The sequence below is a fragment of the Lissotriton helveticus genome, chromosome 2_1, assembly GCF_964261635.1.
Source record: "Lissotriton helveticus chromosome 2_1, aLisHel1.1, whole genome shotgun sequence".
Lineage (NCBI taxonomy): Eukaryota > Metazoa > Chordata > Amphibia > Caudata > Salamandridae > Lissotriton > Lissotriton helveticus.
In genome coordinates, this window is record NC_136059.1 from 258,367,998 (window position 1) to 258,492,446 (window position 124,449).

Sequence of the window (124,449 nt, forward strand, 5' to 3'; positions counted from 1 at the left end):
CACATCCCCCAGGGCCTGCCCCCTATTTTTTATTTAAAATAACTTTGCAAGGGGGGCCACGTGGTCCCCCTCCGAGGCCATAATTGGCCCCGGGGACCCCATCCCCCGGGGGCCTGGCCATTTTTTTTTGTTTTTTTTTAGGGGAGCTGCGTAGCCCTCCTCCTTCAGCCATTTATGGCCCCGGGGACCCCATCCCCCAGGGCCAGCCTTTCCTTTTTTTTTAAATAAATGTTTTTTTATATAATTGGGGAGGGGGCCACATGGCCCCCCTCCCGGGCCACTTATGGCCCCGGGGACCCCATTCCCCGGGGCTGGCCCTCTCCGTTGGGGACCGTGGGGTGTACCCCAATCCCCCCACGGTCCCATTGGCTCCCTGCGTCCTGCGGGAGCCGGCATTGCTTTTCCACATGGGGAGCTGCTAAGATGCAGCTCCCCGTGTGAAAAGCAATCGTCTTTGGTATTTGGAAGAGAGAAATACCAAAGCAGTTTGCTATGGCAGGGCGAGAGCCGCGAGGCTCCTGCCCTATTGCAAACTACATTGTCCCGGGGTGGGCACCCCAGGACACTGCAGGAGCCGGCCTTGAGGGGTGGCGGTCCCCAGGGCTTGGGTGTCCTTAACGGACCCCCAAATTTAAATATTTAGTGCCCTGGGGAGGTGGCGCTCCCCGGGGCGTGTGGAGGGGGGGGCTCAAGCCACCCACACAGGATTTTTTTTTTTTAAGTCCTGGGGGGTGGCGGTCCCCGGGGCAGTGGGGCGCCGTGTGCCCCCCGCTACACACAAATTAATTAATTAAAGCCCCAGGGGTGGCGGTCCCCGGGGCTTGGAGGGGCTTAGATGCCCCGCCATGTTTAAAATTAAAGCCCCAGGGGTGGCGGTCCCTGGGGTTTGGGGGCCTTTGAGCCCCTCACCCATGTATTTTTTAAGCCCTGGGGGGTGGCGGTACCCGGGGCTGGGGAGCCCAAAGGGGCCCCCCATCTCTATATAAATATTGCCCCGGTGTAGGAGAGTGGGGTCTGCAATCCTATGGTCACCCCAGATTTTTGCTTTTTGCTTCACTGGTTTATGACTTTCCCTGGCTGTGGGCCTGCTAATCAGATCCACAGCCTAGCTGTTCTCTCTCTAAATTGACATCCATGTACTTTAGGTGCATTTACCATTTGGTACTTGGCCACCTTATCAGTCCCTGTACCCAGGGCATAGGTGTACCCAGGGCCTACCAGGGGCTGAAGCATGTATTATGCCACCCCTGAATGGCCATCTAAATCTGACACAACTGGCTGCATGACAGCTGGGGCAAGGTGGTGTAAACACCCTTTGCTGTAGATATAGTATACCTATATCTAACCCTAAAATGGACACATATATTCCTATCAGTCACTCCAATGGCAGGCCTTATCAATCCTGAAGGCAGAGTGCTTGGAATTATGTGAGATGGTGCTCTGGCATGAGCTGAGCCCGTTTGCAGCTTGCGGAACCAAGTCCTAATAGCTGTTCCATGATAACGCTATACCATATACTCTTAAGTGCATTATCAACCTCGCGGTTAAATGCCAACTCTGGTATAACGTTATCAAAACATGTCGAGTAAGGTTTCATACGAATTGGAATACTACCCCCTCGCCAATTCTGGCGACGGGGGTAGCATTCCACCCTTCTAGAGGGACACGACATGTATGTAACTGTGAACCCCAGTTAAAGTTAACTCGAGCCTCAGCATCACAAAATGGATGCTGCCACCACAGACACAAGTATGGCCTCATGCTGCTGGGAGTCCTTCCAGCGAGGATGGCCTGGACAAAGGGTTTCCTGCCTTGGGAGGTGCTAGCACCACCCCAGACAGGATTTTGTGTATTGAGGTAGGGAGGCCTGAAAGGAATGAGACATGCCTGGGGCACACAAGGTGCCCTGTGCATACACCGGTTCAAACCAGTTGCTGGGGCATCCCAGCCCCAGCTCTGGCGGGAAACCGGGCAAAGGATAGGGGGTGTAGCCACCCCCCTTCCTGGTCCCACCCAGGGGAGGGACCTAGTCAGTAGTGCAGCCCCCTTTAGGAGAATAAAGGTAGGAGCTGGTCCCATTCCAAATTAGATTATCCTGAACTATTCAACAAGAAGAAACTCTGGCCTTCGACGTTCTGCTCCACAGAAGACTGAAGAATCTCCCTTGTGGACAAGGAGTGTCCACCCTGCAACTGCAGGCACCATCAAGCGTCCAGCGGCTTCACTTTGTTGTCTTCCCTCGAGGATACAGACTTCAGAGCCCGACGAGACCCGGATTCCCAGACCTCTCCGACCTCTACCTGCATCTACAGCAAAGCTGAGACCCGTGGGTGCGACAAGACACGTGGGACCGGCCATCTTGAACGAACCTGCACTTCGCTTCCAGCACGACTCCCGAGGTAAACTCGACCAAGTGCTTTGGGGACTGAGAAGCCCCAGCCCCGAGCAGCCCCTGCACCGAAGATCAGCCCTCCAGCTTGGTTCCTGCTCGACGCGTTGTCTGCTCACTTGCCGGCTGGCTAGTGGCCTCCTAGACGACGAACTTTGCAATCTTCACTGCTGGTCTGGTTGCTCCAGACTGGCCCTTGCTCCCTTCCAAAAGAGGGGCACCCCGGACTCTCCTAGTCCGCACCAGACGCTTTCTTCACTCACCGCGTGGGTTGCCTTTGCCAAGGCCTGTTGAGTCCCAGCCCGGATTCGACACCGCCGACAGCGAGAGCCTGCGTGGTACAGCTCGTGCCTCCATCCTGGTCGTCGAAGACACCTCCTGGTCCACGTGGCTGCAGAGTCAAGCGTCCACTCTTCACCTGATCGCGACGTCGACATCTGGTTCCTTCCTGGTTCCACTCCAGTCACTGGCTAGTGACTGTGAACATTGTCCCCTCTGCTTTCAGGTCTCCTTCTTCAACAATCCACCCTTGGATTGCACCGGACATCTTCCTCCTGGTCGCCTGCAGCATCTTTTCTTTCAGGCTCCATTGCGTGGGACAGCTCGTGCCTCCATCCTGGTCGTCGAAGACACCTCCTGGTCCACGTGGCTGCAGAGTCAAGCGTCCACTCTTCACCTGATCGCGACGTCGACATCTGGTTCCTTCCTGGTTCCACTCCAGTCACTGGCTAGTGACTGTGAACATTGTCCCCTCTGCTTTCAGGTCTCCTTCTTCTACAATCCACCCTTGGATTGCACCGGACATCTTCCTCCTGGTCGCCTGCAGCATCTTTTCTTTCAGGCTCCATTGACTTCAACGCGAGAACCCGACGCACTTTGAACCCTATGCACCCGCGGCCCGTGGGTGAGGTAACAAGAGCATTTCGGTGCTCAAGGGTAGTTTAACTGTCCTAGTGTCCAGTTCCACAGTCGTTGTCGTCCTATGTAGTCAGGATTGTCCGTACTCACCTTTAACTTGAACTGTACTGTCCATAGACGTTGTTACGCATCTCGCGTGTGAGTTCACACTCTGCACACGCGTTCCGTGGGCCTCCTATTACTTACCTGAAGTTAGTATAGCGTGGTCCCATCGATCCTACAGCCTCTGGATAGCTCCATTTCCTTTATCGACTCTCACATTCCACTTACTTAGTATATGGTTTGTCGTGCCCCTAGGGCACCATTGTAATTTTGTGCGACTTGTAGTATTTTTCGTAAGAGATTGTCATGTGCTTAGCCCTCTGACCTCATAAAGAGTTCAGAGGTGTTGTTATTAATAAATATACTGTTTATTTTCATAACAACCTGTGTGGTGTCCGTTCACTTGGTATTCAAGGGGTTATATTGTGGTAAAACAGCTGGCTTCACATGCCAAAAGAGTTTAGCCTAAGACTGCTTTGTCCATGCTACCATTAGGATAGCTGGTCTATAAGGTTGACTTACAACCAATCACCATAAGGGTTGTTTGGACTGATACAAGGTGATCACTAGAACTAGTGAGCATCATATATCAGGCCAACTTCTCACACCCGGGATTTGGCCCACCCGGGGGATAATTATTAACAAAGCAAGGGAGCCCACGCTTGGTTTTTTTTCGGGACTGTATCTGTGCATCCTGCACAGGTTTTGCAGATTTTTAAAAAAGAAATATTGGGGAGGCCTAGGGGGTCCGGGTGTTTCTACCCTGCCCCCTTTTCGTGTTTTGAGCATTTGTTTCACTGATTTCTTGTGCCTCGGATATATATATATATATGTATACATACATACACAAGCTCCATCTTTTTGGCAGCAATAAACCAGCTCTCCAGGGGTTTCTCTCTCGTTTTTTTTTTATTTTTGTAGTGATGGCATATATATTCTTGTAGGTACTCCTACAGATAAGACCCCGGATGCATTTAGGCTGATCCCAGCCTTTCTCAAAGTCACATATATATAAAGACTTTAAACTTACCTGCGAAATATGGGCATTTTAGTTGTACAGGCATACGATGTAAAGGCATATGCGTGGTAAAGACTTTCATTGTAATGGCATGCGTGGTAAAGGCATATATGTTGTAATGGCCGTGTCGTAAAGGTAATGCGTAGTAATGGCATGCGTGATTCCATAATACAACCAATGTAAATGGTGCAATGCAATACTGCAGGGCATGAAACAAAACGTGGACTTTTCACTCCTCTAAAATTTTACAAACTGAAACTTTAAACCAACCAGTTTCTCAAACTCTCAAGAGCATTTGGCTCGAAGGCAGCAGCGTCTGGCCTTTCACTTCCTGAAAGACGCTCTGTGTGCATTCCAATCATTCACCCAGGCAGAAATGCAATCTTTCAACGCAGATCAGTGAGTCACAGTGCGTTTCCATCGTTGTTCGTGTAAATCATGTTTTTGTGTACATTTGAGTATGTGCCCGGGCAATCGCTTTTCAAAAAGTTCATCTTAGTGTCTTGTCCGTCGGTGTTCTTCGCCAATGACGTATGGCCTCGACTAAGCCTTCAGCTCCTTGTCCCTGAATAAAGGGTCCGCCCATTCTCGAAACTGAGTGTATATTTGAGCATTTCCAGCACTGTTTATAATCTTATGTCGGCTCCAATGAAGGGTTAATGCGGCTGCTGGGAAGGTTATTTCATCACCTGAAACATGAGACAATCAAACTGTAAAGTAAAGAAACATAGGGCCTCGTTTATTAAAAGTGTTGCATTTCTGGGGAAAAACAGAGATGCAACACTTTTCATTTCGCCCTCCTTGCAAATCCATGGATGCACCTTATTTACACTATCGCGCTCCTTGTCGCAAGGATTGACCAGAAACATCAGGAGTCCTGAAGTATCTGGTGGCGCGGTAATAAAATCATTGCTGGAGTGTCGGTAACCTGACACAACTCTAGCAGTGTGTCATTACACATGTGCGAGTCCCACCTGAAAGGTCCTGCGTCAAATCCTAACGCCTGCTTGAAGCAGACGCAAGGATTTGACACAGTCAAGTCGTAGAAGTGGCCCCTTCTACGAGATGTTTTTACAGGGGAACACCCACCCTGCATACATTATACCTGTCACAAGTATAAAGTAGCGCAGGCATTTGCAAAGTAATGCATCTGCCTACATGTGTCACTTTGTAAATAGGGTGCAGTGTGGCGCATTGATTACATCGGTGCAGCATCACTGAAAAATGACGAAATAGCTGAGTAAGGCCTTCATAAATAAGGCCCATAGATTTGGGGAGCCCGCTCGGTGCTTCCCAAATAAATATCACGCAAAGTATCTGTCTGTTTACACTAGTATTTTCTAACTAATCTGCTTCACCGGGGTAACTCGTTACCTGATTCACTGAAGTCCTTACTTGCATGCATGAGTCGAATGTGTCAGTACGTGCTCTGCTTCTACTACCTTTGTTATAGATTTAATTTACATTATCAAACACTCTTCATGCCCAATCATACATATGGAAATGGACACTCTGACCTACATGCACTCCGGGCATCTTCATAAAGTGAGTTTTTGTGCTATTAATATTTCTTTGTACTCTTTCAGATTACATCTACTTCAGAATTTGCATATATCGTGTAGCTTGGCTAGAAAATATACCATTGAAATTCTTAGTGCTTTGGAGTTATAGCGTTCAGAGACCATCCCACAGTTACTTAGTATGGTCAACGTGAGAGATGACACATATCCATTCTTACTTTGCTTAATATATAGTGATGTCATCATACGATAATTACAGCTCAACCAAATGTAGTCACTGTAAGTTCTCAATTATGGAACCTCCCCATCTTATAGTGCATCACATAATTTCATACTGAAAACTTTTTAATGTTTACACTTTTCCATTTGGTATGGCTTTAAATTATATAGGGTTCTTCCTTAACTCGGTTGTATAATTAATTTGTATATAGTACTTACGCCCACCTCATGATTGTTCCATCATTAAAAGGTATGCCTTTCTCTTCCGACAGTACAGCACGAAAAAACTATAGAACCTTCAAACAGATGTTTCCATTTTTTTCTTCCCTTACGGAAATACATTTTAAATTAATAATCAACATAAACTTTACTTAATTGCGATCCTGTTTGCATCCTAATAAAAGGAATAGGAAGCACATGAACAAATTACAACCATAAATGAACTCTAAGAATAACTCAAACAATTTGAATCTGAAATGTAGGAGCTTGAATGTTCTTGTACCTATTGCTTAAATAAATGTTGTATGAATGACTATTGCATGGGTACTCGCAAGTATTTCCTAAGGGGCCAAAAAGTATGGTCTGTGGCATGCGCGAGGACCGCATCGATGCCAGCAGGGTGAGGGTTGGGGTGCTTTAAGGTGGGTGTAAGGGGAAGAGAAACATATACATGGTCTGGACAACACAGAAAACCTTTACATAGCTTCTGTCTCCCACCCACATGCTAACCTCATGCGCCAAAAAATAAAGACAAAGAATTAGCTTTCTATGTAAAACGTGAGAGAGAAAGCAATACTCATCTTGTGGGTGGATTGCACAGTGTGAAACCAGAAGACCTGGAATCAATACCAGCTTTCCCACCTGACCAAACTGTGTGATTCTAGGCAAACGTTTTAGTTCACTTTGCCTCCTTTTTCTTCATTACCGCAAATAAGAGCATCCTCAAATGTGTGACTTCAGGATATGTGCTGTACAAAATATTCTCTTGTGTTTGATATAATAAATGATAATGTTGTTCCATTAATAATAACAGCCCAGGCCACACAGGGAGTGCACCTGATAAATGACTTTCCTCTTGGCTGACTTATGGCATTGTTGTCCAAAAGGGGAGGCATGAATGTTTCTAAGTTCATGGTTGAAAATGATCACTTCTAATAAATGTCTCTCAATGCTTTAGTGCTCAATGATTTAATCTGATGTACTAAAGTGATTAAGGTGTTCCTTACGATAAGATGTGCAGGACATCTTCTTTGCATCTTTTGCTTGCCTATTTTATAGCTTTCTGAATGTTCGTGCTTTGTGAAGTTAACAGCACAGTGCTGCTGTGCACAAGGGAGCCACCTAAAAAGATCAGGCCGTACTTTGAGTATCCATAGACTATTGGATGCACATTGTTCTTATTAACCTCATACACAATATGGCTATTGTGTTTTTTGTTGTTTTCTACCCTACAGCTTTGAAAAAGCACCATATGTTGTGAAACGTGTTGGTTCTTTTTTGGTTTGTCTGTTGTTTAAAAATATAAACTATCTCTTTTTTTGTGTTTGAAAAGCTTTATTTGGAAAATAGCAAGAAATACAAAAGACCAGCAACAGATTAAACATAATAAAATAGAAACATAACAGAAGAAGTGGCTAGTGCAGGGATAAAAAATGAAAGCTGTTAAAAAAAAATTAAGGGATAAGGGAGGGAAGAGGGGAGGAGGGGAAAAAGTAGGAACTAACAGCCTGATTCATGAAACGAAAATCGGCTCGCAAAGGGCCAGATTCTAAGAATCTGGCCCTTTGCGAGCGCAATTATTGCATTTGGGATTCATCATCCCAAATGCAATAATCGCTATTACAGAATTCGCTATTGTGCGAGGAATTGCATTTAAGGAATCTCTATTAGAGATTCCTTAAATGCAATTCATCAACCAATTTTAAATTGCTAATTCGCAATTTCGGGCCGCTATTTACCGAGAGGTCAGACCTCTCCGTAAATAGGAAAAACTCAGAAAAATGCTTTTAAAAGCATTTTTCTAAGTTGCATGTTGCACACACACATGTCCTTTGGACATGTGTGTGCGCAACACCTGTTCCAATTTGCATTTAAGGGGTGCTACAGGGTGTCCTTTGGACACCCCTGGCACCCTTTAAATCGCTATCTTATTTGCGAGTAGCAAATTGCTACTCGCAAATAAGGAATACTCCCCATTCATTCCTATGGGCCTTTTGGCCCATAGGAATGAATGGGGAGTTATTCCTTATTTGCGAGTAGCAATTTGCTACTCGCAAATAAGGAATGTGTAGGAATCGCTATTTATTTAGCAATTCCTACATGAATACCGTTTTGCGAGTCTCTAATAGCGATTCCTTATGAATCTCTATTAGAGACTCGCAAAACAGTACCTTGATGAATCAGGCTGACTGTGAGGGAGAAAAATCTTACACATTGGTATAATGAGATAATGCATATTTACACAGGCATGTGAATAAAATCGTAATTAATAAATATGTACAATAAGCCAACAAAGGTAAAAAAGAAAGCAGAGAACAGATAAGATTTATCTGCTAAAACTAGATTGTCTAAATAAGTCGTAAGAGGCAACCAAAAAAGGTCTCTATTTGCCATTGGTTTACAGGAGGAGGCGAAAGCAATGTCAAGTCGATGAAAATGGCAAAGACTATTCCACCAGTGTTGGACAGAAAGTTTTGTAAGACTTTTCCAGTTGAGAGAAATGTGTTGGAAAGCTAGGGCAATCATAAGGTCAAAGAGACCATGATTATGGGAGGAAAGATCTAAGGAATCAGAGAGAGTTCCAGAGAAGAGAAGAGGAATGGAATAGAAATACAGAAATTAAACAGGTGAGAAATATAGGACCAGACTTTCTCCCAAAAGGTAGAAACCGAGGGACAAAGAAAGAAAGAAAAGATGCGTGAGATCAGCATCAGAAGAACCACAGGTCCAACAGTTCGAGACAGTGGAGTGAGAAAATCTAGCAATAGAAACAGGGGTAAGATAGAGTTTATGGTAAAGAAAAAACATAGATTGGGTAAGAGAGGCAGATAAAAAGATTTTGAGAGAACAGGACCAGAGTTTGTCCCAAAAGGGAATGGTCCATTCGCATCCCAGGTCAGATTCCCAAGAAAGTTCCAGTTTGTTTTTGCACGTTCTAAATTAGGAGCTAAGAAGTATTTATAGATAAGAGAAGCTTTGGGTAAAGAAAGGAGCATCTTAAGAAGAGAATTTCGAACTACAGGAAGAGATGCAGAGGGGAGAGAATAGTAAGTATCTAGAATGGCCGCCATAAGAGTAGTGAATTTCTGTACGAAGGATCGAGGGCAATGAAATAAGATTTGGAATTGGGGAAAGGAGCATAGAGATAATCCATTAAAAAGGTCTTTAATCCAAATTATACCCTTTAATCTCCAAGTTTTCCAAAAAATGGTTCGGAGAATAAGGGAATTGTGTCATACTGGAGATTCTAAAAAAGATTCTCTAGAGATGGGATTAGATTGCATCAAGGATTTCAAAAGGGAGCAAGTGTGCCTAAAGATGGGAAGAGAAGTAAAAGGAGTTTTGGCCGAAAAAAACATAACTTCCTTCAGAGAGAAGGGTAATTATGAAGTTTGTTCAATAGACAGCCAGAGAGGAGTGAAGGAGGAGGGTTCGGAAAGGATCCACCTCGAGGCCTGACGTAGGGAGAATGACTTATGATATAGACGAAAATCAGGGAAGTTCACACCACAGTTAGACTTTCGTGCACGAAGAGAAGATAATGAAATCCTAGCTCTTTTGTTCTTCCAAAGAAACTTAGAAAGACAAAAGTCAATTTGCTTAAAATAATAGGTGGGAATATGGACGGGCAGCATGGAGAGAGAAAAAATCAATATAGGGGTGATCATCATTTTGATTGAGTCGAACTGACCCCACCAAGAGAGAAAAAGGGGGTTCCAAGAGGAGAGTATTATGTCAATTCGAGATATAACGGCAGACATATTTACTTTAATGGAAGTAGCGATAGAATTGGAGAACCACATGCCTAAATATTTGATTTTTTAACTATTCCATGCGAAACCAGTGGAAGAAAAAGAGTGAGGTAGACAAAATTTAGTAAGGGGAGAATTTCAGTTTTATCTTAATTAATTTTATAACCAGACACAAGGGAGAAGGAGGAGAATTCATGCAATAAAGGAGGAATAGACGTGTCGGGCGCAGAAATAAAAAGTAGAATATCATCCGCATAAGCGGAAAGGTTCAAATGAGGATCCCCATAGGAAAACCCTGAGATGGAATCATTATTGCGAATTGACGAAAGGAAAGGTGCTAGAGCTAAGATAATGAGGAGAGGAGAGGAGAAAGAGGGCGGACACCGCGATGAAGAGGAAAATAAGATGAGATACAACCATTGACTAATACCGAGGCTCTAGGGGCGGAATACAATAACGAGATAAGAGAAATTAATTTGGAACCAAAACCATGGCACTTTAAAGATTCAAATAAAAAGGATCAATCAACTCTGTCAAAAGCTTTTTCAGCATCGACAGAAATGGCTGCTAAAGAATCGGAAAGGGAGGGAATTTTGTTTAAGACATTAAGGAAAAGACGAGAATTATCTGAAGTTAACCTACCCCTGACAAAGCCACACTGCTCCTTACCAATCAAATGGGGCATAAGCGGGTCTAGACATAAAGCAAGTGTTTTGGCAAATAGTTTATAATGTCATGTTATGTTATTAATTTGTTAAAGCGCAACAGCTGCCCCGGCAAAGGGGCGTCCCGACGCTGGTGATCAGAAGGTGCTAGAACGGAAGGATGAAAGAAGAACTGAAGGGGGAGCTTTACAGGGGAGGAAACAAAAAGGTCTTGACAGCCTTCCGAAAGGCGTACAAGGTGTCTAGACTACGGATGTGCACAGGAAGAGTGTTCCAGAGTTTGGCTCCAAGAACCAGAAAGGAACGGCCACCACTTCGGCAGAGTTTAGTCCGAGGTACCGTCACAAGGGATTGTCCCAGCGAACGAAGGTTACGCTGGGGCACATAAGGCATCAGAAGCAGTCGTAAAAGATCTGGGCATCCAAGCTTTAGAATTTTGTACGCCATACACAAAGTTTTAAACTTAATTCGGGATTCCATAGGGAGCCAGTGAAGCTTTCTGATGATAGCCCTAGTCGGGCACCTGCGAGGAAGGCCGACTAGAGTCCTTGCAGCTGAGTTCTGAACTCTCTGAAGGCGCGCTATCTCAGCCTTGTTAGCGCCTAAGAGTAAGACGCTAGCATGGTCTAAACGTGACAGAATTGTGGCTTGGATGATAAGCTGTCGAGCTTTGGAGTCGAAGAACTTGAGTATCGGACAGAGGCTCCTCAACAGACCCACACATGTTGCTGCCACTCTTTTGGTGTGGGTCTGAAAACTCAAGGAGGAGTCCATCCAGACTCCCAGGTTTTTCACAAGCGATTTGGATGCTGGCATGGTACCCAGTGAGGAGGGCCACCAATGCTCATTCCAGAGGGCAGTGTTCCTACCAACCAGCAGCACCTCCGTCTTGCCGGCGTTTAGCTGCAAGCAGTTGTCGGTCATCCAGCACGCAACCGCGGCCATACCGTCCTTAAATCTCGAGGCCGATGCAGACGGGCCTTCAGCGAGGGTGATGACCAGCTGGGTATCGTCTGCGTAAGATACCAGTCTAAGGCCCCACTCCTTTGCCACGTCAGCTAGAGGCTGAACATAAAGGTTAAAGAGAGACGGACTGAGCGCAGAGCCCTGCGGGACGCCCTGGCCGATGTGATGGGCTTGGGAAAGAAACGGAGGAGCCGAGACCCGAAAAGATCTGTCCTTAAGGAAGGAGCAGAACCACAGCAAGACCGGTCCAGTAACACCGGCCCTCTCCAAATGATTTATTAAGATGTTGTGTGACACCGTATCAAAGGCCGCGCTGAGATCAAGGAAAATCAGCACTTTGACCGGCATCGAGGATCGTCCGGAGGTGTTCAGTTGTAGCCAGAAGGGCGGATTCGGTGCTGTGGCCAGGCCTAAATCCATTCTGTGAAGGGTCCAGGATGTTGTTTTGGTGCATAAAGTGTGACAGGGTGTTATTTACGTGGGCCTCCGCAAGCTTAGAGACCCATGGCAGCAAGGAAATTGGCCTGAAGTTCTCTAGTTTGGAAGGGTCAAGAGTAGGCTTCTTAATGATGGGAGCGACCCAAGCTTGCTTCCAAGCTAAGGGGACACTGGCCGAGGAAAAGGAAAGATTCAGAATGGAGATAAGAGGTTGTTGAAAAAGTTCCAAAGACTCTAAAAATTGGGCTGGTCGCAAAGGATCGGCCGAAGAGCCGGATTTGACTTTCATACAAAGGATGGCCAGGTCCTCATGGGTGATCTCAGGTATGAGCGAGAGGGCAGCCTTACCAGTATCGGTGTTCTCAGGGAGATAAGGTGCCACAGAGTGTTGCGGAAATGACCTGTAAATCTTGTCCACTTTTTCCACAAAAAACGTGGCAAGCTCCTCAGCCTGTTGTGCAGAGGTAACGTTAGATGCAGAGCTTCTATTGTTCTGAAGTTCTTGCACCAGGCTAAAAATGGATTTGGTGGGATTAGCACTGGAGTGAATTTCAGCAGAGTAGAACTTGGCCCGCGCACGACCGATGGATTTATGGTAAGCTTTAAGTTTAGTCAAATACAGAGCTTTTACTTCAGAACGGTACTCCCTCCTCCAAGCACGCTCAGCCCTTTTGCAGTCTTTCCGCATGGATCTAAGAGCGTCGCTGTACCAGGGATTAGCGGGGGAACTGCGACCTCTCGACCATTTGGCAGGGATGAGAGCATCCAGTCCGTCTACAATCCAGTTTTGGAAAGAAGTGTACGCTGAGTCTGGGCTCACTGTGTCCTCACAAGGGAACACTCCTAAAGAGGTGGCAAGGTCCGTGGGACTAAGCTTGTGCCACGGCCTCTTAAGTCTCCAAGCTGGCCCATCCTTTTTAAAAGGTTCTGTGATGGTGATAGTGGCCTTGATTAGGTGATGGTCTGTCCAGCCCATAGGTTTGGATAGGTCCATCCTGAACTCTAAGATATTGGAAAAAAGGGGGTCAAGTGTGTGCCCCGCTGTGTGAGTTGCAACCTGAATTAAGGGGACTAGTTGAAAGGACGCTAAGTCTGCGAGAAGATTTTTAATAGTGGGTTCGTGGACATTGTCAAAGTGGAGATTTAGGTCCCCCAGGATAGAGAAATTGGCAGAGTTCAGTACCAGAGAACTCGTGACCTCAATCAACGACTCTATAAACTTGGATGCAGGCCCAGGGGGGCGATAGATGTAGAGACCTGATAGTGTGAAATTGGGACTGAGACGGATTTTAAAGCGAGCACTTTCACAACCCCATATGGCTTCCTTGCTAAAGGAACAGGTAATTGTTGGTCCTTGTAGATGACTGCAATGCCACCGCCTCTGGCATCCCTGTTTATAGCTCTAAACAGATACCCCGCAGGCATAGCGAGGTTAGGCACACTAGTCAAGTCATCGCGCAACCATGTTTCACAGATAAAAAGAACGTCAGGAGATTCATCCTGAATAAGCGTCTGAACATCTAGGTAGTGTTTCACAAGGGACCTGACATTTAGTTGAAGAATAGAGATGGCAACGTGTTTAAAAGAAGTCCGCTTATTGCCAGGCAAACAAGGCATGAGGGTGGCAAAGTTGCAGGACTTACATTCGAGGCTCGTTTGTCCAAAAAGACCGGAAGGTGAAGCACAGGTTCGGCCACGGTTAAGGGCTAGTAAGGTGTTGTGGTCATATTGTAGGGCCTCTGGGGGACCAGAGGCAAGTGTTTTGGCAAGAGGCGATGGTCTGGCGATGACGGGCGCAGACGGGCTCGCCTTTTGCGCACCTTCGGTGCGCCGCCGGCGTGCCCGCTGCGCCCGTCCGCTGCGCCGTCTGGTAGGCATACACATAATATAGCCAGCTGAGGAGGGCAGGAGGCAGCCAGTGACTAGAGCGCTGCACCTGCCGTTCCCCCAAGATGGCGTCCGGCCGTGTAGCTCCCCAGCACCTAGTCGGCTGGGAGAGTAAAAAACGGCGTGGAGAGGACAGCCAAGCGCTGCAAGCGCTAATGTGCAGGGTAACAGAGCGTTTTAAAATGTAGAATAAAATGAGGCAATCGAAAAATAAAATACCAGCGAGGAACGTGCAAGTATCAAGCAGTTTAAAAATTCATATCAAGGTGTGCAAAGGTGTGCAAGTGTGCAAGATCGCAAAGAGAGCAGCATAGGTCAGACAAACATCGTGTGCAGCACTATTAGATCGACATTGACCAATGAAATCGGGCGATCGTTTTTACAAAACATAGGATCTTGACCCTTTATGTATAAGGCAAATTGTGGCTTCCTGAAAAATGCCTTCCGTAATACCAGCTTGAAAAAATATGAAAAAGATTAAAGAGCTTAGGAAGTAATAAGTTAGAAAAGTGGAAGTAAAATTTAACAGAGAATCCATCTGGACCAGGAGTCTTACCTTTCTTTAAAGTATGTAAGGCAGTGGATAATTCGTTAAGGGACAGATCTGTTTCACGATTAGAGTGATTGAGGTGATAATTGGACGGAGTTGGAAGTTTATTAAGGTATGTTTGGATAAGGGAGGAAGAGGGAGGAGATTCTGTAGTATAAAGGTCCTTATAGAAGAGTTTAAATTCATTGAGAATATCCTGGTCTTTGAGTATGAGAGAACCATCTGAAGAGTAAATAGATTCAATTGAAGTACGGTCTTTGCCTGATTTAAGGTAATTCGCTAGAAGTTTACCTGCTTTATTATGACCGCCATAGTAGCAAGCGCTACTACGAAGAAGTATTGAGGATGCATTACCGGTCGTAGTCTTATTGAATGCTATTTTGGCACGCATCAAGTCTGTTGGGATCGTGTCCATCGAAGAAGTATAACATTTATGTTCTAAATTCTTAATATGTGCCAAGGAGGTCTTTTGTTGTTGAAGGAAACATTTTTCTTTTTTTAATCAAAATCTATAATAAAGCCTCTCGCAGTAGTTTTAAAGGAAACCCATAATATATGGGGGGAGGTATTTGGGTCACAGTTAAGATAAAAAAATTCCTTGGCAAAAGAATTAAAAGAGGAAGAAAAAATGGGGTAAGAAAGAAGAGAATTATTAAAACGCCAACGGGAGGACCTGGGACGTGGAGGGAGCAAATTGGGGCATGATCAGAGATGACAATAGGTTCAATAGAGAAGGATATCAGATTTTGAGATAGAGATTGATAAAGAAAAATATAGTTGAGACGGGAAAGAGAATTATGAGGAGGAGAGAAGAAAAAAAAGTCTAAAGTATCAGGATGGGAGAGCCACCAAGAGTCAACGAGGTGTGTCTGAGTTATAGTATTGAGAAAATGTTTATGAGTTTTGTGGGAGAGGAAGCGGACTTGAGATTGGCGATCAAGAAAGTGGTCGACAATTTGATTGCAGTCACCTCCCAGTATAAGGAGCTCATCTCTAAACTGTATACATTTCTGCATAATCAGAGGCCAAAAAGTACAATCAGGAAGTGTAGGGCCATATATATTAAAAACAGTTAAAGAAACATTATTGATTAACAGTTTAGCCAATAGCCATCTACCCTCTGTATCTATGTCTTGTGATATAACTTTACAATTCAATTTCTTATGGCATAATATTATGACACTGTTTTTCTTATTAGTGGTAGGTGAGAATAAAACGGAGCCCACCCATCCTCTTTTTAATTTGAACGCCTCAGTGTCTGTAAGATGAGTTTCCTGTAAGAGAACTAAATCAGGGTTATAAGAGGCAAGATGAGAGAGTATTCTCTGTCTTTTAAATGGGTTAACAAACCCTTTCACATTCCAGGAGATAACTCTGAATGTAAAAAAATTGAAGAAACATAAAGAACAAAATATGCATCACCAAAGACATGAAAAATGAGAGGAGGAAGGAAACAAAATAACGAAGAGAAAAAGGGGGATTGTAAGACGAATGGAGGATAAAGAGGATTAGAAACAATAAGAAGGAGAGAGAGGAAGGAAGAGAGAGTAAGAATAAAAGAAGACAGTATATGTCAAAACAACAACTGTAATACGTACCTTTAGGGAACAAGGGACAAGAATGAGAAGCAGCAAGTGACAACAGAAACAGCACACCGAACAGGGGGCAACACATCACACTATACAATAAAACTCGATCAGGAGCGGGAATATGGAACATGGATAAAATCCAGCAAACTACGATGATCCTGTAAATGTAAATAAAGAAACATATGAGAAAAGGGAAACAGATAATGAAATCCGGTAATATAAAATTAGGCCAATACCAACCAGAAGTAGAATAAGGAGAAGAATATATAATATATAATAAGGAGTAGGATTATTCAGGAAGGCGATGAGACAAGTAAAAGAATGAGATACTGACGGACAGAGATAGGAATAGCATGAACATCAAGGGGAGCAAACGTTATAACAGGGTGTCTAGTAAAATAACAGAAATAGAAGTGGAGAACATGAAAAAGAGTAAGAGAAAGCCAACAATATACCTGCAAAAGAAACAAGGGATTATGCATAATAACATTAGGAGAAACGATTAGGCCTAAAAAGCAGAAGTTAGAATAACAACTTCAATACAATAGTGCAATGAAAGAAGTACAAGAGACAAGATCCAGAGGAGGAAGGAGCAGTTTCCATTAATGTAGATGAGTGGGACTGGATAAATATGCGCAGGTTAGCTGGATCTTCAAAGGTGGAAGTTTTGTTGAGAAAGGTGACTTTAAAAAGGCAGGGATGAAACAAGCTATATCGTGGACCTAAGGAGCGAAGAGAAGGACAATGATCCAGACACTCCTTTTGTTGTTTGGTAGTCATTGAAGAAACATCTTGGGAAATAAATACTTTGGTGCCGTGCCAGGAAAGATTCTTTTTGGCTTTGAGTACCAACAGAAGATCAGTGAATTGTAGAGGCAAGATAATTATTCCACGAGTTTTGGAAGGAGTAGATGAAGAAGAAAGACGAGGACCCAGTCTATGAGCTTGTTGTATGTTCAGTTTAGTTGTAGAGGGGAGGCCCAAAAACGGTGGTAGGAAAGATGCAAAGTATGTGACGGGGTCATCACCTTCAAGGATTTCTTTCTCCATCTAGGATATTTTAGAAGATGAGGCTTGTACGTCAATAAGATGATGTTCCACCACAGTAATACGGGACTCCATAGAAGACCATTTATCGTCTAACGATTTTAAACAACAGTTTGTTTCCTCACTAAATGGGCAAAGGGCACGTAATTCCTCCCAAACCATGTCCAAGGAGACCGGAGAAGAAGACTTAGGTGAGGATGGATGATCTTGCTTAAGTTTCTTGCCGGTGGTTGAAGATACCGGTAGTTGAGATGCCATATTGAGGGGACTTTCTGTGAGGGTGGAGCAGTTCTCTTGTGACGAAAGTCCAGATAAACAAGAACATTTGTTAAAAATAGAAACGTTCGTTCCAAAAGAGTCATGCACTACCACTGTTTTGGCGTGATGCAATAGGCGTCTATTCCTACCCATGAAGAGTGGTAAAGAGAGCATAGAAAAATGGTGGTGCCAAACAGGAGAAGAAAAAAAGTACCTCAGAAGAGATGCCCACATTTATGAAAATGAAAGTCTCCCCCTGGATAATGACAGTCAGGGGGAGAAAATGCATAAAACTTGCAGGAAATAACGTAAAAATGGTATGAAGGACGTTGTGCAGAGAAATGTGAGGAGGAATCCAACATAGAGAAGTAACAAAATGGCGCTCGTCAGCAACACAGAACAGTTACCTGTATAAAGTCATCTCTGCAATTTAAGAACAACCTCTGGAAAAGGCATCCTTGGAAAGAGCCCACCTTCTAATTTAAGAATCTGCCATAGTGATGTAAAAATTAGCAGTAAAACCGCACTGGTGATGCGCTCGAAGTCCGGCGCGAAATGGAGCTCCGACGGTAGGCGGCCATTTTAGGATATGGTTCGCGCAACTCCAAAATAAAATAATATATAAACTATCTCTAAATGTGTGCTTGCATATTTAAAAAAATATATATATATATATATATATATGATAATTTGTAAGACAGCAGTTTAAAGAAAGTAATTGCTAGATTACAATTGACAATCTGAGCAACATTTACAACTGTACAATTCCAAATGAATTATCAGAATGTTGAGCCACTATATCAAAACTGTCAAAGATTTTTTTCATGATAAATATGAGACTTAAAATATTGAACAGCATTCTGGATTTCTTTTGCACCATAGGTGCCTCTTACAGTGTTTTATTCAGCTTCGTAGTAAAGCTATGGTTATATAGCTTTTTGGTACACAATATTTATAAAGGTGATGTCACTTACCTGTGGAGGAGTGTGGCCTCGTCTCTGGGGAAAAATGTTGAAACACATATCACGCCGCTTCCAGGCCGTGGAGGCAACGCACCAACCTGAAAAGGAAATGGGGCTGCGCATGGAACTTTTAAAAATGCGAACAGCGAAGCAGGTACTTTAAATATTGGCAGGATGCATCTCGCTCTGGGGCTTAATAGAGAGCTTTTGAAGTGGCCCCTAAAATACAGCACGAGCACCAAACCCACTGGAGGGAGCAAATAGTGCATGAATGGACTGCAGGTCCCAGAAAGCAGTGGGGACCATGACGGGATGTGAAGCAGCCTGTTATTTGAAATAAAGGTGATGTTACTTACCTGTGGAGGAGTGCGGCCTCGTCTCTGGGGAAAACTGGTGAAACACATACACACACACATATATATATATATATACAAATAAAAAAAACTTATTATGTAAACAATGATTGCTCATGTATTATTTGGAGACACTGAGCATATCTTACCACTGAGGCTAATGAGAGAGGCTCTCAGCTCATTAGATCGCCAAGATACATATGATCATATGCCAATTCTTCAAGCAAATTATACATTTCCGAGATTAGCTGCAGACGAGAAGCACAATCATTTTAATATACTGCATTTCAATATGAAAACTGCTTCAAGAATATTTATGAGTGTTGTTGCTTCCTTTGCAGGGTTATTGGTTTTGGAAGCAGTAATGTTCCATCTTTATTTCGATGATTTGTTGTTCATGTTCTACCTTGCAAGCCAATTCTCAAAATCGAGAAGATATGTTGGGTTCTTCAAGAGTCTAGATTCCTGTTAAACTACAAAAAGTATCAGTGGCATAAATACATTGGGGTTCCCTGCAAGGTAATTCAGCTTAGCTGCGGGTGCAATGTTCTTGAAAGAATTTAAGAAGAAAACGCCTCATTTGTCAAAGAAGCTGCAAGTAATAAACAAGACATATCGAAGTGTACAGGTCACATAGCAGCAACATTGCCCATTGTTCCACTGGTATATATTTTTACTTAAAGTCTCTTGTTTGTTGTTGTCTTGCTCAGCGCCATGCCAGATCCAATATCTTTGAACAATTAGTGGCGCTGATCGAAGATGCAGTTAGAAAAGGTAAATCTACAATTGACAAAAAGGGAGTATGCCTATCTCACTGAAATCTCCATAACAGCATCTAGGGGAGTATGCTTAGAGATCTATTAAAATGGCAATCTATTTCCATGCTGCTCTTTCTGGAAGGAGGCTCTCCAGCAAATGTATTTAAAACCCCCAGAAGCATACTGGATTCAATATCCGACAATCGAGTTTGCTCAAAGTGAATTGGATGAGAGTCACTGGGTCAAAGGTCATGCAGATTCATTTTAATTCATTCTAAACTCCTCGCCCTAATGTGTCCTAACTAGGGAAGCATAAACATAGTAATCCTAGACAACAGTGATTGGTCAGGAAACCTGCCTTGACCCTAGCTGTCTATAATAAATGTATACACATGTTAGACAAGTGTGAGCCAATAAAGGACTAATACTGAAGCATAGAGGTTAGTATCACTTCTACAGCGGTAAAGTTGAGTCATATCTCAGCCTTGGCAAGAGCATCCTAGGAATACTTTGCTCGATTTTAAAGAAATCTTGCAGGACAAGAGTAGGTTTGTGGTCAACATCTAGTCACAAAACATGACTTAATCAAAAAGTAAAGCATTGCTTTAAATATCTGAAATGTACCCACTTTTAAACAAAGATACATGTCAGTTAATTGAAGACTACAACATTTTGTGATAGATTTTGATAATTCTCACTCAGATTTAAATTTAATAGGAAAACTAGGAGGAGTCCCATATTGTGGCATTATGTCTACCGCAAGTCCGACATATGGTTACACCACAGTAATCAGGGATTACAGATCCACCAGGCTTGAAAGCATCTGCATGCCTAATTTCACAATTGCAGATTTACCTCTTTAAAGCAAAGAGAAGCATGGGTCAGGGTGAGCAGAGCACATTCCAAGCATAGGCAGTGTGAGTCTACCCTAGGCAGAGAATGGATGCAGGTATGGAAAGAGTAGCAGTGGGGTAGCATGTCATGGCAGAGGGCGGCCAGAGACTGGATAGGGCTGGTATAGTGGGCCAGGGGTTGTGAAAGGGATTATTGATAATATACAGAGCATTGATTAAAGAGTGAAAATCAAGGACCTGACATGCAGAGCACCGATGAAGGTGTGGAAGGCAAGGCTGATGAAATGCAGAGCATTGTTGAAGGTATGAAAGGCAAGGCTGATGAAATGCAGAGCATTGATGAAGGTGTGGAAGGCAAGGCTGATGAAATGTAGAGCACCGACGAAGGTGTGGAAGGGAAGGCTGATGAAATGCAGAGCACTGATGATGGTGTGGAAAGCAAGCCTGATGAAATGCAGACCAATGCTGAAGGCATGTCTAAAGTGTGTCAGTGGGATTTAATGTTCCGCTTATGTGTGGCTGAGGGTTTGTAGAAAGCATATGCTGAGTGGTCATGTCTCTTTGTGTGCATTAGTTAACATGAAGGCAGGCTCAGGACTCATATTTCAGTAACATTATATTGTGATTTTCGTGATGTAGCTCAGCAGACTACCAGAAAAAAGAACTATATTTGTAAAACTGCTAGTATCATTTTCAAGCCTCCCCCGCTGTGTTGTACTCTATCCTAGATGTTGCCTCAGAAATGTCCCTTTTATTTTTTTACAACATAGCCACGTGGCTCTCCTCCCTGTGAACTCTCCTAAATTGCACGTTCCACTGTTTGTAATCCAATGCATCATCCTAATGTTGATGTTCAATGTTCTTGAGCAGTTGTGGGCCCTCCCTACCGCTGCTGCTTACCCTGTTCCTCCCACCTCTATCCCACCCGCTGTGGGTACAGCCACTCCCTGCACCTGCCCTTGTGGGGTCTCTGTCCCACTTTCATAAATTGCCTGAATGGTGAAAGGCAGACTGACTGCTAAAAACAGCCAGTCTGTCTTTTATTCATACTCTGCCCCAAAATGGCAGTTCACGGTTGTCCTGGAGGTAGTGCATTATCTGCAATAGAGTGCACTATTCCTGTTTGCGCCCAGAGCAACTAGTTTAAAGTACAAAGCGATCAAACAGGAACAGTGCAAACTAAGTATAGTAAAGCCCGTGATCTACATGTCGATAATCACTTACAATTCAACTACCCTCAGTACTTAAGGTGCTGAAGTATAGAGGGTGACCTCCGTTATGGATACGCAGTTCCAGAGGATTACTGGTGATCAGTAACCTTGTATGGTCAAACCAGGTTCCAGTTACTGGAACCTGGTTTGAACAGCTCCCTGTATTTTTCAAACATCCCACACCAACGCCCAGTGAGTAAGTGTATAATTGGTTTCCGGTTAGAATTAAAGTTCATATTCCAGGAATTTTTGTCGAATTAGCAGAAGAAATAGACCCTTGTTAATATTTAAGAAGAAACTAACAAATATTCTTATTGACTATAGAATAAAGGAGACTGTGACATTAGTTCAAGATAATTCCGGAACTCTTTATTTTCTAAGAAATCTACTAACTGTTCAGACAGTAACCCAATATTTGTTGTTCTTTGTTTATAGTTATCTTTTGCATTTCCTGGCTGGTTTCTACTATGAAAAAACTTTTAACAAATAAATGAATATTTTATAATCATGAATTCAGTTACCCAATGTCTTGGATTTCAAAGCTACAACCTCTCCGTACATTGGTTGTCTACTCCCAGTAATGTGTTCAGAAGCCTCGCACTTAGGGGAAAGATTGTCAAATGTTGTGTTACTGGACCCACAATTATGGCCAGAACCATTATACCTCCTCCCTGGTAATTATGTATCTGTATAATTAATAGTGGAAGGTGGAGTATTGCGAAGTGTGGTGCCCACAGGACCCGGTGTAAGCAGAGGCTCATTGACGGAGTCGGTGAGACCAGGGTTGCGTTGCGAAGCGAGGCGGTGCTCTCTGCGGTGCCTTCAGGACACAGAATCCTGTGACGGACTCGGTGATAGAGTAAGTTGCCCTTTTCTTCTGTGGCGACTGGAACCAGCAGAACCAGAGACTGTGCCCAGAAGGATGGTGAGGTCTGTGCTGTTCCTGAAACCTCTCGAACAGGAGGCAAGCTCCACTTGAAGCTCTTGGAGATACTTTCTCATGCAGGATACACAACTAGTTCCTCTCCTTGGCAGAAACAGCCACTGCAGGCCAACCCCAGACAGCACACAGGAAAGGGGCTGTACGCCTCCTCCAGTTTCTCCAGCTCTTCTCCTTGGCAGAGGTTCCTCTTGAAGTTCAAAAGTGATCTAAAGTTCTGGGGTCTGGGCCCCAATATTTATACAGCAAAATCCTTTGTTCTCTGGTGGCAGAGAAGCTCAATGCTTAGTCAAAACCAGTTCTGTCCTCTCTGGTGCAGCTTCCTGGCAAGAGGTGGAGACAGCATTGTAGAAGGCAGATCAGGCCCATTCAGGTGAAAAGAAATATCCTCCCCCTACTCTAAATGCAGACCAGGCCTATTCAGCCCAGCCAGACTCTCTGGAGACACTGCCCATCCCTAGCCCCTGTCACTCCAAAGCCAGACAGTCAATACCCATCCTAGCAGAGGTGCAGTGGATGGATAAGCAAGAAAATACCTACTTTCTAAAAGTGACATTTTTAAACACAGAATGTAAAAATCATCCCCACTAAACGATGAATTTTAACATTCTGAGTTCAGGCATACTAAACTTTATTTTCCTACCTTGTTCCCAGGGTCTTGATGTTTATAAAATGTTATAAGCAAACTCCCCATTCTATCCTGTGAGAACAGGTTGCCTTACCATAGTAAAAACAAAATTGGCAGTATTTCAGGACATGCCACACACTCCAGGGCATGTTCTACCTTTCACATTACTGCCCCCTGCCCACAGGGGTACCTTGGCTAACATTTACGAAAAGGGAATGTTAGGGGCTGGCAAGTGGGTGAACTTGCCAGGTCGACATTGCAGTACCAGACTGCACACAGGCTCCGCAATGGCCGGCCTGAGTTACATTTACAGGCTGCTTATGTGGGTGACACAATCAGTGCTGCAGCCCACTAGCAACATTTGATTTACAGGCCCTGGGCACACACAGTGCCCTGTACTAGGGACTGACTAGTAATACAAATATGCCAATCATGAAATCACCAATCCATAACAATAATTTACAAAGGAAGCACTTGCACTTTGGAAGTAAGCAGCAGTACAAAGTGCCCAAAACATCTAGAGCTGCAAATCAAAGTCCATCTCACAGCAAAAACACAGTAGGCAAAGGCAAAAATGCAGTGGAATGACTACGCCAATGATGCCAAGTCTAACACTTGCCCTCCGACGTTGTTGCTTGCCTGTTGTTTTTGCATCCCATTGCCCACCCATGCCCTCCCATGTCATTGTTAGCCCCTTCATTTCTTGCCCATTGTTCCTTGCACTGTCCGTGTTGCTTCTCCCATCCTCACCTTCCCCCATTGTTGCTTGCCCCGTGACAAGCACCAGCACTCCCTTCCACACATCTCCCTCCCTTCACATCTTTGTTAACCTCTTCATCTCTTGCCCATTGTTCCTTGCACTGTTCTTGTTGCTTCTCCCATCCCCACCTCCCCCATTGTTGCTTGCCCCGTGACAACCACAACCACTCCCTCCCACACCTCCCCCTCCCTTCACATCATTTGTAGACCCTTTATTTCTTGCCCATTGTTCCTTGCACTGTTCTTGTTTGTTCTCCCATCCCACCTCACTTATTGTTGCTTGCCCCGTGACAACCACCACCAATCCCTCCCACACCTCTCCTTCCCTTTGTTGCTTGCCTTGTCCCACCTGCTCGCCTATTGTTGCTGGCCCTGTCTTGCCCGCACATCTGCTGCCACAATATAAACATTGTTAAAGCCAAATAGCTTTTGCCTGTGCAAGAGCTATTCAGCTTTAACAATGTGTGTTTTTAGTATGGTTGAAAAGTTGAAAAACAAATACATTATGGCGCAGCCCGCGATGACCCAATCAAAGCAATATTTTTTTACATTATGGCTAGAAAAACAAATATTGGCAAAACCAATAGATCTTGCATCGTTGAGACATATCTGCTTTGCCAAAGCTTGTTGTATAGTGGGGTATAGGAACACAGTATGTCATTCTGTATAGGAAACTTGCATGTCGCTTTCACCGACCTGCCATTGACTGGACAGGCTAAGATTATCTTTGTCTATCTAGCCTAATTCAACCCACTGACCCTTTGCCTCCGGTGGGTGCTTGCCTGAATCCGGTATGGTAAATCCAGCCTGGTCTATATTGATTCCCGTGCTTTGAATCCAGCCCAGTTTTTTTTTAATCCAGTAGGATGGATCCAGCCGGATGTATGACGGTACGTCGCGTACCGTCACAACGTGTGCTTTTACAACGCGTCCCTTACAACGCAAGTCGTTACCACGACTTGCGTTGGGGGCGCGGATTGAGAATAGTATAATTTACAATTCTAACACCAGTCCCCGTGGACACTAGGGAAGGTGTTGGAATAGTAAATATACTATTCTTAATCCTCTAGCGCCCTCCAGCGCAAGTCGTGGTTACGACTTGCGTTATAAGGGACGCGTTGTAAAAGCCTTGCAGAGTAAAATACGCGTGGTAAAGGATGTTTCCCGATCCAGCCCGGTCTATATTGGAACTCTATTTTCTACACGCCTCAATCTTAGGTCACTCAGGCATTTTATCAAGCTGAACGTCGTGAAGGGTGCCTCATCACCCCCATAATACTCCACCTTCCACTAATAATTATACAGATACATAATTACCAGGGAGGAGGTATAATGGTTCTGGACATAATTGTGGGCCCAGTAAGACAACATTTGACAATCTTTCCCCTAAGTGCGAGACTTCTGAACACATTACTGGGAGTAGACAACTAATGTACGGAGAGGTTGTAGCTTTGAAATCCAAGACATTGGGCAACTGAATTCATGATTATAGAATATTCATTTATTTGTTAAAAGTTTTTTCATAGTAGAAACCAGCCAGGAAATGCAAAAGAGAACTATAAACAAAGAACAACAAATATTGGGTTACTGTCTGAACAGTTAGTAGATTTCTTAGAAAATAAAGCGTTCCGGAATTATCTTGAACTAATGTCACAGTCTCCTTTGTTCTATAGTCAATAGGAATATTTGTTAGTTTATTCTTAAATATTAACAAGGGTCTATTTCTTCTGCTAATTTTACAAAAATTCCTGGAATATGCACTTTAATTCTAATTGGAAACCAATTATACACTTACTCACTGGGCGTTGGTGTGGGATGTTTGAAAAATATAGGGAGCTGTTCAGACCAGGTTCCAGTAACTGGAACCTGGTTTGACCACACAAGGTTACTGATCACCAGTAATCCTGTGGAACTGCGTATCCATAACGGAGGTCACCCTCTATACTTTAGCACCTTAACTACTGAGGGTAGTTGGAATGTAAGTGATTATCGACATATGTAGATTACGGGCTTTACTACACTAAGGGGCCTATTACGACTGCGGTTTTTCCACATCCTCTGGGCGGCGGAAGCCACCGCCGGCCGGAGGATGCGGAAATACCGCAGCGGACCCACCAAAGACCCACTGCCACATTAGGATGGCTGGTGGGTCCTGGTTTCCGTCCGCAGCTTTTCCGCCGCGGTTGGCCCCTGGGTGACGGGTGTGTGGGGGTGCACATGGAGGGTACCTATGGTACCCCCCTGCATTTGTATGCAGAAATCGGCAGGCACCGCACGGTGCCTGGCGCTTTCAGCATACAAATGCAATGTATGCATTTTTACCATTGCGGCGGATACAGCTTGAAGCCGCACCCGCCGCAATGGTAAAAATAGAGGATGTGACCGCCAGGGTGGCGGTCACATCCTAAATGCACAGGAGGGAACTCCGCAGGCAATGCGGAGGTTCCCTCCTACTCTATGGTGGCGGACGGACTCAGGTCCGTCCGCCATCATAATCGGCCCCTTAATTTGCACTGTTCCTGTTTGATCGCTTTGTACTTTAAACTAGCTGCTCTGAGCGTAAACAGGTATAGTGCACTCTATTGCAGATAATGCGCTACGTCCAGGACAACCGTGAACTGCCATTTTGGGGCAGAGTATGAATAAAAGACAGACTGGCTGCTTTTAGCCGTCAGTCTGCCTTTCATCATTCAGGCAATGTATGAAAGTGGGACAGAGAACCCACAAGGGCAGGTGCAGGGAGTGGCTGTACCCACTTTCAGGGGTGTACCTGAGGTATTCTTGGCACCCCTATTCCATCCTTGTAGAGGTAGCTCTCAGGGTGACATTCCGGCAGTGCATCCAATCTTTGTGGTGCATAGCCAGCGCGCCTCCTGACGGTCTGTTTACCTCCACACCTGTGTTTATAATACGGCAAGGGTACAGAGGCAAAGTGTTTCTCTTAGCATGAGGCATGCCCCTTTAGAATCATGCTGCCGCTCTATGTGTACCAGTGTGATTTTTACTACAGAAAGAACTGCAAAAGCAGTTGTGGCCCCTTCTGTAATACCAAATTGCCCCGGGGTGCAGAAAGCAGGCTCACATGCCTGTTACACTATGGGAGCACTTAAGGCCTGATTGCCAGTTTGGCAGATGGGATACTCCATTGCAAACGTCCCATCCACTGTATTACAAGTTCCATTGGATGTTATTGAATTTGAACGGGATATCCAACTTGTTTGTAACAGAGTAGCTCTGTCCGCCAAACTAGGAATGAGGCCTTTAATGTTATATGGCCGCAGATGTCTAATCCTATTGTCGTTTATCAGATCTTACATTTCTTCTGCTTTCATTTCTTAATAAACGCCTACTTGACCAACAACGAATCATTGTAATGATATGATCCAATTCCCATGCTCCACTTTTTCAATTTGGAGTGGAGAACTAATGTGGCACTCCAAAGGGAGCTCCTCAACTCCCTTGGGAGTCTGCTGTGCCCAGAAAAGAGTTGTTCAGATAGGTTATTTGGGCTGAGGTTGGTGGTGGATCCATTGATGTGAGTTGTTTTCGATTGTGATAGGTGTGGGATGCAAGGTTATTCTTTCTAGGATTTAAGATGGTCTGGAAGTTGTATGCGTTTCACCTCCTTTCTGTTCCGTGAATTTTCAAAATAAAAGGCACTGAGGTGGGCCAGCGCATGTGTGCATTTGGGTCTGCATCATATTTTTGAGACATAATGTTGAGAATGAGTCAGTGTTTAACAGTTCCTCTGTGTTGTGAGTAAATGGGGTGGTAGTAGTAGTGACGGTTGTGACAACTGGGTGTAGAGTGGATGCCACAAGTTGTTTTTTTTGCAAGAAACATACTATTAAACATAGGCTGCATTAACCTGTTGACCCGCAGTGTTTTGCAACCTTTTCATTTCAGGATAATTGTTACTGTCATGGGCTTGGCTGGATATTGGTTAGGTGTGTGTGTGTCTGCATGTGTGCGTGCATGCATGAATGTGTGTGTGTGATATCATCTCTGCATTTCTTTCAATTTTGGATTGCAGTTACAGTGGCTCTCCTAAGCCTGTGTGAGCCACCTCAAGATGGCAGCTAATATTGCAACTGAGTAATATATTGAGGATATATCTTTGGTTTGGTGGTGGAAGCAACTAGTGGTTGTAGATAGTGGTCCTGAGAAGTATAGGTTTTGTGCTAATGGGTTGAGATACTGGTTAGCTGTGTGTAGTTTGTCTATCTCATGCTGCATTCTTTGACAGCGAGACTGACTGCTCCCAGTGAGCATGCATCACAGAGAGAGAGTTATTGCTGGAGACTAACAGGAGTTTTTGGACTGTTGATATGCTACATGTGGCATTTGATACATTTAAGACCATCCCTCCACTCTTAGACATTTACAGTCCCTTGACTCTTTCCGTAACCAACCATCAGGGCTGGCGGCAGGCCAATCGGCGCAGTGTAACTTTTCAAGATGATTTCTGACGTGCCTTATCTGACAAGCTGATGTTCAGAGGTCTTTCAACTCTCAATAACTGAGCCTCGTTGGAACTTAGCTGATGATTCTCTGCACTTCCCATGAAAGAATTCAGGTCGCCCGTAGATGATATTGACCAGATGGACAATTGAACTAAGGGATTCCACTGGAAGGATCACACCTTGACAGCATTGTTGACAGACACTGGTTCTTGATAGTTTTTCCCAGAGTGTCTTCTACGGTACTTCTGTTTAGATCAAACTAAGGCCACAGAAGTTTGGCATCTTTCACTCTTTATTCTCAGCTAGTGGAAAGTGCAAATACTTCGGCCATTCAAGCAGTGGCCAGTGGGAGCATAGGAGAGGCACCCTCAAACTCACCCACGGCCGCTGCAAGTAAGAGTGGTGGGGCCAGGTTCGGGTTTTTTAGGAGAGATGACCACGAGGGAAAATTAAATAACTAAATAATTTTCTCTCGTGGTCTTCTCTCGAAATCCCCCCTCACCTGGCCCCATCGCCCCACCGCTCTTCCCTGCAGGGGCCGCTGCTTTTCAAATTCCAGACACTTGTCCTACAGCACACTCACCGCCCGGAAACAAGCACTGGCAAAACCAATGGGCCTGGCATTGGCTATCAAAGTTTTGCATGGTCAGTGCTTGTTTTGTTTTATCAAGAGTTATGTAAAACTTCATTCCTTGGGAAGCTGCAGGGCCTGACCAAGCTAAAAAAACAGTGGCTAAAGCAAAAATATTATTTTGGGGGGCTAAAAAAAGCCATCGCCGCATAAGTCTCCGGAAATAATGTAAACTACTTGGTGTGTGGCAGCTTTACTTGTGAAAGGAAAAAATGCAGTTACTTAGGGTGAAGTTAACCAATGGCTGATGTGGGCTCACTCACTGCCCTATGCTGTAATGGGCACAGCAAAAATATGAATGACAAATAACAGACCAATAGATGCAGTATGGCATCTATATTACTACTATACTACTCATTCCACCTATAACTAAGCATATGATATACATATACATATTATTAGAAATATCAAAAGGTCTTGGCTAAAGCCAAATCTAACACGAGTCATATGGCAACCACCTGTATCTAAGCAGTAGATGTGATCATCATAGGGAGATGGACTGAATAATCAGTATGCCGGATAGTGAGCTCCAGTCGCGGGCAGCTTGACTCGCGGGTGAGAGGGGCATGGAGTGGCACGGGGAGGGGGTTATGGGGGGGTTAATTTAATAATTTGAAAGTTAAAACTTACCGTCCACATCGTCTCTGCTCCTTTCATGCTCTCCTGCCTCCGGCAGTAACAAGAAACAGGTAGCCAGGCTCCCACTCCATAGCCAATCACAACACTGCAAGCAGCATTTTGATTGGTCAGGACGCTGCCCAGCCAGGAGCTAATACATTGCAGCCTACATGGAGAAGGGCAGAGTGTGCATGACTGGTTTGGTCTGCCCCAGAGCGCTGACCAGGCCAGTCATGTGCACTCAGGAGTGGGCACACCACTCCTCCCCTGCCCAGCCCTGCTCGCAAACCCTGCAAGCAAACCCTTCTACTTTCTTTCAATGCAAGAAGCAGAAACATAAAATGATAGCCTAGTCATCTAATACCCAAAATACTGTACCATTGACCTGTGACTGTTGACCTCAAGCCCTTTGTTCTGGTATGAACGTCATTCAAGCACGAGTACTTATGACATACTTCATGAACCTTTTATGCACCCAGACAGCACAAGTCACACAAATAGACCTGAACAAGAAAGACCACCAACTTGCTGCAGAACTTGAGGTCTCCTCCCCTTCTCAGGAGCCTGCTAAGCCTTCTCAGTACCAAAGAGAGAGAGTGAGAGAAGAAATACCTTTCCTTCCAGTAACTGCTCACTCATGAAGGGTGGAGAAGCGTGGCTCAATGGTTAGAGCAGCAGACCCTGATGCAGAGGTATGGCCCGGGACCAGGGTTCAATTCCTGCCTTGGCAGCTCTTGGACACCATTTCCCCCGGACCTGATAATTCTCGCCTTGGTGCCTTGTCTAATCATGGGTCCCACTCTGTGACTCTGGGCAATAGCTTGCTTAATCTCCACAACGGCCCCAGCAGCGCTTGGATGCCTGGCTTCACCTTGGGGGTGCCCAGGAGTGGACATTTCACAGGAAAGCCAGGAAGGGTTCCACAGCGGTGTGAATACAGCGCTACGAGACCTCAGGGTAGAAGGTGCTATATAAATACAAACACATTTACATTTACATGAACCAGATCGCTACGGCCCTGGGTGGGTTTGGGACCTTTTTGTGGCAATTTGAGCTTCTAAACTTCACTTTGATAACTTTATTTCGGTCGATGACCATAAAAGTGCAATAAAATATGTACAGGCAAGATGATAAAACATAAATACTTCAGAATTAAAAAGTAATTAAACATTGGTTATCAAAGGAATAGAAAAACATAAAAACAGTAGTCCATTATTCCTTATGGATAAATACAGTTCTTCTTCGCCACATGCCGAATAAAAACCGGGAAACGGCAAAAACAATGGGAGGGGCAGTGTCATAGGTTAGGACTCTACAGGCGTGTACACAATGTCTAAAACCCAGGTTATTGCATAATGGGGTAATCCAACACTTCCGGATTTTGCTGTATGCTGGGCAAAAAAGAAGATATGTGTAATGTCTTCCCTGACGTGATTACAGGCAGGGCAATTAGCCTTCATCGTTTTTGTCCATCTGGATGTGAATGCCCCAACCGGTAAGGAGCCGTGCCTCAATTGGATATATACTTTTCTTGCCAGTGGCGGCTGCACCAGGTCCAAAAATGCCTCCGTCCAGTATTCAACTTTTGTTATGAGGAACTCAGTGGACAATCTACCCAGGGAAGTAGAGCAGTGTAGCAGTTTGAGGTGATGGGATTTTACAGCTGCCACCAGTACAGTCCTCTGCATCCTCAAACAACTGACCTCCGGTGTATCCCAAAGTTGGGGAAGACCAATTTGGTAAAGGAGAGTCTTAACGTGTACCAGCCAAGGTATATTCTTGTTCCTTAACTGCCCCCAAATAGTATTGAATTCTGCTCTAAACGGTTCAAGCTCTGGCACAGACCAGAGCCTTCTCCAATAGAGCAGAGGTCGAGCTGCCACCAGATCAATGATAGGTTCCAGACCCAGGTCCAGGCGTAATGGTAGCAGGGGCGTACTTTGTGGAAGACCAAACAAATGTCGCATGAAAGAGTGCTCGACTTTCATTAGATTACATACATTATTGTGTCCCCAGAGTTCAGCAGCATATAAAGCAGCAGACCTGACCTGTGTTTTGTATAACTCTAGGGCAGGGGTAACTGGTTTAAAAGTTGAGGCACTATGGAATCTGCCTATGCCACCCATAATCTGTGCAAGTCTCAAGGAGGATTTAGAGACTTGTTGGTCCCATGTAAAATATTCAGTCAGAGTCACCCCCAGATATATAAAAGTCCTAACTCGCTCAAGTAGAGTTCCATTCAATGTGGGGTTTGGGCGGGTGTGTCTCGGGGGGTTGAAGACCATAAACTTGGTTTTCTCCAAGTTGATCTCCAAACCCCGTGAGGCACAGAAGGAAACAAACCCGTCCAAAACACGCTGGATGCCCGTAGATGTCCGCGACAACAACAAGGTGTCGTCCGCGAACATCAAAGCGGGCACCCTACCAGTGGCCAGGCGTGGAACATCGTTATCCCTGACACAATTGAGTCTATCAATCAGGACGTTAACATATAGGCTGAAGAGAGTAGGGGCCAGTACGCAACCCTGGCATACTCCCCGAGTGACGGGAAAGCGATCGGATAGTTCACCGTTTTTCCCACACCTCACCTGGGCATAGTTCCCCGTGTGAAGCCGGATTAGGGCATCTAGTAAATGAGGAGGGAGACCAAGTTCCTCCACCACCGACCAGAGTCTCTCCCTAGGGACCAGATCGAATGCGGCCCGCAGGTCCACAAAAAGAAGGTAGAGGCTGCCACCCTCTACTCTTGCAGTTTTCCAGAATAGGACCTGGAGTCGGAAGATCTGGTCCAAAGTCGAGACCCCTGATCTAAAACCGGCTTGGAGGGTGGTCAAGATTTTGTTTTCCTCCATCCAGCAGTAGTCTTTCCAGCAGGATTCGGCCCATCAGCTTCTGGGAAGTATCGAGTAGACTAATTGGTCTATAGTTTGATGGGGCGAGCGGACAGCCCTTTTTAAAAATTGGGACGATCTCGGCTCCCAGCCACGTCTCCGGTACAGGGGAGCCCTGTAAGACAGCATTGAACAGAACCATCAAATATGGGGCTCAGATTTTTGGCTGAGAGCGGAAGAGGTCTCCAGGGAGCTTATCTAAACCCGGGGCCTTGTTTGGGAGCAGTTTCTCAATTGCCAGTTCAACTTCCCTAAGTGTAATATAATCTAAACTAAAAGTGGGAGACCCAGTGGGGGCATCCCCTCTCGCTATTGCGAGACAGGATCCAGGTCCGGAGCCCAAGACCCCCGGCAGTCTACACTCATGCAGGGTGGAGCTTCTAAACATTAAGGGGCATATTTACTAATCTTTCATGCAATTCAGGGCAGCAAGCAAAGTTGGTGCACTGCGTTGTGTGAAATGCGGAGAGCAGAAATGCTCAACATTTACAAAGATAAGGAGGATTTTTGCTCTCTCCTTGTGCAGACAGACTATACGCAACCTAGCACCAACACAGGCACGCTTGCACCATAGTGAAAGAGTGCATGTGTTACAGGCAGTATTGTTTTTGTGCAAGGTATATATTCCTGCACAAAAGCAATCCTCTTTCCTCTTTCTACATGTGCTTCAGAATGCCACCTCACTGGGGAAGGCATTGCATTTTGATGATTTCCCAGGTGTACTAGCTTTAGCAAATCTGGGATTTAACCAAAATCCATCGGTGAATACATGGGACCGTGACGTATGGAGAATGCAAAGGCATTATAATCTGGGCATAAAATCCGATGTTGGCTACCTACAAAATATTTGCTCCTTAAGTACAAGCCAACCATAATTTCAGGTGGATCTGGTTTTTGAACATGTATATTTATATATCATTATTTCTTGTGTAGGACTGAAAAAACGATATTCTAATTTGAAATGGGAAAACACCTATGACTCTCTTTATTTAACCGGCATTGTGCTACTGCATTGTCTTTGCCTAGCTCATACCTTTCCAAACAGAATGCCCACACTTGTGAATATATAAAAGATGGTGCACATTCAATGGCGTTTCATTGCTGTAGTCACCCAGATGGGTGTTCCACAATCAGAAGAGTGATTGAGATGGGAAGGGTAGATGTGTGACTGTGGAGTTCTGCACAGAACAAAGGATGTCAAACTTGGGCTTCTTCCTTGTCTGTTATGCTGGCTCTATCACTACAGGAACGTACCGTGAGTGAACTGCTGTTTTCAAGATGATGCTCCTGCAAGGACTTCTGCATGAAGTTCACAATCTAAGATGAGCGTAAGTCATTTTCTGTGATGTCAGTTCCTGTTTGAATCATATATAAGAAGGCTATTATGAATGATAAATATTTCTCAGTACATTCCTTCCCTAAATTATTTTCTTGTTTCTTGCTCTTTTACTACTAGTTGTGTCCCTGGTTTTGCTGTTCAGAGTTGGAGTCTTCCTTGGATCTCCTGCTGGATGTCCTAGCTTGACGCTTTGCTCTTATCTGATAAATCAGGGAGAGAATGATGCCTGGCAGCTACTCCTGCATTAATCTTCATTGTCAATCAAGTACCACAAGATTGTCAAGGAGGTTTTTTGCCATCTGTGCTTTTTCCTTCATCTGGGACCCCCTAAAGAAGACACTTGACACCTTGCACACCAACTATTCTTTGCAGGGCAGCTCTGATGCTACTGGGAGGAACTGCCTGTTCCCAGGGCAATCAAGAACAAAATTTAAGAGACCTTCTCAGCATCCAGTCCTTTGACAGCAGCTAGGCTTGAACATTCATCCTTAGAATAATTGCTGAACCAAGAAGGTTCCGTTAACTGGATTTCTAGTATCCACAATGCACCATTTCACCAGATAGAAGCTGGTAAAAATCCTGACTAGGAAAACAGCCAAAAATGGGAAATTAGCACTGAAATTTGGTGCAGCACTTCTGATTCCTGTGGTAACTCTCAAACTCTAGGAGCGGCTCAGGGAACAACTGTGGTACTTCCATAACCTGTAATTACCTATATTAGGTGTCTCCAAACAGTATATTGGACGCAAGCTACCAGAGGCTGGTAGATACCTTCACAGTAGCTTCCAGCCTTGAGCTTATTGTTAAGTAAGCACAGGATCACATTTTCCTTTTAAAGTTAAGTGAAGGCTGTGTTTATTTGACATTATTAACACCAAGCTGAAGATAGCAGGGCCTGATAATGAGAAGTGCTGGAGTCAGATTTATGACACAGGCTGGGTCACAGTGGTGAAGAACTAAAGCACTGATGTATTGAACTCAAATAAAAGTCCTTGTCATCTCAATATTGAAGTATGAGAACAAAAGGATGTTTATGAATGCTTTTAAATGGGAGAAAAATAAAATGAAAAGTGTTATATTTACAAACAGCAGGCCTTCTTATTTCAAATGGGGGAAATTTAAAGTGAAGAAAATGTTTCTACACATTAAATTTCTCCCATTTGATGGTTGTATATTTGTGCTATACATGTAAAAGAGCTTCATATGGTGAAAGGTATGTCATATGCCACAAGTACATACGAAATAGATTTCCAGTCACCCCAGCACATATATTCCATTCATACTCACACATGTTCATACATCCCCAAAGACCATGATCTCACTGACACACACGGCAGCCCTGTCATAGTGCCACTAGCCAAAATATTTTGTTCACACCATAGTATCTGGCTCTCTGGACATTAGGCTTAGTCAATGAGGCTGAGCTAGGGGGTGTCTGGTAACAATGAGTGAGATGCATGGCTTTCAGTAGCTCACAATGATTTTCACTGATCAGAAGTAGCTCTCACTGCAGAAAAGTTTGGAGACCCATATCCTTGGTATTGATAGTTCAGAGTGTGGGAATACAGATGCGGTATTCCCACCCACTTTGGGCCTACATTATTTGGAATTTCACATATTCCTACCACTTACAGTCTGAGGAAACCCACAACCACACCTGCATTCATGGAAGCAGAAGATACTGGACTGTATGGCACTATCTGGAACAAAAGGAGTTAATGTCTGAAGAGGCAAAAATGTCACAAAGTGCAATGTATGTGAAATAAACAGTACCACAGCCATTTGAACCACCATAAGGATTACATCTGTATCCAAAGGGCCATGCAGATTTACATACCTGTTGCCCAGGTCCCATCACTGCTCCTCTCCAACTGACAGAATCATGCATATTTTGGAAGATACTGCGGAAGATATACCCACAATCATACAGTCATATCTAGGCAGTCATACACTGCACCTCAGACACATTTCAAGTTACACTGCAGACAGAAGTGAAGTCACATATATATGCATTATGGTTGTTGTATGGTTAAGCGCCCTGGCCCTGATTCCCTTGAGTGCTTTATGCCTTTTTTATTTAATGCATAGAAAGCATATTTTCCTTGACTAATGAACAGGGTTTAGGCAGACAGAGATCAGTAGTTTTTAGAATGCTGAACAACTCAGTCCTCACTTCCAACAATGCCTCCTGAACCGGAACTGTCTTAACGTAAAGGACGCTAAAGTACGTGCTGACGAGCACGCAAGCGCAACAAGTGTATGCAGGTATGATGATCCTGCAAACGATCTGTACTGTATATGATCATATGTATTATGATTAACCTGAATGATGTAACTGTGCCATATATGTTTAATCAACAGATTTAATAATAAACTCAGTCCTCACTTATTTTTAACGGGGTGACTCTGTGGAGGTTTTATCAGAAATGTTGCAGGTAAAACGGTAAGGTTTAAGTCTACATTTAGTGAGGACTGTTCAAGTAGGAAGGCCTTTATTTATCAGAGACCCTCATATGAGTGTATTGAGAAAGATTAGGCACTCATTCACGCTCTCATTCACACACCCCAACTTCTGACTAACCTGCTGGCTTCTGTGGACCCCCACTGAATCATTACTGGAATCTGGGGACCCACCCTGAATCAATACTGGAATCCGGGGACCACCTCTGGATCATTACTGGAATCCGTGGACCCCCACTGAATCATTACTGAAATCTGGGGACCCACACTGAATCATTACTGGAATCCGGGACCCCCATTGAATCATTATTGGAATCCGTGGACCACCTCTGAATCATTACTGGTTTCAGGGGACACTGCCCTAAGCAATTTCTATGATTTAAACCTCAAAACAATATATAAACAATTATATATGAAACACATTCACAACCAATGATATCTTTTATTTAATTCACAAATACAGAAAAATCGAACTTTTCTAAATCCAAATTTTTTAAATGTAACAGATGAAGGGTTATGCTACACTCTAGCATATAACTGTCTTTTTTGCTCCTAATGCTTGCTCTTGATGTATCACCAGATACTATATTGTGTTTGCTGTACTTGCGCTGCTCACACGAACAAATACATTTTAGCTTCCAATTTCAAATTCCTTCAAATTTACAGAATGTTTTAAAATTTTCAATTTTCAATGTTGCTTCTTTATATATACTGTATTAAGCAGCTAATCTCTAATTTTCTAAATAGTTGCAGACCCCGTGAGAAGGAGTTGTGAGGACTGCCAGGTGTCTGCAGACCGCAGTTTAAGAACCACTGCGCTAGACAGTCCAGCGGGCAATAGTTTTTGATGATGGGCAAGCTGCGTAATTCTGGAGCTCACCCATGGTAGAGCTTCCGCAGGGTCTCCGCTGCTCATCTACTTCAGCACCCATGCCAGGTAAAGCCCGCCTTCAGTTTAAGTCTATTCGGGCAGCTCGTTCAAACAGCCAATCAGAGCACTCCTAGGTAAGACATTACACCTATGCTCACCACCTGATTATTGGTTTTGTTTCCATATGGTAGCTTTTTGGAGCTCTGTAGGAAGTAGATGAGAAGAAGTTATGGTTCTTAACATTGATCACCAAGCTGACATTGGAGAGAATAGGTAGAGAGTATCTAGTCTGAACAAGCATTGGAAAGGATAGTCTGTATTCGATTTCCTAGTAAAGCACAGTTATGGATACAATGTATAACCTAACAAGCATTGGCAATGCGAATAGGCCGTGCCTTTTTGCTGACAACGCCGACCTTTTGTCTTTGCCATTTCTTTTTTGCTGCTGCTGTTCACCATTGGCTTTTTTTGCATCTGTTGTTCAGTCTTGGCGAAAGAGAACAAGAGAATGCGGGTGTGCTCATGTGCACATATGCTTCATGACACTATGGAAGCCCTATGTGCTAACCTATATGAGTGCATGTATCACCATGCATGTGTGGCATAACGCTGGAGTCATTTTAAATCTATTTATTGTGCCAAGATGAGGGACGCCCATCTTGGAAGAATAAAAAAAACAACAAAAAAGTTAAATGTGAGCAAAAGTACATTTAGAAAAAGGAAGGAGCAGCCAAGCAGAAAAGTGCCCACCACCAGGCCCCTCCAAAAAAAAGGGGAAACAATAAAAAAAAAACACAACAGGGAGGGATGTGTGAACCACGGTAGCGAGAGCATGGGCTGACGGGTTCCCAATGAAATCACGATTAGGGATGGCATTGCTCTATCAAACTGGGTAATTGTAAATTGTAGTTGTAAATTGTATTTATATAGCGCTTACTACCCCTGACGAGGCTTTGAAGTGCTTTGTGGTGAGTAACACTTTACTCCTGAACAAAGGCCTTGTGGATTATTTGTGGTGTGTGTTACGTTAGTGCTCATTGAGATCTCATGCATTTACTGTAATTGTTAGATGGATTAATTGAAATGGATTACTAAAGGGAAGAGTGAGATTTTATTGGAGGTAGTGTACATGTGTGACTGTTAGTTGGATGAATTAGATAAAGGAGGGAAGAGTTTGCAAGAGTGTTCTGGTGTCTTTAGAAGTTGGAGACATTTGGGGTGAGTCAGATAGCGGAGATATGGGCAGAGGTTGAACAGGAAATTACCAGAAAAAGCATTTCCCAAAGATAATTTTAAGTTGGGTTTATTTTTATTTAAGGTGTGTGCATTATATAATGAGGGCAGGGGGAAGGCCAACAAAATATTTACAGAATATTTCGTTTTTTTCTACCACCACACTATCTGACCCCTGCCCTCATTGTACTCAGGAACACAGCTCCATACTTTTTTATATACACATGCAGCGCTGTTTGCACATAACTATTTTACTGATTTTCACCTAAACAAAGGTGTATTATACTGCTTCATCTCAACCATGTTTGACAAAAATCTATCCAGCGATACTTGCTATAGAGACAATATTTACACTTAGGAAACCCTCAGCAAGAGTTCATGAACCCTGTGGGAATGAACATGGATTGCAGCTGTATTTGCCTCCCCTCCTCCAACTTTTGTCAAGTAGTGTAGTTCTGCATATAATATAGCCATAATGAGTAACCATTGCCACCCTGTCTGCCATCCACCTGCCTGTCTGCCATTAGCGCCATGAAACCCTTGGGTGTACGCGCGCTTAATAAATTCCTATTAACAATAACAATAACAATCCACCCATCCTATAGTCTAGTACACACCCCCGTGTCTCTTTGTGGTGTAGGAGAACATGACCCATGACTCAGACTTCACACTGCTTCTAGAGGGCACAACTCGGTTCTTTTTTTTTTTTTCCTAAACTTAAGGTGAATGACTTCACTACCCATGCTGAGGGTAGGTAATGGTGTGCCAAAGCAATGCCGCGGCCCTCTAAAGGCTCTCCAATTCATTTAGAAAATGTACACTTAGGAAACCCTCAGCAAGAGTCTAGAAGCCCAAAGAAGGTTGGCCGGACAGGTGCGATTTGGAAACAGATTTCTTAGAAATCCTGATTCTTTAAAATGTATGACCGGTAAAGCATAAGATTTCCAATCTAGTCCTGGTTGAAACAGACAGCCATTGTAGTTCTGTCAGTTTGACGGATACATGCTCAGGTTTTTTTTTTACTCTAAACAATATCTTAGATGTAGCATTTCAGATATGTTGTAGTCTTTTTTTTATATAGCAAACGTTACTAAATGTTTGAAATCCACTAGCAAGAATACATCTACATCTGAATAGCAACACCAAATTACACGTCAGCATTAAGAATCACAACCCGAATGCGTAGTAAGCTCCCCATTTCCCCCAAATGCTATTGTGTTTTTGTGGGCAACTCTGCGCAGCGCATACAGGTTTTTCCAATTGGATACACCAGTCTACCCCGCCTCCCCATTCCACTAGGTAGGGAGCGTTTGGGGAGTTTTACCGTTGGGCAATGTCCTGCTTAGCAATTAACGAGGTAATCCCTATTTTTTAATTTTATTTAATGCAATTTTATATAGCGCGGACTTTACCCAAAGGTGTCAGAGCGCTTCACAATAGCAACCGCGTAAGTTACATGAGAAAATTTACATACTTACACGTTACAGATACAAAGGAGATAGATGAAGAAGTAAAACAAAACAATAGATGGCAGTCATGCAAAAATCAAAAACACAATAGGCTTACAGGCATAGATTACATATGTACAACATTGTAAACAAGAACTTCCTTGAGGGACATGAATAGGGATGTATTAATTCTGGAAGTGTCTTTAGAAGAGAAGAGATTTAAGGTCAGTTTTGAAAGTCCGGGTAGAGGTGGTGATACGGAGTAGTGGCGGAAGCGAGTTCTAGATTCTATGAATGTACGATCCAACCGGGAGCCTCCAAGATCATCGATAACGTCCGGTAGGGCTATTCCGGGGATCAGTTCAAGGGCTAGGCCCAGTACCTCTGAGAGTTTGCGTTGTATCTCCAGCCAGTAGGGTGTGAGCACGGGGCAGGCTCAGACCATGTGATAGAAGTCAGCAGGTAGTGTAGAGCCCCTAAAACAGGTAGGTTGAGGGATCTTGCCCGCACGATGCAATCGTATTGGGGTTAGATATGTCATATGAAAGTAATTTAGCTGGATCAAACGCAGACACGTAGAAAAAGGCGAGGACACGTGGGTCCAGCCAGGATTCGCTGCAGTCTGTCTCATCCAGCTCATCAATCCACCCCGCGTTGTCTGAGTGCGTCAAACCTATGTTGGGCATTAACAATGAGTGAGCAGTACAGTTGGGATATTGCTGTAACCTTGACTGCTGAAAGCTTGATTAAACACTATTGTCAAAATATACTCTGGATAATAAAACAGGCCACCATTAATTCTTTTAGAAAAGCCAAGAAAGGAACTATAAGCTTGAAAACACATTGGAACTCAAAAACGACAGAGAAAAATATTCCAACAATTGTTTGTGAAATACTGAAACTTATGCACTTCAACTAGTTGGTTTCCTGAAATGAGTTTAGCTCTTGTGAAAGAGATTCATAGCATGGGATTTCAAGAGTAGGCTCATGTTTGGGTCTGAGAATCTCGTTTCCTAAATTAATTTATCAAGATGGTTTGAATGGGTCATATGCTGAAAACCTATAGGACAAACTTAACTTGAAAATGTCTCCTCAGAAGACTAAAATCAAATAAATATTACTGAGTTTGCGCTATACTTTACATACACCGCTTAAATAATGTAGCATTGCACTGCTTTTTAGAACTGTACTACATTTTTTATTTTGAATTATCACGGGGCCCTTTTATAGACTTGGCACTTATAGGAGATCTGTGTGTCCAGAGCACAGGGCTCCTGTTGTCTGACACTACTGACAATTCACCAGCTGGTTGGTGGCGGCCATCTTAGACTGAGCCTGCTTTTGCCATTTTCCCTTCAGTGCTCACTTGGCAGTGACATCACTATTTATTTAATAAGAGGCCCTTTACATGTTCAGGCAACATAACCACAGATAACATGGTTGCACATGTCCCTGCTGTCATGAAACTGATGGGGTTCGTCATTCAAGCAAAGCTCTATTGTCACTGTGGGATAGTGAGCCATTGTGGTTTCTAGTGGCACAGGCCATTCTGAAAACACTTCACTATCTCATAATGAACATTTATCGATGAAAGCTGAACGTCCATGTACACACTCAACATGTTCTATCCTCGATAAACCAAAAATATCAGTGTTATGTGACTCAATGAAAATTAATTAAAAAAAGGAGATATCTGACCACTTTCTTCTGAATGCCTATTCCATGTGAAATGTTGCTCTCAGAACTCCATGATTAACAGGCCAAGACAGTAGAACTGCCATTGCAAAGAAATTAAAAACAATTCACCTTTAAATTGTTGCAACTTCCACACCGAGATTACTTAAGGCCATTGGGTCCACCGTGTAGCCTCCCTCCAAGCGACCCTGTTACCCTCATACTGACTTTACACTCTCCAAGTTATGATGGCCAATTTGCGGATGGCATTGCAGATTTTGTTACTACCTTTATTTTCAAAAGCTCCTTTATCATATTAGGACATTTTAATAAGGGAGTGAGATTAAAATAATTCCATTTATGAATGCATTTGATCCCTTCACCCATGCTGTGAAAGACCACGTTGGTATTTACTCTTCTGTCCAACACCATTATTCTAACACTAAAAAAGTAAAGAAAAATATTTTTTTATCTTAATCTCAAAACGTCTTCCCATTACCATGCTGGTTCAACTCTAGGAATTCGAGTATTAAACGCATGCCCCTGTACAACTTAGATCTGGTTTTCGCCCAGTTCTGTGCCAGGATCAGGGCAATTCTGCATTCCCTGATTCCCCTTAAGTCCATGATCCTCAGAAACAACACAGACCAAAACCCATGGTTTGGCAAGATGCTTTGGCAAAGAAAAAAGTGTGCCAATAAATGAGAACCCTGTTGACTTTCTACTGCTCAGGCACCTGCAGGATTTTACCAAAAAAAAGAAGTTTAACTTGATCTATAACCCAAAGAAATCATACATTAAGCACTCTACCAAATATATATGTTGTGTCTTTCCCAGGCTATATAGTCTCTTCTAACACGACTGCTATTCCAATGCAACAATTGTGTAACGAGTTTGGGTCCAATTTTAGGACCAGTCACATGTGTCAGGAAATATAAAGCCCCTTATCAACCGTGACCCTTTTACGTCAGTGGATGATCAGATTACTGATACAATTTAATGCCATTCTATATGGTCACATTCATCCTAAGGTCCTAAACTGATTTGCCTTTTTACTATTGGAGTTGATGTTTTCAGATTAGGAATGTTATTTACAGTTGGGTGGATGGCCAGCCCGGTCAGGTGAGACTATTGCCTCCTCTCCCCTGGCAGTATGTATAGATTCCTGCAATCCAGGTGGGGATCTCAGCCTCTTTAACTGAGCCACCATTGTGGCAGCTCCACTAAAGTCACTGACGTTTTTTGATTTTCAATAATATGCCTATTATTGAAAAAATATATTGGCCCAGTCTTGATACAAGTTATTTCAAGGCTTTCCCTGGCAGTCCCAAACATAGAAGTGTGTGTTTGAAGGACTGTCTTAAATAGGGCAGATGTTCTCACGTGCATTGACTTACTGCCCTTTGGAGGATAAGCCATTGGTCAGAGATTTCTGCCAGCAGAGCCAACTTTGGGTCCACCATTCGTAACCCGGGACTGCCCCAACTCAAAATAGATGAAGTGACCCACAAACTTGGCAGACGGGTATCTGCCACTTTTTGACGGACACCCACAGTGAAATACTCAATTTTGCAGGCAAGACTTACTGGTAATCATCACTTGGCTGCATCGCAATATTTATAAATGGCGGCCCTTTCATTCCTTGTAAGGTAAATCATCTTGCTGTGCCTTATTGCTCTTGGATGTATGATCTGCAGGCGACCTACATTGCTTTATGTCTTTATCACACCTTAAAGATTTCACTCTTCAGTGACCATGTTGCTTCATCAAAGTTATCAAAAATGTCTCGTTTGACCACGATTTAGTATGCGTATACTTGTTATTTGGTGTCAATAGTTTTTCCTCTTTTTCTTTAATTTGCAGGTGTAGTTCTAGCTACTTATTTAATATGTTTTCCTTTTGGAACTCTTTGTGGCCAGCTAAGAAATGCATGTATGGCTTTACAAACCCTGAATCAATAGGGCCATCAAACATCAGACTCTAGGCGATCAAAGAATGAACTTACAAAACAATACATTTGGAGCAGTCCTTGATCTGGGATTATTCAGAGCTGATAGCAGAAATGTTCTATTAATGGTATAATTCCCAGTGTTGTCGAGCAATTGCAAGCATTATAGGACAAACCTCTGTAGCTCTTCCACATGACACAAACTTCACACTCCATTCAGCTTATGCTGCTTGTACTTGGATTTACTGCAACTCATGGAACACTCTACCTATAAAAGTGATGTATTATACACCTAACCAAACCCAACCCAACCCAAAACCTAAAAGGGTATACTTTTCAAATGGGGCTATTAAAAATATATTTTTGAGTACAGGAAATAGTACTCTACTGGTACTGCTTCCCATACTCACAGATGCTATTCACAAACCTCATGTCGGGGATGTCGGCATCTGCCTCCCCTATGGGGTCTGTGTGGAGATCTCTGCCACAAGTGCAGAAATCTTCACACACAGAAGTCTCCAATGCAGTAGTGTGATAGGGTGAAAGAAACAGACACGATTTTACAGAGTTGCATATAGGAGAACTTATATTATTATTTTAGAGTTTTATATAGAGCGAACATGACCCTTGCGGGTATCAGAGCGCTTTACAATCATTTAAAGAGCAGAGACAATAAAGCAATAATAACAATAATATCATATTCGAGAAAATTGCAGGATAAGGTAGTACCTAGAAAGTGAGGATACGCTTTACAATTTTTCAGAGAGCAGAAGGAAATAAACCAATAAAAACAATAATATCATACTCGAAGAAAATACAGGCTAAGGCAGTATTCAGAAAAGGGAGGGTACAACATATTGTTACGACACATAAGGTCGAAAACAATCAATTAGCAGGCGAGCAGGCGCCTGGCCAAACTGGAAGACCCTGATCAGCCTCTTGCCCCCAATGAGTCAGGAGACTGTACTGTTTAGTTACCAAAGTTATGTTTAGTCTTCATGGATGAGCAACAACATAAGAAGTGAGGCATGCAAAGTATCAGGAAACAGGAGGTCTGCACAGTAGTTAAGGCAAATGGTGCATTCCTGACGTTTCCCCCTGCATAAGGTGCACAATGGGCTGCCTAGCGCCTACTAAGGCACCCTTGCGCTATGGTCGCAAGGTCCCTAGGTTGCATGCAGGATTGTTTTTGTGCACAAAGGGACAAGAACACAAAATTTACAGCCAAGTATTTTTTCTATATCTTTATGTGGGAGCTTTGCTTTTCTCTTCCTTCTTTTCTTTCTTTATAACTTCCTGGTTTGTTCATACTACCCTTTTTGTAACCTTTTCTCTGGCGTTTGTTTTATTTTTCTAAAAGAAAATCTCTATTCTGTATCTCTATCCTCTCAAGGGGTTATATGACCCCTTTAATAGGAAAAAATTGGTCTGTTTCTTTTTCAACAGAAAGATACCTTCTTTCGGCTTTAACTAAGAGAGGGAAAACTTTGTCCAACCCCAGCACCAGTCAGGACTTCGGTTCTTGCTCTCCTCCTCTGGCGGCTTCCTATCCTGTTCGTCATTGCCTCTCCGTGCCGCCTCCTCTCCCGATTGTCCCTGTTCCATCTCTCTCTCTGTGCCTGTGTTCTGTCTTTCTGTCTTCTGTTTTCTATTCTTACATTTTGGTTTGGTCTTGTCTCTAATACTGTGTCATTTCTCTTTTCCCCAGGGAGCACTGAGGCTGATTTGGAGCTGGCTGGTGACATGATATCGGGTAAGTATGCAATCTCATTACCATCCCATTCAATGACCTCCCTCACAAGTGTAAATGTAGGAGGGGAAAGGGGTGTGGTTGGAAACTAGAAAATATTTTTACAACAAAGTGGTAGTGGTTTAAGGAAATTAAAAGAGGGGTTTAGTGAGGGACATGCAAGTACAAAAACACGCATAAAACGAGTAATCCACTGCAATTCACTAAAGATAGACCAACATCCACTACAGTAGTACTACAAATAAAACAGGCTCAAATCTACACCAAGCCTTGGAGTGAGTCATGCACTCAAATGACCAATCACCGGTACTAAAACACACTCTTAGAAATCAACAAGGGCAAGGGATTATGGGCCATATTATCAAGCAAGGGCGCTACATTATCGCCGCTTTTATCTGCAGGAAACTGCCGCTAAAGCGGCGATAATGGGTTTGATAATATGTCCTTGTGAATTCCCACAGCAGCCCAGGTTCTGGTGTTAACCTGGGCTGCTATGGGAATTCACAAGGGCATATTATCAAGCCCATTATCGCCGCTTTAGCGGCAGTTTCCTGCCGATAACAGCAGCGATAATGTATCGCCCTTGCTTGATAATATGCCCCTATGTTTTTCAGAGGTGGTGTTCATAGTTACTACTACGAAAAACATAAATAAAGTTTTTTAAACGTTAAATTATAGCTAATAGTTTTTTAATAAACGTTAATGATAAAACTAGTTTTTGATTTTTTTTCTAACTTTAAATATATAATTTTATAGAGAAATAATTTTTAAAAATCCTTGCTACAATACATTACAAAATGTGTATTTCATTTACTTTAGTATTTATATTTTGTACAATTAAGATGATACACATCTTATACAAAAGCATCAACACATTCAACACGTCTGAAACTGCAAGAGGCACAGTAAAAATAATAAAGAAAACATTTTAAAATATTTTATTAAAAATGATCATATGAAAACACATACACACAATGTAATAAACATATTGCACCTAAGGTTCACATGCATTCAGTACACCTGATACAGCAAGGTGGGAATGATTTAACAGGTAGGACTTTCTCATCCCCATCAACACCTGAAAGTCATAACATAAGTTTGCAACATATGTACTACACTGAGATTGTATGGAAGCAGACTGTGTAATCCTGACTGATCAAAACTGATCAAAAATAAAGGTAACTACAAACTCTCCCTCCTCCTCAGTGAAGTTCCTCGTCCTCTTTAGTGGAACAAGATGTATCTTAGGTTCTAAAGCTGGTGTGTTGCATCCAGTTAGTGAGATAGTCATAGGGAAGAGTTTTATATGGTTGCCAGATGTAAGTTTTGTTTTTTATGTCTAATGTGTGTGAAATTCAGGCTATGTGTGTGCTTTTCCTCTATTCCCTTCTGAGTTGTTAGGGATCTCTGGCCCGGAGGGAGCAGAACTCCACGAACAAACGAAAAGTTTATTTAAGTAAGTTTACTGTTGTAAATCTGTACGTAAGAGACTCCACTCCCTTATTTAAGGATTTGAGGGGGTGGAGACGTATTATTCTAAACTGAAGTGGAGATCTCCACATGGAATCGGTGAGTAGCGCCCATGAATACATCCCCACGTGGACATAGGAGGAAATCTCTGTGTCCATTGTGAATAGGTCCCTTCATTTTCTCGTCATTGGCCTGGGCATGTTCATGAGTTTTCTCGTGTATGACTTTGGCTGGGTTTGCTCCCTAGTTTAGTGTCATTTAATGTGGTATCTTTTTTGTCTCCGTACAATGAATCTCATTCGAGATTCAGTGGATGCTAGAAAAGTGTTCTGCAATGAAGGCAACAAAACATCAAAACTTTTTAACCTCCCAATGTCTGTTGTATTGATTCCTGTCTTCCTTTGGTTGAGACATTGAACCTTACTTATTGCCATGATCTTTTTAATATTCGCAATGAATGAGGTAGTTTAGATCTGGGAATGGCTCTGCACAGTTGAGATGAAGGAAGGAGGGCCAAATGAAGAACTGGAAATGGAACAAAATGTCTTCATGTTTTTGGGATTCCGGCAAATTTGGCTCCACTCTTGTGAAAGCCTTCAGAGAGTTACATGGAATTTGTGCTTGTGCATTAAACCGATATCTTACAATAAATTATCTTTGGAATTTGGCACTCCCAGCAGGGTTGTATTGAATATCCTATACTTTATGTTGGTACATATCCAGTCGTATTCTAGAAGTAGGCAGGTCCAGAGTGTAGAAGGGCTTAGTGGGTGATACATAGTTTTAAGATTAATATATACATCGAATAGTAGCCTGTGCAGGATGTTTAAGGCTGGTTTAGCGCATTCTAAAAGTTCAAGCTTGCACACCCGCCCGGCTGCTTTGATCTGGATATGCTAAGGCTTGGTGAGAAGAAATGGGAGCCCCATGAAGGGACCATTAACATGAACTGCTGTTGAAAGAATTATGGCCCATATGAAAAATATACCCAGGTATAGCAGAGAATCAAAGCGGTATTCCTAACCAAACTGAGTTGATAGCTTACAATGTTATCAATTGATTTATTAATTTAGCAAGGGGTTCAAGGATTCAAATATAATGCTGGGGTTACATGCAGAATATCCAGCTTCAATAAGTGTCTGCTGTCATAGAATTATGGGAAGGATTGACGGGGGCTAGCACCCACCCAAGGATGCTCTCCTTTTCCCTTGGGTTGGTATATCAAAATTAGGCATGTTGTTTCTGTGCATTTTTGATGGGCATTGGGGTTCTGCCCGTGATAAAGGTATTGTTCTGCATTCCAAGGAGCGCAAGAAAAAATCCTTTTGTCCCTCCTTCCTCCGATGTTTTTTCAAGTCTTACTGCTGGTGGTACCACCGTGGAGTTTTCTTTTGAGCTTCTTTCGTGGGCCCATCTCCAACCAGGTTTCCAAAACTACCTTTTGATTGCTTGTTTGGCTCGTTTGAAAATCAATTGAAAATATTATTTATTACAAATTTTCTTCTAGGACTGTGACATCTCTCAGAAAAGGATGGACAGGGAGACACTATCTGGAAACTGGTCAGACAGCCCTCCTGTTTCCTGCAACTTTGCATGCATCACTTCTCACGTTGTTGCTCATCTATGATGACTAAGCATAACTTTGGTAACCACCAAATACAGCCTCCTGGCACATTTTCATGGTGCGGGGGCAAGAGGCTGATCATGACCATCCAGTGTGGCCAGACGACTTCTCGCCTGCTATTTGGATTGTTTTCGACTTATCTGTCCTGACATTTTGTCGTACCCTCCCTTTTCTGAATACTGCCTAATCCTGTATTTTTCCCAACTATTATATATATTTTTTTTATTGGTTTATTTGCCTCTACTCTCTCAACAATTGTAAAGCATACCCTCCCTTTTCTGTGTACTACATTATCCTGTAATTTTCTCAAATATGATATTATTGTTATTATTGCTTTATTGTCTCTGCTTTTTAAATAATTGTAACGCGCTCTGATACCCACAAGGATCATGTTCACGCTATATAAAGCTCTCAAATAATAATAATAATAATAATAAGCTGGCTGGACCTTACCTTTTCTAATACTCTCATTCGTTTTTCCATCAGTTTAAAGATCCCTGCCCACATGTTGACTTTGTGTCGCTCTCAGATATGTGTGTGTGAAATATTTTCCATTATCCTCTTTGCAAGTCAAGTGCTGATTAGAAAGCTGGTCTACAATGCCAGTGTGTGTCATCGCTCTTACACAACTCATTTGTACTGAGGACTGCGGCAGATGCTCGACTCCGCCAGCGTTTCACCATCGTCTACTCAGAGACGGAAATAAATCTGTTGGGCCAGACAGAAGTTCACTAAGGGACAAACAAGCATGAGAGGAATCCTTAGAGAGAGCCTCAGAGGGCTACATATTGTACAGACAGAGCATCCTTTGCCAAGGAGTCTCTGTTTGTAGCAAAGGCAGTGTTCTGTCATTCATCAGATGACTTTTCACAGAAAATAACATTTCAGTAAAAATATTTATTCGAAAAAACATTGGTAGTACCCAAAACAAGCATTTGCAAGGCAATAGGGCTCGCATTTACGAGAGTTTGAGTTAATGGCATTGTAAATGACAATGCCTTTTATTTATGTGTTGTTAAATAAAATATATATTATATAACAAAAACGGGCCTGACTCTAATCAGTAAGGCTGAGTCAACTGAACCAAAAAACAACCAAGATGCCAGTACTAATACAAATTTAAAACAATTGAATGAAAGGTGCAAGGATAACCAAACCAGGCAACCTAAGCTCATTAGTAGACTTTATTTTCAATATTTCAAAAATGTCTTCAATAGAGAAACACATATTTGTACATAGAATACAAAAACCATTAAATAAATACCTTCACACACTAAAATGTTCAGTCACTCCCGACTCTAGTACAAACACACTGTCACATTCATTCTATCTACAATCTAACACTCACCACATTCATCACACACCACAAAGTCCTTTATGAGCCAATATGACTTGTTCAACTTAAATAAATAGAAGCCCTTACAACCACCAAACACAGCAATAGTAAGTTCTGTTTAAGCTAAATGCAAAGCACCATAACATATAATGGTCAACAAACAATTTTCAAATTACTAAAGATCTACGAGTTATCTTCAGTGTGCACCAGACTCTAATAACAGAAAATGCTAAATACAATTGTTTGGTAGTGTAAATAAAGAGGTCTACGCGTTTCAAACACCGGTCAATACTGGGGTTCTCATCAGGACCAAGAAACACTGTGGGAACAAAAAGAACACAAATGTCAAAACCTTGCCTTCACTCAATAAGCCCACCGCTTCACACCAGAGATCTCCACCAGCTTCTACTTACCAAACTTAAAGAAAAGCCACAGCCGTGGACTTCCTACGTTATTTAACTTGCGGCAAAAAACCCTAAAAAAGAAAACAAATAAAACGTCCTTTTGTCATGCTTGTCAAGAGGCCTGTGCCTAATTTATCCAATGTAGGCTCTTACTTCATGTAAAAAATGGCCCAGTCGATAATATCTGCTTATTCCAAAAAGCTTCCTACTTGCCTCCTACTTGCCCAAGTCGTGAATACCTATTGTAAAAGAAAAGGGTATATACATTGGTGCCTGGTTCCCTCATGTTTGAGCAGTGAACTAGTTGTACACTGTTTTGTCCATGCGGGTCATACCTTATCAATGCGGTGCCTCCGACCAGTAGGTAAAGAAAGATGCTGTGTTTTCAAAAAGGTTCCCTGTGTGCCACAAGACGTGAACACCTATGTAAAAGGGAAAAAATGGAGCCTGTTTACTTTACTTCATGTTAGTGCAAAGGTGGCGAACATTCACTTTTTAAACAATCCACGGCGTACCTTTTTAGTACGGTGCCTCCGCGTGGACTCGCGCTCTGATTCTAATGACCCTCGCCGTAATTGTTAAATAAAAGGCATTGTCATTTACAATGCCAATAGCTCAAACTCTGGCAAATGCGAGGCCTATTGTATTGCAAAAGCGTTTGTGCTATATCTTTTTTTAAAAGCGTTGGGAGAGAGCGTGTCTTGCCTGCAACATCAGCTACTTCAAGGCTATTTGAGAAAATAGTGCTTTGAGGCTGTAATTAAAACCTACTGAGTAACAACACACGTAGCAGGGGGTGTCGCAATGGGAGGTTACAAAATGAGACAAGGCGGTAGTTATGAGGGGCTAAGCCTATTGACCAATGAACAGCCACAGTTTACAGTGGACAATGACACAAATCAATGAAAAATAGGGGCGGGGAATGGGCGGAGCTTCAAGTCCCTACCCGAATACAGCATTCCTCGCAGAGCAGCGCATGCGCTTGCCAAGCTCGACCTAAAAAGGAGAGAAGGCTTGACAATTGTTCAGAGAGCAAAGGCAAATAAACCAATAAAAACAATATTATCATAGTCGAGAAAAATTCAATATCAGGCAGTATTCAGAAAAGGGAGGGTATGACATAATGTCTGGACTGATAAGTCAAAAACAATCAAATAGCAGGCGAGCAGTCGTCTGGCCAAGGTGGAAGGCCATGATCAGCCTTATGCCCCTTCACCATAAAAATGTATTCGCAGACAGAACTTTTTAGTTACACAGAAAAGGCAATTTAATGAAATTAGGATAATCACTTTATCCGTGAATTTAGGGTTTTTGTTAAGCACTTTTAACCACTGTAAGGTAACCGCAGGGCAGTACCAGAGTATGCTACCTATAACGGTGAGCTGTTCTACAATGGCCTTCAGTTTTATAGCATGTCTCGCAGGAACTTCACAGACTCACTGCCCATTGATTTTATGCTTTTTTAACACAAACACCTTTTTTTGGTCGAACTTGCTTTATTGGTTTTTGCACATATCAAAATGCGACAGGTGGTCAACATCAGACACTGATATCATACAACAAAACAGCTAGGTTGGCTAACAGTTTCGGCTAGGAGAAGGCAAATCCAAATGGAACAAAAAGTTTTACATTACAATGCTGTCAATCAGACCTCCCAACACCCCTTTTAGCCAGCAACCTCCCCCAAACTCCCAAACAAAAACCTTTAAACAGAGGTACTTGATTGGGATGTTGTCATTGGTATGCAAAATGGCATGAGGTGAGGGAGACATGAGAAGGGCTAAAGTGTACGTGAACGTACCATCCTGGGAGGATTGGTGAAGTACAGCAATACTTGAATTGAATTAGGAGAAGAGCCCTCCTGCGTGGAGGGCATGCACATACTGAGAGGCCTTTTGAAAGATAGTCCACTAAGGGGCCCCAAATTTATTACAAGTCTTTGTAGTTGTCTAAGAGAATATCACCCATCCTTTCCATAGTGATGGCCTGCCAGAGTCGGGCATGTCACTGAGACAACAATGGCGCCTCTGTCCTCTTCTACCAGGGCCGGACTGGGAACCACAACCGGCCCTGGCAAAGTGCTCGGTCGGCACCCACTCCCCACTCGGGGGGGTTGGAGGTGATGCCGAGCTCTTTGCCGGGGCCGGTTTTCGGCCGAGTTTTTGTACAGGGCCGATTTTGCAGGTACGCTGCAAAAACGGCCCTGTAAGAAAACTGGCCCCCAGGGGCCCAAAACCGGCCCCATCCCGTGCGGCCCACCGGGGGATTGCCTGGTGCCCACTGTGGCCAGTCCGGCCCTGCCTTCTACGTGGTCGTCAGAACAAGCTTAGCAGCACCTGGCAGGGCCGGACTGGGAACCACAACCGGCCCTGGCAAAGTGCTCGACCGGCCCACCCCTCCCCTCTGGGGGGGAGGAAGGGGGGGAGGGTTGGAGGTGCCGCCAAGGTCTTTGCCGGGCCGGTTTTCGGCCGATTTTGGTACAGGGTCGATTTTGCAGCTATGCTGCAAAAACGGCCCTGTAACAAAAACAGCCCCCAGGGGCCCAAAACTGGCCCCCACCCATGCGGCGCACCAGGGAATTGCCCGGTGTCCGTTATGACCAGTCCAGCCCTGGCACCTAGGCACAGCCGCAATAGCGCTCGATCACCAGATGTTTGATACTTAAGAGAGTCACACTATCCCAGTAGGGCGAATCCAGGGGAGGCCGGCATTGGATACCCCAGGATGTCTTTCAGACCAGTATGGGCGATTGTTTAGGCAATCTCTCCATATGTGATGGAAATCCCCCGGCAACGCACAACCCCTCAGATCAGATGAAGCCGGGAAATAAAATTCAGCTTGGTAGGGTAGATGTACCAGTCAAAAAGTATTTTGTAGTGCGCCTCTCTCATACCTATTGTGGTTAAACTTGGGGATGTCTCTCCAGTGTTTATGCCACTTCACGTCTGGAATTGTCTTCCTGAGAGTTACTTCCCAAAGGTGATGTGACGGGGTTGCAGGGTGAGAGCAATAAGGAATAAAGGAGATACACCCTCTCGATCCCCCGCACTTCTAGCAAATTGTTTGATGAAGTAAGAATCCCAATGGCTGCCACCGTAACACCTGCGTGGAGTACCCAATGTTCCAGTTGTGTATAGCCAGAGACATAAACGCCTTTTAAACTTTTTCATGTGAATAAATATGCAGCGCCTGCATTGTTCTATTGTATGTTTTTATGCAGTGTTTATTGTTAAATTGTTGTATTGAAGTTGCATTTATAGAGATCTTCAAATCATTTTCCTTTATGAGGCACAGACGTGTTTTAGGGGACAGTTATCACACTATGCCCAGGACGACTAGAATGATGTGATTCTACAGCTGCAGCTTTTTTTGCATACCTACGATTTGCTGCATTTGCCACATAATCCATCATCTGCTGTATAATCTGCAGAATTTAACAACAAAATTGTTTCTAGCTCAAACAGATCAAAAGTTACAAAAAAGGCAACATATGCTTACACTCAATGGAAGGCGCTATGCAACATTTAACTGGTCATCTTTCAGTTGCTTATTTCTGTATTTGTTTGTTAAACTTGCACTAGCGAGGTGAAATCTTTGGCCAGACCTTATTACCATGGGTAAAAATAACAAGACAATGAAGTAATACTATAAATAAATGTGCTGCATTATGCCCTATAATTTACCTTTTCTTGCTGCATAATTTAGTCAACCCCTAGGCATATTTTGGTGCTGCCCTGTCGCATAAGTCCAGTGGCTCTGACTATACCATACAGTCAGGGTTAGCATTTGCCAAGCTGGAAAGAGGTTTGGCCATCCCCTGCAGCGTAATTCTAGTGGCACGGCTTGTAAATGAAGTGTTTCAGTTCTTTGTGGGATGACTAGAAAGTGGTGATTTTGTTTTGTCATTCACCGCTGTGGCGTGTAATGGGTCAGACAAATATTGCTCCAAGAGGAAAAATGAATAATCGATTTTTAAATTATTTTAACGAATCAGTAGGTAACTTCACTAATCCTACGTCAGTTGCATATTGTAGCCAATTCAATATAGGAACCTGGAGCATAAATCATCTCAAATCTTGCAATATAATTCAAAATGCAGTTTTTGATATAGAATAAAAAATTAGTCAGTCTCATTTATGCAAATAGGAAAGGAGTAGGTTGTGAGTATGGCCCATGCAGAAAGTGTTTCGATTTATAGTCATATACTGTACTATTTTGAATATTTATTGTAAATGTTTTTATGGGTTTTGTTCAAAACCATTTATCAAAATTGATAAAGTTTAAAAGTTAAAAACAAAGGGCCCGATTCACAAACGTAATCTGAGACAAAATCCTTACTTTACGACTTTTGGTATTCAAAAAAGGCCTTTAGGAGTAGTAAAGTTAGTATTCCTAACTTTGCTACTCCTAAAGGCCTTTTTTGAATACCAAAAGTTGTAAAGTTAGGATTTTGTCTCAGATTACTTTTGTGAATCGGGCCCTTTGTTTTTAACTTTTAAACTTTATCAATTTTGATAAATGGTTTTGAACAACACCCATAAAAACATTTACAATAAACATTCAAAATAGCACAAGATATCATTATCATTATTACCCTTTGTGAATACTGAAAGTCATAGTTAGGATTTTGTCTCAGTTTAGGAGTAGTAAAGTTAAGAATCCTAACTTTAGTACTCCTAAATGCCTTTTCTAGAATCCCTAAAATCTGTCTCAGATTACTTTTGTGAATCGGGCCCCTCACAGTCCCACAATGAGGCTCTGCCAGTTGAGTTGAGTGGAGATCTCTCTGCCAGTCCATGGGAGGTGTTGTTGGCAGTCTAGTTTGGGAGAAAAATATAAACTACAGGGATGCTTCAAGGCTAGCTGTCCACAGCTTTGTTTTTGGTTCTCTCGGTATCACAAGGTCCTACATGTATATACGTGCCATCAAGACCCATCCATGAATACTGACATGCTCTGATACAGCACCGGATACCAGCATATAAACCACTGAGATTTATTTCAAGGTTTTAGCCAACATGTACGCGTTTCGGCCGAGGCACCCGCCTGTGTCACACATGGTGGGCGCCATATTGAGCTTGCCTTATATAGTGTAGGCAGATCACGTGTTGCATAAACATGAAAGAAAAGGAAAATAAATCTATACATACAACATTAATTTCAAATGATGACAGTTTGACTTTTCTAGGATATTTGATGCAAGCCCAGCACATTTTAGATACCAAAACTCCTACTACCACATACGTGCACTGCTAATCGTATCTGCACTGTTTAGAGTTGTTGTGACGTGAAGACCAGCCGGTTAAATACCAACGACCAGTGTCGGGTCCTCACCACAAAAATCAAACTTGTGCCAGACACCACACAGCAAATGTAAACAGTGCAGAGATTTAAAAGCCCGGGTCACGTTATATGCCTATTATGCCCAGTGATGTAAATACTATGCCCTTAACACAATCAAGTTTTTCAAAAGAGCGGAAAGATACCCACATTTAAAATGTTCCCATAAATATTTGCCAGACACAGTCCTGAGCAAAATGGAAAATAAAGGAGAGTTCTTTTTCTCTTCCAGGTGCCGCTTAGACGAAAATGTTAATTTCAGTCATTAGCTTTGATTTACAACTATATATATATATATATATATATATATATATATATATATATATATATATATTCACTGAAAAAACCATAGGTTATAGACCATATATAGTTAGGAATTAGCATTTAGAAAACCTTATTTTACTCACACAAAACCATTGAAATTCCATATATAGTTAGTTGCACTAACTATATATCGCGCACCCGCAATCCACTGCTGATGATGTCACATATTACATCATTCATGACATGGTCAGTGACATCACTGATGACATCACTGATGACATCTCAAATGACATCACTGATGACAACATCCAGTGATTATGTGTTTCTGTAAAGTTTAAATATGTTTTACATATTGAAGAATGAGTGGATGTATAAGTGTCTGAATGAAGGTTTTAGTAGGTGCGTGATTGACTGTATGAGTGAGTGATTAAATGCGTCTTACTAAATGCACGGGTTAGTGACTAAACTGTCTGAAAGTGTGCATAAGTATGTCTGTTGTTGTGCAAGCTGCTGCATGTGTTGATCAGTAGCTATATAAGTAGCTATATGGGTTATTGATTGGTTGCACAAGTATTTGTATGGGAGACTGAGTGTGTGTATGGCTGGCTGGGAGGTGTGTGACTCTGTGCAGATCAATGTGTACTTGTATCAGTGATTCTATAAGAGAGTAAGTATGTGTTAGTATATGGTTGAAAATGTAAGGTACTCTATGTTTAACTGTGTAGATTAGAAAATGGAAGTGTGATTGATTCTTTACAGGACTGACTAGGTGTGTGAGTAACTCCATGGATGAGTGGCAGAGTGTGAGTGTCTGTATAGGTGTATGAGTGCATATGATAGTGTTGTAAAGATGAGTGATTGTATGTATGAATGATTGTATGGGTGAATGAGTGAATGTGTGTGTAGACGTAGGAATCAGTGAGTGCGTATGTAGTAACTAGTATTGGTGTGTCAATGGTTTCAAAAATTATACTCTGTATTTAACACTGGGTGTAACAGAGGTTATATTAAAGTGTGAGGAGATGCATTGTATTGTCACATTAATGATATCATCATTGATGTGACCATTGATGTCAAATGAGATATCATCAGTGATGTCATTTGAGATGTCATCAGTGATGTCATCAGTGATGTCACTGACCATGTCATGAATGATGTAATATGTGACATCATCAGCAGTGGATTGCGGGTGCGCGATATATAGTTAGTGCAACTAACTATATATGGAATTTCAATGGTTTTGTGTGAGTAAAATAAGGTTTTCTAAATGCTAATTCCTAACTATATATGGTCTATAACCTATGGTTTTTTCTGTGAATTTCATTGGTTTTTTAACAGCTAATATCTGTAGCTGTAAAATGTATTCTTCTTTAAATCCAAAAATATATTTTATATGTTTATTAATAATTTTTTTTTTTTATATTTTTTTTTCTTCGTTCCCGCTTCGCGAATCGGGAAACTTCCCGTTAGCTGACCTTGATGCCGCGAAATAGACCGCGAGCCGGTAAACATTTCTTTACCGCAACTGCCGCATTAGAAAACAACATCGTGACGCCTCCCGTCCACATGACGTTTCGCGTTGTCGCGTGATACGTCATATGACGTGCTACGTTAGCGAACTGGTACGCGAAGCGAGGCGCAAAGCGCAGGTTTCTGGAAGCAAACCGGGAGGCCCTGCAAAGCGCGTAACGTAAACACAGCAGGTCATGTGACTTGGTAATAACACTTTTCATTGGTTCATTTCACTTTTGGTTTCCTAATGATGTAAGACTAGGTCATATAATCTAAAATGAACACTTTTCATTGGTTGAGAACTATTGTTTTTCCCAAATGATGAAAATCCCTCCTTCTTTCCTCACTCTGACTTTCATCATTGTGAGAGAAAGACCCTTTGTTACCAGTGAGCAATGGCTTCTTTAGTAGCTTCAGCTGGTGCTTCCCCACCACCTCCACCACATCCAAGGAAGAGTGGACCACCTGCTGAAGTTATAATTCAGCAAGAAGAGGAAGAAGAGGAACAGGACGAAGAGCACGAAGAGAGGCACTTTTTGCCTGAGGAGCCCAGGACGTCTCACCGGAAAGAAAACTTCATTTGGCAATTTTTTAAAATTCCCAAAGGTCAGAAAAAAGTAAATGCAAGATACATAACTTGCCTTATATGTCAAGATAGACTGTCCAGAGGGACCGACAAAAAATACAGTTTCGGAAACTACACAATGCATCGCCATATGACTAGGTGGCATCCTAACAACTACAGTGCTGCACAGTTTCGTAACGACCTAGATAATCTCCCTATTATGGCCAGAAGATCTGTTGTACCGGAAGTAATGGGACCAGAGGGCAGGGAGATGGTGCCAAATATACAAACGAGATTTCGTGAAGTAAAACAAGTCTGCGTACATTGCAGTGGATTCATTTGCTACGGAGAAAGTAGCATCACTCTGATCAACAGAGCTATTGACAATCATGCTCATGTTTGTCCGAAACGCCCCAAACAATAAATTCTTTTTTTTTTTTTTGCTCCTGTTGAGCCCTTTACAATGAATCGTTTTCGTTGCCCCCTCCAAAAAAAAAACAAAAAAAATATAAAACTGTTCAGAAAAATTCAAAAAAAGTAAAAAAATGTTCAGAAAAATAATAAAAAAAATATAAAACAACAAAAACAATAAAAAAAAAGTTCTTTTCAGAACTACCTCCCCGGTATTAAAAAATTGGTACAATATTTGGAACTGTGCCAACCTCTATTTCTCTTAGTTCGCTTCCCAGTTCGCTCGCCGGTACGCGAACCGGAAGCGAACCAAAAAAACAGTAAGTATAAGGGAAGGAAACAGACAGTTATGTTAAAAGAAAGACAGCTATAGGGGAGTAAACTAGAGATACTATTACCCGTAATCCACTGCTGATGATGTCACATATTACATCATTCATGACATGCTCAGTATGTATGGAAAGGGGCAGATTTATATTAACTAGCACATCCCCAGAGATGCACCAGTTAACGTGCACCGCTGCTCTACCACCCACAGTCTGCCGCATTTACAATCAGATAGGACAAAGCTGCATCAAAACCCTGCGCCTGCTTGAAGCAGGCATAGATCTTGACGCAGGTAGGCTGAAAGCTAAAGCAACAACTAAGTGTCGTGTGCAGAAGTTGCAAAAAAGGAAAAATGGCGTTTAAACCAATAATGAGCCCATGCTAACTTAACACAGTGTAAAGATATCCAGGATCTACATCAGTTTGGGGTTCACGAACCTGGCAGGTAAAAGGCACTGAGGCTTTGCACCGTGCATATCTCATCCCAAATCATATGTTGTTTGTGAATGAAACAATTTCCCAGACCAAATGCTTTGGATTGGCTACTTCTAAAAAATTAAACACCCCTACTATCCCGGAGTTAGAGGAATATGATGGTTGGAGTAATTTTACTCGGTTGTCCATTAAAGATTTACAGGCCCTACTCCATAATTCTTCCTTTAACATTTCCAGTATAAATCCAAAAGGTTGGCTGCTTTGGCAACGTGCCTTATCCACGGTTTAATAACGCTGCCTTTTGCTTTATATAAGTTTTCAAATTGTGTGAAATATATACCAATAGGTCGTTATGCACCTTTAGGTAGTGGTTTTCTTCATGAGGTCTGGTCGCTTCCATACACATACAGATGTTTCAAAGATGATCAAGAAGTTTATCTGAATGGAGAGGAATGCACTGAGACGCCAGATCATTCACTAATGTGTAGGCACATACAGTTACACGGTTCATGCAACAAACACCGACCAAATATGGCTTGCGTGTTGCAAGGCACGCCAGTTCCTGCTATCATCCCCACGTTCAAGTTGTTGGAAAATGGTAGTTATTTGATGCTCAATAATGAAGATTGTTCTGGGTTAATTAAAAGTATTCCTTTTATCGTAACAGTAAGTGAACGGATTATTTGCTGCAGAAATGTTCTATTTCCTCCCACACATGAACATAGGGAGTTTTCAATCTGGCCACAAATACCAACCTTGGGAACAGATTTCAACGGCATGGCAAGAATAAGAGCTCTTTTGTCTCAGAGAGAGGTGGCCTTGAGTTCGGCCCGTGAAACTTTCGTGCTTCACATAGCGAACACCCGTACAGAGGTGCAGACCCTTTTAAATACAGATTTGCCTTTCCATTTCAGCAAGATGGTTCGGACTATCTTTAACGCGTCCTCCACAAAGGGCCTGGCGCACTTTTTTAAAGTTGTTACCAGTGGTCTCGTGACTTCATTTGAGAAAATCTTTGGAGTCATCCCTGCTTTCTTTCATTCTATTTTTTCCACTGTGCTTGGTGGATTCCCATTTTTACTTGCATTACCAGCGGACGCTCTTGTGCTTTTTTACATTTTTAAATATGGATGTCCCTCCTGTGCAAGCTCCCGCCCTGCAGCTGCTGACGCTGTTCCGCAATCGCATGCTTGAATATTATGGCACAATGCCGTTGGCGATATTAAGCACGGCATATGGATTATCTTTTCGATTCTCCTACTTCACCTGTGTCCAGCCTGTATTTCACTGCCTGACCTGTGATTTCGATTGGGCCATTGATTTGTATCTCTGCGGACCGGTTTCTCCTGACGTCGACTTTAATCAGCTGATGACTCCTATCATTACTCACGAGTTGGTTTGTCCTGGCGAAAGGATTATGGCTGTGGCATTGATGCATGGACTAATTGGTCCCTGGAATTTACTGGCGGCAACACAGTCTTTCTTGGAACAGAGCTTTCTTGAAAACCCACCGAGCTGTCCTCTGATGGTGATAGAGGATCCGGTGCTGGGAGAGCACGTATGTTCTTTTCCGCTTTTAAATTGGATGGCTGAACTCTTTTCGGATGAAGACGGTGACTTCCTATTGGAGGCTGTTGCAGCTTATTTTGCATACACAGTTATGTCATAGACCTTTTTCATGTTTGATATGCTGAGTACTAGCATTTCATTGACAATTCATTGACTTATTTGTCAAGTTTTTATTATTTAGCTTGCCTATTGGCTTAAGCCTCGATAAAGTAGTTGGCTGTTTTATTTTTCTTTAGCATTACATTTTCCTAGTTTTTAATGTTTTACCTTGCGGACCGTCCACATATAAAGTTGCAATCTGCTCTCATGAGATGCCACTTCTATTATCTTATTCAGTTCGTTTCCGGATCATGGGGAGGTGTCATCTAGATCCTGGATATCTTTACACCGTGTTAAGTTAGCATGGGCTCATTACCGGTTTAAACGCCATTTTTCCTTTTTTGCAACTTCTGCACACGACACTTAGGTGTTGCTTTAGCTTTCAACCTAGTAGTTCATCGTGGTTTACATGAGAATAATATGTTATTGCTCTACTATCTGCTTTGCTTGTTAAACTATATCTGTACAGCGACTGCTGAAGTTTCAAGAACAACACGATACAGAATTGTTATGAGGTCTGATCTCCACGACTTCATACTCATAACATAAGTGCAGCTTCTGCCAATTCTGGGCATGAGGCGGGTTTTATATTGCTTTGCCGAACACACATACACAACACTTGATGCGGTTCACATGAAGAGAGAGCTGGTGTATGCTGATGTGATTCCTTCAAATCTAAGACACTAAAGTATGGGCACGCCCTAAACCAACACAAAGAGACCTTCTTAGCAAATAATATAATATGTGTATTAGGGAGGGTCAGATATAAGCAGCCGCGGGCCGTGGAGGGAGTTACGGTGAGGCAGGGAGGCGGGGAGGAGCCCTCTCCACCCTGCCCCTCCCCCTCCCCACCTCCCTGCCCCACCGTAACTCCCTCCACGGCCCGCGGCTGCTTATAAGTGTTGCTAACTCTTATTCATTTACAGCATGTTAACATACTGTCACCATTCGCTTTTTATGTACTAGTAACTATGCTGGTAATTTTGCTACTGATAATATGTGTACTTCTATTATCTAAGATACTACGCCTGAGAAGACGGCATTAGTAAATAAACATTTCAAATACACATGTGTTCTTCTTAACTCCATGTTCTGGTTTCTAAGAAATATATAACGACCGACTGTTCATGAGTTCCACGTATCCTGAGGTACTATAAGTTCATATTCTGGATTGTCTAAACATTGAGAGTTTGTTATATCCAATGTGACACTGTACCTAGCTTGCTAAGGGGTTTTTGATTACTAAGGTGAGTTTTGGGGCACCCTAATTCGCCGAGGTTCCAATCCTCTGTCCACAGTTCTGTGTGAGAACAGAAACCCTGCGACAGGGGCACCCCTGAGCCTTGCTGGAGCTTCATCACACTTGCGATACAACTCCAGCAATGCGCCACCTTTACGGCACAGATACGTCACGCATCTGTGCTGTTTTTGCCCCATGATGCGCCGCATTGTAAATGCAGCACACCATAGGTGACGGAACAGCGGCACAGAATGACTAACACATCCCTGGTGATGCGCCAGTCATCATAAATCTATCCCTATGCTTCTTATCTTGTTAGAGATGAACCGCCATATGTATCATCAAAGTTTTTTGCATTTCCTAAATAGCGAACTTTAAGGAATAAATAGCGATTCTTTACCATTCCTAGTTTGCGATGAGCTATTTGCTAATTACAAATTACCCATTCATTTCCATGCAGCAGGAGGCCCATAGGAATGAAGGTGCAATTTGCGATTAGCAATTACCTCATCGCAAATTACGAATTTTTCCGAGGGTGCAGGGGTGTCTCAAGAACACCCTGCTGCACCCCTGAAAAAGAAATTTGGGAGCATATGGCGCACATAAATTTTGAAAACATTCCTTTACCTCAAAAACGATTTTCAACTCATAATTTGAAAACACTGCACATGGGGAAATGACTTAAAATGTCCTTAAGACACATAAAAGCGTTTTTTGATTGCCTTTGCAGCATGTTTCAGTCACCTTTAACATGCCTATGTAACGCAAACATTCAAAATATAAATTTGCCATGCACAGGTGGGAGCATATTTACAAGCAATTTGCTCCACAGACAAACTTCTTACATTGAAATGGGAAAAATAACATCAGAGACTCTCAATTACCTTATAAAGAAGCAGACACCATTATGTCCTTGTCATCAATATTAAAACCATTGCTTTTTCTCAAAAACGATTTACAAGTCATAATTTGAAAACACTCCACAGCTCCTATGCACATAAAAACCCTGTCAGTACTAATACTTCACATTTTCTCCAATTACAATTTCTCAAAGAAACAAAATCTATTTGTAAAACACTTGAGACAAAGCAACATTTGAAAAACACAACTTTCTTCATAATTTTCTCCTTAAAGCACACTATTTTCTATCTAAATTAAAGAAATCTTTTCTCACCTTAGCAAATACTTTGAGTTTCAAAACAGTCTCAGAAACACACCAATTTGTCTTCAGCAGAGCAAAAGGTATGCACTCCAGAGTCTGCAGCTATCAAAAGCACAGAAATGCTGTAATTCTTCACACATATCTCTCATGTCACCCAATCAAAACTCTTCCCTCACTTTTTTTCAAATGAAAACCCTTCCCCCCTCTGCCATTTCATGCCTTTTCTGCATGGCAACCACGTCTTGGAAGACCTCTGGTGTTTGCAAGTTCACACAACAATGTTGCAATTGAACTCTGAACTCTCAGTGCACCTCATATCCAGTGCATTCTTTCATTTAATGATTTTTTCTTGACCACTCAAAATACATCTTTCAAACAACTCATCCATGCACCCTAACTTTCTGTTTTCAGCAATCAAAATCCACCAATCACTGTTACTGCTTCATTAACACAGAAACTCCACAGTTTTTTTCATTTTAAACTCTTATTTTTTCAACTGCCATTTCATTGCCACACTTCATCTGACTGCAGGAGAACCTTCTCTCACCATGTTTTCTGTCTGGATTGTTGGACATAGTTACATCTATTGGGCTCAGAGGTATGCTGAGAACAGGAATTTACCTAATCTCAATTTACAAGATGTGGAAATTAAGTGGTTTGGCCACAGAGGATTAAAATGTCACCAATTGATACCATTGGTGAAAACCTTTATGCATTTGCCAAAACCTGACCTATTAATTGTGCACTGTGGAGGTAATGATTTGGGCACTTTAACTGGGGTAGGTCTGGAAATGCTTTTAAAGGACACCTTTGAGCAATTGATGGCACTTTTTCCTCAGACTGCCTTGGTATATTCAAATATATGCCAAAGACAGAAATGGAGGTGGTCAAACCAATTTTGTCCACAAATTGAGAAGTCGAGGAAGCATGTAAACAAATCTGTTTCAGCTTACATGAGAGACCATGGAATGGGCTCCCTGTACAACAATAACTTGCGTTACTACATGCAAGATATCTACAGAGGAGATGGAGTTCACTTCTCAGATGAGGGCAACAGAGTTTTCATTTTGAATTTAAGACTGTGCATTGGTACCTACTTATAAGTACCTAAATGTACCATAAACCCAAAAGCTCTTCTCAGAGCTACCCTACATCTGATCACTCACAATTATTATTTTACTCTAACTTTTTTCACTAATTTTCAAGAAAGTACGCTCCCCAGAACGCTTCCCGGTTCGCGAACCGGGCGCACTCCACGCAAAAAAACTAAAAAAACGATATATTTTTTTTTGCCCTGCGAGACCCTTTTAAAGCCTCCACATCAAACCTAGGGGGTCAGGGACGATCTACTATGCCCCCTTATGGTCATTTGCCCCTTCGCTTTGGCCTCCTCTTGTCTCTCGATCCTACCGAGAGACAAGATGGCGGCCGCTACGGACTGTTTGGAATGTTTACACACGCCGAAGAACCAATCAGCTTCGCAAAGCTCCGAAGCGGAGCGCTGTTACAGATATATATCTTTTTTTGAACGTTAATTTCTCAAAATCCACTGGAGCACATATATTGAGACCTAGCAAAGGCACATCGGGCTACCAGTCCCTACAATTTTGCCAAGTTTCGTGCAAATCCATTCAGCCGTTCGATTATTATTATTATTTTTTTTTTTTGCCCCACGGGGCCCTTTTAAAACCTCCACATCAAACCTAGGGGGTCAGCGAGAATCTACTATGCCCCCTTATGGTCATTTGCCCCTTCGCTTTGGCCTCCTCTTGTCTCTCGATCCTACCGAGAGACAAGATGGCGGCCGCTACGGACTGTTTGGAATGTTTACAGACGCCGGAGAACCAATCAGCTTCGCTTCACAAAGCTCCGTTGCGCGAAAAGTACGCGAACTGGAGCGCTGCCCGGTCCGCTGTTACAGATATATATCATTTTTTGAACGTTAATTTCTCAAAATCCACTGAAGCACATATATTGAGACCTACAAAAGGCACATCGGGCTACCAGTCCCTACAATTTTGCCAAGTTTCGTGCAAATCCATTCAGCCGTTCGGGCTAAAAGTGAGGCCAACCGCCCTATGGAAAACTCAATGTTAAAAACACGTTTTGGGACCCCCCTTTTTTCTCGGCCCCCCCTTGACGAACCCCCCCCATATTTTCAGGGGCTGCTCAGAAACAAAATGTGCCATTTTCCTGAAAATTTCAGCCAATTCCGTCCACAAACGCCAAAGTTATTAGACATAGAATTTTCAAAAATACCATAGGGAAAAAATCCTAACTATATATACCTACTGGCGACCGCCAGTAGGTAATATATAGTTAGGATTTTTTCTCTATGGGATTTTTGAAAATTCTATGTCTAATAACTTTGCCGTTTGTGGACGGAATTGGCTGAAATTTTCAGGAAAATGGCACATTTTGTTTCTGAGCAGCCCCTGAAAATATGGGGGGGGTTCGTCAAGGGGGGGCCGAGAAAAAAGGGGGGTCCCAAAACGTGTTTTTAACATTGAGTTTTCCATAGGGCGGTTGGCCTCACTTTTAGCCCGAACGGCTGAATGGATTTGCACGAAACTTGGCAAAATTGTAGGGACTGGTAGCCCGATGTGCCTTTTGTAGGTCTCAATATATGTGCTCCAGTGGATTTTGAGAAATTAACGTTTAAAAAAAGATATATATCTGTAAGCGCGGACCGGGCAGCGGCCTAGGACGCGTACTTTTCGCGCAATGGAGCTTTGTGAAGCGAAGCTGATTGGTTCTCCGGCGTCTGTCAACATTCCAAACAGTCCGTAGTGGCCGCAAACAGTCCGTAGTGGCCGCCATCTTGTCTCTCGGTAGGATCGAGAGACAAGAGGAGGCCAAAGCGAAGGGGCAAATGACCATAAGGGGGAATAGTAGATCCTCGCTGACCCCCTAGGTTTGATGTGGAGGTTTTAAAAGGGCCCCGCGGGGCAAAAAAAAAAAATTATAATAATAATCTTACGGCTGAATGGATTTGCACGAAACTTGGCAAAATTGTAGGGACTGGTAGCCCGATGTGCCTTTGCTAGGTCTCAATATATGTGCTTCAGTGGATTTTGAGAAATTAACGTTCAAAAAAAGATATATATCTGTAACAGCGCACCGCTTCGCGTACTTTTCGCGTTACGGAGCTTTGCGAAGCGAAGCTGATTGGCTCTCCGGTGTCTGTAAACATTCCAAACAGTCCGTAGCGGCCGCCATCTTGTCTCTCGGTAGGATCGAGAGACAAGAGGAGGCCAAAGCGAAGGGGCAAATGACCATAAGGGGGCATAGTAGATCCTCGCTGATCCCCTAGGTTTGATGTGGAGGTTTTAAAAGGGCCCCGCGGGGCAAAAAAAATAAATAATAATAATAATCGAACGGCTGAATGGATTTGCACGAAACTTGGTAAAATATTAGGGACTGGTAGCCCGATGTGCCTTTGCTAGGTCTCAATATATGTGCTTCAGTGCATTTTGAGAAATTAACGTTCAAAAACAAGATATATATCTGTAACAGCGCTCCGCTTCGCGGAGATAAAATTATATCTGTATTACCTAGCTGTTGCTAACACCAGTTAGCGACGGCTAGTAGGAGATAGCGACCATCTTGGGCCCCACTTTGCATGTGAGTGATATTTATCACTAATGACATGCAAAGTGGGCATGCCAAGATGTTAGCGACTGGAAACAGTCGCTAACATCGCTATCTCCTATTATCAACTTTTGGAAATATTCGAGATAAGCGCGAATATCTCCAAAAAGTAACAGCTGCCCTGAGCAGTTCTTAGCCATGTTATCCTATGGGAGGTGGATAACATGGCTAAGAGGATTAGCTCGGTAATGCATGAATATCGCTGAGTTTTCAGCGATATTAATGCATTGCGGTCGGTTTTTATCGTATTTGCGATAAACTTTGATAATAGCAAGGTTTATCTGCGATAATTTCTGACGGTAAAAAAATCTTTGCAATGCATCGTTAGGGATAAATATCGCTTAACTTTGGTAATATGCCCCAACGTCTGTTAACGTTCGATTCGAAGGAAATCAGGAAGTGTTGAAAAACATTGTCTGCGCCATCTTGTCTTTTTTCAAATGCCACACTTTTGTCGTGCACGGCAGCCATTTTAGATGCCTTGACCAGACCCACTCTGTGCACGCTGTCGATCCTTAGCATGGCTCCCCACCCTCGCAAGCATCTCCCCCAGGCAGTGGTCACCCCCGCTCTCTGTCTTATGCATGGGTAATAAACCTCCCCCCATCTGCGCTGCTCTTTCCTGAGAATCACACCCTGTGCCCGCCCGACACCTCCCTTTCGCCCTATTCACTACTGCACCCTCTGACACTCCTTTTCCTCTGTGTCCGATTGTCCAGGCTGGTCCTAGGGTATCAGCTAGCCCTGCAGATGTAGTTTATGGCCACAGCTGTAAAGATTCACCCCTCTTCAAAGGAGTTATAGTAGATCAAGGCCCACACTCGATGAGATCCGTCACAGCAGAAGCGTTGCTATTATCTGAAAACCATCCTGTATTGTGATTGGGGAGGGGACCGAGCGTGAAGCGGAAGATTCCAGGGATGACTCTTTGTACATGAAAGTTTTTACAATTATGTGTCACATTAAAAATATATAGCACTCCGACAAAGTAGTAAGATTATAAAACTTTAATAATTTATAAATATATACAAGAAAACAAAAATAGTAATAACATATAAACATTTTTAGGGAAAAACAACGAAGTAGCGGTCGGCTGTGCGAATAGTCCCAACGCAGCACAACGTCCAGATTTCCGGCGTGGGGCGGGTCATCAGTAGCAAACTGTTGTGCGAATAGTTCCAAGGCAGCAGAACGCGCTGAAATCTAGATGACACGAAAGTGATGTCTAGTAAGTTGCCACCCAGCAAATAACGGCGTGGGGCGTCGCGGGGGGTGGGTCTTCAGTAGCAAACTGTTGTGCGAATAGTTCCAAGGCAGCAGAACGATGGCACCAAGGTGATGTCCAGTAAGTTGCCGCACTGGTTTTGGTATCCTACAATGCTGCTCCGAATAACGGCGTGGGGCGCCCCGGGGGAGGCGGCGTGAACGGGCCTCTCCAGGTGGAGTGTCATCTGTTGTAGTGGGGCGCCCCTTTACCGTTTCAGTTGCCATTCCGTCCGTTTTTGGTCCACTGTGTCAAAAGCCGCAATTCAGCTGAGTTGCGCCCACTCTTGCGGTGCAGCGATAGGCGGCTGTCACAGGACTCTCAAAATGGCGGCAGGCTCTTTCCTTTTTGGGCCTGGTCCACTGAAATGGCCCTGGGACACCTTGGAAATCGGACGCTTGTCTGCTAGGTCTTGGACCCCATTCTCGAAAGCGTCCCCTCCGCCTTGAGAATTCATCAAAAGTTTTGGGGGCCCCGACTCCTGCAGGCTTCTGGTGGGGAGCGGCTGCCATGATTGCTCGCGGAATGACTACGACGGAGCTACGAGATGGTGGTGCTCTCATGCTGACGCCAGCTTCAGTCTGAAACATCCAGAAACAAGGTGGGGCTTTCATCGTTTGGAAAAAAAAAAAGTTTTCATCCAATGAAAAGTGTTGTTTTTAGGTCATATGATCAAGCCTTCCATCATTAGGAAACCAAAAGTAAAATGAACCAATGAAAAGTTTTATAAACAAGTCACATGACCTGTTATGCGGCATAGGGTATAAAATGCGGAGAAAATACGTTGGCACGTGAGGCGGCGTCAGTAGCGGACCGATGTGCGAATAGGCCGAAGGCAACACAGCGCGCCAAGATCCGGATGGCACCGAGGTGGTGTCCAGCAAGTTGCAGCACTGGTGTGGCCATCCTACAATGTTGAAAGTCGGCGTGGGGCGCCCCGTTGGCCTGTGAGTTTGCGTCAGTAGCGGACCGATGTGCGAATAGGCCGAAGGCAGCACAACGCGCCAAGATCCGGATGGCACCGAGGTGGTGTCTAGTAAGTTGCCGCACTGGTGTGGCCATCCTACAATGCTGAAAGTCGGCGTGGGGCGCCCTGTTGGCCTGTGAGATGGTGTCAGTAGCGGACTGATGTGTGAATGGGGCCAAAGGCAGCGCAACAATATTTTCTACTATATTTCCGGTGTAGAAGAGACCACAAGGCGCTGAGATGCCAAGATCCGGATGGCACCGAGGTGGTGTGTAGCAAGTTGCCGCACTGGTGTGGCCATCCTACAATGCTGAAAGTCGGCGTGGGGCGCCCTGTTGGCCTGTGAGATGGTGTCAGTAGCGGACTGATGTGCGAATGGGGCCAAAGGCAGCGCAACAATATTTTCTGACTGACACCACAAGGCGCTGAGATGCCAAGATCCGGATGGCACCGAGGTGATGTCTAAGTTGCGGACTGATGTGCGAATGGGGTCAAAGGTAGCGTAACAATATTTTCTGTATGGAAGATACCACTAGGCGTTGAGATGCCAAGATTCGGATGGCACCGAGGTGATGTCTAGCAAGTTGCTGCACTGGTGTGGTCATCCTACAATGCTGAAACTCGGCGTGGGTCGCCCCATTAGCCTGTGAGATGGCGTCAGTAGCGGACCGATGTGCGAATAGGCCGAAGGCAGCACAACGCGCCAAGATCCGGATGTCACAGTGGTGGTTTCATAGTTGAGAGGCACTTCATCTGCAGTGGGGCGCCGAGATCCGGATGGCACCGAGGTGATGTCTAGCAAGTTGCTGTACTGGTGTGGTCATCCTACAATGCTGAAAGTCGGCGTGGGGCGCCCCATTAGCCTGTGAGATGGCGTCAGTAGCGGACTGATGTGCGAATGGGGCCAAAGGCAGCACAACGCGCCAAGATCCGGATGGCACCGAGGTGGTGTCCAGCAACTTGCCGCACTGGTGTGGCCATCCTACAATGCTGCGCCGAAAGTCGGCGTGGGGCGCCCCGTTGGCCTGTGAGTTCGCGTCAGTCAGTGGGGGCTGTTTGAGGATCTGACTGCATTGGAAAGCAATGTGATGCTGTGCGTCGCCCCCAAGATGGAGGTTCCTCGGCTGCAGTGGGGCGCCTCTTGGTGTTTCACTCGCTATGCAGCTGAGTTGCGTGCGCACTTGTGGCGAATAGGCCGAAGGCAGCACAACGCGCCGAGATCTGGATGGCACCGAGGTGGTGTCCAGCAATTTGCCGCACTGGTGTGGCCATCCTACAATGCTGCGCCGAAAGTCGGCGTGGGGTGCCCCGTTGGCCTGTGAGGTGGCGTCAGTAGCGGACCGATGTGTGAATAGGCCGGAACCAGCACAAGGCGCCAAGATCCGGATGGCACCGAGGTGGTGTCATAGTTGAGAGTTCTGAGCAGCGCTTGTAACACTGTCTGAAGCTTATTTGCACCTGCTGCAGCTTCACTATTGCCCTGGTGTGGCCTAAGATCGCCCATGACATAGGCGGCCACCTCCCGGGGTCCGGCGGAACTTTTTTCCTTTTCCTTTGTGCATCTTGTCCCACAATCCGTTTGACCTGAAGACACGACCAGGTCCCTGAATGTGTGCAGGGGGACGCTATTGATTGAATCAAAATGGCGGCTTCACACAAAGCTGACTCAAGCGTTGCTGCTGATGCTATACAGAGAAAAACTGGTTTTCAGTTTGTACATTCTTCAGGATTTTTCCATCCAAGGCTGGTTGAGAGTTTGTATAACAATGGCTTCAGATTTTCAACATACTACTCTTCAACATTCTTCCTAAATGTAACAATGTGAGACTCACTAGGAGAACGGTGTAGTGAGGGCCACAAACGGCTGTTTGTCTTTCCTTTCAAAATGCTGCCAACAATATTTTCGGAATGGAAGACAACACAAGGCGCTGAGATTCGGTTGGCACCGAGGTGGTGTCCAGCAAGTTGCCGCACTGGTGTGGCCATCCTACAATGCTGCGCCGAAAGTCGGCGTGGGGTGCCCGAAGGGGGGGGGGGAGGCGGCGCAAACGAGCCTCTCCCGCTTCTCCATGTGGAGGTAGTTCATCTGCAGTGGGGCGCCGAGATCCGGATGGCACCGAGGTGGTGTCTAGCAAGTTGCCGCACTGGTGTGGCCATCCTACAATGCTGCGCCGAAAGACGGCGTGGGGTGCCCGAAGGAAGTGTCCTTATCCAGGGCATTATCGCTGTATCATGTCCTCCACTAAAATGGCCCTGGGACACCTTAGAACTCGGACGCTCGATTTTTTTTTTCCTTTCCTGTACATGCAAAAAAAGGTAAATGCCCGGTACGTTACACGCTTCATCTGCCACGATGAACTCTCCAGAGGAACCGAAAAAAAATATAGTTGTGGTAACTATACCATGCATCGTCATATGGAGAGGTGGCACCAATTAATTATAGTGCTGCATAAAAGAGAGATTTGGAGGAGAACCCCTGACCTGCTAGTACATTCATCAAAGAAGTGGCACTGAGAGCTTCAGAGGCAAGGGAAACGGTCCCAAATTTTTAGAAGAACTTTGGAAAGATTAAAATGACATGTTTAGATTGTGGCAAATTAATTTCATGTGGACAGATGAGTGTTACTCTAATAAATACAGCATATGAACATCATCATAGTCGATGGTTGGTAGAGACATTTTGACTATATCCTGGACCTGCCCGTCCTCGCCCAAAATGGCGCCGGAATAAATGGGACTCGTAACTCCTTGTTGTGTACTGGTTGCAGAACCTTGAAATCACGAGATACGTATGCAGTTTTGAAGCACATGGCGGGCGGGGACGAGAATTGATTGAATATTTCGACATCCCTATTGATATTAAGTTCTGATGTGTTATTGATTACTGTACTGTTGAAAGTTCGAATTAACGTCACCCATGGTACTTGCCCGCAAATGTATATCTAGATAATTTTATTGTAACTGGCCCTGTCGTATTTTAATTATAAAATGTACGTCCACCGATTCCGTAACTGTTAGACACCTTAGTTCTTGCAACCTAATGGCCCGCCCGTTACGTTCCTCTACAGTGTAAATGTCTACTCATCACATACGATTACAGTTTGCTCCGTGGCCGGCCCACGTGGTTATAGGCTCGTATTTGTATAATGAAATTTTCACAATAAAGGTTTTTAAAAGAAAACATGGTAGTAGTATATACATTGGTAAAGTTTGTAATAATAGTCACTGTTTTAGAATCATTAAAAGGCAAGTGAAATAAAGCAGACCAATTACATGAAGGGTAAAAGGTATAATACGAAGGAACGCAGTAAAGATAAATGGTCAAGGGCTGTTGTGTTTTCTATTCCTGCAACATAAAGTGATCGATAAGAATCTCATATTCAGGCGTATCGGCGACTAAGACAGCAGGTCGACCCTCTTTTGCTCAACGGCTCCATCATGGGACGAAGAAACGCTCTTTTTCTCGAAAAAAGAATATATTTTACTTGCAGGACAGTTGTAAAATTTCCGGGAAAGTACATTAGTCTGGAACATTGTAACATATATTTAAGAAAAAATAATGTTCGGAAGTAATGAAAAGCGTAATTTTTAGGTCATATGACCAAGCCTTTCATCATTACAATAAGAAAAGTAAAATGAACCAATGAAAAGTTTTATTAACAAGTCACATGACTTGTTATGCTTACGTTACGCGCTGCGCGCCCCGGATGACTTCCGGATGCGCTAACGCGGCGCGTCATATGACGCATTACGCGACAACGCAGGTCCAGAATATAGTCAAAATGTCTCCACCAACCAGCGGTCGGAACACAACCCCTTTCAGCAGGCTAAATAGTTCTGTTAAATGACAACAGAAGGGACAGGCAACAAGAACCATCAGTCAAAGAGGGGAGGGCTAGTTCTTCTCTACCGGGTTACATTGGGGCGCTACCGGAACTGATCGAATTGGTAGTCTACAGTGTTTCTGGATGTTTCAGACTGAAGCTGGGGTTAGCATGAGAGCAGCATCATTTCGTAGCTCCGTCGTGGCCATTCCGCAACCAATCATGGCAGCCGCTCTTTATCGTTATTTTGGGCGGGGTGGGTGGCGGAGCCGAGCTGTTTTGCAGCCATCATTGTGTGGAGTTCAGTTCATCTCACTAGTTTTGTATTTGTCATGAGGGGTTGTTCCTAATGTTTCTATTTTAGCGAGGTCAAAAAGAGATCCCATTAGTGGCCTACTGATTTTGCTCGATTCCTTTTCTTTTTTTTACACGATTTTTCGTTATCTGCAAAGACTAAACAGAGTATTGCGACTCTGTGTTTGTTTGTAAATAGAGAATGAACCAAAGAGAACTAATTCTAAAACAGTAAATACTTGGATAACAATCAATCAAATGGAGAGAGAAGCAGGCACGACGGATTACAACGGGGGCAAAGGCCTGCGTTAACTACCTTTCACTATCTGCAAAGAGAGAGTACTCCTAATAGAAATGAGGGGGGGGGGCACCATTCAAAGCAGATCAGTGTGCATAAACACGAAAAAATTTTCACTTACCACGTACTTGACATTCGACAGCTTATGATATTTGCTATTAAAAAACCATTGAAATTCACTGAAAAAACCATAGGTTATAGACCATATATAGTTAGGAATTAGCATTTACAAAACCTTGAAAATTCACTGAAAAAACCATAGGTTATAGACCATATATAGTTAGGAATTAGCATTTAAAAAACCTTATTTTACTCACACAAAACCATTGAAATTCCATATATAGTTAGTTGCACTAACTATATATTGCGCACCCGCAATCCACTGCTGATCATGTCACATATTACATCATTCATGACATGGTCAGTGACATCACTGATGACATCACTGATGACATCTCAAATGACATCACTGATGACATCACTGATGACATCTCATTTGACATCAATGACCACATCACTGATGATATTATTCATGTGACAATACAATGCATCTCTTCACATTTTAATATAACCTCTGTTTCACCCAGTGTTAAAAACAGAGTATAATTTTTGAAACCATTGACACACCAATACTAGTTACTACATACGTACTCACTGATTCCTACGTCTACACACACATTCACTCATTCACCCATACAATCATTCATACATACAATCACTCATGTTTACAACACAATCATATGCACTCATACACCTATACAGACACTCACACTCTGCCACTCATCCATGGAGTTACTCACACACCTAGTCAGTCCTGTAAAGAATCAATCACACTTCCATTTTCTACTCTATACAGTTAAACATAGAGCACCTTACGTTTTCAACCATATACTAACACATACTTACTCTCTTATACAATCATTGATACAAGTACACATTGATCTGTACAGAGTCACACACCTCCCATCCAGCCACACACACACTCAGTCTCCCATGCAAATACTTGGGCAATCAATCAATAACCCATATAGTTACTCATATAGCTACTGATCAACACATGCAGCAGTTTACAGAACAACAGACATAATGATGCACAAATTAAGACAGTTTAGTCACTAACCCATGCACTCAGTGAGACACATTTAATCACTCACTCATACATTCAGTCATACACCTACTAAATCCTTCGTCCAGACACTTATACATCCACTCATTCTTCAATATGTAAGACATATTTTAACTTTACAGAAACATAGTCACTGGATGTTGTCATCAGTGATGTCATCAGTGATGTCATTTGAGATGTCATCAGTGATGTCATCAGTGATGTCACTGACCATGTCATGAATGATGTAATATGTGACATGATCAGCAGTGGATTGCGGGTGCGCAATATATAGTTAGTGCAACTAACTATATATGGAATATATATATATATAGTTGTAAATCAAATACTTTATATATATATATATATATTTTTTTCAACCAAGTACGGGTCCTTCCAAGATCAGTCCCGTAGGGCAGGAGCCCCAAGCCGGTTAAGTAAATATTCCAAAGTTTATTTATTTATTTGATTTATATAGCGCACTATAACCCAGAGGTCTCTAAGCGCTTTGACAGGGTCCGCTAGGCAATTCGGAAGGATACAGCTGGTTACAGATTAAAGACAGCCCCACGCTTGCTGGAAGAGCCCCGTTTTTAATTTCTTTCGAAAAGACATTAGCTTGGTGTCTTTCCGCAATTCCAATGGCAATTTATTCCACAGAGCTGGGAGAGTATGTGAGAAAGCACGCCCTCCCACAGTAGCCAGTCTGCAACGTGGCTGGACAAGGAGAAAAGCTTCTGCAGATCTAAGCAACCTTCCCGGTCTGTAGGGAAGCAGACGTGATTTCATGTAGTTAGGTGCCCTGCCATAAAGAGCTTTATGGACAATACATAGCCCCTTAAACATTAGCCTCTGCTTAACTGGCAACCAATGTAGTTCACGCAAGAGGGGAGATGCATGAATGTTCCTCGGCTTTTTAAAAATGAGTCTTGCGGCATCGTTCATAACAATCTGCATTCTATTTAGGAGTCTTTGTGGTAGTCCTATGTACAACGAGTTGCCATAGTCCAACCTGGCTAGAATCATAGCAGAGACCGCACTCCTCAGGGTAGAAAAAGACAGCAACAAGGAAACTTTCCTGAGTTGTCGGAGGAGGCCGACGCAGGTGCCCACCACCGCTGTGACTTGTTTTTTCATGGACAATTTACCGTCCACATGGATGCCCAGGCTCTTAACCACTGCCGCCGGTTCCGGGGGCATACCCAGCTCCCTGGGCCAAAATTGATCGCTCCATGGGTTGCCAGCGATGGTGATTGGCAACACCTCGGTTTTATCCGGATTAATCTTTAGGGAGTTCCCGGACATCCAGTTAGCTGTGCTTCTCAGAATATTTTGCAATCTCGCAGAGGCATCCTGACTAACATCCAATTGGATGATAAGTTGGGTGTCATCCGCGTAGTTATACACCTGGCAGTCCATTTGATTGAGCATTAGAATCAGAGGATGTAGATATATATTGAACATAAGGGGTGACAGAGCAGACCCTTGCGGTACTCCGCAGGGGATCGATGTTGCGGTGGAAAGCAGGTCACCTAGTTGCACTCTCTGCATCCTCCCTTGAAGAAAGGATGTGAACCATGCATGTGCTGTGCCCTGAATGCCGAAATCCCTCATCCGCGACAATAGTTGTTCATGACACACGGTATCAAATGCCGCGGAGAGGTCCAGCAGCACCAGGGCACCCGGAGTTTTCTTGTCTGCTCTGTTCCTTAGCTCATCTACAATCGACAGCATAACAAGCTCCGTGCTATGGTTCGCACAAAAACCTGCCTGATTCGGCTCTAACAACATATTGGTTTCCAGGTGTTCCGACAGAGTGGTGAGAACATGTTGCTCCAGTACTTTCGCCAAAAACGGCAACTGGGAAATTGGTCTGAAGTTTTTCAGACATTTCACGTCCGCCCCTGTTTTTTTTAGCAGGGGGATCAGCCGAGCTTCCTTAAAGGAGGCAGGCACTTGTCCTACCTGTAGAGATAGATTTAGGAGGCTCAGCACATCTTCCTCTATGCCAGGGAGTGCAAGTTTAAGCACTTCAGGTGGGCACAGACCCGACCTGGAGCCCGACTTGACCCGCCCCATAAGAATAGACAACCTCTCCTTTGTAATCAAGGGTAAGGTAGATAATGGGGTTATCACTGACGTTCTAACTGGCATAACCTGTGGCGGGCAGTCTATCTTAGGGGTCGCCGTGATTTCAGTGACAAGATCGATAATTTTATTAGTAAAAAAGTCCTGAAATTTTTGGCAATCTTCCAGAGTAAAGTCCGGAGTCTGTTCCTTATTTTTTCTAAGGTCCGTAAGAACTCGGAAGACTTCTTTCTGGGGATTCGTTGCCGTTGTAATCCTCTCCTCAAAAAACTCGGACTTCCTGGCTATAATCGCTTGCTTATAGCTAGTGAGTGCCTGTGTATATCTGCATCGAGAATCAGGATTGTAGTCCTTACGTCAGGCTCTTTCCAATTTTCGTAGCCCGCGTTTCTTCTCCCTGAGTGGTTCATTATACCACAGGGCCCCTCGTCCTCTGTCCACTAGGTTCATCCTGCGGATTGGTGCCACTCGGTCTACGACCTTCGAGAGTTTATCCATAAGTTCCCTACAAAGGAGCTCTGGATTATCTGTCCGGTTGTTAAGGGGGGGGTTGATTCGAAGTAGATTTACCATTTTATCTCCATCAATGTTTATCTGAGTCAAGATGCACACTCGAAAGTCGTTTGCTTGACACCAAAGTTTATTCCTGTAAACCGCTACGCGTTTCGACACGAAAAGTGTCTTGATCACACGAGTATTACAGTAAAGCTCATACGTTCATAAATAAACAATGAACAGCGAAGAAGCACTCAGTTTCACCTCCTACTTCCGACGTCAGTTACAGCTGCCATCTTGGAACGGTACAATTTCGTAACACATTGCTAAATACTGGCTTTCGATTGGAATGATACATCGTAATTGTAATGATACATTCTATCAGCTGTTTGCAACGAAATAGAGAACTATAGCATTCCATTATTTTACATGAATGCAACAGAATGTTACATATAACACTTAATGTATGTCAGGGCGTCATGCGCTTGATATCCACTGTGGGTGACATTTTAGCACAATGCGCGTTTGTGTTTAAATATACAAATAAAGCTTTGATTTGAATGAACCAACTTAGCATGTACATTCCCAACATTATAAGTCTATTACGAAGCAGCGACGTTTGTGCCTGCCATCCCACCCACGTGTGGAGACTCTATATAGGGATCTGCGCTGTATTCCAATTAAGTTATTATGAACCCTTGTTCACGTAACACTTGATAAATTCTCAATTAAGACATATGAACAAAAATATCATCTAATATCATGTCTTGTCATAAGCGATGGCAGCATAGAACTGATCATTCAATCTGCTATTCTAGCAGACTAGTGCCTATTGGTGCTTGTTAAAAAAACAAGAGAGAAATGTAGGAGGAATTTCAAGCCAAGTGGCTTAAGGGAGGTGGTGAGTGAGCAGTGGCAGGGCTCACAGCTGCTTTGCGCGCAGATATTTTATATCATTGGTAACGCTGTGTTTTAATACGGACTGTGCGGCATAGTTATTTTAAATAATTTCCTGTGTGGCTGTATTTTAACGGTGATTCTGGTGGGGCCAAGTCTTTAGCTGGCTGAGGCTTCCCACTTCCCCCATTATTCCCCTGACTTACCGGACTTATTCGGGGTGGCTGTCTTGTCTTCCTTCCTCCACGCCTCGGTCCGACAGGGTGGCTAGCACCGTTGAGCGGAGGGCGTGGAGGTGAGAGACTGTCACTTCCGCTTCCGCTTTGCGAGAGACCGGTTAGCGGTCTAGTTGCTGCGAGGCACACGGGCGGAGGGCTGCAAAAGGAGGATGTTTTCCAGGAAGCGCAGCGGGCGCGACGAAGGCGCGCCGAAGTGTCGCCAAAGTCGAGCCCGTCTGCGCCCGTCCGCGGCCGGTTGCGGCCTAGGGCTATAACCCCTGCTCCGGATGGTAAGATCTACTGGGACAGGGAGCAGCTCCTCAGACTACGTCCGGACACCACACTTCCACGGCATTTCAGGTGAGGAGGCGGCATGTGCTTACTGCAGTTTTCGTTTTACCACCTTGCTGCAAGATGCTGGGGAGCAAGCCGCGCTATCTTGTGGTCTCCTGAACGTGAGGTCATTGCGCAAACACAGACTCGACATATTCGAGATGCTCACGGAGAGGAAATTTGACCTATTGTTCCTCACGGAAACATGGTTGGACCAGTTCTCTGATTCTGACATCATTGAGGCTATGCTCGAGAACTACTCCATGGTCAGGCAGGACAGGCCAGTAGGGAAGGGAGGGGGGATAGCGGTTATTTTTAGGAAAACTCTGGGATGCTTGTTGGAGTTTACGTTGGTCGCTGAGAGTGAGGTGGGAGCATTCACGATACAAGTGAATGGGGGAATGACGATTAAAGGTTTTCTTGTCTATAGACCCCCAGGGCCCTGTACAAAGTTCAGGGAGAGTCTGTTGGAAAGTCTAACAGAGGCAACACTACGTAGGGACACATTCCTCCTACTGGGCGATCTGAACTTGCATTTGAATTGCCCAGAGGACAAAGGAGTGGAGGAGTTTTGCCGGGATACTCAGGCTCTTCAGCTTGAACTCAAGCTCTCAACCCCCACGCACCGTCAAGGTCATCTTTTGGACCCGGTCTTTGCAAACTGGGGAGGGGTCGAGGTCTCCACAGTTGAGCCGATTCCCTGGACAGACCACTTTTTGGTGGTATTTTCCATAAATAGCTATAAATCCACAAAACTCAGTCAGGCACCCCTAAATTATTTAAGGAGGAAGTGGGCAAAATTCTCCTTGGAGGATTTTAATGAAGCTCTGACGAGGGACGGCCAGCCAGGAGGTGAGGACATAGAAACGGCGGTTTCCAACTTGAATAGGCGCATTACAGAAGCGCTTGATCAGACTGCCCCAATTTGCCGAACATCCGTAGGCGGCCGCAAGGAAAGATCAGCCCCATGGTTCAGTGGAGAGCTGCGACGAACAAAGGCAGAATGTAAGCGAGCGTAAAGAGCTTGGAGGGTTACTTAAGTCACTCAGGCCAGGGAATTGTTTTTAGAAAAACGGCGGCTTCATCACAGGCTGATTAAAAAGTCAAAGGCGGCCTTTTATGCAGGACAAATATTAGGGGCAAAAAATTCGGCCAAAGAGCTCTACTGCATCTATAAGTCTCTGACCACTATAGATTCGTCAGCAGACCCGGAGAGTTGTTCGACGGAAACATGTGATCGCATCGCCGACTACTTCTCCAGTAAAGTCGAGAAAATTTACTCGACCTTTCCTAACCCTTCCTCGACAGGAGTTGAGTCTGAGGCTACATCGGAGGGCACGGAGATCGCGGGGCTCCTCATAGATTTCAGTACCCCCTCTCCTGAGGAGCTAGTCAGGGTATGTCTTTCTGTTAAATCTGGCTTCCCTTTTGACCCGGTGTCCCCGAAACGGTTGGGGGACAGCCTGGAAGTCCTGGAGCCTTATATAAGGCATGTCCTGGATATCTCCTTTAAGTCTGGCATGTTACCTAAGGGGTGGAAACAGGCAGTGGTGCTCCCTTTCCAGAAGAAATCCCACATAGGTTTTGAGGTGTTAGAAAATCTGAGGCCCATCTCACTCCTGCCTTTTCTGTCCAAAGTGGCGGAGAAGGTGGTAAACACCCAAATTATGAAACATGTGGAGGAGACAGGTTTGCTCCACGCTACGCAGTTTGGTTTTAGACTGCGCCATTCTACAGAGTCCGCCCTTCTCATGGCAACAGAACATCTGAGACAGGGCGTAGATGAGGGGCAAACTATGGCCCTGATCCTGTTGGACCTCAGCGCGGCGTTCGACACTGTAGCACACACCACCTTGCTACAGTGTCTGAACAGAGGTGGCATCGCGAACACTGCGCTGAGGTGGATCCAGGCCTTCCTAACGGGAAGATGCTTCCAAGTGAGGCAAGGCGACTGCTATTCTAAAGGGGTACTTCTGGCCCAGGGCGTGCCTCAGGGCTCGTCCCTGAGCCCGACCCTTTTTAATTTGTATGTAGCGCCGGTAGCCTCCATTGTGGAGAGCTATGGCCTCCAAATGGTATCTTATGCCGACGATACGCAGCTGGTTATCTCCCTATCGCATGCGCCCTGTCTTGCTGCAGATGGCTTCCGATCGTGCATGAAAGAGCTTGCCGATTGGATGGCAATCAATTGTTTGAAACTTAATGGCAGCAAGACAGAGGTATTGGTGGTAGGGAGAGCCCAGTCTGCTTGGTCGTCGGCTTGGTGGCCACCCTGTTTAGGACAGACTCCCACCCCCTGCCAGGAGGCAAAAAACTTAGGAGTATGGTTTGATGCGGGCCTTACTTTTGGGCCCCAGATCAACCGGGTGGTTGGAGTGTGTTTTGGGGTCCTGAAAAAATTGAGGAAAGTCTTGGATTTACTGCCGATGGAAGCCCGTCAAACCCTGGTACATGCTCTGGTGACCACAAGGCTAGATTATGTGAACCTGCTGTACCTGGGGGTACCGGAGAAAAGTATGGGCCGCCTTCAAGTGCTGCAAAATGCGGCAGCATGCCTGATCCTTAGACTGCCCAAAATGGCACCCTCGAGGATGGCCCTGCAGAAGCTACACTGGCTCCCTGTGAGGAGCAGAGTCGAGTATAAGGCACTCTGCACCTGTCACAGGATCTTGAATGGGAGGGCACCTCGACCACTGCAGAGATTGATTGAAGCCTATGAACCTGCTCGAGCGCTCAGATCCGCGGGGGGGGGACTATTGAGGATCCCCAAAGTGAAGAAAGCTCGCATGGGAGGGAGATCCTTTAGGTATTTAGCGGCAAACTACTGGAACAAACTCCCAGTGGATTTGCGCCTGGAACCCAAAGAAATGAGGTTTCGAACGAAATTAAAAACCCACCTCTATGTTAGATAAATGCCTGCCTGGCAGCTGTTCTTCCCTGTTTGCCGCCTCTCCCACTTTTCAGCGCGGGGACACGCCGGTGTGCGTAACTCAGCGCTTTATAAATGCCCCTATTATTATTATTATTATTATTTCCCCTAGTTCATAAATGACAAAAAAGTGTGTCACCAACCACGAAACATTGTTCTATTTACAAATAAAAGTGCTCATATATTACTAAATTGTCTCTTATCTTAAAGGAAGTGCAGACACCATTCTGTTGAATAAAAGGGTAGGGAACCCGTGATGTGTCCATAAAAGTGAAGGTGAAGGGTCCCTTCCTTTCCTCCTGTGAAAACAATCGAGATAAGATACAAAGTTAAAAACATGTTGCATAAAAACCAATATCACAAAAAATCAACTGTAATGAATTTGTTGTTGTAATATTTTGTGATATTGGTTTTATGCTACCTCCAGTAAGCGCCAGGGAGCTGCACTGCAGAGTGGTGGTCCAAGGCCACGCCCCCTTTTTATAGCACTCTGCAACGCAGGTCTGTGGCGCTTACTGGAGGTAGCTGGTGGGCTAGTTGGCCCCCAAGGACCCATAGGAATGAAGGGGACTTCATCCTCCAACTTAAAACGCGCCACAGGGTGCGTTTGCCCACTTGTCACATCAGGCCCCACCCCCTCCCTACACCACAGTGCAAATGCGTCCTGTGGCGCGTTTTAAGTTGGGGGATTAATTCCCCTTCAATACTGAGGGTCCCTGGGGGCAAACTAGTCCACCAGGTACCTCTTGTAAACGCCACAGGGCTGCGTTGCAGAGAGGTGCTCCAAGGCCATGCCCCTTTTTACACCACTCTGCAAACACGGCTTCTGGTGCACTACTGGTGGGGCAATGAGGTTCTCTTGTGTCCTCAGGACCTCAAAACACAAGTGGACTTCATCCTCTGAGTAGGGGTGCGACAGAAGCCGCGTTTGCAGCGTGGTGTAAAAAGGGGCGTGGCCTTAGAACACCTCTCTGAAACACAGGTCTATGGCGCTTATTGGATGTACCTGGTGGGCTACTTGGCCACCAAGGACCTTCAGGATTCAAGGGGACTTAATAGGAATGTCGTAGTTAGAAATTAGCATTTAATAAACCTTAAAATTCACTGAACAAAACATAGGTTTCAGGTGCGTTATAGTTAGAAATTAGCATTTAAAAAAACCTTAGAAATTCACTGAAAAAAACATAGGTTTCAGGGACGTTAGAGTTAGCTGGACATTTCACTCTTACAAAACCATAGAAATTCCGCCGTTATAGTTAGTTCAGCTAACTATAACTCGCAAACCCGCAATGCACTGCTCATGACGTCACACATTACATCATTCATGTCATGGTCAGTGACATCACTGATGACATCACAGATGACATCTCAAATGACATCACTCACGTGAAAATCTGATGCACCTCCTCACACTCTAATATAACCTTTGATACACCCACTGTAAAATACAGACTATCATTTTCTAAATCATTGACACACCAATACCAGTTACTACATACGCACTCACTGATTCTCAGGTCTACACACACATCCATTCATTCATCCATACAATCACTCATACATGCAGTCACTCATCAAAACAACACTATCATATGCACTCATACACCTATACAGACACTCACACACCACCACTGAGCCATGCAGTTACTCACACACCTAGTCAGGCATGCTAAGAGTCAATCACACTCCCATTTAATCACCTACACAATTATACACACACCACCTCACTTATTCATACAGATACTAACGCATACTTACGCTCTTACATAATCGGTGATACAAGTACACACTCATCAATACAGCCAGTCTCACAATCACTGACTATCATGTAGAGTCATTTATATACTTCAACTCTCACATACACTGCCTTTTACATATGTAGTTACTTGGACATGTACCACCGAGACATCCATTCACTCACCAACACACCCATACACACACTCATGCACCCATACACCTGTTTCTACATGCACTCTTGAACCCATACACCCAGTGAATCAACCACTCACACATATATGACGTTACACACCTCCCACCCACACACACACTCAATCTCCCAAAAAATACGCAGACAACCAATCAATACCCTATATAGACACTCATGTAGCTACTGACCAACCCATGCAGCAGCTTGAACAACAACAGACAGACTGATACAGACATTAACACAGTTTAGTAACTAACCCATGCATTCAGTAAGACACATTTAATAATATTTTTATATGTCTATGGTATGGGTGCAATTTAGAAGGAGCATGCACATACCATTAAATATTACTACAAAAGCTAGTATCCTGACTTAAACTAGTCAAAGGTAGCTAGCATTAAAGTAGGCCTCCATCTCACTTAGAGTGTTAGGTGCTTGCAATCTGATCCTCATATGTCCAAGTGCCCTGTGATTGGCTAAGCTCTCTAAAACATTAAGGGTGCTTTAAAAACACAAAAACTAAGGGCCTATTTTATGAGAGCCCTGCGTCACTTTTGCACCGCCTAAAGTGGTACATGTGTGACACAGGGCTCTAAATCCAATTTATGAAGCCACGCAAAGCCACCCTGCGTAGCCTGAAAAATCTTGAATACAACGTGAATAAGGCAATGCTGTGCACATCGCTGAGTCGCTTATTCTGTGCCCGGGAGGCATTCCATGGGCATTGCGGTGGGTTTTCCCAAGAAACACTTATGCAATTTGATGCTTCCCCGATTTACAAAGTGAAGCCTCAAATCCATACACCTCCCTAGATGAGGCGTAAAGACGAGAAATATGTTGTTTCCCCTTTCCATGTGTGCTGCATTCTGCAGCACATATAGAAAGACAAAAACACCTCCTAGGATGGTTTTGTACAGGAAGATGCGACAAAAACAATCCTGCATGCAATGGAAGCACCCTTACACCATGGTGCAAGGGTGTCTATATTGGTGCTAGGCTGCTGAAACTGCGCCAGCTCAGGCAGAAAGGACAGGAATGCCCTGTAAAGCATAAATACAGTGCAGTCCTGCCCTTTCACTTTGGCGTACAAAGCGATACAAAAGGGGATGATGGACGGAGCGTTTGAGCAAATCAAACACTCACCCCCAGTCAACTGATCTGGGTTTAATCCATCACCATTCTTTAGCCCACTCAGCCACCCCATTTCAGACATGGCTATATGCAAATCAGTCTGACCCTTTGCCTCATGGGAAAAGTCCAGCCCGAACTGCCAAGCCATGTCTTCCATGGACCGGAAACAAGTATCCTGGGACCGGTTTCGGATTCATAATCCTCATCAGCCAGGCTATCTTGAATCCAGTGGCCAAGTGAGCAAGGGACTCACGTCTGAACATACCCTGCCACACTTAGGGCGAACAAAGCACTTTGGCGTAGGACAGCACAGCAAGGAGTCTTGCTGCACTGCCCTATGCCAAAATCCCATAACTGAGGGCCTAAAGGACTAATGACAATAAACATTACTCATCATTAGGGACACCTGTGGGATGGGGCCGCAGCACCTGGCGGGATAAACCAACTGAGCAGGCATTAGGGGCTCCCTCAAGACCCCTCTATTCCCACACTAGTTAATTATTTCCCCTAGTCTTTCTCACAAGAGGAGCTGGTTGTTAACGTCTGCAAAGATGGAGCCGTGCACTGCTAGGATTACTGCACCCACAGCCAGTGCAATCCTTAAAAGGAATGTGTATCTTGTGATGGAAAGACGATGGATGGCCTTATATGGTAAATATTCTTGAGGTCTTGTTTGTAATGTTGATTAAATTAATTGGAAAAGTTTTTTCTCAATATTCTTAACTGTAAAAAAAAAGAAGCTTTGGTAAAGTCAATAGGTATGGCCGTGGCAAACCTTCATTTGTTCTTCATTTTTTTGCGCAAATAGGGAATAGACAAAAAAAGTGTGCAAGTAATAAAAAGTTAAAGGTAGCACATAAGAAAGTAAAAATTGTCATATTGCAAACATTAAAAAATATAAAATGAAATCTGAAATGAAAGCAGAAATTGGCCTTCCAGCCCTAACACTGAAATGGGATACATTCAAAGCAGATGTACAAATGTGCAATAACAAAATGATGTCACTCACATTGAAGACAACCAATGGGTGAAGTAGGCTGACCCCCTGTCTCATGCTTTAAGCTGTGGTGGGAGGAAGAAAAATGTACATGAGGCTGGTGGGACAGCTAAAACTGTTCCTAGGGCAGACGCGTTGTTATTCAAATATTGGGACATGATCAAATGAACCTTGCTACAATAGCTGCTCCTTTGTTTACTGTCCATATTTCCACATTCTAAAATGGGGGTGCCTTGCAGTAGCCATGAGCTAGCATGTACACAGATTAATGACCAATGAGGATCTGCAAAAAAAGAGTATTTTTTATTTAAACAAAAAAATGATGATATGTAAGCTTGGTGCAGGCATGAGTTCCAACGACACCCTTTAACTAACTTCTGAAGAATATAACTGCATTAAAAAAGAAATTACAGCGATCTGTGATTCATGGACCAAAATCTAGTCACATAATCTCGAGTGATTTTTTTAAACAATTTGTACATTTAAAGGTCCATGCATCCAGAAATATGGACAATTTGAATTCACAGATTAGAAATTCAATCAAAACATGGTCAACATTGGTGAAGCGTGTCTGCCACCGTGAATAGATGTGCAAACACAAGGGACAGGCACAGGTCTGATCTATGACACCATGAGATTAAATTGGCTGATGATGAAGTTGACTGCCTTCCTTCATCTGTATGTCATAGTTCACAGAAGCACTGTACTATGACGATGCATCTCATTGCAATCAGACTCCGGGGCGATAGGGATTGGAGGGTTTAGGGCCATGTAACAATGTTATGTTATGTTATCTGGTATTTATAATGCGCGCGGCTACTCCCAAGGGTGTCCCAGCGCTCGGAAAAAAAGACCACATAACAGCATACAGAAGATCACCCCACAGCAGAATCCGGCAGATCCTAATGCTGTAAAAGCTGTGTTTTCCGGTTTCTCCTAAATGTAAGGAGGTCAGGTATTTGTCTAAGAGAGAGAGGTAGGCCATTCCACAGCCGAGAGGCGAGCGCTTGAAAGGATCTTCCCCCTACCCAGGATAGCAGGACCTTTGGAGTCGAGATCAAAAGCTGAGCAGAGGACCTCAAGGTACGCTCCTGTATATAAGGTTGAAGTCTTTCCCTGAGGTTGGGGGCTCCAATCTTAAGACAACCTTTAAAAACTAAGACCAGAGCTTTAAAATCAACTCTTTTCCGCACCGGAAGCCAATGTAGGGAAGACAGAAGATGAGTCGTGTGAGTCCTAGGTCCTGTCAAAAAGATGGCCCTGGCTGCCAAATTCTGGATCACCTGCAGTCGGCCAAGTAAGTACTCCGGTAGGCCCAAGTACAGGGAGTTAAAATAGTCCAGTCTTGACACCACCAGGGCCTGAACTACTGTTTTCAGGTTGGAGACTGGAAGCAGGGGGAAAAAGTTCCTCAACATTCTCAACACCCAAAACCTGCGACAGATTGGACTTGGGCCTTCATGGAAAGGGCAGCATCCAATTTGACCCCCAGGTTTTTCACGATGGTAACTGAAGACGAGGGGGTACATGTCCTGCAGCCACCAGGTATGCCAGGTACGATCACTTGTTTAACAGATCTTTTCCATACCCACCTGGCAAGGACCAGTTGAAAGGATATGACATGGCCTTCAACTAGGCTTCTGTGGCGATGGGCAAAGGTAGAAGCAGAGCACAGGTGGAGGGCATAGAACGACTATCAGCTTTGTGAAGTACTAAAGGTCAGATTTACTGACCTTTCACGCAACGCTGTGTAGCAAGGCAACATGCTGTGCTGCGTTGCGTGAAAGGGAGTGCACAGAAATGCACCATATCTACTAAGTTATAGCGCACTTCTGCATTCTCATAGCGCTGGCGAAATTCAGGCAGCCTAGCATCAATGCAGGCACTGTTTCACCATGGTGCCAGGGTCCCTTCATTACACTGAGGATTGTTTTTGTGCAGGAAAGGATACCTTTCAAGGCGATTTTCTCTTTCTATGTGTGCTGCAAATTGGAGCACACTTAGAAAGAGGAAATAACGAGAAGAAAAGATTTTACTCCTTGTTACGCGATTACAAGCAATCCCAGGTTTACAGACCTTTGTAAATCGAATCCCGGGGTACTTGCATGGGAACAACCATGTTCTACCCCTGGAACGCCTCTCAGAATGAAATGTAACCCGATGCAGCCCAAGCCACTGTGTGGTGCTAAATTTATTATACAACCCCACTCCAGGCGGTGCAAATCGCCCCTTGCACTGCTTTGTAAATCTCTACTAGAATGTTACATCGTAGATGTGTCACAAAAGTGGTAAAACATGATTCAAAATGTTAGTAAATCTGGCCCTAAGTCACTGAAGGTTAAACGTGGAAGCAGATCTGTTTTTCCCTGACTCAGGGCACCCTGAATGTTATACCCTGGGACACTTACTGCTTCATTAATGGGATTGCCTCGTGGGATCACAATGCCTTCCCGTAGATCTTTTGTAAGTCGATACACTGAATGTTACACCCAACATCATGCACTAATGCCATCACCCATGGTCTCTGCTGCATACCAGGCGACCTCTTGCAAGGTGCACACCCACCACTTTAGTTCATTATTGTGCCTTTGTTGGTTATGTTATGAAATATGAAATCTTTGTCAACGAAGAGACGCAAAGATAATAAACTGTGTTTCTCAGTTCTGTGTAGCTCTGAAAGCCTTATTGCGTGTTTCCAGTGGAGGCAGGGACAGTCAGGCAGTCTTTAAGCAGTTTACGAAGAAACAAAGGAACCCTATATTTGAGAGGGTATGATACCCAACTACACTGTGAACTGTATAGGTTTTTTCCAAATGGACAAATATATTTATTAAACAAATATTCCAAAGGAGAAACAAAGTATAAATAAAGTCAGTGGGTAAAAACGGGGTTGGAAATCACCAGATTTCCGGACCTCAGGCAATTACTTTCATAGTGACTTCACATATATAATTTTTACAACAGTCACAATGTCAAAGGGAAGCAGTTTTTGAAACCACCAGATGGCATGATATTAGGCCGAGAAGGGCTTGATGTCTAGTAAGGCTCTGGTCCTTACTTGGAGCTGGCCTGTCTGGCTCCATAACTGGCCATGGTTTCTAGTAACGGATGCATGAGCCCTGTGCAAGTCGTGGTTCTGAGCATGTGCTTGGGCAAATGGGGGTAAATAGCACCTCTTGCTGAGCACTTCAATATTGATGACAACTCAAGGGTGGCATTTAGGCCACAGGAGACGAGGTCGGCATGGATACCCATGGATGCCCACCACAAATGAGAGCCATCAAGGCGGCTTTTCCAGACTCTAGCATGGAAATGTGTGACCTGCTGGTCTACTGCACACTGCAAGTGGCCTTCTCAAAATAAGACTGTGGTCCAGGATCCCATCAAATAAACATCTTTTCTGTGTAGGGCACCTCAGCTATAAGCACTGGCCTTTCACTTCCACCAACAGACGTTTGGTGGGTCCAAGACAAGTTAATCTTCCAAAGTAGAGATAAAGGAAACACCTGCTTTCTCACTGGAGGTTAGCAAGTTAGGATATTGGTGAGTCTTGTGGCACTTGCTGAAGCATTTAACTGTGCTGGCATGGCACCTGCCTGCCACAGTGAGCCCACGGACTACCAGGTGTTTTTTCTGGGTCTTTCAAAGGAATTTCCTATCTTGCCCATGTGGGAGGAAGGCACTGACATGCCCCAACGAAGCCAGGACATTTAGTGCCCCTAACGTAAAACTATGAACATATCGACATGAGTAACTCATGAATAGGCTTCTTCTAATCATTAAGAATTATTTTCAAAATGTGTGGCTCTATGTGAAGAAATGATTTCACTGGAGGAGCAGGTGAGGTCACTAGAATGAAACCAGTTGTCTTTGAGGATAATGGAGGGTATCCCACCAGCCCCCTAGTAGTAACCACAGTTTCACAGCCAGAGCTATTGCAGCCACCACAATGTCTGCCGGCAGTACCAAGTTTGTAGAAGATGAGTGCCCAAAGCTCAGGTCGGAAACCAATGACCCGTGCAATTACATGTCGACACACTGAATATCAAGGCTGCGTAGCCTTAAAATCACCTGATGCTAATTTAATCCACTACCCGACACTTCTTGTAGCTTTATTTCACTCTAGCAGGCTTCTGCTTTCCCCCTTTGTAATGTTTTGCCATCTTACTCTTCCTCTGTCTTTCCGCTTTGTGCAAGTAGACCTCACAGGCAACAACTGGCTCAAATTAAGCACTGCCTGCCAGTGATCTGCATACCTTAAGGATCGTCATCTTTCTGAGCTCATACCTAGTTCCCTTACATCAGCTCGAACTGGCCCTGAAGAAACCATAGTGAGACATGATCACTGCACAATTTGGTCATTCGAATTCCCAATTGGTGGTACAAGGGTCAAAAAGTGCAGTGACCATAAGAACTAGGGGGCATATTTTCTAACATTTCACGCAACACAGTGCAGCAAATGAAGATGCTGTGCTGCGTGAAAGAGAGAGAGCAGAACAGCACCATATTAACAAAGATACGGAGCGTTTCTGCTCTTTTCTAGCATAGGCGCACTTGTGGCTGCTGAGCACCAGCACAGGCCCCCTTGCATCATGATGCGAGGGGGCCTGCATTGTGATCAGGACAGTGTTTGTACAGGAAGGGACCTTCCTGCACAAAAGCTGTCCTTTGAGGCCATTTCCTCTTGTGTCCTGCAGAATGCAGTTTACACAACACATGCAAAGAAGAAATAGTGAGTAGAAATACAGATATTTCTCCTATGTATGCCAGTTTAAGGTGGGCATACCATTTTGGCCCAAACGGACAAGTTACTTACCTTCGGTAAAGCTTTTTTTGGTGGATACTGTATCTGCTTATGGATTCCTCACCTTTTAAATTACCCCTTGCGCAGCATTCCATGGAAACGTTTTTCATAGCTCTCCTTCGTCGATGTACCACATCGCAGTAGCGTTGTCCATCAGGACCAGAACTAACTGACCACGAAGGGAGGGAAGAAAGGCCTTGAGAGCCAAACGTGTCGCCTGCAAATCCAGAAGATTGATGTGAAGCAATCTCTCCTCAAGAGACTAAATACCCTTGATCTCCAGATCCCCCAGATGAGCACCCCACCCCAGAGTTATCACTGTGGCCACTGGAGAAGGAGGTTGAAAGGCTTCCCTTGAGAAAGGTGCTTGGAACACTCCACCATAACAGATCTGCTGCAGTGTCTCTGGAGACTCTGACTACCTCCCTGAGATCCCCGTTGTGTTGAAACCACTGCCTGTGGAGGCACCAGTGGAGTGCCCTCATGTGCCAGCATGCATGATTGACCAACAGTATGCAGGAAGTGAATAGACTGAGCAGGCACAAAACCTTCATGACTGGAACAGCCGCTCCATCTTAAACATTGGGATCATAGCATGGATGTCTAGAATCCTCTTAGGATGTGGAAACACACAGCTCTGAGTAGTATCCAGTACTGCCCCTATGAACAGGTTGCGCTGAGAGGGCACCGGGTGAGATTTGGGTACATTTATCGAAAAACCCAAGTCAAGCAACAGTCGAGTTGTTACTTGTAGATGATGCAACACCATCTCCGGCCACTCTGTTTTGAGAAGCCAGTCGTCCAGATAGGGGAAAACAGGAATCCCCGGCCTTCTGAGATGCGATGCCACCACCGCAATCACAGAAAAACCAAAGGTGGTGATGGACGGAGCGTTGACAATACAAACACTCGCCCCCAGTCAACTGATCTGGGTTTAATCCATCACCGTTCTTTAGCTCACTCCGCCACCCCAGTTCAGACATGGCCATCTGCAAATCAGTCTGACCCTGTGCCTCATGGGAACAGTCTAGCCCGAACTGCCAAGCCATGTCTTCCCTGGACCGGAATCAAACTTCCCAGGACCGGTTTCTGGCATTACAGCCGTCTTCAGCCGGGCTTGCTTGACTCCAGTGGCAAAGTGAGCAAGGGACTCACGTCTGAGCATACCCTGCCAACTTAGGTCGAACAAAGAAAAACCCTGCGTGAAGACCCGTGGCATGGACGTAAGACCGAACGGAAGGACCGCCAACTAATAATGTTGAAACCCTACCGTAAAACGGAGATACTTCCGATGCGACTTCAAGATGGGAATGTGAAAATACGCATCCTGTCAATCGATCAACACCATGCAGTCTTCCTGCTGCAGTGCCAGAAGAACCTGAACTAGGGTCAACATCTTGAACTTCTCCTGCTTGAGGTAAAAATTCAAGATCGTGAGGTCTAGGATCGGCCTCAAATGCCCCTTCTTTTTGGGGATCAGGAAATACCCGGAGTAGCATCCCTTGCCCATTTCCTGCTCCAGAACAATCTCTGCGCACCTTTCTGTAACAAAGAAAGAACCTCCTGCTGCAGGAGCAACAGATGGTCCTCTGAACACCAACCCTGACAAGGAGGGGAAAGGAGGGGAACTCCTGGAAAGGAAGGATGTACCCATTTTCTACAAGATTTAAAACCCAAAGATCTGATTTGACAGATTTCCAACTTTGTAGAAAATGGGACACCCCACCTCCTACGGGTCCAGCGTTGATGGAAACCCTTCAGGAGCTGCTGGTGGTGCGCCATGAAGTTGAGACTGCGCCGTACCGGAGCCTGGATGCGCCGGAGAGTAGTCCATCCTTCTCTCCTGGGATGGAATCGGCATCGAGAACATCAGTTTCGGGAGAGCCAAAAGACAAAGCCAAGGGCAGGCTTGAAGGGCACCTGGGCATAATGTTGGGGAACGCCCAAATTATAAGAAAGCGGTCCCACAGGACCACCAGGTGAGCCAGATGGGTGAACTGCCCTAGCAAACATGCCATACATTGCATTTAGAAAATGCAAAGGATCCGCACTTGGAGCCAAGAAAGGCGGGTACTGATCTGGAATCGCATGGTATGGAATAGGCCATGGTTGTGAGGCAGGTTCTGACTGCAGCGCCGGAGACCTGGATCTAGGATCAAAGAAGCCAGAGGCGCTGGAGGCGCTTCCCTGAGTGCCAGAGAGTCCCTCGGCATCAGAGAATGCACCGGAGTCACCTACGGTGAAGGAGAAGGCGAGATGTCATCCTTCCTATTATGCCGCTGGACCAGGGACATCGACTTCAATGACTTGTCCTTCGAAGAGCGACGCTTGGACCCATGACGCCGCTTCTTCTTGTTTTTGGGATGACCTCGAGGTGTGTGGAGTCAGCAACTTGTTCCTCAACATGGACCTTTTCCGACCTCTCTTCTCCTTCCTCGCCAGGGCCATGAACAACTTTGCCTCCTTTTCTTTAAGAGCCTTTGGATTCATCCAACAACATGACGAGCATCCTTCGACGTCATGGTCAATAAAGTCAATCTTCGTGGGGGTCCGTAACTGACATATGGCCCCCAGATTTCCTACAGGGTTTAATACTAGTCTTCTTCGGAGTAGCCATCTTAGAGAAACAGTTTACAGGCAACTGTAACAAAGTAGACTACAAAGAAATGGAGAGTCCTAGAAAAACCATTATGCATCGACGGCGCGGAAAAGAGGGAACTGACATCAGCCCACCGACAATGTCTGCTTATTGCTCCGATGACATCACGCAGAGTTGCGAGCGGAGCTGTGCTATTGTAAGGTCCTTGTCGACATGGGAGAGTTATGAAAAAAAGTTTCAGTGAAATGCTGCGCAAGGGGTAATTCAAAAGGTGAGGAATCCACAGGCAGATGTATCCATCAGAACTATGTTTACAAAATCTTTGTAAATATGACTTTCTGCTAAAAGACATAGGTGGATGCACAGGAACATAATGCCTACATGATGTAAGACAATGCAAGGCAGCACTATGGTTCTATTGCATTACTTTTGTGTTTTATAAAGTCACACAAATTGGGATTTGTGTAGCTTTGTAAGGCCCAGGATAGATTTTATGTGAGGCTGTGCCAAATAAGTGATGCAACCCCAATGCAAAATCTTAGTAAACCTGAGCCTTGGTATTTCTACAAGTAGAGGGCTCTAAGGCCCACATGCATCAAAGCAAAAACCGGTCGCAAACGGGCAGATTCTCAGAATCTGCCCCTTTACGGCTGGTATTTTTGCATTTGGGAAGCATCATCCCAAATGCAAAAATCGCAATTTAAGTAATCTCTAAATTGCGATGACTTAAATTGCCATTGCATTTAAGGAATCGCAAATTGAGATTCCTTAAATGCAATGCATTAAAGTAAAAAAACTAGCGATTTCGCTAATAGGGGGAGCAAATTACCATGAAGTTGAACTTCATGGTAATTTGCTAAAACTTTGAAAAATGCACTAAAGTGCGTTTTTCAAAGTTCCATTTGACACACACACATGCCCTTGGGGCATGTGTGTGGGCAAGATGTACTCATTTGCAAATTTCAGGGGTGTAACAGGGTGTCCTTTTGACACCATGGCACCCTTGAAATTGCATTCTCAATTTGCGATTCTCTAATTGAGAATCACAAATTGAGAATGTCCTCCCTTTCATTCCTATGGGCCTATAGGCCCATAGGAATGAATGGGGAGGTATTCCTTAATTGCGACTCGCAATTTGCGAGTCGCAATTAAGGAATGTTTAGAAATCGCTATTTTTTTAGTGATTTATGCATGCATAGCCTTTTGCTATTCCTTATTATTATTATTATTCGTCGGGGTCCGGTTTAGAGGCTTCTTGCAGGTTTAGAAGCGGATTGCGAACGCTGAGGGCGATGTGCCAGGCGCGCTCCAATCCTCCTCCCGAGACCCATGGTGCTAGTAGCGCCCCATTTTAAAGTGCTGACACACCCCTGAATTTTGGGGCTTTTTTAGAATGAGCAATTGCTCTTCTAATTTTTAAGCACTTTTTCACCCTTTTTTCTTTTTCACTTTCACGCCCCCAGGTCCGGGTGGACTATTAGAGTGTCCATACCGCCGGGGTATAGTCCTGAAGAATGCATTGGTGAATATATACCACAAGTACGGCAGAAACATGTTGACTGATTTATTCCAAATGCGTGGTATTTAGCTGAATTTATTCCAACTCGTAATAACCTTGGCACGTAAATTCAGACACATAAAACCACCTATACGTGTCTTAGGGATCACTCATTAAAAAAATTTTTGATACCCTGTTAGGCACTTTTAAGTTTCTAATTTTCACATCACGTCCTCCCCACACGACCAGCTCCGCAGTCTTTCTGGCGTCGTAGCACACCGAAGAGGCACTCGGTCTCTTCGGTGGGGCCCGATGATGAAGCATGACACTGACCAGGTCGGTGTGTGAGGGCTTTCCTACTCAATCAGAGTGACTGTGTACAAACAGAGAAACCCACTTATCTCCTTGCTCCATATTCCTGGCAGCCTGATGACTGACCAGACCTCTCTTTTCTTGTTGTTTGCTATTCCTTATTAGCCAATCTTTATTTTTCGCTAATAAGGAATCACAAATGGCATTGTTGATGCATGTGGCAGTTAGTTTTCTGCATATCCAAGAAGGAGCAGCAGATTGCATGAGAAGAACTGGTTCCCAGCATTAGGCTATGCTGATTGCTACCTTCCCTTCATACTTGGCAGACGTGTGAAGTAAATCTGAAGAAACTATTGCATTATCTGAATTGTGTGAGGAAGAAGGCCTGCCTGCCTAAGAACAAAGGTGGACTGCAACTTCCGAACCAGAAGCTTAGCATTCATCGACTCTGCACACTGATACTGGGCTTGAGGTAAATAACTATTGGCCTCTGCTTCTGTTGAGGGTAGGCTACTAGACCCTGCTGCCCCATGCTGCATATAGAGACCCTATATGCATTTTCTAGTTGCCTTGGTCAGATGTCTCGTAGTTTTCTCAACTTCACACTTCTGGGCGGGCATTTGGTGGGATGGCTAGGGAACGTTGTTCTGGTTGCAGAATCATTAGAATTTTAATCTGTCCCAAACAGTACTGGTGATATCGCCATGTGAGCTCCTGGACTTACATGGTCTCCAGTAGTGTCCTTTTTTGTAACTGCTGAGTGGCATGTCCCACTTCTGCTGTGAATACTCCACCTCCGGATTTTTCTAACTCAACTTGTAGGTTTGAAGGTACAGGCTTGACACCCTTTTCTTTTACAAACGATGTGGGTCTCAATGCGTTACTAGAACCTTGTTATGTTTTGTGTATTTGTAAAGAGCAATATCCCCCGCCAGGGTATCCTGGTGCTGAGTTGGTGTGTGTGCCTAGCTCTGCCTGTTGTAGGCTGGTTCACTGAAAAGCCAGGTCTTCAGCCTCCTGCGGAATTCAGAGAGAAGAAGGCTCTGGTGTGGAGTGGGAAGCTGTTCCATGCTTTAGGAGTGATGTAAGAGGGCCCCCGTCCTCCTGATCTACTTCTGTATATGAGTGGGATGTGTGTGAGTAAGAGTGCTGCAGAAAAGATATGTCTGGGTGGTTGGTGGATGGAGAGGTGACTGTTCAGGTAGGTGTGGCCTAAGTTATGTATTGTCTTGAATTTGTGTGTGAGGAGTTTGAAATGAGGTTCTTTGTGTATTGGGAGCCAGTGGAGCTGCTTGAGGTGTGGTGCTGTGAGTTCTGTGTGGGAGGCTGAGGATGAGTCTGGCTGCTGAGTACTGGATGGCTTTTAGTCTTCTAGTAAGTTGCTTGGTGATCCCAGGGCACAGGGAGTTCCTGTAGTCCAACTTGTTAGTGACCAGGGTGTGAGTGACAGTTTTTATAGTGTTGCTTGGGAGACATGTGAAGACCTTTCTCAGCATGTCTGGGAGCGTTGACAATACAAGCACTCACCCCCAGTCAACTGATCTGGGTTTAATCCATTCACCGTTCTTTAGCTCACTCCGCCACCCCAGTTCAGACATGGCCATATGCAAATCAGTCTGACCCTGTGCCTCATGGGAACAGTCTAGCCCGAACTGCCAAGCCATGTCTTCCCTGGACCGGAATCAAGCTTCCCAGGACCGGTTTCTGGCATTACAGCCGTCTTCAGCCGGGCTTGCTTGACCCCAGTGGCAAAGTGAGCAAGGGACTCACGTCTGAGCATACCCTGCCAACTTAGGTCGAACAAAGAAAAACCCTGCGTGAAGACCTGTGGCATGGACGTAAGACCGAACGGAAGGACCGCCAACTAATAATGTTGAAACCCTACCGTAAAACAGAGATACTTCCAATGCGACTTCAGGATGGGAATGTGAAAATACGCATCCTGTCAATCGATCAACACCATGCAGTCTTCCTGCTGCAGTGCCAGAAGAACCTGAACTAGGGTCAACATCTTGAACTTCTCCTGCTTGAGGTAAAAATTCAAGATCGTGAGGTCTAGGATCGGCCTCAAATGCCCCTTCATTTTGGGGATCAGGAAATACCCGGAGTAGCATCCCTTGCCCATTTCCTGCTCCAGAACAATCTCTACGCACCTTTCTGTAACAAAGAAAGAACCTCCTGCTGCAGGAGCAACAGGTGGTCCTCTGAACACCAACCCTGACAAGGAGGGGAACTCCTGGAAAGGAAGGGTGTACCCATTTTCTACAAGATTTAAAACCCAAAGATCTGATGTGACAGATTTCCAACTTTGTAGAAAATGGGACACCCCACCTCCTACGGGTCCAGCGTTGATGGAAACCCTTCAGGAGCTGCTGGTGGTGCTCCATGAAGTTGAGACTGCGCCGTACAGAAGCCTGGATGCGCCGGAGAGTAGTCCATCCTTCCCTCCTGGGATGGAATCGGCATCGAGAACATCAGCTTCGGGAGAGTCCAAGACAAAGCCATGGGCAGGCATGAAGGGCACCTGGGCATAATTTTGGGGAACGCCCAAATTATAAGAAAGCGGTGCCACAGGGCCACCAGGTGAGCCAGATGGGTGAACTGCCCTAGCAAACATGCCATACATTGCATTTAGAAAATGCAAAGGATCCGCATTTGGAGCCAAGAAAGGCGGGTACTGATCTGGAATCGCATGGTATGGAATAAGCCATGGTTGTGAGGCAGGTTCTGACTGCAGCGCCGGAGACCTGGATCTAGGATCAAAGAAGCCAGAGGCGCTGGAGGCGCTTCCCTGAGTGCCAGAGAGTCCCTCGGCTTCAGAGAATGCACCGGAGTCACCTACGGTGAAGGAGAAGGCGGGATGTCATCCTTCCTATTATGCCGCTGGACCAGGGACATCGACTTCAATGACTTGTCCTTTGAAGAGCGACGCTTGGACCCATGACGCCGCTTCTTCTTGTTTTTGGGATGACCTCGAGGTGTGTGGAGTCAGCAACTTGTTCCTCAACATGGACCTTTTCCGACCTCTCTTCTCCTTCCTCGCCAGGGCCATGAACAACTTTGCCTCCTTTTCTTTAAGAGCCTTTGGATTCATCCAACAACATGACGAGCATCCTTTGACGTCATGGTCAATAAAGTCAATCTTTGTGGGGGTCCGTAACTGACATATGGCCCCCACATTTCCTACAGGGTTTAATACTAGTCTTCTTCGGAGTAGCCATCTTAGAGAAACAGTTTACAGGCAACTGTAACAAAGTAGACTACAAAGAAATGGAGAGTCCTAGAAAAACCATTATGCATCGACGGCGCGGAAAAGAGGGAACTGACATCAGCCCACCGACAATGTCTGCTTATTGCTCCGATGACATCACGCAGAGTTGCGAGCGGAGCTGTGCTATTGCTGCAGAAAAGATATGTCTGGGTGGTTGGTGGATGGAGAGGTGACTGTTCAGGTAGGTGTGGCCTAAGTTATGTATTGTCTTGAATTTGTGTGTGAGGAGTTTGAAATGAGGTTTTTTGTGTATTGGGAGCCAGTGGAGCTGCTTGAGGTGTGGTGCTGTGAGTTCTGTGTGGGAGGCTGAGGAAGAGTCTGGCTGCTGAGTACTGGATGGCTTTTAGTCTTCTAGTAAGTTGCTTGGTGATCCCAGGGCACAGGGAGTCCCTGTAGTCCAACTTGTTAGAGACCAGGGTGTGAGTGACAGTTTTTATAGTGTTGCTTGGGAGCCATGTGAAGACCTTCCTCAGCATGTCTGGGGTGTGGAAGCAGAATGCAGTGGTGGTGTTAAATTGTGCGGTCATGTCTAGTTTGTTGTTGATTATTTTGAGGTTCCTGGCTTGGGTTTTGGTGTGGGTCCGAGTTCGGCCGGCCACCAGTTGGAGAACCATGGTGAAGTGTTCCTGCTGAAGATCACTGTCTTATTGGTGTTGAGCTTGTGACAGTTGACTTTTATCCAATTAGTGACTTTGATCATGCAGTCGGAGAACTTGTTTTTTGTGTTTATAATTTGCCCGAGAGGGAGACTATGAGGTGCGTGTCGTTGGCGTAAGAGAGAGAGTATTTTGATATCATGTGTGCAGATGCGTTGGCCAGAGGGATCATGTAAGTGTTGAAAAGGCTTGGCACTCTGCAGATGAGTCTGCAGGCTTCTGAGGAGTTAAGTGCCAGGCTGACAGCTTGTGTCTTATCTGTTAAGAAGGAGCAGATCCAGGGGAGGGCAGATCTGTGGGTGGCAATATTGTGCATGTGCTTGATGTGGATGGGGTGTGAGACTGTCAAATGCTGCACAGAGGTCCAGGGAATCAGGGCTGCCATGTCTCTTCTGTCATGGATCATGCGCATGTCATCTGTGGCAGTGATGAGTGCTGTTTCTGTAGTTTGGTTGTGCTTGAATCCAGACTGTGTAGCGTCGAGGAGCTAGTGGTTGCTGAGGTGGCCAGTGTGGTGTGGGTTGATTAGTTTCTCTAATCTTGATCAACTCTTAACCCATACCAATAGTTTATGGCTTCAGGACTAATGGAACTTCAGAAGCCTGTGCTCTTTATACAGACATCAGAAAAATCAGGTTTTGTGACATGTGCATTGAAACCTAATTAATTATCCTTCATCAATACCTGAAACCAAATCACTGCAGGACAGATGTAGTGACTACTTCCCCTTCTCCCCTCTGGAGTGTTACATTGAAAACACCTACTCTTTTACGTATACCTTTACTGAACGGTTATTTGGGGCTACTCTTCATGCATTCAATCCTTTCATACGTTCTGTTGCACCACATAATCACATATTGGTCTTTGCAAACACCTTCCCATAATATAGCAATAGTAATAAACTCCCATGGTAACTCATTTTTTTTAGCTCTTTGACTGGCCCCATAATCCTGCTTGGGGTCTTATGTGTGACTAGGAACGCACTGAAGTCTTGTTTTAGTTTCCTATAACACTTAATGCCTTGCACAATCTACTTATATACTTTTACATCATAATGTGAGGTACTGACTGTTATCTGTCACCTAAGTGTGTAATGTGGGCTGAATGTCTAACTTCACATTACCTCTAAGAAAAGAAGCCCCTTTATGTTGAACAATATTGGAGAAAAGAACCCAAAACACCAGCATACGTTTCACATATCTATTTTAATTCTAAATATAATCAATATGAAAATATGTATTTATCAAATCTCTCATGAAAAAATACTTTCACAAGAAATATATCCTTCATCCTTAATTTATGATTTTGTAATGCAGAAACATTTCAGAAACAACCTATCCTGTCTCTTAACATCCAAAAAAGATTATTAATCATGTTAATTCCAAGAACCTACTGGTGTCTACAAGTACAGTTCATCATCCATTTGTTGACACTGCATTTCTGCTACTTTTTATCCATCAGTGTAATAGTCTTTATCGGGACGTATTATGTTTCAACAAATCATTTCACCATTGGTAGGATACATAATCTCATATTGCTGTAGTTGCTTATTTATTCCATTGAACCCACCAAAGGCTCCTAACTAGCTTCTTTCTTTATCTGAGGGTGCGACATCATATATACATTATTAGGACTGCAAGGAAATCTCAACTCTCAATGAGATTAGGCAAAATATATCAAAGTGACTTGACCAAAATGCTCCTCGAAAGTACAAAACGGGGTCAGCTCTATACACTTTGATTTCCACTTTCTCAGCCCACAAACAAAAGAGGAGCTTTTTCTATTACATATTAAAATCCAGGTCCACTGGAATTATGCAGCAGAATTGGACCACATTATTCAATAGGGTTGATTAAATTATGTGGTAAAAAAACGCAAATTATGTAGCACAGTGCAGCACATTTGGTGATGGTATTACTGTCCAGGAAAAGATTACACCTTATTAGTACCAATTTAACACCCAATTACAGCAATAAGCAACTGAAAGATGAACCCAAGAAAAGGTTCCCACATATATACCGATGACATGAAAAATTCACCTGCATGCGAGAGAAAACAAGGAGCTACTCTTATCCAAAGATCTAGTTGTAATAGAGTCTTAAATGCGCCAAGCAGGCCTAAAATCTAAATGTCAAAAGAACAAGTTACTTACCTTCTATAACACTTTTTTCTGGTGGATACTTATGCCAGCAACTAAATAAATAAGTTTGGACCCAGTGGTCGGCACTGCCTCTTTTAGCCTCTACCCTGTCTAGAGGGACCATGTTTTTGCCTAAAATGTAAACTCTCCTGCCCTTTAAACAATGTACCTTTTCTTCCCAGCACCAGAGAAAGTCTCACTCCTCTCAGCAAACAAACTATCATCCCAAACACCTCACGCACATACAGCAATGACTTACCTAGTGTATGCTACATAGCCTTTATTTTAACACCAGGTCCATCCCCAAACATGCAATAGAAATATGGGACTTGCTCACACACCTGCTACCAGACATATGTTTTATCACCGAGAGGTGGCTAAATTCTCAGGTACTTTCCTGCTTTCCCATTGTGCTTCCTGACAACTATAAATTGGATTTTTAATTTTTTTTTATTTTACAGAGTTTTATATAGTGCAAACTTGACCAGAATCGGATATCAGAGTGCTTTACATAGCACCAGTTGCATTACATGAGGACACATTCATTTTTGCTAGGCACGGGGAGATTAAGTGATTTGCCCAGAATCACAGGATGTTCAGCGTCATTGCCGAGACTTGAACCCAGTTCCCCAGATTCGAGGTCGGACGCCCTAGCCGTAAGGCCAATTCCTCTCCTCCCGAGTAAGGCCTGGTGGGGGAGTAGCTATCACTTTCTGGGACACTCTTTAAGTACATCTAATGGACTCAGTGCTCACCGACTGGGCAGAGATAACGTTTTTAAAAGGCGATCCCCCTACCCCCCCATGGAGATATATGGAAAGGAGCCGTAGTCTATCGTCCCCCTGGTCCCAATAAAGATTTTAGTCCTCTTTTTACAAGATCTCCATCGAGACATGAAGGCAGCTGTTAGTTACTCTGGCAGTCTTAAGGTTACTCGATTGTTCCCTTTTCTGAGCGGGGTCTGTCAGGGTTATATTTAGGCCCCTTTCCTATTTAACGTATATATAAAAAACCTAGAGACGGTGCTTCTGGAGACCAAGGTGGGTTACCCCCAGGTGGGACGGCGTGGCCTCCCGGTCCTGCTATATGCAGACGACGCTGTCTTGAGGGCTACACTGTTAAATTCTTTTGTACAATTTATGGGAGACCAGGACCTGTTTGTCAACAATTCAAAGCCCTATGTTATGCAAATAGGTGCCCTACTCTAGTAAGCCTTACATCTTCAGGTAGGGTCTACTCAGGTCCCAAGAACAAGCATTTTTTCATACCTTGGGTTTCTGTTGGACGCCAAAACGAAATGGGGCTCCTAATAATTTGCAAGATGAATAACCTTACCATGGAGATTGCAGCTGTTTTTAAGTTCACATCCAGATGGGGAATATTATAGCTTTATACGGCCAAGTATATCTCAAAACCTCTGTATAGTAGTGATATCTGGGATTATTCTATCACATACGATCTCCAAATTGCTGAAAACAATTTCTTGAGGCAGCTTTTATCCGTTCCCCAGGGCACCCCCACCTTCATGGTCCACGAGGAGCTTGGCTTGACCCATATCACTGATCTGATAGCTTACCGCCCGGTATCACTAGGGCTAAAGCTCTGGGTGGGCATGCAGACATCATTAAACAAAATGATTTTAGGGGACTGTATGACTCTCGATCATATCTCCTGAGTTCCGTGGCTCAAATACATCGAGGAGAGTCTTATGAGCATGGGGAGAGGAGACCTTTTAAATAATCCCGAATTGACTAACCAGAAGGACTTGATTAACATTAAGGTGACTTTTTTTAAACAGCAGTCAATTGCCAGGGAAGATAAGGAGTTACTGAAGCCTAGTGTACGTTGTTTTATCATGTTAAGAACTGCGCAGACTGCGGAACCGTACCTATTAGGGTTCGTAAATTCCTATGACCGTTTTTTACTGACCAGGTTTTGGTTCGACCTCTTCCATCTCCTCCTTGCCCATCCAAGGGGGCAGTGCAAGGGAAATGCTTCATTTGTTGATGTTCTGCAGTTTTTATGACTTACCTAGAAAGACCTTTTAGTTCCGATCTTGAAAAAGGCTAATTTTAAGCAAGAGCGCCCTGCTTTTATCTTTTTACAAATGCTCATCGGCACCACTGTTTTTTATGTGCTTAGTTTTTTTTAATCTGTTGTCAGGCTTAGGTCTAGTTGTGACTAATCACCTTGTTTTTTTTTATCATTTTACTTATGGCACTATGCAATTTGTAATGTTCCACTCACTTTTCTGCCAATCTAATGCTTTTATCAGATGGAATTATCCGTTGTTAACCAGAGCGATTATTTTCTACCTGGTATTGTTTGTGTGATTTGGTGTTATTTGTATTGTGTTTTTTATGCCCAGCTTAGACCTTTATTGCAACTGACATGTTCTGAGGATTGTTATCTTATATACTTAATGTGCGCTTTTGTGCTTTTATTACAAGAAACCGAAATGGATTTTTTGATTCGATTAGACTACCTTCTGAAGTCCAGAATCCCCATCAATGATCTGTGTCTTGGTGGATCGGTACCTACATACCTTCCAGACAAGATCCAACACTGAGTATACTCTGCTCTCACAAAGCATTATCTCTTTGGAACCAAGAGAAGGAACTGGCTCACGTCTCTGGAGCAGCCACAGTGGTCCCATTTTCAAGTGGGTGACAGCAAACTCACAACTTACCTGATTTCTCACGAATGTTGAGCATTTATTCCACCGCCCCGTCATAAGCGAGAAATCAGAACAGTTCCATTGCACTTTGCCTATTTGTTTAGCGCTGTACGCTATGGACCACTATTGTTAATGGTCACACATCACAACGCTACCTTCCTCTCCACATATGTAACCATTAGGCATCTACCATTGAACCAATTAATCTATATAGTGCGGACTATACTGGAAAATAAACATATTGTATTAACCAGTTTTGATCGCCACCATTTCGTAAGGCAATCACCACCCACCTAACCAGGAACTAACCACGGCACATGGACTCGCCAAAACCATGTACTGATCATCTCGCCAGCACAACCCATCAACGCAGAAAGTCATGTGGGTTCTAGGTACTAATGTAAGCTATTTAATGATCAGCTAATCCATTGCAAATAGTGTCCTTTACCTGTTTCCTCGGGGTGTGTGCACCTGTATGTGTGTGTTATCAGTTGTGCTTGCAAATCTGTATCAAATGTCCCTCTGCATGTTTACATTCTGTATAAGATCTTGCTTTCGTCACATTTTTACGCAAAGGTGAAACATAAATCAACATAACTTTATAGTTCAAGATTTACATAAAACATCATGAAGGTTGCCTGGAGCCCCCTCACGGAACACTGAACCTTACTTTGAAACTAAAACCACAGTCACCTCTCTTTTCAGGTAATGGCAAAGCCAACCCTCCCCAACTACCCATCCAACGGAGGTTTAGGGTCCCCTTCTGCCCCCCACCTCAACACTGATCTCTAGTGCTCATTAGCTGCAATTGTGGTGGACGTGGCGACTAATATTTACCCTCTGTAATGCTCTTTCTTTTAGAGACTCTATCTAACTGCAGATTCCTTACCTTTTGAAAATTCCCCAGGCATCAGACTGGATCCAGAAGATTTTCAGCAGTACACCTGCGCACCAACAGGTGGTACCAGCAACACCGTGTCGACGTGCTTCCATGCCAGACGTGACATGCACTGGCCTATAAAGGCACTACCCATGTGCGCTGACCTCAGTTGCTTCCTGACTTTTCCACGCCCCAAGGCGCTGAACCAAAATCAGATCAATCGTGACTAGTGTGCAGATCTATAAGATGCCGCCTTATTATATGAAAGAGCCTGGTTAATGGGATGGGGATGCAGAGAGGATCTGTGAGGAATGTGCGGTTAGTCAGTGTCTACTAGAATGTGTATTACCGAAGTTAAGTAAATTGTTCTTTGGATAGAGACTTCTAACCGCAGATTCCTTAGCTTTTGAATAGATACCAGTAATGCTGTGTTTCTCACCTTCCCCTCCTCTTGCCCACCTTCATTATCTGTCTACCTCCCCTGCTCCTACCCCCTCCCCATAATCTCTCCCCTTGCTTGCTTTTCCCCTTACGTATTTGTGCTTATTGTTTATCTCGACCTTACAAGTAAATATGTTGCCATGCTCTAATAACTGTGTAACCTTTGTAACGATGTAACCTGTAACTATGATCTGATCCTCATGTAAAGCGCTCTGATACATCCAGGTCTAGCCAGCGCTATATAAAACCTTTAAAATAAAATAAATAAATAAATAAATAAAATACCTTCTAGGAGCTGGGTCTGTGACCTGGCTCAAACCAAACAGTCCACAAGGATCGAACGAGCAAAATGCCCTTCCAGTCAGACCTGGCTGAGTACATAGTAGTGTCTTGTGCACATAGGGAGTGACTCCCACATAGCACCCTAATAAATGTCCAGAACAGGCACCCCTTCTGCCAATGTAGTGGAAGCAGCCTTTTCTCTGGTAGAATGAGCCTGGGAACCTTCAGGAGGCTGCTTTTGGGTGTGTGTGTGTCAGATCTTTATGCAACGTACGATCCAGCACAAGATGGTGCTTTTCAGCCCAGCTTTGTCTTTCTTTGCTACAGAGAATGCAAAAATAGTTGATTGTCCACCTGGTGTTCCTTGGTGCGATCAATATAGAATTTAGGAGCACTTTTCATATCCAGCCGATAAAGTCTCTCTTCCTCCTTAGAGGGATGAAGCATAGCAAAGAGCATCGGAAGGGTGATGTTCTAGCTAACATGAAAGGGAGTCAGTGACTTCGGACTGAAGGAGGCTTGAGTACGCAGAACCAGCTTGTCTGAGCAGAACGTGGTGTAGGGTGGGTCAACAGACAGGGCCTGTAACTCACTCACCCATTGCGCTCATGTTATGGCGACAAGCAATGCTGTCTTGAGGGTAAGTAGCTGGTGACAACAACTATGGAGAGGCTCAAAAGGAGAGCACATGATGAATGTGAGAACCAAATTCAAGTCCCATTGGGGCATAACAAATGGACAAGAGGTTAACATATGTTGTAACCCTTAAGGAAACACTACATAATTGGTGATTTGAATGAAGAGGGCTCCATGGGTAATGGTAAAAAGGCCAAAGGAGCTGACAGGTATTCCTTTACAGTGTCCAAGGCAAGATCTTACTGGACTAGGTATACAAACAAAAACACTTTGAATTGTTAGGCCTGCAGTGGCTCGATCTGCAGAGAAATGCGACAGGCCACAAACTTGTCCCAACAGCAGGCGTATACATATTTGGTTGACGGATGCCAAGCTGCTAAGATGATATCAGTAACTACAGGAGGAAGATCGAAAAGCAATCAACTAAGGGCCACGCTAGTGCCAATAGCTCTTCTCAGAGAGTCAGTGGTATCAAGCTCACAGAGAATGCAGATGTGGTTGCATCACAACCCTCCGGCATACCTGGAGAAAGGATGGCATGGGCTTCCCCTGGGACCATGGGTAACAGAGTCCTACAAGGCCTTAGAGGCAACTCGCCTTCATATAGCGAAGGGCCAAGAATCTTGAGGAGAAAATTCTTTTATCGAAGGTTCCTATCCTCTTCGATTCCCTGCCAGTGGGAAACAAGTTTTGATTTGCCTTACTGGCCGAAGCCTGCACCACAAGGTTCTCAACGTAGGGTGCTGAGTAAGATAATCTGGGTCACCCACAGTAGGGGGGTGGTGCATGGCGCTTAACCAGTAGGTCCCCAAAAGCATGTCGGTCAGAGCCTCATTGAAAGAGGATTGCTGATTTGGTCAGGCTGAAGTACCTCAGTCAAGGCTTTGGTCTTAGCTTTTGGAGTAGGAAGCTGAAAATGGAGAAACTCTGCCAGCTTTCGAACAACTGTGGCAAAGGAGGTGATGTCTTCAGTGGCAGGGCCTAAAGGGTGGGGGGATGGCAGTAATTTTGATTATGCCGCTGTAATTTTTCTAAATTTGCGTTACTCTTTTTGACAGGGAATTACCAATAAATCTGTGATTATGCCTGCTCTCATAATTAACAGCAATTTGGGGGGGGGGGGGATTAGCACAAAAATTTAGAGAGCAAGAGCGGCTGCTTGTGCTGCTGTTCATGTTGTTTTGCATTTAAAGCTATTCCCTTAATGCAAAATGCATCCTCGCGTCCATGTTGGACACAAAGATGCATAATGTGCTAAGAAACTAGTGCTAAATGCCTGGAGTACATTGGGGGGAAATCCTACTCAAAGCGCACATAAAGCAAGTGGCCGCTCACATCGATATTCATGTTCTGTTGCATTTAGCGCTGTTTTCAGTGCAAAATACATCTTTGTGACCATTTTGGACACCAGGGGGGCTTTTGTGCTAAATAAATAGTACTAAATACATAATTACATAATTTTTGGCTGCATTTCACTATTGGGCACGTAGCAGAGAATTAACTTTGTGGGCAGGGATTGTAGGGCTCTGAGGCGGAAGAGAGGTCCTGATGAGGTGTTCTCAGTGGAAGACTGTTTTTCCCTGGAGGCCCAAGTAGAGGAGAATTATACCGCCCTCTGTAGAAAGATCACCCTGACCCTTGATTCTCTTGCGCCCCCTAAATCCCTTCGGAGCAGAGGGAGACCTTCTGCCCCCTGGTTTGGGGAGGAACTGAAAAACATGAAACTTGACTGTAACCGGGCTGAGAGGAGATGGAGGCGTGAATATCTTGATGAGGACAAAAGGTCATGGAGATTAAAAATCATAGAATATAGGAAGGTCATTAAGAGGTCGAAAGCCAAATTCTTTGCCTCATTGATACTTAGGGCTCCAAATAGCTCTCGCAGTATCTTCAATATCTTTAATAGCCTAACTAAACCAGATTGCTGTAAAAATGAGTTCCTTCCGTCTCAGGTGCTCTGTGTTAACCTGGCCGGCTTCTTTCACGATAAAGTTGCCACCATTATTGAGGAGTTGGGGAGGGCTTCTTACCCCTTTGAGGGGGCGAATGCTCTGTCGTCTTTTACTGAGGACATCAGTATGACGGTAGCAAGTGGTAGCGCGGAGGAAGCTGCCTCTGGGTCACTTTCTGAATTCCCTCCCTTGCAGTCTGAGGATTTCTGCAAGATAGTGGACAGTATTGCATCAGGCTCTCCCCTGGACCCGTTGCCATGTAAAATCTGGAAGGAGTTTGGGGTGGAGCTCTTTCTCTCACTCCGTATGATTTGCAATCAGTCTCTTGCTGAGGGGGTGGTGCCAGGTCAATGGAAGCAGGCTCTAGTGACACCACTGCTTAAGAAACCCTCCCTTGACCCAGAATGTCTTAAATATTTTAGACCTATATCCCTTCTCCCGTTTCCTGCTAAAATAGTAGAACGGGTGGTGAGTGGCACGCTGTCTGCACACCTAGAACAAGCTAAGCACCTGGACAAGGAGTTTGGATTTCGACCGGCTCATGGCACCGAGACGGCTTTCTTTGGTGACCGTGATGGATGAGCTTCGGGGGCAGGCAGACAGGGGTCAGGCAGCAGTGTTGATTCTGCTTGACCTGTCTGCCGCCTTCGATACGGTCAACCACAAAATCCTTCTGAGTCGGTTAAGAGAGGGGGGAGTTTCGGTTGTTGCCCTTAGGTGGTTTCATTCCTTTTTATCAGGCAGGCAGTGTCCCTTCCTCCCTACCAATCCGCCTCTACACATGCCTCAGGGTTCGACCATCAGCCCTATTCTTTTTAACGTTTATCTGAGACCCCTGATGGCAGTCATCAAGCGATACAACATCAAGGTTATTAACTACGCTGATGACACACAATTAATCCTCTCCCTTGAGGGAGAGCAGTCAACTTCTTTAGAGGGCTTTCACAGCTGCCTGCAAGACATGTCGCAGTGGTTGAGGGAGAACTCACTACAATTCAATGTAGCTAAAACAGAGTTGCTGCATTATGATATGGGTAGGAATCCCTCTGAGCTGCCATGCAACTTTTGGCCCCCAGACTCTTCTAACCTTGGCCAACCTGTTAAGACAGTTTGTTACCTGGGTGTGACTTTTGATTGTAACCTCACCCTAGAGGTGCATGTTACGAAAGTGGTGGGCTGCTGCTTGGCCATTATTCGCTCTCTGAGAAAGATCTTCCCTCTATTACCCCATCATTAGCCTGATAGCACGAATAATCTCAAACAACAGTGGTCCCATGCACATTTAGTGAACAGAAAAAATGAATATAGACAAAATTGATCTATATTGGTTTAGACATGTCCAGCCGGACAGAGGTCGCAATCTTTACTGGATCAAAAAATAAGACAAAGAATTCCTTCAACAATTCACCGTAGTGGGCACAAGCCTGTACCCAAACACATACAGATAATTACTGTATACAGAAGAAAGAAAACAAGGCTTATTAGGCAAGAACGAGGGTTTCTGTGAATTATAGTAAAACAGAAAATCCAAAAGGCACCTTTACACATACATAGTACATATTATACAATCTGTATAGGGTGCACATATAAGTCGACGGCGTTTCGATCCCGCTAAGAATTCCTGGGGATCATTATCAGGACAATGGAATGAAGCCTAATAATTATTAGCCTCTGTTGCCTAAAAAGATGGGAAGGAAGGAGAAGGTATCATGAGCGAAGGAAAAGAACTTCAAAAGATATGCTCGAGCGCTTGGTAACGTGCACGTAGACTATGCTAAGTTAAAATCAGTACCAAGCAGGTGAATGAGCGGTGTGCATGGAAGTCGCAGTGCCAATTTCTTAAAAAGGTGAACGGCGCAAGAAGTGGTGAAAAGGTGTTGAGTCATACACATTACGTAAGAGAACATTAAAAACTGATGATCTAAACGGCGAAGGTGTGTGGATTACCCAGTGGACGTCAGAGAGTGTCCAAACTTGCACGTTCTCGGCTGAGTGCGCAGGCAATCACTATCCACTATGAATGGCATACATACAATAGAGCTTCCAGAATTTAAGGAGCTAAATAACCAAAGCTGTGAATTACGGCACAGTGAGGGGCCGTACTGTGGGTAATTGGGTGGAATGGTTGCAAAGGAATACCCAATGGACGTGAGGGACAACCATCCATTATAGTTCCGCAATAATGAATCATAAACATGCCACACATGATGGTTCCGCAATAATGAATCATAAACATGCCACGGAAGATGTGAAGGCTTAATGAAGCGGTGAAAGTGCTCCGGACATAAATAAAGGAGCTGTGATTTGCGGCGCGGTGAGGAGGCAGTGCCGTGGGTCGGGGCTTACCTTCAGGGCAAGAGCTGGCATGCTCAATAAGGCGGGTAGGGAATGGAATGGAGCTGCCCTGGGAAAAGGAAAGGGAGGTTAAAAGTACGGGACCCGTGGTTGGGCGAGCGGGGCGGTGAGGGGCTCCGTAGAATTGACTTACCAGTTACGGGGGCTGCAAGGGGCGCGTCAACTTGATCCCGTGTTTCTAAGGGGGCCCCTGTTAACAAAAGCGGGCATTTAGGAACAGGTACGATCTGGGATAAGTATTCCATTAGAGGCGGTGCATGACTAAGGGGGCTTACCGGGTAAGTCGGGGTGTGTTCCTCCCTGGGGAATCCGTAGCGTTTCTCCTGAAAACTGCAAGGGGAATCAGCAGCTCTCATAGGCTGAGTGCATGCATAGCAATAGAGAAAGGACTGAACCGGGATAGGATTGGCATCCATCTTGCAGAGGTAGCTCTGCCTGGAGGAGAATGGGCATGGAAATAGTGGAAGGACAACCAAGGATTAGTCCTGGGAGACATCTTGGAGGGGTGACCCACGTGTAAGGTGGTGTTCAGTGATAAGAGAAAAGGAAAAATGACAGAGGAAAAGTGAGAATTCAATACAGAAGAAAAATGGGTAAAGTTCCTGTTGACCAGCCACTTGAAATGTACATTTAAGGATTGTAAAACACATATATTGTACAGTTCTCATGTGGAGTGTAGGGCAGTCTCTGTATTTTCAGATCATAATAGGGTAGTCCAATCTTCTTGTAAGTTCAACCCGGAATTGAGACTGTCCGTCTTGATGATCCATTTTAATTCCTCCTTGTTCAGTAACCTAGTGAGATCACGACCTCTAGGTGGTAAGATTATTTGACTGATCACAGTCCAGCGTATGTCATTTTCACTGTGACCCTTGGTGTTGAAATGTTCGACAAGGGGAGCGTTGTCAGTTTTGCACCTAATCCTGCTCCGGTGCTGAGAGATACGGAGTTTGATCTTCTGCTTGGTCTGGCCCACATAAATCAAATTACATGGACAAAAGATGGCATACACAAGATATCTGATAGCACGAAGCACGATACTCAGTCGGGCTGATTACTGTAATGCCTTGCTCCTTGAGTCTCCTAAATTTTTACTGCATAGGCTGCAGAGGATGCAATCTACTGCAGCTAAATTGGTATTAGGCTGGCCGAGACGGTCCTAGCCTCCGGGGTCCTGGCAGAGCTGCACTGGCTCCCTGTGTCACAAAGAATTAAGTTTATATCCTTGTGTCTAGTTTTTAAAGCTTTGCATGGAAAGGGACCTAGTTCTCTTCAACGCAAATTTGAATGGTATGTCCCTGGCAGAACTTTGCGCTCCTCTGGGGCAAAATTAATAAAAGTCCCCCGCTTTAAAAAAGTTAGAGCAGGAGGCAGATCATTTGGGGTTGCTGCTGCAAGGCTGTGGAACACTCTACCTTTTGAACTGAGACAACTCAGTGAACTCCTACCGTTCAGAAAGAACCTAAAAACATGGTTATTTCCTAAGAATTAAGGTTGAGTTATAGGGAGCTTTCGCCGCGAAGGCCAATTTGGGTCAATTTGAGTTACCAGCGCCAAGATGCCTGTTAGGTGATAGTGCGCTAGAGAGGGGTTGGCCTAACGGCTAAGGCGCTCGACCTCGGAATCTGGGTTTGAGTCTCGGTAACGACGCCAAAAACCCCCTGTGATTCTGGGCAAATCACTTAATCTCCCCGTGCCTAAAAAAAAAAATGAAAGTGTGTCCTCATGTAACGTAACTGGTGCTATGTAAAGCGCTCTGATTCGGTTCGGTTCTAGTTCGCGCTATATAAAACTCCGAAATAAATAAATAAAGAAATAACTCTTCTTTTTTTATTTATTTATTCATTTTATTGATATGTACCATTCAAAATAGTACATAAAAAAGCGCACACTAATGCCTTTTAGACATAACATTAGCAGATCTACTGTGTATTTCCAGTGGTACATATGCTGACATAAATATGCAACATAGTAATGTACCAAATATCAACTGTGCATTCTCCCCATGGCTCATCCAGGGTAGTCAACAAGTATGTCGTAAGTGGACACCAAATGGCTTTAGGTCTTGAGGCTTGTGGCAATTTTTCAGCCTACAGTTCCAATTGGGACCTCCATCAGGCCAGATCTGACAGACATTTCTTCTTGGTGGGTTCATTTCGTTTACCCCAATGCAGGGCTACCCTCCTCTTTGCTAACAGCAGAGTCACAGCCACAAATTTACAGCTTGCCAGTTACAAGCCCTTGACCAACCCCAGTAGGCACACTCTAGGATCACAGTCCACTAGCTCGAGCACCATGGCTGAAAGTGCTTCCGTGATTTGAGTCCAGTAACGTATTATAGAGTTTAAAAAAAAATTTTATGGTCTCCTTCTATACCAACGACCCGGACCCGCCATTTTGTCTGACCTTTGTCCCATTCCTTTTTCCCTCACGACTCCTCCTGATGACCCTTGATCGTTTTTCTCTTTTTGCTTGACTGCCTTAAATATATATATATATGTAAATATGTATATAATTGTCCAAGCCTAATTGCTGTTAAAATGTAATCCTGTGTGAATTTACTATTTGTATATATAGAACTCTAACCACTAGTATATGTAGTAGACCTTTGTACTTACTACCATTCCTATGTGACTTTAGCGTTTTTCTGTTTGTATCTCTTCCTTGAGTGACTTTACAACTTGTACATGTGCAATTTTTTTTCTGTTTGTATCTCTCATGCAACTCATGTAATCCAAAGTCCTTATGTAACGCAACTGGTTCTTTTGTAAAGCGCTCTGACACTTTCGGGTAATGTTCGCGCTATATAAAATCGCAATAAATAAAAGTGCAGAAAATCTCCGTCTGCCGACCTACATCACACACAGTTCGTATTTTCTCTCAGATCAAATTTACAAAATTTAGGAGGAGTGTAGTACATTTGGTGTAAGTATTTGAAATGTATGATGCGCACATTGCAATTAGAGGTGAGGGTATGTAACTGTACAGCAGAATCTCCAGTCAGCCACCTCCAGTGGTCTGTCAAGCACAGCATTCCAACTCTCTAGTGTCTTGTCGGGGCATGCAGCCGGTTCAGACTGTGCTCAATTATATAATTTTGTGATCAAGTGTTGTTGCAAGTAAGAAGTGTCTGCAGTGTATTGAGGCTGGGTGGCCCTTGTGGGAATTGTGGGTAGAACTCTCGTAGTGCAGCTCTAAGGCGGTAGTTTGTAAATATCAGTAATGGGGTGTGCGTTGAGTGTGAGAGATATCCTCAGGTGTAACAAAGATGCCATTGAGGTAGGTATCTCCCATAGTTTAAAGCCTGCGCGATCGGTACTCTTGCTAGAGACTGAGATTGCGGGGTGTGTCGTAGCGGTAGCACCAATGCTTTTAGAGGGATTTTCCTGCTCGCCCTCCCAGTACCCGCCATGCCTTTGTGGTAGAGTGTACTGTGTTGATTTATTAAGTGATATCCCCTCTCTCTTATGCGGCAGGACAGTCTGGAGTGGTAATGGATGAGCAGGAGTACCAAGTCTGGGTCACTATGAATCCATATGGCTAGATATTTAACAGGGTCCGTGCTCCACACTAATAGAAACTCTAGAGGGTACTCCAGAGAACTGGGCGTTAGTGGAAATATAACTGATTTCGTCCAATTGATACTCAGCCCGAGTATCATTCAAACCTGATGTATTCCCTAATCAAATGTGACAAATGCGCAGGGAGATCTTTGACATACAGCACCATGTCATTGGCGTAGAGGATTAAGGGAGTGCAGCCAAAAGTTTAATGTAGAGGCAGCATGTCTCTACCGAATGACACAGGCCAGTGGTTTCAACGCTATCGCAAATGATAATGGTGACAAAGGGCATCCCTATCGTGTACCCCTGTGTATGGGGAACCCCTCTGAGGTGTGGTCATTAATGCGCACTTGGGCTACCTCATTACAGTATAGTAAGCAAATTCAGCGCAGAAATGCTACCGGGATCCGCATTCGGGCAATAATGGAGAACAAAAAAATTCTATTCAATAGAGTCGAAGGCTTTTGCGGATCCAGTAGGACAGCTGCTGCCAGCAAGGGCGGTTTCAACTGGTGTAGCAGAGCAAAGATTGTACGCAAGTCATGCGCAGTGGATCTGACCGGTATGAATACAGATTGATGGGGCAATACTAAGTTGGGGAATAATGGTTGGAAGTGTGCCGCCATTACCGTGGCTAGAATTTTTGTATCATTGTTCAACAATGATAGTGGTCTGTATCACTCGCAAAATTCTGGCACTTTGTCAGGCTTCTGCAAAAAGAACAATTAATGGACAGAATGCAGAACAATGTCATACATTCACCCCAGTACAGAGATCTGGGCCTAAATCCATAGTTTTTTTGCTCTCCATGCCATTCCAGTTTGGACCCCGACAAATGCAAATCAGTCTTGACCCTGTGCCCAATGAAAACAGTCCAGCCCGAACTGCCAGGCCAGTTCCTCCCTGGACTGGAAACAAGCATCCTAGGACCGGTTTTGGGCTTTCAGCCCTCATCAGCCAGGATAGTTTGACTACGTAAAAACAGATGAACTACAAAAAATTCAAAATGGCTTCGTAAAATATCTCCTGGCTCTCCCGCGGAGCGCCCCCTCTTTTGGATGCCATATAGAGCTTGGGATAGACTATTTAACAGATTATGTTAGGTGTCAACCAATGCTCTTATGGCACCGCATATGGACAAAGCCCCAGTGTCATCTTACGCGTGCCCTGATCTCAGACTGTCTCGAGATGTCGGCCTGGAAAAACATCCCATGGCTGTCTTATGTGGTCAATTTCCTGAAAGACCTTGACCTCACCCAGTACATCATCGAGCCTTCAGCCATCACTGAGATGAGTAGTAAAACCCTGAAAGATCATTGTCTTACTCACCTAAGGGAACTCCGTATGTCCGGCGAAATATCTAAACAATCTAATGCCCATATTTTGATGGTTCAGATGTCTCCAGGTATTCAACCATATTTATCGTATCATATATCCAACTATGAAAAGTACCTATTAACGAGGTTTCGCTTTAATTTGTTTGTTCGTTTGGTTACCTTTCCCAAAATGCTAATCTGGTCACACGATTTGGATAAATGTCCATGCGACAAGGTCTCCCCCCAAACAACAATGCACGTAGTACTGTTTTGTCACTACTATGCAGTACCACGCAGGCGCTGGGTTCTACCTTTGTTGCGCCAAATGGGGTTAAGGACATGTCGCCCGGCGTTTTTAGCCTTGCAGCAGCTCGATTCGCAATATGTGGCAAAGAATTTAGCCGTGTTCTTGAAAACTTGTATAGCCATTCGTAAAACTCTGGAAATGAATTTCGCCTGAATATCAGTACTAACGCTGTAAATGAACAAAAACTGTATTCCTGCACATTTTATTTTTTATTCCCCTTTTTAATAATTTTTGTATATTACCTAAAATGTACCAATAACAATTGTGATTTTATGATGTATTGTTTAACTATGATGTACTTTTTATGATTGACAAAACGGTTAATCGAATAAAAGAATTGAATTGAAATTGACTCCAGTGGCATGGAGAGCACGGGACTCACGTCTGAGCATACCCGTCCCACTCGGGTAACAAATGCAAAAACAACAATCGATGGACAGAATGCAGAACAATGTCATACATTCACCCCAGTACAGAGATCTGGGCCTAAATCCATCGGTTTTTTTTTGGTCACAAAACCATTCCAGTTTGGAGCCAGCCATATCCAAATCAGTTTTGACCCTGTGCCTAATGGGAACAGTCCAGCCTGAACTGCCAGGCCAGGTCCTCCCTGGACTGGAAACAAGCATCCTAGGACCGGTTTCGGGGTTTCACCCCTCTTCAGAATCCGGTCCCAGGATGCTTGTTTCCGGTCCAGGGAAGACATTGCTTGGCAGTTCGGGCTGGACTGTTCCCATGAGGCACAAGGTCAGACTGATTTGCATATGGCCATGTCTGAACTGAGGTGGCAGAGTGAGCTAAAGAAAGATGATGGATTAAACCCAGATCAGTTGACTGGGGGTGAGTGCTTGCAATGTTAAACACTCCGTCCATCATCCCCTTTGGTTTTACTTTGTCAGGCTTCAGCAAAGCCACTATAAACTCTTTGTGCAAGGAAGGGGCAACATCTGCTTCTGATACGCCTCCTCGTACATGGTGTGTAAGGGTGGGGCAAGGAGATCAGCATACTCTTTGTAGAACTCTCCAGTTAGGCCACATCAAGTCCAGGCCCTTACCATTCAGAATCTTGCTTATAGTTTCTTTAACCTCATCTAGTGTTATTGGTTGCTCCAGGTATTCACGCTGTCCAGCAGACCGCCATGCTAGCACCACATCCTCCAGATGGGCATCTATCTCATCCGCATGGCTGACAAACTGGTATAGTATAGGCAAGTGTCAAAGCATGCAAAGTTAGTAAGGATGGAGGGCGAGTCAGTTTTATATAGCCTACTGGGTGACTATCTTCACTCTATGTTCTCATCCTTGCGGTGTTCGCACCTTCTCAGCCAAGCTATGTTTGGGTCGACCTCCCTCCCCATATGACCGAGCTGTGTCAGTTGGATAAGAACTGCAGCTCTTGTGTTGCTAAGTCATTAAATGTGGTGATGCTTCCGATTAAGTGTCCATTCCGTCAATAGAGCCGACGTTTTTATCACAATATTCAGCTATAGAGGAACAAAGTCCTTCCCAGAACACAGTTAATGCGGCAGGAGTCAGAGCAGGAATCGATAGGCGCAACTTCACTGGTGCATGATCTGGCAATGTCTTGGTCATGTGTGTGACCTCCTCCACCCATATGCACTACTCATGGGACACTAACCAGTAGACTAGTTGTGACCAAGACTCATGTACGGAAGATGTGTACCTGCCCTCGCGTAATGTCAGGTGTCGCAGCCGCCAAATGTCCAACAGGCCATATTCATCTAGTCCCTCCCGGATCACTCCGGTGGATTGTTTGCTATGCCAGGCCGTCACTGCCAAACAGTCCACGTCAGGGTCTAAATAGATGTTATGCCACCCCCCCCCCCCCCCCCCACACACAATATGTGTTTTGTCAATTTGTGTATATGTCACCAAATAGTGCTAAAAAGGCCTGGATCATCTTCTTTGGGGTCATATGTATTTGCTACGGTTATAGAAGATTCATTTATGCCGTCAGTTGGGCACTAGGCGCCATGCGGAGGCACTACATATATTAACGTCCGATAGTTGCACTATGTATGCTTGCACTCTTGCTAAGTTTCTATCATGGGCCTGGTCCATTAGAGCTAAAAGGCTTAAATCAATAGTTTAATTTCTTTTTAAATAACTTAAGAAATGCTTCTTTTTATGAAAACTGAAACTTTTTTAAAATTGTTTGTAGATAAATTTGTTGTACCTTTGTTTTTTGCTCTTTTAAATGAATTCATGTATTTTAAATGAAGCTTTTATGATAATTTTTATCGAAATAAAGCCTTTTTGACTTGATTCATATATGCTACCCTGTGATATTACCTATTCATCTACTATACTGTGGGTAACCATAAATGCCACTCCACATTTCACAAGTACCATAACCCCTGTAGCGTATGAGTAGGTCGATGTCAGTCTGTACAATGCCTAGTGGGTTCCACTAGCGTGTTCTGTGCTTCATGTCAAATGCATCTAATGCAACAAAGCGATCTGTATTTTGTGTCGTCCTAAGTAGGAAAGCACCAGTCCGGTGTTTCGAGGATTAGAGTCCCCGTACGTTCCAGGTTAATAGAGTTCAGTGTACCTGGGTTTGGGTGAAATCACCAATATAAGATTGGTTGCGTTATACATTAGCTAAAGGATCAGTTTATAGCGCACAGTATGAGTGATGTTCTAAGTGGCACTCTGGTGTTGTGTGTGTGTAACAAAAGACATCCCAGCCCACATCCACTTCAGCCTCCCAAATTTGCTATACGCATCCCCTTCAATAATAAGTTCAAAGTGCAACAGTACACAACATATATATATAACAGTTTTACTTATCATAACCAATTCGGGATGCACCCTCATGAAGGCCGCCAGGTTCCTAAATCTCTAACAGGTGATCAGAGGTGCCCAGGAAAAACATGTCACTTACAACCCAACTGGACTCGTTCAGGCAGCTGGGGCATGCCACTCTGGGAGTAGTGGATACCCTTTTTACCTCAGCCGCAATTCACCTCTTGGGGACGTAGGCGATGGAGACCTCTCAGCCCACGAGTGTCCATATTAGATGCCTTCCTTGTCACTGTCCTCTGTAGTTTGCTCAGGGTGGCATATATTCAGAGTTTTAAAGAAATTCTTTGCAGCATCGGGGTTTGCAAAACTTTTTGGAATTCCACCATAATCAATAGAGTCGCGCCTGGTAGAGCATTGTGAACAAAATCTCAGCCTTTTGCAGCTGTGGTCTGAGGGATATTCAAAAGATGAGGAATCTGCAGTTAGAAGTAATTATCAGACCTTTGCGTACCTGTCACAAAGTTTGAACCATGCATTATTACTGGCAGTTTACACCCCATCCTCAGCGCAACATCACCGAAAAGGCTGATGTTAACATGGCGGTCAGGTGGTGATCTACTGCACAACTGCAAGAAGGCAGCATGCACCCTCATGGGAATGCTCACATTTTCCACACAAGTAACATATTCAGAGAGATTGGAGGATAGCAGAAGGCACCAACACATGTTGAAAAGGGAGGGTTGTTAGGCCATGCGGGTTGATATATTAGTTGTACATGCAAAACAATAGGTCTAAGAGTCGTCTTTGCATGGTCAAACTGTTTTGTAAATAAATGCATGTTAAATCTACAGGCTAGTGTCAGAGGTTATGTTGTGCCATTCTGTTCAAAGGGAAAATCCTACATGTATACCTGCAGTTTGAATAAATTAAGTGTGAAAGTGTTCATTTAATTGTATCGAGATATAAGGAGCTGACATCTAAAATGGCATGCCAGTTGGGACAGTGTGGGCTTCTATGTTGGCCATTATATTAACCTTTTTATATTTCTAGACCGCGACCCTAACTATGTGGCCAACCTAGCACTTAGCTATTTTAGTTGTAGGATGGCACCAATACAGATTTCAGTGCACCAAGTATAACAAAACTATACTAGAACAAAGCAGCAAACGGTGAGACGCAACCTCTGTTCTCAAGGATAAAATAAGTCCATCAGCAAATGTTTTCTTAAAGCTAGATTGCTCAGGTAGAGTGTAAATGTTACCCTGCAGCCACCTGTGCCTAGTGTATAGTGCTGTAGATTCACAAGCTACCATCCAGTGTTAGGCGCAGATATTTGCAAGGTGTTTTTCTACTAAGCTGTTTTTACATCACAAGATCTGCTGATACTTGTATTCACTCTCTACGAGGAAAAATGCATGTTCAAATGACTGTTTTTTGTTAGCTTTAGCAGAAAACATGACTTGTTTTTGTGGTTTTTTCAGCTCCATTGGAATGTAGTTTGACCCAAACAAAGTACGAGTGAGTTATGGTGGCCATTTACATTTCTTGCCTCACAAAGGGAGCCAGTGGAGTTCTTTTAAGAGTAGGGTTGATATGGCCTGACTACCTAGCACTACTGATGAGATGTGCTGCTGCATGCTACACCGCTCTGGAAAGATAGGTAGTGGCTCTGGGAAGGCCAGTTAGCTGTTCATTCCCTAATACGAGATGTGCAAGTATTATGGCCTGCACTGCTGTACTCGCAGACCTTTTCATCTACAAATCATTGGTCTCAGGTGTGTTAGTCTAATAAGTTCTTAGGATTCTAAAACAAAACTAGACATGCAGAACGCATTAGGCTATCACACAAAAGCCTGGGACCGGAAACTGCGTCAATAAGGACCTGGAGTGCTGTAGAAACTATAGTCCTAAGGCAGGAATGGGGGAGGAGGACCAACTGTGTCCTAGAGGATTGACCTAAAATCTTAAATTGCCCAGTTAAACCCCCAAAAAGGAGGAACTCTAGGGCCCCTTGGGGCACTGAATAACCAGAAGCTGCGCCTTTGCCTCTTCCTGGAGTAGGATTTCATGTGGAAGAGACCAAGATCACCTTCAAGAGTAGGCTCAGCACTTTCAACCCAGGATGGTCATATGCTGGTCACAAACTGGTCACCATGGACAAGCTGTTGGTTAGCAAGTTAATCTGGGTAGCTATATAGGTGGGGAGTCTCAAAGAAACCTAGGCGAGGACTCAAACAAGGTAGACTTTGGAAAGGCCAAGCCAAGATGGATGGAATTGTTAAACTTGAACCAAAGTTCAATTTATGATTCATTAAGGCTTGATAATTGCCTGCCTGCGAGCCGCATATTAATTGGTGGATTAGCAGCTATGGGAGTTCCAGGTGGGTTTGTTGAATTACTAACTAGGTTGCACAAAAAGAACTAAGCGCAGGTCAAGTGGGGTGATAGAGGGGAGTTGACAAAGCGCATCCCAGTCGCAAGAGGGGTTCGACAGCGGTATGTTTTGGCTCCCACATTTTTCACCCTATACATAAATGATGTGGCCGGGGAACTGACAAAGTGTGTAAATGACTCCTAACAGGGCTAAAACACCTATACCTCTATTTGCGGATGATTGATTATTAATTTCCAAGTCCTCGATGGGGTTACAGAATCTGCTAAATAAATGTTTGGAGTTCTGTTGCCACAGGGGTTTAGAGTTAAATGCTGCAAAAAACAAATTCCTGGTCTTGGGTAAGAATGTTAGCGAGAGCTGTCCAGTAATGGAGGGGGAAGACCACTTGGAAAGGGGTTTTAGTTTTGATTACTTGGGAGTGACCCTTTCAAATGTTGGTGGGTCCACCAAATAAATAAAGGAGCCCTCATGATATCACATAGATCTAAAGCCATTCTACGCTTTCAGAAGAACACATATTCGAGTTCTTCCTCCCCGGCCTTGGAAGCCTACGAAGCGAAGGCCCAAAGCACTGCACAGCATGGCGCTGAAGTTTGGGGTTACAATGATACCACGAGGCTCAGAGTGACGGAGAATTCAGTTGCCAGAGCATTGCTCTCGGTCCCCGCAAGTACTCCCTTGGTCACACTTTATTTTGATACGGGGATGAAAAGAGTATCTGATCAGGCCCACATACAATCTATTCTGGATTGGTATCTGGACTACTCCAGAATTAGGCGAATAAAGAGATTCCTTGAGTGATGTAAAGAATTTGTATCGCACCATGGAGATCCCTTGGTGGTGCAAAAAATTGACTTTGATCAGAATATGGGACTCGCTAAATTTCTTTGTAGGGTAGTTAAGCAGATTTTAAAATCAGCCTACTGGTCCCTAGTGTGGCGAGAGATAATTAGGGGCCCTCTGGGGCTCCGTACAGAGCAGTGCTTGAAATTTAAACCTATTCCAGCTTTTGAAACTATATGGACATTATCACACCACTGCTGGCCAAGAGCTTATATATCACATTTACAAATCGGTTATTTTCCCCTTTCGTTCAGTAAAAATTGGAAAAACTCCTCGCCTGATTCATGCCCAGTTTGTTGCATTAATCCTGAGACTCTTGATCATGGTATGTTTGTATGTCCTGAATATCGTGGTGTGGCCAGAAAATCATTAGCCCGATTTGTTTGTCCATGGGAGTGCATTTTAGAGAGGTGAAAAGAATATTAACGACTGATACATTTGGTCCAGTTGTTTTTTTCTGCAAGTTGGTTATTGCTTAACATCGGGATTAAGCAGGATACATTTCTGAAATCATTGTGAAAATGTTAGCATTTTTAGTGCATGGGATGTCCTGAGCAAACAATTTTAAGTATTTATGCGCCATGTAGCCGTGTTTTTATAGTTACTATTTATTGGCTATTTTTTCCTAAAAACACTTTCTTAACATTGCATTTATTAATACATAACGAGTTTTATCCACTAGGAACTGGGGGAAAATTGAAAAATTCATGCAAAAATAAGATTATAATTTGAGGGCTTTCTTTTATAGTCAGAGTAACATCTGTAACGAAATTGTACTGCGTGAGGTTGCTGGAGCTAAGTTTTACGATTGCATTTTATTGTTTTATTTATTATATATATTTATGTATCAAGTTTACTGAATTAAGAAAATTGTTATACGTATTATATGGATGTTTTGTACTTTTGATGCTGATGAAACTGAAAAAAGAATCTTGACTGGACTGAATTGGTGGATTAATCAATAAACCTGTGGCTATGTTACTCCATACAATATTTACAGAAATGTGTTGTTTAAAGATAAAGCGGTTCATGGCCTGAGTGGCCTAACTACATGGGTTAATGCAGAGGCCTGGTCCATGAAACAACCCATGCAAGGAACAGGGGCCCCATTGAAAATGGCTCCTGGAAAAAGGATAATGGAATACCTCCCTTTCTGCCTCGAATAGAGGTGGGAAGGAGAGTTTGATAAGTTCACACCACCCAACAATTATTGCCCCCCCCCCCTCAACACACACAGGGGGTAGGGAGCAGGGGCAAAGTGATGCTGCTCAGTAGCGGGTGGGGGGCAATGGTCTACCTGGGGATTGGCCTAAGAGACGGGCAGTGTTTAAAATTGCCTGATCATCCTCAGGACAGGAGAAACCAAAAGTGTACCTGGTACACCAGAAAATCAGGAGCTGTACCCTTTGCCCTGTCCTGCAGGATGGTTTTGTGTCCCGCCAACCTAGTCCAGAAAGGAGGAAAGAGGCCAGACCTACACTGGCATGGGCGGCAATACAGGGAAGTTGCTGATACATGGTGTTGGAAAAGACAAACACACCCGCTCCCAAACAATTGCCGGACAGGCCAACTTAAACTCAGCAGGGCTTGGGATGCCAGCTGGCTGCAGAGGAGACTGGGATGAAGGCAGACTCAGCAATTGCAGCTCAGGCTTGCCACAATCCGGTCACCATGGTCCTGTTTTTTTAAGAGAAAAACTCAGAAGGTATGCTCCTGAGAGGACTCTTCCGTCCAGTTCGAACCGAAATCTGGTGGTGCCCTCGCATAAACTCTCCTCCTGGTGGCACGAGCTTTCTGCCACTCCGAATTAGAAATTGCTTGCTTTGGAAATTAAAACTACTTTTTCTCTTCTGTGTTTCTGGAAGTCTTTAAGAACATGGCTTTTTAATAAATATTGTCTGTGGTCTCTTGTACCCGTGTTACTTGGCACCAAGACGCTGCAGGGTCTTTTTTTTAGCACATTACAAAAATTCAAATCCAATCAAACCATGGACAATCAAGTTATTCACGGGGGGAGAGGTTTATCATGAAAAGACATAAAGGCGGCTTCAAGCAAAGCAGAATTTGGAGAGGCAAAAAGCTAAGATGGGTGGAATAGTAAAACTTGAACCAAACGTTCAATTTATGATACATAAAGTTTGATAACTGCCGGCCTGCTAGTGGGGTTTAGTGGGTATGTTCAATCAATAGATTTGCATCCATGTTACATCGTACAATGTTTACAACAGAGTGTGCTTTAAGGAGGAAGCGGTTCATGGGTGAAGTATGTTCATGACCGGTCTGCATGGGTGAAGTATGTTCATGGTGTGACTGCATGGGTTAAGTATGTGAAAGATCGGACTACAGAGCATCTCATATTGTGTTGTTTCGTTAAGCACTAAATGTAGCTGTTGGTTACTATAATGAAGAGTTTATGGATTGATGTATCCGGAGGGAATGATGCTTCAGGAGGGTTTGATGGATGTGCCAGGAGGGAGACTCACACCAGGAGGGTTTGGCTCTAGAAGAAAATGCAAAGCAAACACCCAAACCAGCTGCACAGTGTGACTCCCCCAGTGTTTTTTTAAGGCAGTGATTGACCCCTTGGTGTGGCCAGGTATGGTCTAATGCTTAAAATCCAGAGTTGGGAGGTAGGGTAAGTTTAGCCACAGTCTCCAGTTCTTGGCAAAACAACATTAGAAGAAGGGAACTATTCAGTATCTGGTGCCACCCTGGCCAGAGCTCCTCGTGTGCACAGCTCCACAGACCACCTTCATCTCCCGGCATCAAAGGCGAGTTGTTGCACAACACAATCACGAGGGCTGACCTGCAAGGTTGGGTTTGTGAAGGCTGTTCGTAAACCTTTGTTACTGGGCACCGCGCCAGCTGAAAGGCATTCTCTAGCTGCATATTCTGCCAGCAGACAGGCTTACGCCTTTGAAGGCTTATGACCGGTATGCAAGCTGGGACCTGGGAGCTGCCTTGTCCTGCTCTGTGGCTGCTTTGAGCGATCCGCGCTCTCAGAATCCAGATATGGGTGACCGGCCAATCACCCCATATCTGGTTTCCTATTGGGATGGAGAACCTGTGATTTGTCCAGCGGCGTGGAGAGGCCCGCAGACTCACAGGAGGTACCTGCAGCTCAGTCTGGAAGATGCCAGGCTCAGGTAGGTGGTCATGTGTCATCAGTAGCTTGTTACCATTGGTGTCCCCGTAACCCCTGGAATATATGGCTAAACTAAGATGCCACTGAACTAAATGGTTACTTACCAGTAGTAGTAGTTTTGCAGCTTGAAGAGTTTTTTGGATTCACATGCTGTACATTATTCC

General features: G+C 44.1%; 1 long non-coding RNA gene across 1 annotated transcript; it reads right to left on the minus strand.

The window, feature by feature from the left end:
* Window positions 1–49,551: 49,551 nt before the first annotated feature.
* LOC144819307 (uncharacterized) lies at window positions 49,552–110,275 on the minus strand. The gene is made up of 5 exons (XR_013607282.1): window positions 110,223–110,275; window positions 110,081–110,137; window positions 50,438–50,524; window positions 50,112–50,341; window positions 49,552–50,017 (listed from the first exon to the last, which is right to left on the minus strand). It is a non-coding gene; the product is annotated as an uncharacterized LOC144819307 (long non-coding RNA).
* Between the last annotated feature and the right edge of the window lie 14,174 nt (window positions 110,276–124,449).